General features: G+C 39.5%; 4 protein-coding genes, 2 long non-coding RNA genes and 1 pseudogene across 14 annotated transcripts; 2 read left to right on the forward strand and 5 right to left on the reverse strand.

The window, feature by feature from the left end:
- Positions 1–701: 701 nt before the first annotated feature.
- Positions 702–27,898, reverse strand: si:dkey-191m6.4 (rho GTPase-activating protein 22). 5 transcript variants are annotated; one of them, XM_044103000.1, is made up of 10 exons: positions 27,745–27,889; positions 19,540–19,739; positions 16,793–16,880; positions 7,423–7,551; positions 4,490–4,697; positions 4,257–4,389; positions 4,108–4,181; positions 3,902–4,023; positions 2,513–3,512; positions 702–1,880 (listed from the first exon to the last, which is right to left on the reverse strand). In XM_044103000.1, exons 1-10 carry the CDS (start codon positions 27,785–27,787, stop codon positions 1,658–1,660), a joined length of 2,220 nt encoding a protein of 739 aa, XP_043958935.1. In that variant the 5' UTR covers positions 27,788–27,889; the 3' UTR covers positions 702–1,657. The 5 variants fall into 5 exon arrangements, with proteins under 5 accessions (XP_043958935.1, XP_043958936.1, XP_043958937.1 ...); XM_044103001.1 differs by lacking the exon at positions 27,745–27,889 and adding an exon at positions 19,893–19,933; XM_044103002.1 differs by lacking the exons at positions 16,793–16,880; positions 19,540–19,739; positions 27,745–27,889 and adding an exon at positions 12,754–13,124.
- Positions 7,486–94,684, forward strand: LOC122823406. 3 transcript variants are annotated; one of them, XM_044102999.1, is made up of 4 exons: positions 7,486–7,592; positions 77,317–77,434; positions 80,490–80,591; positions 83,417–90,683. In XM_044102999.1, exon 4 carries the CDS (start codon positions 83,543–83,545, stop codon positions 89,624–89,626), a length of 6,084 nt encoding a protein of 2,027 aa, XP_043958934.1. In that variant the 5' UTR covers positions 7,486–7,592; positions 77,317–77,434; positions 80,490–80,591; positions 83,417–83,542; the 3' UTR covers positions 89,627–90,683. The 3 variants fall into 3 exon arrangements, 2 of the variants coding, with proteins under 2 accessions (XP_043958934.1, XP_043958933.1); XR_006369329.1 differs by lacking the exons at positions 7,486–7,592; positions 77,317–77,434 and adding exons at positions 80,110–80,395; positions 94,596–94,684 and having other exon boundaries at positions 83,417–90,040; XM_044102998.1 differs by lacking the exons at positions 7,486–7,592; positions 77,317–77,434 and adding an exon at positions 80,110–80,395.
- Positions 35,025–37,344, reverse strand: lrrc18b (leucine rich repeat containing 18b). Its single transcript, XM_044103008.1, has 3 exons — positions 37,104–37,344; positions 36,698–36,947; positions 35,025–35,695 (listed from the first exon to the last, which is right to left on the reverse strand). Exons 2-3 carry the CDS (start codon positions 36,941–36,943, stop codon positions 35,270–35,272), a joined length of 672 nt encoding a protein of 223 aa, XP_043958943.1. The 5' UTR covers positions 36,944–36,947; positions 37,104–37,344; the 3' UTR covers positions 35,025–35,269.
- On the reverse strand, positions 41,568–66,447 carry vstm4b (V-set and transmembrane domain containing 4b). Of its 2 annotated transcripts, XM_044103006.1 has the most exons (8): positions 66,177–66,445; positions 63,849–64,256; positions 53,831–53,884; positions 53,543–53,650; positions 45,526–45,559; positions 45,260–45,384; positions 44,819–44,883; positions 41,569–44,340 (listed from the first exon to the last, which is right to left on the reverse strand). In XM_044103006.1, exons 1-8 carry the CDS (start codon positions 66,226–66,228, stop codon positions 44,215–44,217), a joined length of 972 nt encoding a protein of 323 aa, XP_043958941.1. In that variant the 5' UTR covers positions 66,229–66,445; the 3' UTR covers positions 41,569–44,214. The 2 variants fall into 2 exon arrangements, with proteins under 2 accessions (XP_043958942.1, XP_043958941.1); XM_044103007.1 differs by lacking the exon at positions 53,543–53,650 and having other exon boundaries at positions 41,568–44,340; positions 66,177–66,447.
- On the reverse strand, positions 91,291–94,814 carry LOC122823408 (annotated as a pseudogene).
- Positions 94,775–107,876, forward strand: LOC122823412. 2 transcript variants are annotated; one of them, XR_006369332.1, is made up of 3 exons: positions 94,775–94,863; positions 98,694–98,765; positions 99,125–99,372. It is a non-coding gene; the product is annotated as an uncharacterized LOC122823412 (long non-coding RNA). The 2 variants fall into 2 exon arrangements; XR_006369331.1 differs by lacking the exons at positions 98,694–98,765; positions 99,125–99,372 and adding exons at positions 106,463–106,533; positions 106,680–107,876 and having other exon boundaries at positions 94,783–94,863.
- LOC122823411 lies at positions 101,014–103,939 on the reverse strand. Its single transcript, XR_006369330.1, has 4 exons — positions 103,902–103,939; positions 103,731–103,807; positions 102,848–102,932; positions 101,014–102,768 (listed from the first exon to the last, which is right to left on the reverse strand). It is a non-coding gene; the product is annotated as an uncharacterized LOC122823411 (long non-coding RNA).
- Positions 107,877–144,179: the final 36,303 nt, after the last annotated feature.

A 144,179-nucleotide genomic window follows, 5' to 3' on the forward strand; every position in this document is an offset into this window, starting at 1 on the left:
AGGTATGAAGACACACTAACCACTGATTAGTTCATTTTTCCAAAACAAACAACAAAGCAAACGATCAACTGACCTGGCAACTTACGCAATAGCCAAACTCAGTTAGCTTGGGTAATCCATGCAAAGCCCAAACTGCTTTTTGTAATCAAATGAATAGTCTGACAGTTTGTTTTTAGAAGTACAAATTCCACCATATATTTCTGAGTAGTTGAGGCCTTTTTCAATGAATATATGTGGCTAGCTCTTTCTTGGTCTGGTGTTATGCTAACCAGTAGCAAGCTAGCAGCACTTTATGTTCATATATGGGTACAAATATTGGTCAAAGTATTACTTAACCTAAGGCCATAGTTCTCAAACTAAGGTACTAAGGTACAATCCTTTAGGACTCCCTCCACAAGAATTTTAGCAACATTTAGTAATAAATAATTGCAACGTAGATAGGGACTAATAGTCTGTGATTCAGATCCTTATTCTTAATCAGAATATTTTCAAAATAGAAGTGCAGTGGAGAAAACTTTTTATTATCCCTGTTAGAAGTAATGTGAAAGTGAAGCAATAATGAGTTCTGCTGACTTTTGATGAGTTTTTTTGCCCCTTAAGTTGAAACTTGAAGTTGAACTTTTATCTTTATTTAGATAAAACTCAGCCTAACCAGTTCCAAATTAAGAACCAGAAAATTCTTTAATTGAGGCTAATGTCTATTAGCTTTACCAGCCAATAACAATGTACGTTGATCTGTTTTGTGCATTCAAATACTGTATCATCAGGTTCCCTTAAAATATGTTGTACAGTCGTATATGACAGATTTAATGGCACAAATTATCATAAATTCCCATAAACAGTCTTTTTTCTTTTATCTACCAATTTCACATGGAAGGCAGCCATGTTGGATTTCTAAATTGGGGCTGGTGAGAAATAAAATACGTTTCTCACTGTAGCAAGCTAGCAGCATGTCAGATGTCTTACTTGGAGACATTTAGAGAAACTGAAAAACTCCATATTTTGTTGTGACAGTTATAAAATAACTGCCAAAAAAATGACAACATAAATAATATCTGGACAAGATGGTGTTTTCCCCCAAAACAAGATATTTACTGAGATGGTAACAGTTATAAAAAGTTTGAGAATCACAGAATCAAGCAAAAGGTAAAAAGCAGATTTGATCGAATCTCAAACTATTACTTCTGTAAATATAAATAAATAATAAATGATTCCTACAATTCTACAGTGTTAGTATAAGGCCGATGGAAAGTAGTGGTTGAAGAAGTGCTCTCCGGTACAAAGCTTTGGCGAAGTTATGTTACCATTTTTCAGTCATGAAACAGGCACCTGAGATGTTTATGACACTGCCTTCATTAGAAACATGAAACCTCAGTGAACAGGGAATGCTAACTGTAGGAGCTCCATCTTCATGTTCAGTTTCAAGCATGAAGACTTGCCAAAGAGTCAATGCTCCTAAGGACCGTCTCACAGAACAATGACGACATTTACGTCCTTCAGCATTCTTTTAATCAATTTCAAGCTTGTTGGAAATGTGCAACAGTATGCTTCCTTTTATTCTTCTGCTGTTAGTTATTTCCGCAAAGAAGCATCCTGCTGCTTCGACCCCATAGACGTCAGTTGATGGCTAATGCTAAAACAGGAAATCCATATTGAGTCAAATGTCGCTTGTCCTTGAGCCCAGGGCCAGATTGCCCAGCGTGGAGAAGAAATCCTCCATCTCCTTCTCCAGGAGACGGTTGCGATTTTCTGCGTCTTCCCGCGCCCGCTCAGAGTTCCGCAGTTTGATCTCCAGCATGCGCTGCTTCTTCTTCTCTTGCTCCATCTCTTGTTCTAAACGCTCCATCTGGGCACACAGTGCTGTGCTGGACTCTTCCAATCTGAATGGGTGCAGCACAGGACAAAATGGTCAGGGATGATTATATGAGATGATGTATCTATTCTGTATCTGTATTTGTAAGCTGACTATATAGCTTGCTAATTAAATATCGCATTTGAGACTGTGACATATCTGACTGAATGACTAACATTTTTTTCCTTATGACAGACCAAGTTATTACAGTTGATTTTTGACTGTTTAACTTTACAAAGTCTTTGTGATCTACACCTCCATAGTGAAAATGGCTGCTTGTGTGATTGTTGTTCCTGTTGCCTAGGTGCTTAGGTGGACAGTCATCTCTTGGGAGGTTTCCAGTTATGCCTAACTCTTTTATTTTACAAATTATGGCTTGAACAGTGGCCAAAGAATATTATTTTACAACCTAACCTTGTTTTAAACCTCTCCACAGCATTGTCCCTCACCTGTGTGCTGTGTTCCTTAATTTTCATAATGCTGGTTGTTTTCTAATGTTCTCTAATAAACCTCTGAAGCCAGAAACGGAACAGCTGAATTAATAAATAATATCCAACTACGCATGGCCGCTGTCATCACAGTTATACATGCTGATAAAACCAGTAAGAAAATAGTATTTTTGCTTTCCATAGTTAAAAAGATCCTTCTGTCTCTACTTACTTTTGAATCCTGGTCTCATATGTTGTCCTCTGTTTCCTCAACTCCTCCTTCAGTTCCTCCACCAGAGTGCTCAGGGTCAGGGTAGTCCCATCTCCGTCTTCTGTCATAATAATGGACGGCACCCCTGCCACCACTGGTACGTTTTCGCTTTCGCCGAATGCCACGCTGCTGCTGCAAAGCTCCATGGCTTCACATCCGTCCAGATCCGCGCCTGGCTCCGTTGCCCTCCCCGCTTCCTTTTCCCTCTCAGTCTCCCTCTGGCCCTCTGTCCACTCCGTCCTCTCGTCGCTATCCGCTCCACCTCCAAAATTCTGATGTATCTGAGGTTCTCCGCCGGAGTCTGGAATGGAGATATCGCAAGAGGAGCTCGACCACGGTGTGCTGGAGACACTGGGAACACTCCCCGTGCTGGAGGAAGACGTGACATTGTCATAAGTGGACAGTCTCTGGGACGACCCGGTAGAGTCACGATCTCTGGCGGATCGCTCCCCTGAAGAAGTGCGGCGGTGTCCTCTCAAGGAGGACAGACCATTCATGAGCCAGTTACCTCCGCCACCGGAAGGAGCACTTGTATCTGCCACTGTGGCACATGTGGTAACTTGCTTAGCCTGTGGCTGGCAACGGGGAGTTGAAGAACTTTTGAAAGAGTATTTCCAGGAAGGCATGGTCTTGGCTTGTTTACTTGGACTGACAACAGGCTCTCCTTTCCCCGTTGAAGGTGCCATTTTTGGTCCAGGGTTTGGGTTAGGGGTGATGCCCACAGACAGTTTGGTGTCCAGAGATGAGGCACTGCTGTGGAGTTCTTGTTCAGTGTTGGAACCTGGACCGCTCTGTAGATCCTCCTCAGATATCCATGCTCCCAGGCTGCGGTGTTGGAGCTGATGCCCCTGGGCAGGTAACTCCATTAGGGGCAAACCAGGTCCTTCGTGCTCCCTCCCTGAGTATAATCGCTGGTGTTCCCTAATGAGGACTGTCATTAGGTGCTGGACCAGAGACGTTCCTAGACAATGTGCATGCAAAAGGTCATTGTGATTATGCGAAAGACTAATACAAAGTAGTATGGAGATTTCATGTTTTTCACAATTAAAAGCATGGCGCAAATATCTATTCAACCCCTTTCACTCTAAAGCCCTTAAATAAAACTCAGTGGAATTGCATTCAGAAAGTTTCCTGTTGAGTCGCCCTCAGTGTAATTGAGTCAATCCAAATCCAGCTGATCTGTGAAGACCTAGAAACCATTAATAAAATGAAAGCTTGATAAAGACCAAAGAAGACCAGCAGTGAAACAATTATGCACTACATTGTGTTGGTGTTCAAGCATCGCAGAATGTAAAGAGGTTTAAGGGGCATGAAAACATTTGCGAGCCGTTGTGTATTTGGTGTTCATGCCTTCCATGAGAGTAACTGGGTCCTCCATCTTGGTTCGAAGGATATTTGGTCCAAATACTGTGGCCAGGTTCTGAACGCTCATCTTGTTCTCATTGCAGTGGGATTGAACCTCATCAAGAAACCTGAAAAAACAAAACATTCCCAAAGTCAGACTAAAAGAAACACAAATTGTTTGCTGAGGTTGCATTGAAAGGAAGAGGACTCACTTGCATATGTACTTGAGGAGATTGTAGTTTGGCAGAGGTAGAGTGTTAACTTGTTTCCCAAGCTCCTGGATCCCCTGATTTAAAACAAAATATATTAGTTATTGTGAAAGTGATGGCACCAAAAGTCCTTACAACTAAACAGTGCAAACCTCCTCCTCGTCTTTGGCCAAAAGCTGTGCACAGGTTAGAAAGTCCTCATATTTGGAGAAAGGAATGACTGGTTCAGGCAGTTCTCTCAGGTACAACTTCAGCAAGGATGCCACCGTGTGGACGTCTGTGTTACTGTGAGTCAGTACACGTAAAAAGAAAGAAGTATCAGAACTGTAAAAGTCATGGACACTAGATATTGGATTTCATCTACCTCCTAACCTCTACCCCTTGCCTGTCAAACAAAGGCTTGTCTCCGCAGTCAAAGGCCTCTTGAAGATCTTTGACCAGATTGGCCTGTCCGGGCATCCGAAAGAGACCCTCCTCATCCAGGCCCCTCTCTCTGATGAAGTCCACACACTGTTCTACCAACAGTGGTGCCAGCCGGGGTCCAAACTTCCTCTCAAACTGCACTGTGTCCTCCAGACGTTGGCCAAAAATTCCTGAAGATAAACATTTGAAACAGAAAGTCTGATTGGAAGAAATTGTTTGAGGCTTTGCAGTGTGGAGGGAGGTTTAGTAAATCTAACAGCCTTTTAAACATTAGTTGATGTGTCACTATAGGTAACTGGAACTATAGTCACAAGGCATGTACAGTGATCAGTACACAGTCCTCCAGTATTTTGCTGTTGTTTTTCTGATTTTTTTAGCAGTCAAATGACTGATTTTGTGGTGGTTCTTTAGAAATATTTCAGATTCTGGACTATAATTTGACACCAAGTATGGATGAGGCAGAATTGTGATATTAGTTAGACATACTGCCACCTGCAGGGCGGGGTGAGCAGCGACACTTAAACCCAATGTTATTGACAATTTTTGCAGAAAATTTGCAGTAAACTCACAATTATGCATTGGCACGGAAAAATGTGGGAATCTGCTTATTTTGCGTGAATTTCCCTTATTGGAGAATGATGAAAAACTGGCGGGACTGATTACAGTAGACAGCGATTCAAAAGGTCTTTTCTTGAATGTGGACCAAGGGGATTCACTCTGGTGGGTGGCCACAACACTAACCTGCAAATAGCTGAAATCCGTGAACACTTGACACCCCACCAAATGCTTATATCTAATTATACATTAATACGCACAGTGTGAAACCGTCTTATCCATGTATTCCCTTAATTCTGCTCTTGGGAGTACAGCCAGTCAGTAACACATACATCACATGCACCAGCCAATAGTTTGTCCAGACAGAATTCTGTCTAGCTATTTCACCTTCTCATCTTCATTGGATGTTTTTGTGCCATTATTTTCAAATTATATATATGTATATTTTTTTGGTATATTTGATAGTGTAATATTTAAACATTTAAATATTGTAATATAGAATAATATTTAAACAATAAATAGTGGTAACATTGTGAATTTATCTTTCAAACATATTTGAAAGTCTAAATGCATATACATGATTTTTGTGCATATGAGGAGTGTAATGCATCCCATCTATCTGTCTGTCTGTCTATACATATGCATAATAATCGTTATGATCATAATGTCCCATTTATGTTGCTTATTTCTAGACATAATAGTTCATGGTGAAATGATTTATGTAGTGCATTTTTAAGAAATTAAGCTATAATGCAATAACAATATGAAAGCGATTTTAAAATGATATATTAAGACAAAATGTTAGAATAAATGTTGTTAGAGCAATACTATTCATCCCCAACTTTTGTCTTTACTAATTTTATAATTAGTTAAGCGCTATTTATGTAACTTAATACTTAATAAAAACATAAATATACTTAGCTGAAACCAGCAATTCTGGCAGCGCAGGTGTATTGAATTAGCAACTAATTACTGTATGACTGGCTGCAGCAGTCACAGCGGGCTGACAGCTCGCAGTAGTCGTGGTACTTCACCATGCAGGAGCTGCACGGCAGCAGAGAGCGTCTTTCATACATCCCAAAGCCGCATTTCACTACGTTAATCCATCCCGTGTTTGGCATTTCACTCTGGGAACCAGGGGATTAATCCTTCATTTCCAAACTCCAGAACCGAATCAAGTAAGCTGAGGCAAACTAGACGACTGCAGCACAGCGGAAGAACACGAGGAGGTCAGTGGGCTGTTAACCTCAGCTCCGAGAGCTGGCGACAGGTCTATTCTGGACTGTGAACCGAGACGAGCCACACACACACACGCCCACACACACACACACACACACTTCGGGATCTGTGAATCTGAGAGGGCGGCTGGAAACATGACCGAGCCACACACAGAACCGAGTTTATTAGCTCCATTGATGTAATTGTTGCTAATTACATCACACTGTCACAGTTTAGGGTTATGTTTCTTTTTCCTTGAAAGATTTGAGCTAACGGGCTCAAGCAAGACGTCGCTAAGCTAAAGCTACAAAGCTAGCTAATACGGTTACCTTTTTTTTTTGTATATTTCTACCGTAGAAATTTACACGTTGTTATATATATATAAAAAAGTTTGAAAGTAGTTTAATAATGTACAAGTTCTGCTTGAGACAGAATGACAAATATAACAAGTCTCCCAGTGATGTCATCCACGATATTATTGGTAACTTACTCCAAATTTATGCCCCTATTAATATAGTTCCTGTGGTAACATAAGACACTGGTGTTCAGCTGCGCCTTGGTCCTCTATACAGTCAGACATGTCTGGATATGTTTCTATCCTCTCAAATGAACTAATCTGGGATGTAAAGCTAATTAACATCAGACTAGTTGGTTCCTGCATCAAACCAACCATCATTCAAACCAAAACCCGTCATCCACCAACAAGTTCCCCTCAACTGATGGCGGAAACAAAATAGAAGCTCCCTGTGATCTAATTTAGTCTATATTGGAAATATCCTGGAATAGATAGACTGGATCATGTTTGTGAAGATGTTGCTGGCTAGGAACTGGACAGAGCGGCTATATTATCTAACTTGACACAGATAAGCTAAAGGTCAGGTATGATGATGGCGTTTCCATTTTAAACATTAAAATCTTGTTTCAAATGCATTTTGTAGATTTTGAAGCCTTGTGTGGCTGACAGGAAATCAACATTTTCCCCACTTTTGGAGCTCTGTCGTCAGACTTTATAAGCATTGTTTTTTTTTTTTACATTTCTGTGATTCTGAAGAATGTTAGTCTTCATCTGCCCTACATAAACCATAAATTTTCCATGTGTTTTAGGTTGAAGCTTGAGTTTACCTCCGCCAAATGGCGCCCAGATGACCCGCCGTATGGCCTTGACCCAGTCGTCCATGTCGGTCTGCGAGCTTGCCATGAGCAGGAAGGATTCATGGCTAATCGGGGCACGGTCCTTCTCTCCCGTTCCACCTGGTGAGAGACAAAGATGAGGAGTTGAGAGAGGAATACAGGTGACTGAAATTGCAAGACACGTATGACAAAGTTATGGGAATGAAACGGTGTGGGAAGTTTAAACTCAAGCATCTCGAATTAGTTTGAAAGGAAGTTAATGCGTCAAATAAGTTATGATATGTAGAATAAGACATGGAGAAAAAGGCCTTATTATTATAGATATTGTCTACTGTTTATTGGCAGTGTGTTCACATGAGGAATGCTGACCTTTATGTAAAGGTGTGGGCTAGCTGCCAGCATCAGACTATAGCAAAGTTGAACTCCTTACTGCCTGAACGGTGTGAAAGTCTTTACCCTCCTTCCTGATTACCTTTTCTTATTTTGTATGTTTGACACACTGCGGTGTTTCAAAACATCAAACCAATTTTAGTCAGATGTCACAACTAAACTCAAAATGCCGTATTTAAATGAAGATGATTATTAAGGCAGAAAAATAAAAAATTACATGGTTCTGTGCAGACAAAGTAGTTGACCTCTAAACCACTGATCTTTGAGGAATTGTTCTAATTCAGCCACAATCTATCCACCTCTGGTTGTTTGCTATAATATTGTTACACAATCAAACTATTTTTACACTATTTTTATTACTTTTGAATTTATGCAAAATACTCCCAAACCATCTGTTTTCTAAAGGTGAACAAAGATGCATTACATCTGTCTCACCACTAGATGGCTCTATCAGTTCTGCTCAAAGTTCTTGACCTAATCCTGAGCAGCTTGTTTTCGGTGAAATATCAGCACATAAACAAACTGATACACTACATAAAAAGACACTAAATTTGGGGGAAAAAAGAAACATAATTAAGATTGCTATAAGGTAATACTGCTGAATAAGAAATTCCATGAAAAGGAAAAAACAGAAAGAAGCAAGAAATAAAAAGAATCACTTTTTTTGATCTCTTTAGCACGCACTTGAGTAATTCGGAGAATGTCTCTGTTTTCTTGTTTGGAGCCATTAGTGTCGGGCGGTGGTGTTGCCACAGCCACAGTCATTGTTGTCACAGTCATTTAGCCAAATTTAAACAGCAGCTCAATGGAAGCTGAGGGCCATTGTCACCCAGCTTTTTAAAGTCACACTCTCATGATGAGCAGGGCTGCACCGTATGACCATACCAACACAGAGAACAGGAATATAATGTAGCTTCATTCAGGAATGCAAGGTTTACAAATTATCAACACGGATTCAAATGAGGGATTCAATCTGCCCGAGCAAACTCAAAGTTATTAAAAAAGACAGAGAGTCTGAATGCATCTCATCCTGTATCTCCAGTGACAGACTTGTGATGTTTTGCTCTTTTTCTGAAATGCTGTAAGGATACACAACATCCATGACATTTCACATATTTTCCCCAAAGCTTTCTGGACCATCGAGATGTGTTTTTGTTTTGCCAAACGGCAGATGGGCTTTGTGCTCGTATTAGTCAGCAACAGCAGAGTAGTGAACAACAAAACGAAAGTGAAGATGTTCAGTATGAACAGTACCTAAACTGCCAGGGGACTAAACAGTGAATTGGGAATGAAATAATTTCTTCTAACAATTAATAAGAAATCCAGTCAAGGAATACAAGTACTTCCCCAAAAAGTCTTAGTATTTTGTCACTCATTTCAGAAAGCTTAGCTTATATTTTGTAAATATTAATTTCACAAAGTGAAATATTTAAAGCATTTAGTCTTGTAATTTTGATGATTATGGCTTGCATATTAAGGAGAACCCAAATTCAGTGTCTTGGAAAACATATAAATAAAAGGGATGTATGCACTCTGTACTTGGCTGAGGCTATGTTTGCTGCAATTATTGCGTCAATGTGACGTGGCATGGAGATCAGCCTGTGGCACTGCACATCTGTAATGGAAACCCTGTTTGATGCTGCCTTCAGTTCTCTACCTTGTTGGGTCTGGTGTCTCTCATATTCCTCTTAACAACCCACAGATTTTCTATGGGGTTAAAGGTCAGAGGAGATTGTTGGCCAATCAAGAACAGGAACACTGTGGTCTTATAAGCAGGTTTTGGCAGTGTATGCCAAGTATGTCAGTACTTTTAACCTACTCAGTGAATTTGAACATTTGAGCAGCAGTAGGGTGTATGTGTGTTTTGGTGAATAGGGAACCACAGCCGTAGATGTAAAGCTATCCATAGCTTGGTCCACCAGACCTGGGCAGAGCAGCTGGTGCTACTTTCACCTGTGGTGGTGCTGCTGCACCAACAACTACTGACGGAAAGGGGACAAAAACCTCTGAAGAAGACACCGAGTGCAACTTCCTTCTTTACAAAATCTAAACAAAAATGGAGTGGTGTTGGATTTTAGTGGTTGTAGGCTTTCTCTTTTGTCGTTGGCTAAAGGCCTCATGCCTTTTCTCTCATGTATTTGCCTTGGTTGTATTTACCCAGAATGCCCTACACTAGTGTTTCTCAATGAGGGCGTTCAGAGGATGGTAGGGGGCGCTGCGATTTCTTTGGGGGGGTGTTTGCGCGACAATAAACTTTACCCCTTATAAGCACAACAATAGCTATTTAGACTTTGAGCTACTTGCTAAAAACTGAGGTGTGCAACTGTGGTAGCTCTTCTTCTCTTCAGTGTTTCTGTTAGCTTCTTGGCGCAGCTCCGTGTTCCTGCTACTGGTAGCTTCACCGCATCAGTTCAGTGTTACACCGGCTAACAGCCTTCCTGTGACTCACTTCTCCGGTGTCTGGTTTTCAAATATCTTATTGAGAGTTTTTATAGATGTGGTATGGCAGTGATGTAGTTGTGTCAAAGCAGCAACTTGTATTGAAAAGTGTTTTAATGTTCATCTGGGTGATGCACGCTTCCATGGAAGGACAACGGAATATTGCTCTTATAAACATGTAATGACTAAAGTCAGGATACTCTCACTGTGTATCCCTCAGAAAAAGTAACCTGTTTAAATAAGGAAAAATCCTCCCATGAGTGGAAGGCATAATTATGCCAAAATAGGCATTTTTTGGCATGATTATTTAGTGCGCTCACGAATGAGTGCATTAATTTTATAGAGTTAACATCAGTGCTGTAAATGGTCTGGTATGCAACGGCAGTGCCAACACATCAAAATCTCACTTATCAGTTTACTGGGATTTTTTCCGTCGTTGTAACAGGTATGTCAGTCTGCCTTTCCCTATCAATTAACTCCCCAACAACTCCGCACCGTCAAAAAAAAAAAAGAAAAAAAAAAAAGACGCACACGTTGAGCAAAACTCAGAAATGGGAACAAACTGGATGTGAATCAGGATATGAAAACAGAGTCTAATCCTGATTCATGCTGAACAGTGAAAAATCAAGAGCTTAAATGAGGGCAGATCAGATGAGGCGGCACAGCAGGTGAATGGCATGATGAGGGAAGATGGTGTCAATACAAAGGGGACGCAAACTAATAAAAGAGGGAAACTAAAGAGGACATGGCAATAAACAAAGAAAAGATGAAACTAAGTGGAAATGCACAAAGAACAAAATGCAAGAGCAAACTAAGAAACTAAATACAAAGGAATAAACCTGTATGGCAAGGCTTTTTGAGCAATAATTAATATGGGATACTATATGGCAAGAACAAACAGACACTACTTTCAGATAAAAGTGCCTGGTTTTGTTGAGACCATGTCTAGTACTACTAATAAATGCATTTTACAGACCATAACAGTAAGGAACTTATCGCTTATGCTTTTAATTAGATTTTATTGTATATATTTATTTCTTCAGTATTATTTTTCATGTCTGCATTAATGTCATGGTGCTTAGTGACTCGATGACACTTTCAATTTGACACATTAGGATTTGATTAAGAATCAGCTTTGTTTTTTGTAATTTCTGTACAGTAACATTTTTAATCTTTTAATCAATAGACAGTTTTATTGACAATATCGTCCATGGTTCTGTCCCATTTGTATGGCATAAAAAGGACCTAGAACGTTTGCTCTTAAAGGTCTGGTTTGCTCAGTAAATGCCATGTGGATTAAATTTTATGGATGATACTCTGATGTCCCATTCTCCTGAAGGCAGCACAGAGCTGCACCACCAGAAACTGGCAGAAACACTGAAGAGGAGAAACGTTCTGATTAATACAGTTGCAGTTTTACTGTTGCACAGCATAGTAAGTTTGCAAATTGTTCAAAGCTGGAATTGTTGTACATTTTTCATCTGCTCATTTTATGCAAGATTTAACAACAAACATCAGAAAATGGCACAGAACAAGAATTTTTTTCCACTCTGATTGGCTGCTGATAGGAGTACCAATTTTAAGTTGAATGTCCATTGCATTTTTCTTGGACACCTTTAAAAATGATGATGCATTTTTGATGATAAATGCAGAAACAATGAAAATCAAGACGGACACAATAATGATAGTAATATTAATCATGAAATAATATTCGGTGCAAGTAGCCTACATCTTCTTTGATGTGGGCAGTAAGGCACCTGGGTGATGGATAGGGAGCGCTGGCCCAAAAAAGGTTGAGAACCACTTCCCAATGCTATAGCCTGCTTCCTGCTTTCTTAGTCCGCTTCTGACTTTTAGACCAGTATTCACTCTGCTTGGCATCCATATGCATTCATACTGCACCAGAGTTTATGTCAACCGAATTGAGATGTAGTTCACTCCTTTTGGTCCTCTTCAGAGTTTGTGCTTTTAAGAGAACCAGACTTTCAAAGCAAACAAACAAGAGTTCAATTAAAGCAGATTATGGTGGTATATTGGTTGGACCATTCCTTGCATGTAGAAAGAAACTTTTGAGTTAAGTCAAATTGAAGTTATGGTTGGGGGTTCTGTCTTTTGGAGGAACTGACTGACTTGGACCAGGTCCTGAGGGACCTGAGTAAAATATGTAAGCTATGTATGCTAAAGTACAAGAAAAGCTCAAGCTTTTATCGCCACAATTTTTTTTCCTTCCCACAAATGTGATAAAAAGTGCCTGAGACAAGGCTATTGCCATGGTAAGCGGCACATTTCACTTATGTACATTATGCTTAGGTCTTCCTCAAATGTCTAAATTCCAGAAGTAAAATGAGCCCAAATGCCTATCTCAAAACACAAAAAACAGTTTGTTCCGATTCTGCTGTAAATCTTAGCCTCTAGCAGTCTCAAAGCCACTCCGGTCTCCACTTCACTGTCTGCCACACTTGTAAAAACTCTCCAGCATCTGTTTCCTGTTACCTTGGAGATGTTGTTTCTTCAGTCTGTCCGGCTTGCAGCAGACCGGCCCCATGTCTCAGGCTGCAGTGGGGAGAGGCTTGGGCCTAGGGCTCCGACATGAAGAGGCAGCTCCTCCAACAACACAGGCTCCTTCTGGAAGCCGATCGGCACGCAGGTAGGTGTGCCGGCGGCCAGAACCTCCCGCTGAGGCATACTCAACTCGGGTAGAAACTGAAACAGTCAGACGAGCCCTGCTTCATACACCTCAGTCTTTTCATGCTCTCTTTTCTTCCGTTGCTCTCTCACTCAGCAGTGCCGGCAGCAGGTCTGTACTCTCAGCCCCCCTGGGGAGAGGCAAATCCCCAAGGAGGGGTGGAACAAGTTTCTCTCTCTGTGTCTTTAGAGTGTCTGTGAGGAGTAACTGGGAGATGGGCTGTCCTCTAAGCTTTGCCACACAAAGTCATACCCACACACACGCAGGGAAAACCTATAAAATCAGTCAAGCTCCATGAACACAGGCAACTCTGAAAGTGTTTCTCAAGTCCAACTGGATCTAATCCTTGGAAACAATGAAAGCATTTATCATACAATAGCTTGATCATTGCTTTCCTGTGCAGTTCCATTCTATTCTCATCTCCCTTTGGTGCTCCATCTGGGCTTTCTTCCATTGAACTGGATTTCTCCAGTGGAATTTCAACCTGGCCAATCAGCAACCTTGTCAATGAGGACGTAGATTTTCTGCGGTGTTTTAGAGATGTAGTTTGGCCTTGTGGGTGGAGGAGGTTAAAGAAGCCAACCGGTTGGCCACGTCTCCAAATATTGAATTAACATCCATCTCACTTGACTTGGCACTTCTCTTTTCACGGTGGAGGATGGTTGTTTACAGTGCAGGCGATTTCCGGTAAGCTTCAAAGCATTGAACTGCAGCATTACCTACGTGACTTTTCTGGTTTTGAGCCAAACGTTAGTGATTGGGTAACATTTTAAACTTCAGCACAGTCCACACCTACAGCAAGCAATCAGTTCTCCAAAGCCAAGAGCCCAAAAGCTCTGAACTGCAGCACATTCTATTTCCAGAATCGGAAAGAAATTTTAAAATGTCAGAGTAAGCATAGAACATAGAGCTGCTTTATGTTCTATGTTAGAACATAGAGCCTGGTATGATTACCTGGCTAATCATACAACACGTCAGTTGAAGAACTTTGTGGAAAACCTTGGCTACTCTGCAAATAAATCCAACACTGCATACCACCCGAATGGATAGCATGCTGGTGCAGTATACCAATAAATACCTAATAGTAATTAGGATTTGCATTGCATTGCTGCATTAGCACTATTGCAGTAGCTTATTGTGCTAATTCTATCACTACTTTAAATGGACCCAGTCCTTTTCCAATTCTTGCTGATTTCGTTTAGACAAAAATGATGGAAAAAGCCATTCCCTCTTGTGTCCATTGCAAGTCTTATGGCTGGTGAGCTAGCCCTGATTTTTAAATATAAGATACCAATTGGATAAACTGCAAGTGATAATTAAAAGGTACAAGTTGCTGGAATGTTTTTACTAGGAAGCCTTCAAGAAACTGTTTGATTCCAGTTTGAAAGTTGATCAGGCTTTACCAGTTTACCCCAAATCAATACTTTTTCCAATCGGGGAACGTGCCGCATTAAGCATTACCATTTGACAGTAACAAAAACACTCCTTGGTGATGCAGTTACTGATTCAAGGCTCACCATTTCCAGAATCAGAGAGGAATTTTAAAATGTCAGAGTAAGCCAGGGATGGGAGGATTGATTTAAAAGGTAACTGTTTTTGTGTCTTGTAACAACATGTCTCCAGTTCAAGCAGGTTGCCAGTGAGAGCGGAATGCCTCACTGGCAACACAAGAGAACTAAATGAAGTACAGCCAATTTGCTGTACTTCATTTAAATGTACTTCATTTATGAAGTACAGCCAATTTGCTGTACTTCATTTAAATGTACTTCATTTATGAAGTACAGCCAATTTGCTGTACTTCATTTATATCTGTTGTATCTGCTTGTGCTTTCAATATGTTTACCACACATTCTGGATTTGAAAATGTGGCTTTTATTGTTTTGAATAATTTGATTGATTATTGAATACATTAAAATACACAGTTTAAAATCATAAGAGTATTGATGACAAACACTAGATTGCCATGAATATATGCCAGTGATGGTTCTTTTCAGACAAGAAGTTAAACCATATTAATCTATTTTGGTAGCTTCCAAGCTTAAATGAAAATCTCAGAATCGGTTGTAAATGTTTTTGCCATTTCTCGGTATTTACATTTTACAACACAGCTGAAGCCAACTGTGGATGATGCACAATTGCAGTTAAACTTATGATACGCAACCGTTTGTTAGTGTCAATCACTCTAATCGTCACATTTGACCAAAATCCTAAAGAAAACATGCAAATTTCCTTTATTTCACCATAACAGCTGATCACCATGTGCAGTCTAAAGTTTCAAGCCTCTTCCTTTCACACAGCAGTAAGTGAGTAAAGCATTTCTGTCTATCATTCTCAGTGGGTTAGATTGGATAAAGAGGGAGTATGGTAACCTAAGTTTCTTCCCTGTGGATCCATAGAAATCTTAAAAACACTTGCGATAACTTCCATCAGTGATATTTCACATCTTTTCAAAAAGCTTTTTTTTTTTTTTTTTTCTTCCCCAATCATGTCATGCTTCCTCCCCCTTTCTCTTTCCACTTGACCACTTCCCTCTTCAGCTGTCTGAATTTTTGCTCAAACTCCCTTCTCTTCTCTGGGTCCAGCTGTGCAGACCTGTCAGTTTGAAGCTCGTGGGGGGAATCACACCCCCCTGTAATATTGACTGGTTAGGAAGAAATACAGACACTCACAAACCTGTCAACTATTCTAAGCACAAGAAGAGACCAACAAACAAATGCTGAAGGAAAGCATGGGGAATATATAGTTATTGCCTGTGATGAACCTTGATCTTTATATTTGGATTACAGCACTCGTTGACCTCCCATTTAATAATGAAATATACACTGGTACGCTTACTATCACTGTTGCCTTGTAGTAAGAATGTCATGATTTTGAGTCCATGCCATTCTTGCATGGAGTTTGTGTGTTCCTCACCAAGAATCTCCAATCCCCAGGTCCTGTGGTGGCAGAAGGGTAAACCACAGCCCACTTATGGAGGGCTTGGTCCTCATGTTCTGCTACAGGTTTGAGTCCCGGCCTAATGACCTTAGCTGCACATCTTCCCTCTTCTCTCGTTGCCCACGTTCCTGTCAATTCACTATCAAAATAAATGCCAATAGAGCCAAAACAAACTTTAAAAAAATACCCTCTTTGCATTCACGCATATCTTGTATGCCCGTAAATCTGACACAAACAATATCCACAAACAGTGATGTCTATCTTTCAGTCCTATATAAATATAGCAATGGCATTGTGCTACGAGTCTTTCATTGCCAGTGATGCTGATGTACTATAAAAAGTGAAACTGAGAGAAACAACTTCCCCCAAATTTTTAAACCTTGGACACAGTTGGGTGTTCCAGAACAATAATGATCTCAGATACACGTCAAAACTGATTTTGGAGTCCAGAGAAAAATCCAAAGGTCTATAAGTTCTGAAGAATTGTCTAAACTCCTCCTCAGTTTATACTAGGAACTACAATAATCCTGGATAGTAAATCTTTTTGCTGGTCTGAAGATGTAACAAGCAATGGTCAAGGGTTCTGTCAGTTGGTGTATGAAGCATGACTGCTCTCCTACACCTCTGAAATCTAAAGTCTCACAGTAGCTAAAAGAGGTGGAGGGTGAGGTGCTTTTTTTTTTTTTTTCTGCCACCTTGAAATTGACTGTCACTCTCAGTCCCTATGGTAACTGATGCAAGAGTGTGAGAAGAGAGGAAAGTGGTTAGAGAAATGGCGCCCTCTGCTGGATGAATATTTGGATATTAGGAGTGAGCATGGAAAAAGTGGAGTCGATTGGTGTATTGTGAAACTGGTGCATTAAATCAAAGAAGACAAAGATGAGTAAGAAGAAAGGTATCGGTTCTCACCTGGTACAATCTCAAAGAGGTGCCTGCCTGGTTCGTCTGGGTTGGCTGTGAGCTCATTGACCTGACATCCCTGTAGGGGTATAAAGCCCTGAGAGACACAGGGAAATTCAGTTAAATAACCGTGCCAAAGTGAAATAAATCTTTACTTTATGCCACTCTTTTATTTCCATCCCTTGTGTTTTAACCTGCGTTCATATTGGATTTCCCCAACACGTGTAGATCTACGTTCTTTAGAAAAATGTTTCCTCCTCTGCTTTCTCTTTCTTCTCCTCTTCTTATGCAACACCTCTTAAGCTTAGCCACTTCTGTGATTGAACCAGAACCAACACAGATTATCAGAATACATTATCCAGATCAATATCCATTTAGCCTCCGAGACGCAGGGGCCAAGAAAGCTGCAAAAAGATGCCAGCCTCTGCAGGTCACCCCCCCGTTAATCTCTTCACTGGCACCCTCCATCAAACGGTGTGCAGAGTCTGCCAAAACCGCTTCAGCCAGAAGGGCTGGGCTGTCGCCAGCATTAGTTGCTATGGAAACAAATGGAAGGGGCGGAAGGGGGGCTCTGGATTGATGGGGCTCAGGGGCATGGCAGGATGAATATCCCAGGGGAGCTGTGTGCTCAGAATAACACGGGTAGTAGCTGGCTGAAGATGAATGGGTAGAGGAATAAAGGCAACTCGTAACTTGAGAACACAAATCAAACAGTTGATTGTGCTGACTGATGGGAGACTCATTTTAGCCAATGCTTTTGAAATTGCTCATGAGAAGCTGCAGCCTGGTTAAGCGTGGTGAGTTCATAAATCTGTGTTTTTCCTAGAAGCATACCAGGGGGGAAGAAATACTTCCTCCAACAGTTCAGCTTTGCATTGTTATGGACATATGTTTTAACCTCCCAACAGTCATTTCTGTGCAAGTATCCATCCATCCATTATCAAACATGCTTATCCCTAGAGGGGTTGTGAGGGGTGCTGGTGTTCATCACAGGGCAATACAGAGGCAATAATGCACACACTCACACCTAAGGAGAAATTCGAGAGATCAGTCAACCTGAAAGTCATGTTTTTGGACTGTGGGAGAAAGTACCCAGAGAGAACCCACGCAGGCACATGGAGAACATAAAAACTCCATGCAGAAAGACCCCGGGCCGGGATTTGAGCCCAGGACCTTCTTGCTGCAATGCAACAGTGCTAAATAAGAGAAGACGACTACAAGACGATCGTGATGATCTTGACATCTGAACATATTGTTAAAAACATTTGGCAATAAAGAGAGACCATAAAAGCTTCTCTGGCCTCATCACTTTAAAGTAATCTTGTATCTGAGGGTGAGCTGTGTTTTGTGTTCACTAATGGCAGTTCCCATCATCCATTGTCTGATAACCAGGGTCCATTTGTCCTGTAGTGGATTTATCTCTGCATGATGAAAGGGAGGAGAAAACCTGTCTAGATCCCCCTCTCAGTATTGGCTTTCCTGCTGTCAATTATCACATCCTTTTATCTCTTTGGGGGATAGTCTTGTTCGGTTTCCGAGATTAGTCTTCTCACCCCCACAAAGACACAACCAACTCCACTCTAGCCTTTGGATTCCCAATCGATTAGAAGAGAAGGGGGTGTAAAAAGAGTAGACTGACACATATTCAGGTTTTTAGGGGGAGGTGATTGTGTGTGTCTGTAAGGGTGCAGCTGAATCCATTGGGAGTTTCAAATCAATTCAGGGTGAATGAGTATTGGCAAGGTCTGATTGAAGAACGGACTGTCAAGGCCTCCAGTCACTGTGTGGGTGGGAGGATGATAATGGGCACTAAAGGGTAGGACTGCTTTAAATGAACAGTAGTTATGCGGAGGGAAGATCAGGATCGATACGTGTTCAGAGTTTGGCAAGATTGTATAAGGTGATTATCACAAACATTTAAAGGAATGCGTGCGTTCTTCTGGGTTACATGATCGTCAAATCATGTGTGTTTCATTCTCTCACTCTCTCATTGGGAAAATATGAGTCAGCATCTGGACGCAACGGTAAAGAAATTCCCACTAGAAGGATTTTTACTGTAGTAGTAAAGCCTTTTGCTTACAGAATGTCGTTATTTCAATGTTTGGGATAAATTCCTTGGAGATTGTCTGTGGTGACCTGATGGCAACATGAAACTGCTGCAGTTTTGCTGCCTACACACCCATGATCCAAATCTAATGTTTCACTACATCCCAAAGGCGATTCATTGGATTGAGATCTATTGAGGTGTGTGTTACACGGAGAGAATTCAGAATGATGGGTGGCCCCGGACCATTTGCTGTATGTCCGCCCTTCCTACTGTCCAGCTACTGTTGAATAAAGGCCGCTGGTGCAATAAAAAACAAATCTCAGCTATTGATACTAACCTTCTTTCAGTTAGCTGTCTTGGGTATTGGTGGTGGTGGTAATTTTTCCTCCGGTTACTTTGACACTTTCTCTGTCATCTCATTCAAAGTACTTTCAAGGGTTAGAAGGGTATGACAGTATTTTGACTGTTTTAAAAACTGTAACCTTTGAAATGCTTGGTAATCGTCATACAGAAAACCCTCCAATAGTGTAAAGTTTAACATAGAATGCTTTTGTGAAACAAAGTACTTCATCTTTAACCATCACTTGGATACTTTCAAATGACCTTTTGTTTTTCCACGTTACTCCATGAGCATGTTTGTGTAATATACCAAGTGTATACTGGTTGTGAGTTTTATTGACCTAAGCCCCTGATATGTCCGAAACATTACCTGTGGTTTGGTTTCTTCTTCATCTTTGTAGAAGTAGAGCTGATCTGAGCGCAGCACAAACCAGCGTAGCTGCCAGTTCTTCATGATGCTGCGTTGCTTTTTCAGCCATCCGGCCTTCAGCGCCCCCTCCTGGAGGCTGGGGGAGGCTGGCCTGCATGAGCCTCGCGACACCTCGCCCATCACCATGCTCTTCGACCTGGCTGCAAACAAGCAAAAGCCACACATACGAGATGTTTTTATATAAAGATATAGGGCAGATTTGTTATTCCTTCAGTTTATTGCTTTGCATATTTTCTGCTTCCAAACACGGTAAATTAGATTTTATCTCCCCGTTCTGTAAACTTTATACACACTTGCTCTGCAGTTCCTCAGACAATGACCACTTACAGCCGTCTGCCCCAGGCTGCTAGTTCTCCTGTCTGAACGAGAATTGGGACTGCAGACATAAATACTGTAACAACAGAGCAGACACAACAGAGAAGAGAAGAAATGTACACACAGCCTCAGGTGACGGGAATGCCCCACTTCAATTTCAGAGGTCCTTGGAAGAGATTGTTTTGCTCTACACCCCGGCAGAGCAGCAGATCATGGGACTGGCTGACTGATTTTGAGCAAACGTGTGAAACCTGAGCTCAGGCAAGGACGGGTTTAAAAGGCAGAGCAGCTATTGAGCTGTGACGCTGCTCAGATTGATCTCTGTTAGATTGCAGATTAATATGGTTTCAAAATGTCAGTATCTAAACTGACATTTTTATATAGCTGCAATTAGGCCTGCAGCTACAGGCTAATCATCAGAATAATTGATTACAAAAATAATCAAGTAATTAGATAAAAAAAATTTGTTCTTATTTCTTCAGATTTTTCATTTAGTCACAAGTCTTTTGTATGCAATATTGGAAAGACATTAAAATATGCAAATAGTTCAATTCATTAATAAATAAACATTCTATTGCTTGAAATACAAAAATGAACACTTCATCATTTGTAGAAAAGGATGAATCTGAAGCTTAAAAACAAAATCCTAACATTACCAGTGACGGTGAACATCAGCACAGACTTAAAGGATGCTGGGACAAAAGAAGCTCCTGCTCCAAAACAGACACTTTTAATCATAAATAACGCATGTAGACGATCCAAATGTCTTCTGGAAAATCCACTTGTCAACATGTTGGTGGAAGCTTCATGCTGTTTTGCAACCAGAGTGTCAATTTGAATTGTCCTGTTGGGCGTTACAGTTATACCCAAAACCTTGTTGATTCCTACAGAAGTGTTTGGATTAGGAAATGATCTTCAGTAACTCAAAATTTTGCATCAAATTCTTGTTTTTAGTAATAGATCAAAGTTATTGAATGATTTATTAGAACTTCTACAGCTCAATTGTGCAGAAAGCCTCCCTGCTGGTCCACTCTTGAACCATGCGCGCACACACACACTCACGCATGCACACGCACACTCTTAGACATGATCAATTTTCAGATGTCGCTAAAGCAACGGGTGGAAGAATAGGAAGAAAAAAAAAATCAATATTTATCCTTCCTACCTCCAACATATGTTTAAACCTTAACAGGCATGACTTGTCTGTTTAGAGCTAATCAGAGTGCTGACTCAAAAGGTTGTTGGTGTGATAAGATGGTGCATTTGCAGCACTGGAATTATTTACGGAATAATTAAACAGCTTAAACTGGACTCAGAAATATAATAGACAAAATAATTGAACGGTCTTAGCACTGGTGAAAGTAGTGTCAGTTTTCTATTTAAATTAGGCTAAATGCAGTCTAGTAGTAATCTTTGCCCACTGTTAAATAATCAATTGTTACTATGGCAACCTCTAGTGAGGCAGTGATGATTAATGTGCTGGAGGAAGCTACCGGATACCTTCTCTTTATAATGGGAAAATAATCTCTGTAATATATAGTCTTTCATTTTACATCTGATATCCTAATTGTAAGGCTAGTATTATTATAGTTGGCTTTCCCCAATGGCAAAGCATTGTGTTATTTCTTAGGAACCTAGAAAACCTTTTTTTTTTTTTTTTTTTTTTTCAAATTAAAGGGATTGACACAAAAATAAAGGTCAGGGATGAATCATTTTGCTTCCATTTTACAATTATTCATTATACAATTATTTGTGTTGATCTATCACAAAGTTCTGTTGAGGTAAAAACATTTTTTGTCTTGTTAGAAATAGGCCTGGACACCTGCACTGGGTGTGAACACAATTAACAATTCTTAACATCTTAATTGATATAATGCTTGAAAAATTGAGACAGGAACATGTCATATCATTTAGTAAACCAATAGAAATTTTGTTTAAGACTTAAATAAAATTGGCAACAAAGAGAAGCAGAAGTCCTGCATCATCTTTGCTGAAAGAAATAAATAAAACTTAACAGTCCCCCCAAAACTGTGTAAGTTTGTGGAGAAAAAGTTCAAATGAATGCTGTCCCCTTACCAAGATGTTTCTCCTATAATTCCAGCCTTACCGACATCTTTATTCTTCCCTCTCTGCATTGTCACGCTCCGTTTCTCCTACTTGAAATTTAATTACTTTCCCTTCTTATGCTCAGCCACTCGGGTCCCTTCAAAGCTCCTTTAAGAGCCCATCAACTTCTCTAGCAGCACCATTTTTAAGCATTCCTTGCCAAACATATTAGCTCTTGGATTATAGGCAAACTCTCAATGACCATCTGTTTTTAAATATGTAAATAAATGAATGTTGCTTTTTTATGAGAACAGTATCACTTGTAAGAATAATAAAGCAGGTTTTATTCTTTGCATTTGCTAATTTACATTTAAATTGGTTTTGTCTTTCCACGGCGGCTCATAGTACAGTAGACAACACAAGTCCCTGTGTAATAGTGTTTATGAAATCATTCCCTGTTGCCTCGGCTCTTCATAATTGCATTCCAAGTTAGATGGAGGAGTATTTCACTCCAATAAAAACCAATAAAAACAAATAATCAACCAAGACATAAAAAATACACCAAAGCATACCTGAGCATTGTGATTGTTACCAAGACACTGGAGCTGAACTGCATGAACATAAGTCTAGTCCAAATTCTTCGTAACTCGAGTCCAAATTCTTCGTAACTCGAATCCAAATCTGAAACTTGAGACACCATCTCTGTTTTCTGATGCCCATTTGCTGCAAAGGTTTTTTTTTTTTTTGTTTTTTTTTTTATATACTTTTTTGTCATCTAGATACATCTGTTGCTTAAAGGCTCTTTTTTTAAATACCTAAACAAATATCTATAGTTCTTTGCTTACATTGCTGTCCTACTGCTGGAACCGTAATATTAGCAAATGGATCTTTAGGACAGTTTTCTTATCAAAACCATTTCATTACAATGTTTGAATATATGGTCCACATATGCTGAGACATGGTAAAACAAGCACTATTAAACTTTCGTTCATATTCCCTTACTATGACTGTTACCTTTCCCACCCCAATCAGCCCATCCATTTATCTCCCCTTCATTGTTTCATCTCTCCTCACCCTCCCAGGATACAAAATACCTCCTTTGTTCAACACGTGAGCCACCCGGATCATAGCCCAAGTGGAACATACTGGATGATTCACCCCTGAGTCACAACAACCGATTTTTAACTCTGCATGTTTGTGTGTGCCAAGCCTGACTGCCCACTGCACAAATTTGGACCTTCTATGCAGAGTGATTCAGACCTTCCTCGGGTTTTGGGTGGAACTGCTCTGTGGTTTCTTCTGCAACAATGAACTACAACTCTGAAAGGGAGGCGCTTTTATTGTAAGACCAGCTTTTGGGCACAATCACTGCAATTCTGTGAAACATGTCCTCAACAGCAAATTAAGAATGGGTCGAGTCAGACAAAGGCTCTGCTTCATCCTGGACTGTTTGCAGATGTACTTACTCTAGGCCCAGATTTGCCGTCCCAGGAGTAATTTATGCACATGTGCAATGATTTTTTTTTTAATTGTAGGAAGGGAGCGCAACATCCAGGAATAACAGATGAACTCTTTCAAATTAGTGTGTAAAGACCAACAGAGGCAAAAACTCTACTAAAATCCTGAAGGTGTGATTTGATGTTTAGCATTAAGATGTTGCAGCAGCAGATCTTTAAAGTCCAATGAAATAGGGTAGATTAGTGCCCCCAGTTTTGTTCTGCATCACACAGTAACCAGCTCAGAGGCCAACAGTATTCACATCAAACTGTTTTGTGTGCCACATAGAGCTGATAAGGTTGAGAGTAAGCACAGTCACAAGGACTGCAACAGGAAGAAATGGTGCAACCAGCTCATAAAGCTTACTAGCACTATTCGGATTATGGAAAATCAAGAAATTTAGACAGTCGGTACTCAACCGTTGTTGTGTGTTTGTGTTGCCTTGTGATGGGTTGCTGACTTCTTGCTAATGGTCACTGAAGATGGTCACCGGCAAAGCTGTTCAGTAATTTGGTGTAGGTAGCGACAACGGACCTTTTGCCAAAGGAAGTGACCTCACAAAGTTTTAACAACATAAATAGAGTATCCAAACCAGGATTTATTTTGTACTTTTGCCCTGAAGTTGTGACTTTTGCCAATCTTCTCAACCTTAAAACTATCTTGAAATACTATCCCATCTAACTCTCGATTAAGATCAATGTATATCTAAAAGTAAGTATTAAAGTTTATAAGAAACTTGAAGTTGTTCTGGATATCTGGTAAATACCAAATTTTGACCTGCATTGTATGAGTTTGTTCATGGTAACTCTTACAGTAATGCAGAATCTGACACTAATAGTGTAATCCTCCACAGTAGACCCTTCAGCAACAGGCACTTAAATCTTACTATAGATGGGTACGAACAGTCTTCAGTGGTTGACTAATCATAGAACCAAAAACCATTGGCTGTGTTTGATGCATGTAAAAAAAATATACCACTATTAAACAGACTCCAAGATGCATCACCTAGCAACCATTTTCAAACTCTTTTATGCAGTACCAGATTCACCAAGACATGGGCGATTAGAGCGTTTCTCCATGTTTAATTTATTACAGATAGTTTGAGATTCTACCTTAGTTCTCTTCTTGAATAATTGTTTTAATTCTCAATTGTTCAATCAGTTTCTGAACTGGAAGCCACGGAGCAACTGGACTCATTTGTGGCACATGTGAATCTGTTGCCATGTGCACAAATGGTCGTCCACAGGCTTGCAACGAAACCCAAATGTTATGACATCTGATGCAACATTCCTGCATGCTTTAGGTCTCTACAGTGCCACCTCATACATCATGGAGTTGTATATTTATCACCAGCAGTAAATGACTTCTATGCACACCAGAGAGCAGAATCCCCATTAGTAGCTTAAAGTGGGTTCTCTACAAAGGCTACAGAAAATGACACAGAAAGCTGCATTGCACTTATGGATGCACATACACACAGCTGTTCATACTGGCATGGTGGAGGAATTTAATTTGGCTAATCTAGTTGTTGTTCGGTGATTTATGGCTTGGGGAAACCGGCGGAGAGAGTTACAGGTGCATCAGAGTGGAACATCCAGCTATCTCATACTGACTAATGCATGTGTGGTGTGTGTGTGTGTGTGTTTCTGTTTGCGTGTGGCATCAATCCTTGACTTTCTGGAGGTGTGGCAGTTGACATACATGCCTGTTATTTGAAACCTGCAGTGAAGTGGAACAGATCTGCAGCAATGAGTGCGCGCATTAAATCACCCTCCACATTCACGTTATCTGTGTGATTTGTATTTTTATTTTTTTTATATTCACACTCTTCCTTACAGTACCCAGAGCTGTCAGTTTTCAGTCGCATGCCTCGGAAAAAAACAGAAAGTCAGCATGGTGCTGCACTGTAACACTTTGATCATAAAACCATGGAAACGTAGATCAAAACGCAGCGTGAGGGAGAAGCAGCTGATATGTGGGCAATTACAGCTGCTGCTTCATTCCTGGTGCCAGCCACTGCACCACGAAACCCATTACAGCTTCAAAATGTTGACATTTGAAGAGATTACTGAAGCCACAGCAGTGGGATTTTTTTTTTGTGTGTCTCCACTGTAGGATAGAGCTGCTGTCGATTAAAAACAAGCCTCTATGGACCATTTGTCTCAAACTATTCTCAGATCGTAACAATGTTTCTGAAAAAGTGATTCTGAAGTGATTTTGACACAAGCTGTAGCTAGTTGTTGTTTTCTACCTTTGTTGACATGATAATGGTTTTTAGCTTTAAATAAACACTAAAGACAGAATAAGATAATTGCACCAATTTATACAAACGGTATCTAGCAAGCCAGCTAAAAGTTAGCTAGTTAGCAAACCAGAAAAGCTGTCTGGGAAGCTAGATGGCTAAGTATATCGATGTTTGACCCAAGAATTCATAATAAAACATAATATGGTTAAATTATTATAGTCCAATCTACCACAAATACAATAGAAGTTCTGATTAATGGTAGTACCATCATTATTTAATATAGTGAACCTAACACAAGCCAGCACATGTTTCTAGGTTTTGTACAGCTAACCTAAAAATTAACATTGGCATTTTTTTTTAAAGCTAAAATTTTTATTCACTTATTTAAAACTTTAGCTTTAAATATATTTTCACCAAACTGAGCAGTTTTTTTTTTCTTGATGGATATCTCAAAAAGATAACACTGTAAAAGGAGAATGAATTTTGAATATATTTGCACGTTATTTAAAAAAACAAAACACAAAAAACACATCGCTGGTGTTTCATCAACCAAAGAGGAAACATTACTACACTATTTATTTATTAATAGTGGTTAATCCAGAACCAGATTAATGTTTTTAATGACTTTCTACAAATTCACTACAGTGCTTGAAAAATTAAATTTTATTTCCGCAAAAAGATTCAATTTTCATATTTTCTTTCCTCATTAGATCCACTTTACACTTAGACAACCACAAATACTGCCAGTCAAACCCAGACTAAAATATTCTGCTGTAAGTACTACAGACTCTTTGAAGCTCAGATTATGATTTGTGATACTGATGCTGATTTTATATCTAAAATTTCTGGTACTATTGGGAGTCCAGTATTGTGTATTGTGCCATTAGCTGGATATGTTGTTGTGTCTTTAATACACAGCTCCGCAATCAGAATGAAATTTATTTAAAGCCAGTATTCAGAGTTTAAAGAGGTGAAACGAGCCCATTCGACTTCCTAGGTAATAAATATTCCACCATCTTCCCCCTAACGTCAATATCAGATAATTACATGGTTACGCTTACATCTTTTCCTTGACGTTTTTGATGTGACGTCGTAAGCGGTTCAATTACTTACCAGCACGTGCTCTGTGCTTGGCGCTCTGAACTGCTCTGACCCTTGGCTCAGCAGGCGTTACTCCCTGCTACGTCTGTCACACACTCGCTTTTTTTTTATGCGCCTCGTGCGCCAAATGTGGTGCCGTCAGCGCACGGGCTGCAGTTTACGGGAGCGATGCGGTAGATGCTTCTCGGGCAGAATCGCGCCGACTTATTAATCCATTTGCTTTCACTACGTTAGAAATAAAGCAAGGACATAATTGAGTCATTGAACTTCAAATAAAAATTCTTGCGGATTGTTATTTAAACACATGGCAAACCCACATAATTGTTAACCAACTTATTTTAGTTTTATGTAATTGAGCCATGATGTCTAAAATCACTTTGTGCATTTATGCAAATGTGATTTAATCCACTTTACCAATTTTACACCTGTACAGAAGACGGTTTGATCATCATTCGTGACGAGGACCTTTTCATTTCAACTTAATCTGATCCTGCTGTATAATTGTCGTCATGGAGATTAGTGCCAAGAGAGGAAGGAAAACTTGCATCCACACGCTTTATTAACAAATCCATCACCAGGGACACACACACGCGTGCTTTGGTGTGTGATGGCAAACTCGTGGCGCTGATGGAACCAGAGATGCTGCTCTCTCCCTGTAAAACACACACATGCATACACACACCAGCAGCAGCAGCAGCATCCAGCTGGAGTAAAACGTAAATGCAAATTAGGAGGTTTCCTGCGTGGGCAGGAGAAAATGTGACGACTGAAAGTGTTTCTGCAGACACAGATTTATCTTGATTTAAACTGTTTTCACGAAACGCGTAAAAGTTGCATGAAAATCTGTGCGTCTCTGACTCGTTTGAACCAACTGCGTGCAGAGCAGACGGTGAACCTGCAGCTGTCGGGGAACACGCAACGTGAAGGGAAAAGCGACCTACCTCTCCTGGTCTGTCTGATCTTTGGGCTCAGCATGGTTGTCATCGCTCTCCCCTCGGCATATTCCTGTACATCCACACACACACACCCCACCCCTGCCTTGCCTCTATCCTCTTCTTCTTCTCCTCTTCTGACCTTCTGCAGTGCGGCCGGCTGCTAGGGGGTTGGGTGAACCGCGGCGAGGGGAGGAGAATGGAAAGAAAACGGGGGCAGTGAGGGAAGGAAGGAGGAGGAACTACAGCTTTTTTTTTTTTTTTTTCTGCCCACACCCAGTAGTCGTCCGCCCCTCCCTGTTACATTATTCATAGCTTTACATCCCCGCCTGTGGGAAGTGAGGAAGGGTCCACCACCGACAAAATGTGCACACATGCAAAGGTGTCTCTATTTCTTTTCTTTTTCTATTCATCTGCCAGGCGTCTCCTCCCTTCCTCTCTATCTACCTCTGACCCCAAATCCATCCTCATCTTTTACCCTACCTCCGTTTTGCTTTAGCTGGAGAACCTTCGTTTCAGATACGAGCGCAAACGTCGGCTTAGACAATATGTCGTAATTAGAGCCTCCCGGCGTTCCTATGGGACGTCTCTGAACAACCGGGAGGGCAGAGGGAGAAAAATGGTCCCCTCCAGCAGCTTCCTGTCACCTTGAGCTGCAGCAGCCGGTAATTAACTGAAGAAACTGTGAGGAAGGGCTGAGCTTAGAAAGAAGAGGAGCTCGGAGAAATCAAGAATTTCACCAACTTTGATGCACTAACTTCTAGGTGACAAGCTGTTATTCAGTTAAACACATACCGTATAGAGCAAATAAACACAAATTGCGTGTTCTGGAGTCTATATGTTTTAATATTTACAGACAACCAATAGAAAAATATATTTAATACAGAATTGGTTTAACTTGGCTGACAGTCATGAGGAAGAGTCTTCATGAGTTGACATGAGTTGCATCAGTCAAACACTCGGACGTGTTATGGATAAAGAAGCTGGATGTTCGCTGAATGCTGCATTCAAACTTACAGTTGGGAAGTTGAGTGGAAGGCAAAAATGCAGTAAGTGTTTTTTTTTTTTTTTTTTTTTTTTTTCTCCCCCCCCAAGTAACTTGGTAATGACAGCCTTGAGAAATCTGTGAACCAAAGCATATTTATGAGTTTGGGGAAGATTTACGAGGCGTGATCTGCAGCTGGAGCCGCCAGATGGAGCGGTGTCCATGACGTGGAGTACGACTGTTACATTGTTGGTGCTAAGCTGGAATAAGAGTCATTCTGAAAATGGAACATGGAAAGTATTTTTAGTTGGAATGGTAGAATAGTGAAACAGTTTCAAAAAGCAGACAAATATAAAAGCTGTTGTTGAGGCGCTATGACAGACATCAGAATGAGGAACAGGACTGTGATTGTTTTTCCATGCTATCTTTGCCAGCATCGCCATGTCTTCTACTTAAGTCTAGCTAATGTGTCTTTGGAAGTAGCATACGCAGGTTGGGTTCATCAACCGCGGTATTTACAAATGTTGGAACTAGCTAGCTTACCAACCGACCATGACTTCTACCCCTGAAGTGTTTGTTGATTTGATCAAATCTGCCTAAATTCACAATACATTTACACCACTAAATTATAAATGGTGTTTCCCCGTAGACCAGAGCGGACTGAAAAGCTTAAAAAAGTCTAGATGCTTACAAGTTCTTTTGTTTATAGTAGGCTACATGATGGCAGGGCCTTTTCTCAGTGCTGACCTTGAAAAATTTATTTACAGTAGGTTTTGCTTTATTTGGACATAAAATTGTACGAAATTTGCATCTGTAATGGCAATTCCTTCAAGTTTTTTAAAGTCTCTTATGTATAAGCAAATAAATATATGCTTTTGAGAAAAGTTGTGGAATTTGACATCAGCCACAAATTAATATTTGCTTGAGAATCACCTTTGTAGCTTATTTCTGTTTGCTCTAAGGGCAATTTGATTCGGAGGATTTGGCCACGGTATCATGTGTAAAATGTTCCTTTCTTTGCTTGTTAGGAGGCTAATCTGTGAAATTTTTCCACTCTCTGCCGCCTTCTTGAAGGAAACCCTGAAACCTGCCGTTTGGCGCTGCTCCTGTCGCAGCTGCTTGGCTCTCCTCCGGCGTACAAAGGATAATGGCCTTAGTTTCACTGCAATCGAATCAGAGCTGGCCTCGCGTAAGCCACAGCTGCTCTTATTACAGAGTAAAGAGGGAGAAAGACCCAGAGGGGGAGCGTGTGCCCACACATTACATCCAACCATCTACACACACACAGCAAAGATAACAAGCTGTAAAAACGAAGCAGACACGGTCCAAAGCTAAATGGAGTCAAACTAACGGACGGGGTCTCACAAGCTGCAACAGTAGAAACTAGAAGCTACAACGAAACGACTCCAAACAAACAATTTTAATTACAAAGCCATTAACGGCGGTGTTTGGTTTAAAACTGAGACTGGGTTACAGGCTGGGTGTGGTTCAGGGTCTGTCTCTCTTCAAATTGATCAGGTGTTATCAGACCCTGGCTTGGCGGACAATGAAAGCCAGCAGAGGGAAGAGGACATTGTAAAACCCAAATAGCAAAAGCCAGCCCACAACCAGAAATTCTGTTTTTCTTTAGCCATAACCACATGGCTTTTTATAGACGAGTTTGTCTCAAAGTCGGGTCTTTTCTCTGCAGCTCTCAGTGATGGGAAGGTTTGGACGCAGGCAGGGTGGAGGCTTTTTGTTTTACTCTTGGGGTTCTTCCATACGTCTTGTGTACATCGAGTTTTGTTTTAGTTGACGGACCGTCGTACCATTGAGAGTTGCTGTATTTAGGCAAGTTAAAGTTGGTTGAATAGCAGCACAAGAAAATGATCAACAAAGGTAAAGAAAATTGGAGTGCATTGAAACCAGATGTTTGCTCTGCCAAATAGACACTTAGGCCTTTTTATCAACCTTTTCTGACTTCAATGCTTCGGAAAAACCGCATAAACAAAATATTGATGGAAATAGGAAGCCATTGACTTTGTTGACCTCAACCCACTTTACCATTAACTGAGGAATGCAGGCTTCTTCTGAGTCACTGTTTGGCTTCATTAAATCTTCCCGTTACCTGTTACATAGTTCCAATAATCACACATTTCGCCAAAGTAAATCTCAGGCCTCAACTACTTTCATCCAGGAGACTGGCGGCCATCTTTAAGTTCAGTGGTTTCTGAACTTAAACTTGTACTTTCTCTACTCCACAAATAACATTGTACTTGCAATTGTATAGAACATCATCTTTATGACTACAGAAACTGACTGAGATTCACTCGCTTTGTTTTTCATTTGTTTGCATTTTGATTACTTTAGATCTCACCATATTCAGTTAATTTCTTTGAACCTTTAATTGTTACGAGGATGTTTTCGTTCCTTTATGTTTATCTATGCATTTTAGTGTATTCTCATTAGTTTCAGGCCTTTCCTTTTTGGTCTTTGGATCCTTTTATACACTTCAGTATTCTGCTAATGTTGGTGACATCCGGTTGTTCATGTGACTAGTGTGATGCAAAAAGAGTGCTTCCATTACAGTTTTACAAAATAAACCAATTTCAATATGGCCGCAAAACCACCTCATCCTAGAGCCAAACCATTTTTATAGAAAAACTAATTTTTCGTGAAATTAGCATGTTTCCATTAAGCAAATGTATTTTCAAAATGTTAATAGCAAAACTGTGCAATTGCATGGTCATTAGAGTTGAAGTTAATGATTATAGAATCAATGGGTTAGCTAGGGCGGTCATGATATCTTCAGTAGTTACCAGGAGATCAAGTTGCTGGTCCTCAAGTCAACAATTGCTTGTTTTTGGCTCCATGGTTTACAACATTGATGTCTTAAAGAGTACCCAAGAGGTGTACTTGTGGCTCATAGCTCTGCCCGTCTCGTATGTCTATAATAGTGTTCCTCTGTCACCTGACGTCTAAGGTCACATAATCAAGATGGATGTTGCTCAGAATGCTAATAAGAGCCTTGGAATCCACAATGTTTGGAAAACCTTTTAAAATATTGATACTGACCATGATTAATATTTCATAGTGGTGCTGGAGGGCTGTTCCAAAACACACACTGCAGGGTGGCTGCTGAATGTGTGACTGTTGACTTAGCATTACTTATTGATCATTTCTGACCAAATGCATTAAAACTAAGCCGCCAGTGATTTCAGACAGGCTTCTGGGATCTTAAATAACCTCAGTGTTTTATCTAGAGGCACATGTTTAAATGTTTTGGAGGTAGATATCTTTATATCTTTATAATTTGAGGCATTCTTTAATCCAAAACACGTTTTTTACTTCATTCTGTTGGCACTTTAACATTTTGCTAACTTTGAAAACATTTAGCGCAGTTCACTTCACCTAAGTTTATTTTTTCAAACAAATACAAAGGTGATAATATACTTGGTGGTGTTGTAAACTTTAACATGAATAAATTGTTGTTGAAGTTTTGGTTATCACCCCTTAAGAATTTTTGAAGTGATTGGATGTTTATATTCATGCTCTTATTTTGAAGTGGGGGAAAACTGTTTACGCAGCACTTCCTTTCCTCTCCTCGGATATACATTGTTGCAACGCATTTTGTCTCCTGGTGGATATTAAGATGTTGGAATTTAGCACATTAGCATTAGCTTCTGCTAAATACCATGTTGGTTTAGCATTCTAGCTTTAGTGTGATGTTTACGATAGTACAGCTAACATTTTAGCTATCGGTGTGCATCACTGGCAGCTGAGAAATTTGCCACTGAATAACTTCAGTTAGGATATAACTTAATATGATTTTGTATTTTATGCTGATCAGCTTGATCTAATCTCACATCCTTAATTAGAATAAAGGGAGTGCAGATAGGAGAGAAGTAGGATTGTTTGAAGACTTTCAGGTATTTCCCCAGTGGTCGTCTCCCTCGTGTGCTGCCTGTCTGGTTCTCTGACCCTGGTTCTGCCCTCCATTACCTTCCCCCTGTTCTCTGTCACTGACAATTAACCAAAGGGCCTTGGCTTCATCCACCAATGACTTTGAGGAGCAGACAGGATAGCAGCCGTGTGTCTGCGGTTACTCCTCTGTGTCATTTCAAATAAATGTTGAGTCTTCAACGATCTCTTTTTCATGACATCTTTTTTACCTTCAGATTTGTGAAAATGTATTTTCCACCAACAGGCTGTTTTTCATTTTCTTGTTACTTCCCAAATATTATAGAAAATAATAACTTGAGTAAACTACAAATGTTTTCAAGTGACAAATTCATTTAAGAAAAAACTCTGTCCGAAGTTACCTAGCCCTGTGTGAAAATTAAATTTTTTTATGATTTAACAGATTACATTATTCTACTATATAGAATAAAGAAAATGCATTAACAGAACCCATCTGACATGATGAAGTTGGCTAAAAAAGGTTTCAAATCATCTAAAGGAATGTAAGAACAAAGGAGAAACAAAGTCATGGACATTTATCAGTTGATGATTACAAAGCCATTGAAACACAGTGGAGGGGAAAAATGGGGGAAAAAGAATCTTAAGTATTGATTCTTCCCAGCGGACGGTCGGCCAACCAAAATTACTCCAAGAACACAGCTCATCCAGAGAACCAAGAATAACATTTAAGATGTCCTGCAGTGTTTAGATGTTCCACAGGTACAAACCACTGGAATGAAACGGCTTAATGACCTCAGTTCTCCAGAGCCTTGCTAATGACCTAATTATTCTATTGAGACGTCTAATTATTCAACTCACAGATCTAAAAGTTGCAGGACAGTGGCCCTTGAGGACTGGAGGTTGAGACCCCTGCTCTACACCTAAAGTCTTTAATTCAGTCTGAATGAGATGCTATTCAGTCTCATGACTCCTCCAGTGTGACCCAATTTAAAACAATTCTCCAAACAAATGAAAAATATGTTCCTCCATAGTGATGCAAATAATGTATCGTCATTTATAGCAAATAATTGATTGCTACATTTGCTACAAACTGCTTGAGAAATGCACCAAAATGTCATTGTAAATTTAAGAATAAACAAGGAAATGTTTGACATTTTGAGCGCAGAAAAAAAATGTCCTTTTTCTTGAAAATTTCTGAGATTAATCTAATCCTTCCCCCTCCTCCCTCTGTCTATATTGACACATTGATCCACAGTGAGAAATGAACAGACAAAAAGTAAAACTTGAGTTTCCTTTCAAACTGTAGAGTCAAAACAACATTCCTACCTCATCAATTGTTCCAAGAACCCAAAACAAATCAGAAAAATAAAGACACCTTCACTGTGATTGGATCTTTCTAATCTAATAAGGCGGTAGCAACCAAAAGCGGCTGCAGTCGGCCTTTGCTGCCCCCTAGCGGATTACAACTGTCAAAACATGCAGTGTTTTTAAATGTCAAATATTTGATTTAAAATATTACAGAAAACCTATTTTAAAAACAAATTCTTTTATTTAAAAAAAGTTAAGCTTATATGTCTAGATTCATTAAACATACAGTGACACATTCATTTCTTTGTCTTTTGAGCCTTAGGAAATGTTCTTTCATCTCAGATGGGAGGTTTTCAGCGTTATAACCTGAAAGTTTTACAGAACAATGTCCGAATTCAAAAATATATCATTGATCCCAAAGACAAATAAAATATTTTTGTAACTAATTTAATCAAAGAGTTAGATGGTGATGGCAGTAGGCAGAAAAAACTCTCCTGTAGCAGTCTGTAGTACAAGAAATATGAAGAGGCCTCCGACTGAAGACTGTTTTTCACTGACGGTCTCTTAAAAATAATCAGGGTTGCACATAATTTTCGTGACATTATAGAAAACAATGTCATACAAAGACGACCTAAGTAAATTGCAAAAGTTTTCAAGTGATTAATTGAAAAAGATTTGTCCAAAGTAATCTGGCCCAACTTAAAAATGTTGAAGATGTCAAATGCAGAAAATGCATCATAAAGTTGGCTAACAAGATTCCAAAGAATCTAAAGAAGTGTAAGAACAGATTGGTCATATGACGGTGATACTGATGCAGTGGGGGATTGTGGGAAGTTTAACTGAAGCAGAGAAGAAGTGCTGAAGTGTTATTTTTGTTGTTGTTGTTTTTTCCCCCCCCCAAGGTAAAAAAGGTATTAACATATATTTGTTACATATATTTGTCAGTAAATATAAAATTTTGGATATCTATCGGCCCAAATTTTCACGTCAGTTCATCCATACGTTTTATTCCAGCTTAAATGTTGGTATATAATATTACTATTTTTAAAAAAAAATCCATACATTTTCAATTAAATATTCTTCCAATATTTGATTATTTTTGAAAATCATTTTTATTCGTGTTCGCATAAAAACCAAATAGTTTATTGTTAAATATGTGTATATTAATTCATATTAGATGTGTTGTAACAAAAACCCAAAGCAACTCTCACCCAACCAGCATTACATGCATCCACCATAAAAAAATGATCAAGGATAAATGATGCTCTCACTGACCTCATTGTGAGTTGCGCGAATGCATTTTAAAAGTCAACAAACTCCGACCCCCACCCCGTCCGGCCACTAGGTGTCGTAGCCGTCCATGCAGTCCAGCTTCTCCCTTTCGATTTGAAAACTTTCCAGACAATTCCTACACAGAAGGCTCTCCTTGACCACGTGAAAACGGTCCACTTTCGACTCTTTCTTGACTCCGGTCACCTCCGGGTACTTGATGGGGTTCCCTTCCAGGTTGAGTTTCTCCAGCTTCTTCAGCTTGACTGTGCAGCTGGGCACCGTGGTGAAGTTGTTGTAGGACAGGCCGAGGTAGCGCAGCTCCTTCAGGTTGCCGATGGAGGTGGGCAGGACTTTCAGCAGGTTGAGTCCCAGGTTCAGGATGTGGAGGTTGCTCAGTTTGCCGATCTCGATGGGGAGGCTCGTCAGACGGTTGTTGCACAGGTTCAAGACCGTCAGACACGTAAGGTTTTTGATGTTTTGTGGGATCTCCTCTATCTGCGATCAGAGAAGCAACAACAGTCATGGTCACGCGGTGGAGCTGCCACTTCCTAACCAGATGAGTCATAATCTGGAAATTGAGTAACTACGACGACGTGGAAGGAGTAGATTTCCGCTAAAAAAAACTCCAGAAATTATGAGATTAAGCTCATAAATTTTCTAGAAGGGGGGAAAAAACCCCAGAAACTTTCCCGGCTCTGAAAGTCAAAAATTTGCTAGAAATAAAATCTGCATTTTGAGAATAATCCACAAAATTTGAGAAAAAACAGTTTTGAGTTCCGAAACTCTAAAACTTGCTGGAAGAAAAGCTAAAATTTTGAGATTAATCTTAGAAATTTTCTAGGAAAACTCAAAATTTGAGTTTCACAAGTGAAGTTTCAAAATATTTTTGACTTGTGAAACTCAAAAATTTCAAGTGTTAAAATTTTTTTTTATAGAAATTAATCTCATAATCTGTTTTTTTTTATTTTTTTAATAAACTTTAACTAAACTTTTCAAACTAAAATTTCCAAGATTTTCTAGAAAATCCTGAAATCTCAAAATCTTAAGTTTTTTAAATTAAAATGTAGAATTTTCAAACTCCTAAATTGAAAGTTTTTTTCTAGAATATTTTTTAGATTAATTTCAAAATAATTTCAACTTTGGTGTAGTTCTTTTGGCAGGTTTTTGACCACATTACACCTTCCTGAATAACAATAGTTCTAAAAACCTACACAGTAAAACCTGATTTAATTTAATTTAAAGTGAAACCTGTAGTAAGATTTGAAAGATGGGTCTTTACAGATGCTCACTATCCAGTTTAAATGAAAAACTCCAATCCAGCTGTGCAAAGCTGAAAGACGTATCTTAAGACTCGTCATTTCCTAACGTCTCACCTCCATCACATTTTTGTAAAAGTTCTACTTCTGTGGCGGGTTCAACGCTCCCCCAAGCCCCCTCTTTCTCTCTCCCTCTCTCTCTCTCTCTCTCTTTCTCTCTCTCTCTTTCGGTCATACTCACATAGTTGCTGTGCAGATCCAACACCGCGGTGCTGTCAAAGTGATCTATGAAAGGTGGGAGCTTCTTCAGCAGGTTCCTGCTCAGATTCAGTTCACTAACGTCCGTCACCTTTTGGACACAAGCGGGCACCACGTTGAGGCCTTTGTAGCTGAGGTCCAGCCTCCGTCTGCCATCCGTTGTCAAGTCCACGCATTTCTGAACCGCTCTCAGAGTAAGCGGCTTGGGCTTCTTCCTCTTCTTGGCCATATTGCTGCGGAACACGCAGTCAGAAACAACGGACTGTTAAATATGATCTTTAGGCTTCGTCTCGGTCCTCAGGTAAATTTAGTTTAGTTTCGTGACGATGCCGTTAAAAACAACACCCAGCAAGGAGCTTTAGTTTAAAACGACAAATCTGGTCACTTACCAGGATTAATGAGGCTGGACCTTTGGACTGACACCATCACAGACCATGAAAGAATTGTTCTTGTTAAAAACGTCCACCAGAAAGGTTCTGAACACGAGCTGTTAGAGGGTCAACGCATTTCTCATTTGGCCTCCCAGGCCGTTTGTTTTTATCCGTTCCCTAGCAACTTTGGTTTGATGTGGACAGACTTTACAGCCCTGACTGTCCAACTTGTGCAGTGGAACAGGTTGTCCTTTGGGGAACTGAGATTTTTTTATTTTTTAAATTACAGAATCTGTTTCCTTGACAACAGAATAATAACTATTTTAAAAGCAAACCTTCGCACTGTTATCTACAGCCTGAAGACGGCAGAAAGGTTTAACAGGTTTTATTGATGAATCCACTTAAAAATATTATGTAAAAAACAAACTTCAGTGACTTTTCATGAAAACTTTCTCATTATTATTCAAACAAAAACTAATTTCAATCAAAACAAAAATAATTTTTGATCAAAATGTTTAGAATTCTAATGAATCTTGTAATGGGAAAAAATGGAAAAAAACGGCTTTGACATAACACAGATGCACAGTGCATTTATCTAGTGAACACAAATGGTGAGCAAAGTGGAAAATTTCTTCAAAGCTTATGAAGTGCAGCAGAGTATCAGGCTTCTAAAAAAAGCTTTAGACAGAATGAGGTGGGAAATGATTTCTGTTGACTTGCTTTAAAAAATAACATCTTTGTGCCAGCAGGGGGAGATGTCATCTTGAAAATAAACTCCATCAAAGAAGCTACAGAAAAACATACATAGTTCTTAGATAATATATGTAAAAAGTTTTTATTTATTTATTTATTTATTTTAATGAAGAAACCCTAGAAAAGTGGATAAATGGGCAACTTAAACATTATCATTTAAAATGTTACAGAAAAGGAGAAATGGTTAAAACGTTACAGTGTTGGAATAGAAGTTGATTATGTTGCACAAAGTCAAACAAAATGGTAAAATAATGAGGATGTAGATGACATCAGAATATGACCACATAGGATCGTCGCACATCCAACCTGGATGATTCATGACAGGTTTGGTGCAACTTGGCTGTGGGATGTGAAAGTTACATGCAGTTTAGGGGGCTTAGCCACATCCCCAGACATGCTCAAAAACTTCTGATTTTTATAACTTTTAATCACCCGTCCCTTAGGGATGGTTCTACAACCATAAGGCGGTAACATTTTATTCTTATGTCATGAACAAAACTCCTAAAAATGTTTGTGTGATGTCTTTGGTTTGGAATTTTTGCGTTTCCAGCATCTTGCTGGAAGCTCTAAAATATCTTGGCTTCCTCTGGAAGTACATCCTGCTCTCTCTTTTCTTGTAGATGGCTTCTCTGAGGCTCCAGTCCAGCCTGTTGCCCAGTTGAACCACAGGGTATTTATACACCTGCAACTAGGGGTGCACCAATCGGCCGATAGTTACATGTGATGTAAGGTCTAAAAATCAACCGCTGTCTTCTTCTGCTTTCCCATGAGAAAGGTCTGACTGAAAGTCTAGTCCACCAGGTCATGTTATAGAATTAATAGTTACCCCACTGTTGCCAACTCAGTGACATTCTTGCTATATTTAGCAACATTTCAGGCAAAAAAAACCCTGGTATCAGCCAAAATGGGATCGGCAGGTCAGGCTTTTTAAAGATTGGTTAATCGGCGATCGACCAGAAAGCTGCAGTCTTTGTGCCCCTACCTCCAACCCCTCCACTTCTCCTCCAGTGATGAAAGTAGGGTTTGACCCCGTTCTTTTTATTTATTTAGTTAGTTTTCTAGTTACAGTCATTTCTTTTGCTTTGTTCACATTCAAAATAAGATGATTGGCTGATGACGATGATGGTCCTTTTCAAGCAGAGTGGGGAAGTGTTGTGGAGTCAATATGTCTGATGCAGACGGACCTCTGCTGTAAAAGGCTGAACCAGAAGGTACGTCAACTGGTTTCGTTTAAATGTGTGAACACTTCAGATTGTAGCGTTTTAATTTTTATGCCCTCCCCAACCGTTTCCTTTTCTGTTTAATTACGCAGAATGAATGTCTCATTAAAGGCAAGAAATTATTTACTGTAGCCCTTTCTTACGCCGCAAAAAGCTCCCACTTTAACAGCGGTGTGTACACTTTGGACAGACACTACTTTTCCTTCTTTATTATTCTTCAAACCTTCTAATTAAAAACTAGAGAAGCAGAGAAAAGTGACAGACTGTAGGACATGTTTGGGAAAGCTGGCACCGCGGGGGCGGAGCCAGTCCTGTGTTTATTTAAAGGATTTCCTTTCCTCTAAACTGTGCGGCTGCTGTGTTGCCTTTGTTTTAGCGCAACAAAATCAAAGAGCTCCTTTTGGTTTTGTATATTTTTTCTTCACGTTTCACCCAGGCAAGCCCATCGTGGACTGGATGTAATGTTTGCCGGAGCTCTGAGGAAACTTTTCTACATGACTCTACAGGTCAAATTGTTGGGTTGGAGTTTTAAGTGCTGAGAGGTTGAAGCAATGCAAAACTTGGAGTCAGAATTAGGAATGGAGTTGAGGAAAACCATTTATTTTTATTTGCTTAATGGGACAAAAAAATAAATAAATCTGTAAATTAAATTTCAGTTCCTTGCATGCCGGATGGTCAGGGAGAAGAGTTAAATTCTTGAGCTTCTCTGCTTTGTCTTCCGTCCATAAACGACAACAAAAACGAGGCAGAACAAAACTCCTCAGTAGCTGCTTTTCCATTATAAATGTGGCAAAACCTAGTGAATATTCCATTAATGTTGAAGAAACATAATTTCACAATAGTGAAGTAGAATTTCTTATTTCCGTTAATTAAGAAATGCAATTAAAATCACACATGAATAAGCCTGTTTTTGCAATAAATCCTCCCTCCACTTCCTGTTATCTTCTTCGTCTTTTTCGCCTGTAGGAATATCTGGTTGTTGATCACATGACTCGTGTGACGCAGAAAAAGTTTAATTTGCTGTTTTGTGAAACACACAAGTTTTGATACAGCCTGAAAACCACCTAATCAAAAACTTTTGATGGAAAAACTTTTTTTATTTTTATTTTTTTTTTATTTTATTTTTTTTTAAATTGGCGTGTTTAAATTAAGCAAACTTATTTTCATAACTCCAGTTTGTGCAGTTTTATGATCAATGGAAACGCAGCTCAACTTTGTCTGATAATTAGATTTGTTTGATGATCCGACACATTTAAGTAGCAGTAACAAAAGAAATGCGCAACAATGTTTTTTCTCTTCTGGAGTAGAAAGGAGTGTTTTTTCACAGCCTTGTATGTTCTTTGCTGTCACGGAGATGAAAACATCTACAGTGTTTGTCCTTTTTTCCTTCTGAACTGGGATCTTGGCAAAACAAGCACAGCTCTGTAAATTTGTAGGCCAACTTACTCGGTGTGTATTTTTAAACCGACCGGACTTGGAGGACAATAAAAGCTGTTTGTGAACTCGTGCAGCCGGCATGGTCAGCTGGCTGCTTTGTCTCGTAGTTGGAAGCAGATTGGGTTTGGAGGGATTGGTGGGCCCTCGTACTCGGACAGGAATCAGGAAGAAGAGACTCAGCCAAGACCGGCCGACTGCTGGACGGTGATTCGGTGATCATGCTCCTCCGTCCTGTGATCTTCTCCTCCCGAGGCCTTTCATTTGATTTTTGTTTTAGCTTCGAAGTCAGCATAACTATGGATTATCGTGACCACACAGGAACCGTTGGACATAGACGAAGTGTTTAGTACACGCTCTGTTTTCTTATGGACCGGAAGGAGGACGTACACAAGACACACACAATCATGTGCAACCTCTTCAGATTTAACAATAGGTTATGTCTTTCCTCTGACATCATTTGTATATATTTAGGGGCTGCATGTTTTTATCCTCAGACAGGATTGACCTTCACCTCCAGGTTCTGACATGTTAATCATCCGTCAGATTAATATATTTAGATAATGTTCTGGTCAGTCGGTAATTGAGTACCATTTTTACCAAGTACTACTTTACTCTTGAGTAATTTCTTGACTGGATGTTTGTTACCTTCACTCGAGTAAAGATTTGTTAAAGTAGTGCTTCTCTTACTTAATCTCACCCTAGTTTCTGCCACATTTCTTTAAGGTGTGTTATTTTTTAGTTTGTTGTTGTGTTCCCCTTCCTGAATATTAATTTTCTTTTTGTTTTCTGTCATGATCTACCATTTTTACTTAAAGCTGAAGTATGTAAGTGTTATAAAAATGTTTTTTTACATATTAAAACTGAGCCACAGTTTTGTGGTGGCAGCACAATACAAAACAGGTAATCTGTGAAAAGACGGAGCTCCCCCCACCTCATTTTACGAGCTACTATTACCGTCTGAAGAAATCAAAAATTGTATCCCTTATATGTTTTCGCAATATTTGAAGTTGATTTATTTTATTTAGTATTAGGTGATACTGACTACTTTTTGTCTGGAAATAAGATATTTCTCCCCAAACATTTGATCTTCACCAACATCAACATACATGAGACTAGGGAGAAATAACCCAAAACACTTCTACAAAGATTTTAACCTTTATAGTCTATTTATTTCACTTCTTTATACACATTGGTCCAAAAAAACCAAAACAAACAAAAAGGCACAAGCCTAAATGCAGGAATGTGGACCAGTGCCAAGGTCAGCGGAGGGCAGAGAGCGAAAAGCGAGAGGTGGCACAGAGGCACAGTTCACACACATGGTTCTGGTTAGTAGACGCCCATTATGGACAATGTGGGTTGGAAGGAACTTTACTTTTCACAGTCTGAAGGCATTTTTAAGACACTTCTACTATCCACCAAAATGTCACTTATTTTATACAGAGAGAATACAAACGTCGGGAAAAACACTCGACAACAAGCTTTTTCCTACAAACACCCAGAGAACAGTGTGTCCTATTTGTTATGCACAGTCATGCAACTCTGCTTTCTTAATTTTATTAACCGATGTTTTTGACATCACAGTCTTTAGTTGGCCAGTACCGTCTATTCCGTGGCTTTAAATGAAGTTTCTATAAAGTTAAACTAGTAAACAGTCAGATGCTGCTTCAGTTCACGTTTGATGACAGGAAATGAGGCGAAACTTCTCTTTTGAGATAAACTCTTTTAAGAGCCTCAGTATGCAGGCAGCAGTCCTCCAGCTGTATGGAAAAGCCCAGGGAAGATGGCGAAAGTCTTGAGGGGAAGGGAAGGATCGGGTGCCTTTGCGTCTGGGTTTCAAGTTCACCGTTTGAAAATGGTTCCCCTTTTGTTTTTCTCATTCTTGAGTCCAAAAGATCGCTGAGTGGAAAAGAGAGGGGATCCAATTGTTTTCACACACACACACACAGTGATGGAAAGTGGAAAAACGAGAGTTGCACAGAATTGTAGGACATGTTGTGGCTTCTTGTTCTTGATCAGCAAACATCCCCCTACCTCTCCCTCCACCGAGATTCAAATTAAGCAGAGATTTATGCCAAACGGTGAATATAAAATTCATGTGCATCACCTCAACAATCAGGTGTGTTTTTTTTCTTGTATCCATTTTAGCGTTCCTGTAACCCCAGTCCTGTCTCTCATGAGTATGTGTGAACAGTCCTTAGAGTTGACATTGGCGCCAGATGAAAGTGCCTGCATGGTCTCGCATACTTACCCGTGGGGGGAAGCGGGGGGCTAATTACTGGTTTGTATCAACTCTGTGGTCATAATAAATTGCTGCAGGACAAACAGAAACAGACTGAACCCAGATGCCTTGAAGGATGAATATTGCTGTGGACACATTAGAAGGACATGATGTTTGAGAAGGGATTAGTTCACAAACATGATGACATATGTCTGTAATTTTGTCACTCATTTAGAAATGTTTACTTCATTCACTAGATGCATTTCCATTACAAACATGCACAAAACTTTGTCAATATTCCTGTATTGTTAAAAAAAAAAAAGTTCTGCAATTGTGTTGTTTCTGTTATGCAATTAAAGTCGCATGTGTACAAGTTGTTCATCAACAAACATGCCGCACCATCATCCTCCCACTACTTCCTACTATCTTCTTCTTGGTTTGTGCCAGTGCCAACATCCAGTTGTTGATCATGTGATTTTTTTTTTTGTGTGTGTGTGATTAAAAAATAATGCTTCCATCTCAAATTTCAATATGGCCAAAAAGACACCCCCACCTCAACTCACTCCTTTTGATGCCTCACCCTGGATGGTGGAAACTCTTTGCATCATCTCCAAGGGCAAACTTGGCCCAGTCCGTCATTTCCTTGCTCCGTATCTTATGACTGTTAAGAGTCGGAACATTGACGAGGCACTAAATCATGAACTTATTTTCCTTCAGCACAGGAAATTAACGTAGCCACATACAAGACTCCAATCCTTCAGAACAAGATGGCAAAATACTTGGGACTCCTCTACTTGAAGCATGGACGGAGTAATCCCTTTCCTTGTTGAAGACAATGGTCTCAGACTCAGAGGAACTGACTCTCATCTGAAACATCCAAGGAATCATCAGCTTGACACGGTGGAGGGGTTTTGGTAATCCAATGAGCATTCTTGTCAAAGGCATTACCTTCTTATGCAATGGGTCAGAGTAAGATCAGTTCATTGGTTTTGATGAATGTCAGACCACAACTATAGATGAGGCTCCCATAGGTTAAGGAGACTGGTTCACCTTAGTGGAGGCCGGGTGGTTGACACGGCCTGGGCCTGTTGATTCTAGGCTGTATAATCTGGATTAATGCCAGTTAATTTTATTGTAGCTCTTCAGAAATACCTCCAAAGTGTTTCCTTACGCAGATTCCAGTAAATTTACAGTTCCTTGAGCTTAAGTCGTCTACCATGTTAGTTTGGGGTACACCGGACTTAACCACATTTAATACAAGTACTCCAATATAAAACAAACAAAAGAAAGCAAAAAAATGTCACATTGTATGTTGCTATCAAAAGAAGAAGGTATACAAAATATCTACAAAACCACATGTAGAAGTTTGTCGCATCAAAAAAATACCCATTTATCTCCACCGCAAAACAGCACAGAAACAGAGCATAAATAGACAACAGTTTTTATACAAGGCACAGTTTTTTTTTTTTTTTTTTTTTGTTTTAGTGGTTTGTGTTCCTTCTCAAAGCTGCTGCTCCTCAAACAGTATCTGAGCGTACACAGTCCCGCTCCGAGATGCTTTAGTCTCCGGGATCGGCTTCACCAGATCCAGCTCCGCATATGTCAGATTCTCCTCCACTATCCTGGGCTGGGGACGAGATGGCGGTGAGGCGAGGGCGGAGGAAAGCATAATGACGGAGGAGAGGGGAGTCAGCGGTGGGACGAAGCATGAGAAGAAGAAAAAATCCATTATGAGAAACTTAATTAGGCTAATTATAGGACTAAAGATGGTGTAGATTTACTAAGTGCATAACTTTTTTGGGTTGGGTAAATGTTAACATGCTCGCTGCAGCTGCCACCAACCAGGAGCTCTGGGTTTAAAAGCACTTTAAAACATATATAATCAAAAAACCACATCATCACACTTTTTATGGGAAATTCTCACATTCATCTTTTACACCTTAAACTCCGTGTTGGTCTCTTTTCATAGCATCTGGACTGTGTGTGACTGAATGCTTTACACATGGATTGATCATATAAAGCTCTCCTCCAAACATGTTGGATACACAACCTAGGTCAAAAACAATGCTTAAAAACAAGATTATGAACTGAAAGCAAAAACTCACCAGAACTACTTTCCTTGGTTGAGGTTTTAATAGTTTGGGTTTGCGAGTTTTGTCTTCGATGGGGGCTGCAAGGACAAAATACAGATGAGTTGTGTGGAAAGCTGAATGATCTGCTGTTGAAAACAACAGTGGTGGGAACACTTCCGCTAACTCACTGCTGTGCTAACAGCGACTCTAATGTTTTGTTTTGCACACCTAGCTTCCTCGAATTTTTTCAGGGTTAAATTTTGCTACGCTTGACTGTTTTTGTAAACTCAGTTTGACAAAGTTCGACATCTAGCTAATTTTTCATTTAGCGCTTAGAAAACTGAACTTTAAAAACAGTCAAGGGCTTTCCCTACATTTTCCCGAGCTAAATTCTGATGTGCCTCTGTGTGGAGGGTGATTTATTCTTCCAGACTTGTTTTCGTTCTTGTGAAAGCATCACATGCTTGTGTTTACCTTTAGCTGGTATCTCTGGTGGTTTCTCCTCCTGGTAGTCTCTACTCCTCTTCTTTCTGTATCGCCTCTCCTTCTTAGGAAGAGCAGGAGAAACACTGACTACGCTGGTGACCGTCTCTCCTGAGCTGGAGTGAAACCAGATTTGAACAGTGGAGTTTTAGTTTGTGTTTGTTGGGTTTTTTTCAGTTGGTTTTCATTGTTGACAGGAGAGGAGTTCTGAAAGAAACTGAAATGAAAGTAAAAAATAAAGACTCAAGGAATCCTACCTGTTCTGTGGGCTTTTAACCAAGTGGTACTGATCTGCAAAAATATAACCGATTTAGTTTTAGCATCAGCAGGAAGAGAACTGAATAAATGTTGCCTTCTTAAAAGTACAAACAACAAAGTATTTTATTAAGATTGTATCTTATTGACCCGCACAAATTGAGATGTAGAAAGAAAAGCATATATGTTTTTTTTTTTTAATTAGATTTTTAATAAAGAAATGTATAAAGGTTTGCCTAGAGGTGGAAATGTTTCCTTTGCAGAATGCTTCAAGCTCGGTCACATGGGACGGAGAACATCTGCGAATATTCACTTTAGAGATTATGAAGCACGCAGGTGGAACGTCTTTATTGATTGGGTGAAATCTGTCAAGAAAATCCGAGATCATCCCACTTCCCCATGCTGGAGATTTTAGTTTAACAGTAAAAAGAAATAAAGTTATCTTTAAAATTAATTACTCAAGTAAAATCTAGACCCAACATTAGACTTAAATGTCAATAAAATCAATTTGGTTGTGTGTGTTGTTTCTGTCTCCTGCAAACTTTGCTTTAATTCTACTTTTTTCTATCTAATCATAAGAAATCATAGTCAAGACAGAGAGAGTCATGAAACAGGAAAAGCAGTTTCCTGGAAAAAGAGGAAGTAAGTTTCCAGCCTGCAGATTTATAAAAATAGTTCAGACTATTACTTAGCATGAAAGTTTTAAAGAAAGAAATCTAAATATTGTGAGTAATTGGATAAGATTCAAAGTAAAATACTTATATTAATATTGGTTTACTTGTAATAATACTTACACTTACACTTACATTAGTGGGAACTCTTACAAGTAAAACAAGTAACTGTAACTTTGATATCAAATAATAAGAATCATGGATTATTCTTGGTTTCTTTACAGAAAACATTTGTAATAACTCACATTAAGATTATAATAAGAGTAACTGATAAATTATGGTTATCATAACATTATAAATGAATGATAAATCAGAGAAGTAAAAGAAGTTATAAATGTGATTTTTACTCTGAACTTGAAATGTTATAAATGTGATTTTTACTCTGAACTTGAAATGGTGTCAAAGGTGTAACTGCAATTAAAGATCACTGACATGTTAGGAGGTAGATTGTAGGTGAAAGGTTAAGGGAGAAAGAGGAACTAACAGGAGAGCAGAGATGGTCAACGCCTTATTTGGAAACAGGTTGTTGAGCAAAAAAGGCCTGAGCTAAGAGTTGGGGCCTGGTTGCGCAGTCATGAGGATGTGCTTACAGATGTTCTTTTTCTATAAAAATGCCTAGGAGACTGCTACAGCTTTGTGTGTTGATTAATAGTGATTGCTTAATGTGTAATCTCTGTATTTTAGTATGTTTTCTGTAACGATGAACCAAAATCAAATAATCTAATGTAATGAATTGATGTTTTATATAAAACAAACTTTATTGATTAAAGTTAATTATATGGATAAAAGTATAGAATCAAAGAAAGAGAAGGAAGGCTGAGGTGGGTGCAAACTGCAAATGTCAGAACATGAGAGTGGGTTTAGTTGTGCAACTGCCAGGTCACAAGTATGCCTGCCACTTGAGAAAGTTTCCAATAGTTGCAGGTGTCAAAAGCACGTTATCTCGCAACAGGGTCAATATGACCCAAGTCACGAATGTCACCAGAGTGGTGTGCAATCTCCCACAACGGTTGGGGCCTGAGTGTAGAGGCGGCAAGCGCAAGCAGCACCCCTGCTCTCTCTCTCTCTATCTGGGGTACATGCCCACAAGTGCAGAAACGTATAAAAATGTGAGACCGAGGTGATACGGTGTTCTTCGTCGCCGGCGCTGAGACTCTACACAAGTGTGGTAAGAAGACCAGCAGAGGACCACGCCCTGGAACCAAGAAAAGCGCCTCACAAGGAGGACAACGGAGCTCCTCACGCCGGACCAAAGGGCGAGATCCACCGACCCACTGCCTTGGTTCCTAATTAGATTTCCAAACTCTGCACTCTACCCAGCGATTTCAAAGAATTACATCTCAACGGACTTGGGGAACTGAACAAAAGTCACAGGATCGACTAAGGGCTGTTCGGCTGGATGAAGCAGACAGTTCATTTTTGTTTCGGTTCCAAAGAGGATTTATGATTTAAAGTCAAAGACTCTGACCAAGGACTACAAGGACTCCGGTTGCCAAGATCCGATACCATCGATGAGTATGAGTTGTGCCACACCCCAAAGCTTATTTGATAGATAGATGACAGTGTAGGGAGGTTGTTAGGTAAAGGTTGAATTGATCTAAACTATATTGATTTTCTTTGTATGGTAGTCTCAAATTCTGTATGCCTGTCATTTTCCCTGCTAAAGCTTGCTTAATAAATTCATATATTTTAAAAATTCTGATTAGGTTGTGGACATTGAAATTAATTGAGTCATTTGAATTAAAGTGCTTCTATTTATAGTAAAATCAGTATTCATGATTCTAGTAATGTGGTGGCTTCAGACTTTCCTTTGGTGAGAGAAAAATAATGACCCTGTGATTATCTTAGTCTTAGTCACTAAAAATTATCTAGCCGTTACCAAGTGCACGTTACAATTTTAGAAAGGGAACTACCGTTAACAGAAGTGGTTATTGGAACTATGCGGCTGTGAGGGCTACTCGGTTGATTGTTCCTTAACTGGGAAGGGTCATAACTTCTGGATAAGGAGGTAGTCAGAGCTAGACGAATCCCTTTCGCCACCAGTTTAAATAGATTATCTCTTATAGATCTTGTTCAGGGTAAGACCCAGGTCTTAGAGATTCTCCGGACCTGTTAGACAGAGAACTGGTTCAGTAGTCAGCCCGAGGAGTTGTGAGGAGAGGGCGGGGCTGGCTATTGCGCAGTAACAAACATGGCGTCCCTGGGTGGGCCCAAGTCCAACGGAGTAGGAGGGCCCCAGGTACTAAGTCAGTAAAAACAGATGTGTGATTCTGAATAGCTCACTTAGTGGCTAGCTCTTAGGGAGAGGAGCTAGTGGTGACTGGCAGGGCCGTCAGTCACAACCCTTGCAGTAACTGTATAGCATACAGGTGAGGAAAGCTTCTACTGAGGATACCTGACCAGATCCAGACAGTGAAGCCAGTAGCCAACCCGGTCTAGACCCATCCCTGCTCGATAACGTTAAGAGAGGCTTTGGGGGATAGACAACTCGAAGACAAAGAACAAGAATGGATAATAAAGAAGATTGATACGGCCACGAAGAAGAGGAACAAAGTGGAGGAGGGGAGCAGTCTGAGCTCTCCAAGTCCCAACTACAGAGAACTCCAATGAAGTTGCTGCTGCTCAGTGATGGATTCGGCACCAGGACAGAGCCAAATCAGCGCATGTTCTTCAATCATCACTACTTCTACAAGAAGGAGAAGAAGGAGCGGGAACCAGCATCAGCCCCAGCTGCGAGAGAGGATTCTGACGTCGCTGAGGCTCCATCCCGTTTCCCGAGCAGGACAGGGACCCCCGGCGGAGAGCTGGGATCGGCGGACCTCATCGACTTGGCTTCGGATGAGGACGAAGGACCATCTCGACCGGCTCCGTCACCAGCCCAGGAAAGTCCTCGACCGACACGTCTGGAGGAAGCGGAAGGAGCACCCCAGCGGAAGGTTGAGGAGGAGGGGATGGAGACGGCTGCGATCGACTGGTTGTCGCGGAGAGCCCAGCTGTCCGAGTTTCGCCCGACGCTTCACAGCACGGAGAGGAAACCATCAGCGCCGACACGACATCAGGATGAGAGCAGCTCAGACGACGCAGGGGACAACACGGACGAGGAGCATCAACGAGCGCACACGCATGAGGGAGCTCATTGGCGTGGGAATGAAGAAGTGGGACAGAACTCCCAAAGGTCGGGAGGTCCCAGAAGAGTGGACTGTTATGTCCACCAGCGGAAGATTGTCTTTGTCGATACCGAGAAGTGGGACAGTACTCCCAAAGGTTGGGAGGTCCCAGAAGAGTACGTGGACGAGGTTGTGCGCAGTGTGCATGAGGCCCTAGGACATGCAGGCGTGCGATCTACCCGTAGGGAGCTGGAGGAGCAAGAGCTTTGGATCCCAGTGAAAAAGGTCCAAGCGTGCTGAGGGACTGCAAGTGTGTGGTCAATACAACGCAGGTCGCCGAGGGCAGCGGTTGGAGGATTGACCATCAAGAGCACAGTCCCCTGGGGCTCAGTCTGCATGGATGTTGCGGGCCCCATGGGGAAAACAGGAAAAAGAGGTGAGAAATACCTCTTGGTTCTGATGGACTCAGTAACAGTGACAGCTGCTAGAAGAGCAGGTCTTCCCCTGCAGAGGAACTCCGTTCACGTCACAGAAAGCAGGGAGGCGAAGACACTTCTCCTTTTTGCCCAGAGAAGGAAAAAGGGAAGTTGCAGCTCAAAGTGTCATTGGAAACAGGGCAGAGAGTCAAGATCGGCCTACAGCCACGGTGATGAAGCTGAGGTTCAACGCCCAAGATTTTGTAAAGTAAGTACTGAACTGCAACACAGTACTACAGATGAAGAAAGGGATCCAAGGAGTCGAGCAGCTCACTCCAGTTCCTAACTAAAGAGAAACCGAAGCCGGTGCAAGGGCCAGTGAATCATGTAATACTCCACCCTATCTCGGACTGGCCACCGTGGGGGGGGTGGTTGTAATTAGAAGAACAACTTCAAGGCTTTGGACTGGGAGGGCCGTGAAGAAATTGGACTATGCTAAAGAAGAACTCCTGTCACAAACTGATGGATTAAACTGGAAAAGGGGCTGAAGTCGTGAGGAAGAAGTGGCGTCATAGAAAATCACTAAGATCAACCCTGTAACAAAGCATTGAAGTCAGACCCAACACCTAGAAGGATCTGGCAACTGTTTCGTCCTGATATCTAGAGCACCTGTCCTGGATATTCAGCACTGTAAGTTTTGCAGTTTTGTTTTTTTTTTGGACAATTCCTGATGCCTCCGACAACTCCAGTACCCCTTAAAGACCACAGCTACGGAAAAGGATCACGATTACGAGGAAAGCGCCATGCTGCTTATTTTTTGCTTTGCTCTGCTGAATGTTGAGATTTTTTTTTTGAGGCCTTCTTCCTTCCCCCATCCTGAAGAAACGACAGTTCATCCAGCGAAGGTTCCTGTGAAAGAATCGGAGCGATCCAAGTTCTCTTCGACATTCATCACCTAATGGGGGAAATTAAAACTCCAAGGAGGGGGTGTCAAGAGAGGTGGAGTTTTGATGACTACACTGAGCCCTTTGTGACAACTGAGGATGAAGAATCTGCAACTTCACATCCCAGAAGAACCTCTTCTCTTTCCAGACGATGACGACGCAGAACTGCAGGAGGGTGATGGACTCCCAGCATGGGAAAGGTCTGACCTCGTGGAGGGGGTGTCAAGAAAATCCGAGATCATCCCACTTCCCCATGCTGGAGATTTTAGTTTAACAGTAAAAATAAATAAAGTTATCTTTAAAATTAATTACTCAAGTAAAATCTAGACCCAACATTAGACTTAAATGTCAATAAAATCAATTTGGTTGTGTGTGTTGTTTCTGTCTCCTGCAAACTTTGCTTTAATTCTACTTTTTCTATTTAATCATAAGAAATCATAGTCAAGACAGAGAGAGTCATGAAACAGGAAAAGCAGTTTCCTGGAAAAGAGGAAGTAAGTTTCCAGCCTGCAGATTTATAAAAATAGTTCAGACTATTACTAGCATGAAAGTTTTAAAGAAAGAAATCTAAATATTGTGAGTAATTGGATAAGATTCAAAGTAAAATACTTATATTAATATTGGTTTACTTGTAATAATACTTACACTTACACTTACATTAGTGGGAACTCTTACAAGTAAAACAAGTAACTGTAACTTTGATATCAAATAATAAGAATCATGGATTATTCTTGGTTTCTTTACAGAAAACATTTGTAATAACTCACATTAAGATTATAATAAGAGTAACTGATAAATTATGGTTATCATAACATTATAAATGAATGATAAATCAGAGAAGTAAAAGAAGTTATAAATGTGATTTTTACTCTGAACTTGAAATGTTATAAATGTGATTTTTACTCTGAACTTGAAATGGTGTCAAAGGTGTAACTGCAATTAAAGATCACTGATGTGTTGGAGGTAGATTGTAGGTGAAAGGTTAAGGGAGAAAAAGGAACTAACAGGAGAGCAGAGATGGTCAACGCCTTATTTGGAAACAGGTTGTTGAGCAAAAAAGGCCTGAGCTAAGAGTTGGGGCCTGGTTGCGCAGTCATGAGGATGTGCTTACAGATGTTCTTTTTCTATAAAAATGCCTACGAGACTGCTACAGCTTTGTGTGTTGATTAATAGTGATTGCTTAATGTGTAATCTCTGTATTTTAGTATGTTTTCTGTAACGATGAACCAAAATCAAATAATCTAATGTAATGAATTGATGTTTTATATAAAACAAACTTTATTGATTAAAGTTAATTATATGGATAAAAGTATAGAATCAAAGAAAGAGAAGGAAGGCTGAGGTGGGTGCAAACTGCAAATGTCAGAACATGAGAGTGGGTTTAGTTGTGCAACTGCCAGGTCACAAGTATGCCTGCCACTTGAGAAAGTTTCCAATAGTTGCAGGTGTCAAAAGCACGTTATCTCGCAACAGGGTCAATATGACCCAAGTCACGAATGTCACCAGAGTGGTGTGCAATCTCCCACAACGGTTGGGGCCTGAGTGTAGAGGCGGGCAAACGCAAGCAGCACCCCTGCTCTCTCTCTCTCTATCTGGGGTACATGCCCACAAGTGCAGAAACGTATAAAAATGTGAGACCGAGGTGATACGGTGTTCTTCGTCGCCGGCGCTGAGACTCTACACAAGTGTGGTAAGAAGACCAGCAGAGGACTACGCCCTGGAACCAAGAAAAGCGCCTCACAAGGAGGACAACGGAGCTCCTCACGCCGGACCAAAGGGCGAGATCCACCGACCCACTGCCTTGGTTCCTAATTAGATTTCCAAACTCTGCACTCTACCCAGCGATTTCAAAGAATTACATCTCAACGGACTTGGGGAACTGAACAAAAGTCACAGGATCGACTAAGGGCTGTTCGGCTGGATGAAGCAGACAGTTCATTTTGTTTGGTTCCAAGGAGGATTTATGATTCAAAGTCAAAGACTCTGACCAAGGACTACAAGGACTCCTGTTGCCAAGATCCGATACCATCGATGGGTATGAGTTGTGCCACACCCCAAAGCCTTATTTGATAGATAGATGACAGTGTAGGGAGGTTGTTAGGTAAAGGTTGAATTGATCTAAACTATATTGATTTTCTTTGTATGGTAGTCTCAAGTAAATTCTGTATGCCTGTCATTTTCCCTGCTAAAGCTTGCTTAATAAATTCATATATTTTAAAAATTCTGATTAGGTTGTGGACATTGAAATTAATTGAGTCATTTGAATTAAAGTTCTTCTATTTATAGTAAAATCAGTATTCATGATTCTAGTAATGTGGTGGCTTCAGACTTTCCTTTGGTGAGAAAAATAATGACCCTGTGATTATCTTAGTCTTAGTCACTAAAAATTATCTAGCCGTTACCAAGTGCACGTTACAATTTTAGAAAGGGAACTACCGTTAACAGAAGTGGTTATTGGAACTATGCGGCTGTGAGGGCTACTCGGTTGATTGTTCCTTAACTGGGAAGGGTCATAACTTCTGGATAAGGAGGTAGTCAGAGCTAGACGAATCCCTTTCGCCACCAGTTTAAATAGATTATCTCTTATAGATCTTGTTCAGGGTAAGACCCAGGTCTTAGAGATTCTCCGGACCTGTTAGACAGAGAACTGGTTCAGTAGTCAGCCCGAGGAGTTGTGAGGAGAGGGCGGGGCTGGCTATTGCGCAGTAACAAACAAATCTGAAGGTAATTTTTTGCACAGCGTTTTATTTAAGGGTATTGAAGTCAAAGGGGCTGAAAACATTTGGAAACCATGGATCCTTTTTCCTTCCATTTCATGATATCTTATGTTGGTGATCACATCACATAACCCAGAAAATATGAAATAAATTGTGTTGCTGACCTTTTAGCCTCTGCTTCCTTTGTATGAATTGGCAGGTAATGGTCACAGTGAACATGCACATGCACAGCAGACCCACAGAGCAGATCAACACTGCACACAAGTACACATCTGAAACACACACACGCACATATACATTGGTTCAAAAAGCATCATGTTTGTTAACTACAGGCAGAACAAAGCAAAAAATAATGCTGAGTTATTCTAAACTGCTCCTTCAGACTGGGATATTTTGGCCTGCTCTTGTTCGCCACAGACGTGGACACAACTGCTAAAAATACTACAACTCACCTTCAAACAAACTCCACAGGTTTTCTTTGGTCTCGGTGGTCGGTAGAACATGCACTGCACAGAAAGAGAGGGGAGAGAAAAGAAACACGTGAGGTCTGTAGTCATCACTGTGGCTTTTTTCTCTCTCTTTTTTTTTTTTTTTGCAGCTTGATTACACATAGGCTTGTGCTTTAAATAGAGCTAACTGTAGGAAGACCTGAAGCCAAAGCTTGTGTAAAAACATCTACGTTTCACATTCATGTTTGATTTCACTTTTCAAATTTCCCCCATCATGTCTGGATACGAGCATAAAAAACTGTATGCTTACATCTGAGGTCGCATGTTTTTCATATTTCCCTTTGGCTGCTTGAATTCTGCCATTAGGATGCCATTTTTCAAGATGGCTGCCATTTCTGTACTTTTGAAATCATTTGAGTAAAATGTTTCCCATTTAAAGACTCGGGTGATCTTTATTTCATATTTTTGACTAAAGTTGTATGAACAGAATGACTATAAAGTAATATGTAGAAAAAGCAGAACCTTAAGCTGAAACTGAAGACTTTGCTGTTGGTGAGTCTCACAACACAATGAAGACGTGTGACAGACTGTGACCTTTGACTTAATGGTTAGCGTTGGCTTCTGCCAATTTTTTTGTGCTAAGCGGTTTAGCATTAGTGTCAGGTAATTTCTAAATGGATTTATGGATTTATTTAGCTTTTGGTCATTTTTAAATGGAATCAACAGCTTAGCGCTAGCTTCTGCTAATTTTTAAAAAAAAAATGTGTTTTGCACTAGCAGCGCTAAGATTCTTGTTTAGCAAATTAGCGGTTAGCGAACCTAACTTTTTGGTTTGCTGCGCTGTCTACTGGCAATACCTGTTACATTTTAGTGCAAACATATTCTTCATGACATCCATGGTGGCCACCTTGAAAAATTTTAAAACTATCAGTAAAAGAGAATTCTATTTTTATGATATGGATTCTATTTTTTATTTAAAAAAAATAAGGTTAATGCATGTGTTTCTATCATTTTCAGCTATTTTTACTCTAGCAGTCGTGGACACACCCATTCCTTCAACTTGGCAAAATACAGGAAGCATTTTTTCAGAAAGAGTGACCCATATCCAGCCCTAGACAAAAATAGTAAACCATCCATCCAGAAAAATTTCAAAACTTTTAATAACACATTTGTGTGAATTGGTATATTTTCAGAGGGTATATTCAGATAGTAATCTGAATATACCAGAATTGGTACATCCAGCGGTACTGTATGATGAGAGATCCCAATTCTTCAACAGTAGGAATGTTTATTTAATCAAAATATAAAATTTTTTTTGTTTGATTTTAGGTAAAAAAAATTCAATATAAAGTTTTTGAGAAAAACGTTGAAACCGGTGGACTTCGAGTACGTTCAGCTTTGGACACATTTGGTTTACAGCCATGAGACGGGAAACGAGAAATCAAACATTATCCTTAGTTCTATATCACAAATTCAGACTTTGAATATTTCATCTTCAAATTCAACTCATAAATCTGCAAAAGATCTGATGTTTGAATGTTCTATCAAATTGGCTGGCAATTATTATTGAATCTGCTAACTTCAAGTCACTCCAAGTCTTATTTACACCCTGAACATTTCAAATGAAGAGCCACTGGTGATCCTCTCCTTCTCAATGTTTCCCATGCTCAAAGTGAAGTCCCCCCCTCCACACACACACACACACACACACACACACTCTCTCATTTCTCCACCCCATCCAACCACAGGAGTCTTAACATGGCGGTAGTGTTGTCGAGCTAGTGGCAGGAAGCTTGTGAAGTGACACCCACTGGCACATCTCAAAATACCCACAACCACCAGCAGCTGACGACGGGCTGGCTCGCCATCTCGCCTACTGGAGACTTTCTCACAGGCCAGCTGGCAGACTAACAAACCAAACCTCGTGGCCGACACGTTACCAAGACGGCATGGCATCAGGAGGACATGAGCAGGAAAGGTCCGTCTGGAGGAATATTAATGTCCTTTTCATAAGTGACATTAATGAAGGCTCACATTATCCTCCCAATCCCTATGGATTTCTTTTTTCTTTTTGTACATTTACATGTTTCAGATCATCAGCAAAATTGTAATATTAAAGATAACCTCATTTAAAAAAAAATATTTTTATTTTTTATTTCATTATATTAAGGAAAACCACTTCCTACTTTATAGAACCTCTCTAGAATATCTGGAGTCCATTTATTTTATGAATTTTATCAGTAATTAAAGCACATTATGTTGATTAATTAGAAACAGATGGACATTTGAAAAACCTTTAATTATGACGAGTTTCTCATTAGTTAATAAAAACATGTTTACAATTTAGACCCATAGAAAATCTGCTTTTAAAAACAGAAATGTGGGCTTAATGAAATGTTAATACCTGCTACTTAAAGTACTTCTAATCTGACAAACAAAACTCATCTGGACGTATAATTTATTAAATACGACCGTACTAAATTTCCCAGTTCGGGACGCACCACGGTTTAAATGCTGTTATAGGTCTGTATGTTTACATGTTTCGATTCTTTTACAATTTTCAATAGTAAGCCACATATTTTGCTAGAACTAGTTTGAATATACTATGTTTTGGAGCATCAGAGAGTGGCTTGTAAAGGACTGACTCTAGATTTAGTGTGAACTGGATAAAATGCTATAAAAACAGTGTCCATAAGAGATTATTCTTAAAAGAGGTGATCTTAAATTGAAAACAGACTCTAAAGCAGGGGTGTCAAACTCCAGTCCTCGAGGGCCGCAGTCCTGCAGTTTCTAGATGTGCCACAGGTACAAAACACTGGAATGAAATGGCTTAATTACCTCCACCTTGAGTAGATCAGTTCTCCAGAGCCTTAATTATTCTATTCAGCTGTGCTGCAGCACAGGCACATCTAAAAGTTGCAGGACTGCGGCCCTCGAGGACTGGAGTTTGACACCCCTGCTCTAAAGCATGCTGTAATACAGTCATTCACACGCTGATGGGGGTGAGGTACGATGTAGCCACAGCTGTCCTGGGCCAGACTGTTGGACGCTCTGACCACCAGCTGCATTCGGGGCGGGTTACCCAAGAACACAATGGCTGAGATAGACGGAGCCGGGATTTGAACTGATAGCCCACCAGTTACAGGACAAACTCCTACCTCCCGATTCTATACCACACAGCTTAGCCTATGCGATATAGAATGTTTGACAATATGAAATATTATTGTTTTGAAGGCGTTTTCCTACACCCAATGTTTGAGTTTTTCCTGGAGCCTCAGTGAAAGTCCAGCTGTTGGGAACTTCCCTCTCTCCTGAGAGGGAATCCTGCCCACATGTCTGCAGCTGTGTAGCATTTAAGCTAGCTAAATGCTGTAGCAGGATTTGGACATCAGCTAACACCAGTGGTGTCAACATTAGGCTTCAGATTGTTTCAGGTGAGTAATTCAGTTAGTGTTAAAAAATGGTGACAGAGAAGATTCTTTCTTTCTCCATTGTCACAGTAGCTGAAAAGGAAAAAATAACTTTCTTTAAGTAATAGAGTTTAGTGATAGTTGGGAATAAACCCAGTTCGTTTTGGTGTTTAATAGCTCTTAGTTCTACACATAAACATTAAGATAACGTAACTGTTCAGTAGACGTACCTGTAAAAACAAATGGGCTATTCTGAAAATGTCCCCCACATATTTGTACCTTTAGTAGTGAGCACACTATTATGTTCCTCTCACTGATTATTTTCTCCCAAATAGCAGCTAAGCTGGTCGAAATGTACATAATTCCTTCATAGGAAGTTATCACCAAACTAAATCAGGTTTACGTTTTAGCCAATGGTTCTCCGTGGCTGAGTCAGCGCAGCTGCAGTGCGTGTCGGAGTAATGGCCGATCTCCTAAATCTGCAGCGCTTGTGTGCCATGAAACTGTTTTCCCCTCATCTTGAAAACTATCTTTTTTCAACAAATGGCTGACAAAGCCAAAAGGCCACAGTGGAGGGATTCTTTCACGTTCTGTTTGAACACAAAAGCCAGAGTTGTGTTCAGCTGCACTCTGTGTTTTAGACTTGTGGCTCCTTTCTGTGCGCCAACAAAGCCAGTAAACATCGGCACGCAGACGTGAACAGGACTGCATAATGAACCTCTGTGATGGAATGGTCGCTGCTCCGATCTGCTGTACTATTGATGACTGTAAATGAATGAGAAGACAAACTGTTGAAGCCTTTACTCCATCCACTTACTTCCTGTTGTCAGTTTTGATGCATGTCTTGCATATTTATTGCTTTCCCTTCTAATTTGCTTTTTAAGATGCAAGATGAATTTGCACCCTTGAAACTTTTTACAGGTCTGATGAGCGTTTAAGGTAGTTTCACTTGTGGTGTTTTTCCTCAGAGTTTTTGGAGCTTTTACTGCTTTGGGATTTTAGAGCATACATAACTTGACATATGTAACACATGTAACATATATTTCATAACAGTTTTCCACTGAGGCTGAGGTCTTTCTTGAAGCCTGGTGTTAGCCGGTTTGATTCATTCCTCTGTTGTTTTTGGGGCTCATTATCTGGCTGAAGAAGTTGGAGATGGTCCTTCATGTTCACTATTTCATTCTGTCTGTGCATCACACCATTACCATTGGCAGCAAAAAAAAATCCCACATTGTGAACCATCCAACTGGACAGTAGCTTTGTTCCCATCCAATTTTCATGCCAATTTTTCTAGCAAATTTCTGAAATGTCACAAAAAAACAAGAAAACAGCAGGGACTACACTGGAAATTTGGCCCGTTTTCTAGTTTTGTACCTCTGGTAAGGCCAGACATGTTAAGTATCTAGCAGTGGATGGGGCAGTTCACAACATTCAAACTTATTTGGCTAATGCATTTCCATCTACCTTTTACACAACAAATCTTTTTCCACAAAAGCCAAAAACCATATCAAGCAAGTGTAAAAACTTTTCTTTATTATTTTGAATTTTACCATTTCCATCAACCTTTTCAAAATGCCCATTGAAAAAAATGTTGTTGGAAATACAACATATGAAAACTGCTTTTGTAGGGGTTACATAAAGCTACCTGAAAGGCTTGAAAACATGTGGACTATGCTTTAAAGTAGCATCAAAACTTACCAGTTTAAATTACTTCTGTTAAAAGCACTAAGCAAACGAGTCGAAATTCTGGCAGAAACTTCTAGATGGCTGATAGAAGTCCTGTCAAAACTCACCAAAACATTAGTGGGAGCGTACATCTATAATTTAATTAAAAGTTTATATTTATATATTCTTCCTGTGTTACTAAGACAAAATCCGCAGTGCATTAAAAGTTATGTGCTGTGCTATCTGGCTGTTCCACTCTCAAACACTCAAGTAGATTGTTAAAAGTTCAGAATTAATAAGACATTCATGATTCTGATACTGTATCTAAAACTAAAACCATAATTGTTCAAAAGAGCAGAGAAACTTGTGAAAAAATTTCTTTATAAGTCTGTTACTTATCCAGATGGGATAAGTAACAGATCTAGGTGGAGGCTATTATCGAGGCCTTGAACGTCCCAGCAAACCTCCTGACCTCTTGATGAGCTGTTTATTGTCGTAGTGAGCTATGTTGCTGGGGGTTCGGTGAATATGCCTGATTGTAAAAACACCTGTCCACCAAATGTTCTCCCACCATAAGAATCCAATTAGTTTGATGTCACACACATGTATGCACGTCTAATCTCCAGTATTCTTGTGAGAGTCATCTAAAGCATGAGCTATGTTGCTGGGGGTTTAAAGCCCCTGGGGAGCTTTTAAACTGCTGTATGTCTAGCTGAGTTATATCACTGCTTTCAGTGCTTTGCATAAATAATGGGAGGAAATTTTCACCCCTGTTGTACCACAGAGGGAAAATAGATTTTTCAAACCTTGGTTTGCCAAATTCGCTATAAGTCATTGTTTCACGATAAAAGGTTTTTTAATATTAGATTATATGCAGATGACATTGCACTTCAAAATTAACTCTGTGTGAAATCAGAATAGTATGTAATATGGACTACTGCAACCTTACCCCAACAAAACGCCGGCTCTGAGCCTAAAGACCTAGCTATCAGTTCGGTGGTACTGAAGTCTGGTGTGGCCTGAATGCATATGTGAACAGCAAGCAAGTAGGAGACCACTCCAAACTAGGAAGTGGACTGTGGCGCAGGGCATTCTGGGTAAAAACAAACGTGTGAGTCCAGCTCTAGCGGGAGAATTGGCCCGTGGTTTTTACCAAAGATAAAAGAGAAATCCTACAACTGCTAAAATCTGAGACTACTTTGTTTTTGTTCGTTTTGTGAAGAAGGAAGTTGTGCTCAATGTCTTCTTCAGAGGTTTTTGTGTCATTTATTTCAGTGGCTCTTGGTGCAGCGCCACCATAAGGAGGGTATGAACAGGTTCCTCAAACAGCTTGGTTTGTTTGACACAGTGCAATGTGAAAGCAAACCGCTCCATCTGAAAATGTAACAAAAGTTGCAATTTTGGTCTCCAATTGAACCGAGCCGACCAGACTATCAGATGTGAAAATAACCTGTTAGATTGGAAAAATCTCTGGAAAGAATACAATTTGCTAAAACTGTAAACTCAACCAAAGAGCTCGCCCCGTTTCTGCTGGCTTTGCTGAAAAATCTCTCAACATGAACAAGAAGGGGCTCAGAAAGTGGAGAGTGGAAATGAAGCCCACCAAATCTTCCTCCCATTTATCTGTAAGACTCCCAAAGAATGTGCAGCTCAGCCGCTTTCTAAAGTCTGTGGTTGTGTTTTCACATGACTTCTACATACGGTACTTAGCTTGGACTGGCTTACAGAGAACACAGCCTGTTCGGTTTGTTTCCTATTGACACACATTGTGCTAATGGCTCTCATGTCTAAATTGTTGAGGTCATGGAAATATGGTGGAGTAAGCATTTTTATTATTACTCAAACCAAAATAGAGCAGTGCTTCCTTAGACTGAAATAACTTCCCACTTCCATAACCACAGTGTGTCAGGACCCACGCATAAGGCGACTGGCCTCTGGACTGGTAAATTCAAGCTTTACCTTTCTCCCTACATCTATCTCTGTTCGGTTTTTGCAATTTGAATTTTCTTTTTATACGCCACTTTGAGAAACTACAGCTCTTGGGGGTAATGTGCATGTGCTGTGATCCATAGCCGCCTCAGCTGAACACATCGATGCAATATGTGGAGAAACTGGTAGCGGTTGAGAATAAAACACTGGTAGATGTAAAGATTTGGGATGTTTAGATTGTAGTTTGTGAGGCATAGCCCTTCATAGTGACTCAGTCTCTTCAGTAACCTCAGTAGCTATAAAAAGCTTATTGAGATGGAAGTTTGCTTTGAAAAAGTCCAGCTCAGCAATAAATGTGTCGTAATTTTGCGAAACACGTATTTCTATATGGCTGAAAAACCACGTCATCCTAGCTTAAAAACATTTGATCAAAAAAATGTGAGATTTTTCTAAATTGCCATGTTTCCATTAAACTGTTCTATTTTTGATAAATTCAAATCGCGCAATTGTTTGGTTAAAGGAAGTGCATATATGCTCAAGTAAAAGTATATCCAACGACTTCACTTGGTTATAGGGAGACTAATCCTCGCGGCTTGTTTTATGCGTTTAATTTTTTTTATCATGAAGGAATATGACTGCAACATCAGAGAAAAACCATAGGAAAATGTGTACATTTAGAGTCAAGTAGTGTTGCATACAATAGAGTCAATAGCCCTCAAATATAAATGCCAGACTGTTGAAAAACTGCATTTTAAAAATGAGTAGAGTTTTCTTCTGTTAAACAGCAGTTGGAGTTTTCAGCTTTTCTGAAACCACCGAAGGTTTTGTTTAAACAACATAAAATCACAGGTACGTGTCAGGTGCTTGGAATGTGGCTTTAGAAAATTAAGCATGACTACACAATTACAGAGTAAAAAGACGGAGAGAGCATAATCTGAGGACCAACCTAGCTAATGCCGAGGCGGGACAAAAAGAAAATAAGTTATAGCACAGTTTATTGCTTCAGGCTAAACATTACACATTGGAACAGAATGCAGAAGACCAAATTACTAGTATTGCACACCTTTGGAACATTGTTGTTCTGTTTTGTTTCAAAGACAGAGCTGTGTCTGTCACATCTCTTCACCAGCATTTTATTACTTAAAATGGTATCAGATTAACCATTTTAGTCAGCTGTGAGCTGACTAAAATATTGATATAGTTTTTCTTGGAAAATTTTTTTTTGTTGTCTTTTTTATTAAGCCTATTTAGAGTATTAGGGCCAGAAAAATAAAGTTATGATAATCAATTCACAATATTATAATCTCCAAAGCGGCTGTAGATTAGTTGGACCCAACCAGCAGCAGGGAGTGGTGGGACGAGAGCAACAGTACATGGGGAGATATTTTGAAATTGTTTTTGTCAGAATTAAAAGTTCAGCAAAACGTCTGAATTATAAAGACTACTGGAATTTAATGGTATAAATATTTGGTTGGCTTTGAGCTTTTTGTTTTAAGCAAACCTACATGTTTGTTCTTGCACTTAAAAAATAAAGAAAAATTGCTGGTGCAGTCACACCATTAACAGTCATTTAGCAGCAGGAATACAGCACATGAAATCTTTTAAAAGTGTCTCTGGAATGAAAAGGGATGTACAGCTGTGTGTCATAATCAAGAATGAAAATGGACAATATGCAGCTGGATGATACCTCCCAAGGGTAAACATGGCTAAAGAAAAGAGGAGAGGTCCAAGAGCAAAACCCTGAGGTACTCCAGGGTCCATGTTGGTTTAGGACAAGAGAGTGCTAACAACCACAATATAAGATCTGTTGTACAACTGGATGTAAAACCTTAAGATCATACCAGAAATGCCAACCCAGTGTTGGAGGTAATTTGTTTCAAGTAGAGTTCAAAACTAGTAAAACTGAATCTGAGGATTTACCAGAATCAGAGCAAATGACTCTCAGTAATGCTATCACTGTGCTGTGGTTTGTTCTAAAACCGAACTGGAACCTTAAAATGAGATCAATCTTTTTTTAAAGACACAGAAAGGAATGAAACCTTGTATATAGGTCTATAGCTATCCAAGGGTCCAGAGAAGTTTCTTTCAAAAAGCCAAAAGGCCACAGTAAGCACAGTTTTAAAGGAACAGAACGATGAATTAATTACAGCTGGACCTGTGCAAACTGACAGAGCTAAAGCATATTTTAAAACCCATGTAAGGCAAATGTCGATAATACGAAAAACTCTTCAATTTAATTACCTCATTTAGAATTTTCAGGAAAAAGGATTGAAAGAAGTCAAAGTAAACAGCTTCACTCGGAGGCTCTTCATCACAAGTGACACGTGATAAAACTTCGGAGTAAACAAACAGCACTTCGATGGAAACACAAAGCCTAATGTTGAGGTGTAACTTGCAAAGGGACATTAGTCCAAATGTTAGAGAAAGATATTCTGGGTTGTCTAAAAACCCAGAAAAAATTCAAAGTGAACCAACTTCTTGCTTTTGAAGCTCAGTGGAGTAGACATATGAACACTCCACCGGGGATATAAGACTGACTCAAACGCATCGTTAAAAGTGCAAAAGAATAACTAAAATTTTTCTGCATCATCTTGGGGCCAGAGGCCATGCCATCCATCCCACCATGTTAAAGTCTCTCCTGCCACTTCTTGGCAGTGAAAAGCCTCAGACACTTGCTCGTTTTCCAGGATCAGTTACTCAGCCTCAGCCGCAGCTTGGCGACGTGCAGGATTCCTTTTATCTCCGGGTCTGCTCCTAACTGATGACATTTCCCCCTCCCTAATGAAAAGCAGAATCGTGCTTTTTGCTCCCTTGAATCACCACCACACAAGTTACATCACCTACTTGTGGTCAGAAACTGCAACTTCTGAAGACGCAAAGGTTGGTTTGTGAAACAAATGGCTATTAAATTTGTGAGTTCTTTCTGCCACTCTTCAGGGATGTGAGACATTTGATACAGAACCATATGATTCCAATTAATTCCCAATACGAGGAAAAGAAAAATCAAGGCCCTTTACCTCTAAGCTCAGTAGCGGCGGTATAGTTGGTCGAGGCCTTCCAGCGGTCCTGGTGCTTCTTGAACTCCTGCACCCGACACATGTAGAGTCCTCTGTCTTCCTCGGACACCTTCTGGACGAGCAGCTCAAAGATCTTCCCCTGCTTCACCACCGTCAACTTGAACTTTGGCCAGGGGAAACTCTTGGTGTAGTTCCCATAGAAGCGAGCTTTCCTCATGTTGACCCGGGCGATCAGGAGTTCGTCCTCGGGTCGATCCGCGCTTGCTGGCAAGAAGGTCCATTTGACGACGGGTAGGGCTGTGTTTCGCCGTCTCTGGGAGACGACGCAGGTGAGTGTGATGTTCTGACCCTCCTGGGCAACCGTGAAGGGCGATGGAGTGATGGTGGCGTTGATGGCCAAGCAGAAATCTGAGGACGAAGTTACATCTGAGTTACATCTGAGTATATTTGGTGTCACCTTCTTCCCTAGTCTCAAGACTTTTCAGGCCTTTAACTGGTCTTATACCAGGATTTTCTTGCATTTAGCTCCATGATCTTTGTTCAGTTTCCTTGCCCCTGCTGAAACAAAAAAATTGTCCCATCATTCTTCCATCCCTGTTTCTTCATGGGGATGGTGTCCTAGGTGAAATGCAGTTTTAAGCTGCGTTCACAGAGAAAGCAAACTTTTTGCCCATATCCAAAGTTATAATCATAAACTGAAGTCTGAATGGTCCAATTCCAATTTTTTTCCCGTATAAGAAATTCCGATATATGCCTCTTCAGTATATGTTGCTAAATTGAATACGTGATTGTTTTCAAAGCATCTGCAGTCTGAATGGTCACGTCGCATTTTATCCGACTTCTACATCATTGACATGGCATTATAATTCTAAACCATATCCAGACATAAACAATGGAAGAAAGTAATAATCATATAAATCATATCATATAATCATAGTTGTGCATTTTTTTATCCGCTTCCTTAATCTTATTTTGTGACAATCCTGTTGGCTCCCATTTCTGGATAAACTTTAAAACAACCCATAAATGTCTCCTTCCAGTATCACTTCCATAAACAGTGCGCTGCTATGACGTCTACGTTTCTCTTCTGTGAATCCAGGTCTCCTTGAGGCTGTAAATTATTCACAAAGAAGTCTGATTGCAGTTGTATTCAACTGGCAGCATGAATGACCACGCAAAATGATACAATTTCAGGAAAAAGTTGGAAATGAGCATCAAGATTTTCTGTGTGAACGTAGCCTTAGTTTGGCCACAGATTTGTGCAGACTGTGGCAAAGCATGAAAGTGAAGACTCACGGAACATCTCTATCCAATCCAACTGAGCGTTAAGCTATTTTCCAAAGAAAAACAGGCAGGAATTTAACTCTCTAGATGTTCCTAGTTGGTACAGACGCATACGGAAAGATTTGCAGTTTCACAACCTTCATATATTTTCAGGTACAATCGATAATTTACTGTCCACTTCCCAATTCTGTGCTGTTTTGCCTTCATCAGATTAAATAAAACCCCAAAATGGACACATCAGCAAATCTGTTTCCAGGACCAGATGGAACGTCACCTTCCCTTTTCCTTCTGACGATGGGGTTATTTTTGGTACTCATGACAACAAACATGGGCTCAGACAATGAGGAACAGCACTTGCTATTGCGTGTTGAATGGGCATACTTATAATACGCATGCTTGTGCTGCTGTAAGCAGTTCCACAAACCACACTGGGTTACAAAGGTCAGTTGGGGGGCCGTCACGTAGTGTAAGGGTAGAGCAGGTGCCCTGTAGACAGAAGCGCCTCATAGACACAGGCTCTTCGACCTCAATGAAGCCATTTGGGGTTCAGTTCCCAACTTCAGGGTTGGGAACCTTTTCTGCATGTCTTCCTTCTTCTGTTTCTGCCTTTTCCCTGTCTAAATACTGCAAATAAGGCTATTAGTACCACCCTAACACCCCAAAACCCTAACCACAAAGGGGTTAGGGGTAATCCTAGCCACATTAGGTACTCCTAACCCTAATATTTTAAAAATAAATCAGGAAACAATCGTTGCCCATCAGAAATATCTTTGCCGTTTCAATGGAACCCTGAAGCTGTTTTAAATGAATGAGAAAGAAAAACCTTTTTCAACAATCCAACAACATGAATCTTTACTCTAGAATTCCTTCTCATTTTCTGAATACGGGTCCAGTAGTCATCCCCAATTATTGTCCAAAATCCAACTCCACATCATCTCTGATTCTCGGTTCTCCTCAGTTTGTCTAAAAACCTTCACCATGTTAACTCCAGCAGAAGTTGAGGGGGGGAAAAAACCCCCAACAATCCAAAACCAGTATTCCTACCTCCAAACAAAGCTCGGGTTAGCAGAGCAAAGACCAGAGAGGAGATCTTCATTTTCCACAACTGCAGCCTCCATAAACTCCAAGTTAAATGCGTCTCAAGAAAATTGTCCGCAGGTTTCCTCCTCTTCTTCTTCTTTTTTTTTTTCTCCCTTCGACTGGGAGGTGAAATATGAAACACTGGACGCTCTGTTTCCACTCAGAAACCCCTTCCTTCCCTCCCATTCTCCTCCCAGACAGTAAAAGCACATTTGGCTGCGTCGCGCACGCGGAGCAGACAAAAACAGACGTGCTGGCGTGTGTGAGGACACACACACGGGCAAGCTTTAGTTCTAGTCAGAGAAGTGGGAAATGTAGCTTCCTGAGCAGGAAAAGGAGAGCAGGGAGGTGGCGTGTGCGTGTGTGTGTGTGTGTGTGTTTGAGATCGTCTGTGAGCATATTACACTTCCAGCTGTGCAGGACAGCGGGCGCAGACCTCAGTCAGAGCTGTTATTTTGGAACACACAGGCAGGAGGACCAGGGCTGGTTTTGTGCGCAAAAATATCACAGATTTGACCCAATTAGTCAAAGTTTTATTAAATTCAAACCCATTGTCAGGACAACACTTAAAAAAATAATAATTTGGATCAAACCAAATTCATGTGTTAGAGTTGCCCAGTCAAAGTCCAGATCCACATCCAACCCTGAATATGTAGCAACACCGACGCTCACAGATGCTTTCGCTGAAGTAGCTAAGTTGTTGTAACTTTCGTTTGTGAAGTTACAGTCAAAGATTAGCACCGATAATTTGGGTTATTTAGCTTGTCATAAAAAAATGGGAGTTCATTTTCCATAGTCATACTTTCACTATGTTAGTAATTTCAGACTGAATGTTAGCTAGCTAGATACTTAGATCTGAGCTAAATATTTAGCTGGCAAGCTCTCAGCTAAATATTATTTTAAGAACTAAATATTTGGCTTCAAAGTAAATATTTCACCTGAGGTTAAATATTTACTGAAAGTGAGCAATCAAAATAAAAGCTTACATATAAGCTAAAGTCCTGTTGGTGCCAGTCACCTGTTGCTATAGATCCATTGATAAACATCTGATGACTCATCCTATGGTTTTAGATTGAAATGTTTTACATGTCAAGAAGAAAAAAACTATTGAGAGGTGACATGAGCAACAACTGAACATGTCAGTAATGCCAGTTGGCGTTAATAGAAACATTTGTAAGAGCTGGCTTTTAGTTTGGGAGGACACTTCCAGTTAGTCATGTAAATTAGCATATTAACTAAATACTTAGCTTGCTATCTACATATTCATCTTGAAGCTAGATGTTTAGTCTGTAAACTGAATATTTAGCTCAGTACTAAATATTTTGAAGGTTAACATTTAGCTTGCTAACTAAATATTTAGTTTGAACCTGTTTGAAACATCGTGAAAAAATGACTTTTACCCCTTTTTTTTCCTAATCTACTTTTGCGCTCTCTATGGCGGATCTCTGAATGGCCTGTATGTGTCTCCATCTTTCTCCAGTCATGTCTCCAGTTACAAGATCCCACAGTGAATCATTGTGTACAGCCTTGTCAGTTGTTGGGAGTCTTTGTGGGCTTTTATCGACCCTCAGAAAGCAGGACATTGGAGATCAGGGTGGCTTCGGACATGAAGATAAAGGAGACGGTCTGTAGACGCCTCTAAATTGTCCCTAGTCTGGCAACAGTTGAACAAACAGAAATGTTTCCCTGACAAAGAAGAGACCACTTTCCCAAAGACCCCATCTTTTTGGGAGTCAGTGCAAAATGTTGGAAATGATTTGCCTAATTATGGCTTGAACCACAACACCAAGATGATTTCTGATGCGTTTTCCTACTCTCTTAGGCTGATGGCTAGAACGGAGAGAAGTTGCTTCTATCTCTTAACGGTAACTGAGTAAAACACCAAGGCTTATTGACTCTGTCAGTCATTTTTTCTGTTCATAGACAAAATTTCTAATTGGTAAAAAAAAAATAAAAAAAATAAATCCTTTCAAGTTGTTCAAAGTGTCTATCAATCCATCCGTCCTACTAGCGAGATAGTTAGATAGTGCTAGCTAGTTATCTAACTAGCTAGATAACTAACTAGCTAGTTAGACATTTTCTCTATTTTAATACTTTAGACATTGAATAATGGTGCGTGCAAGTATGAGTTATTTTTTTATTCATTTCTTTCCTGATCTATAAAACAGGTGAATTCTGTTTTTATTCAGAATTCACCACCGCCCTCTGCATCATCCATCCATCCATTTTCTTTACACCCTTCTTCCCTAATGGGGTCTGGAGGGTTGCTGGTGCCTATCTCCAGCTGCGTTCCGGGCGAGAGGCGGGGTTCACCCTGGACAGGTCACCAGTCTGTCGCAGGGCAACACAAAGACATACAAGACAAACAACCATTCACACACACACTCACACCTAGGGAGAATTTAGAGAAACCAATTAACCTGACAGTCATGTTTTTGGACTGTGGGAGGAAGCCGGAGAACCCGGAGAGAACCCACGCATGCACAGGGAGAACATGCAAACCCTCTGCATCATATGCAAAGGCAAAACTTATAGCCCCTGTTTAGACACGATTCATTGTGGGAAGTCAATCAAATCAGCAGTCTTGCATCAGAGCAAGAGCTGGCTTCGAAGATAAAAAGGATAATTAGAAAGGAGTCTTTGTCTTTGATTTGTCACTTTGGGTTAGAAGACAAGACAAGTGACAGTATTGTATGCTGCCTAGAAAAATAATAGTTAGGTTTTCAAAAAATAGAGACGGAGAGAGAGAAAGACAAGTGTCGATTTGTAACCCAGTTTTTCTCCGAGAGGTGGATAGACTGTGTGATATTATCAACCATTCAGCATAGTTAGCTTAGCTCCATACCACTGTTTAATGAATTAAGGAAATAAATTACTAAGATATTCATATATTTAACTTGTCCCTGAACCTTTCACCACTTAACAACAGATGAGTCAGTCAGCAGCAGCTCTAACTCACGTCCCTCCTGTCCTGTCCTCTCCTAAGTGAAATTAAAGCTGCAGTATGTAACTTTTATAAATATTCTTTTTTACATATTTCATCATTATGTTGAGACAGTGCGGTATAGAAATGATCTGCGAAAAATCTATTTCCTCTGCCTTCTCCCAGTTCTCTCTAGAAACAGCTAATCAGAGACAGGAGAGTTTTAGAGCTGTCAATCACAATCTGATGTGGCTGCTCATCCCTATGCTGTAGCTAGCGTAGCCTGTTGTGAATGCTCAGTCTGGTTAGCATGGCTACCACTGACAGCAGATAAACATTTTTCCTGTAATGTTATGTTGTTTTTCCACCATTAGCATATTTAGCAGTGAGTGAATGAGATTGATTGACAGCGCTAAGACCGTCCCACTGGTTCTGATTGGTTGTTTTGGCCGGAACGTTGCATTACTTTAGCCAGCAATAGTAGTTCAGGTGGAGGAGATTGATTGTTTTCACAGATTATCTGTCTCATAACAAACTGTCACAACATGATGACAGATTTAACAAATATGGAGAAAATATATTTTTTTATTAAAGTTATTTACTGCAGCTTGAATAAAATGCAACTTCATAGCATTTTTTGAGAAGTCTGGATTGCTTTATGTATATTTTGCATGTTGCCTATGACTGTTGCTCATGGACATTTCAGTAATAGAAAAAATGTAAGCAACCTACTTGTATAGTGTATGTGAACTGCTGTATGTATAATTCATGAGCAGTAAATATTGTCCTAGTATCAGTATTGGACCAAAGAAAGTAAGGCAATTGGAAGCTTTTAAAATTGTGAAGCTTTTGACTCAAGAAATTGTAACAGCAGCTGCATGGGGGGAAGGGAGGGAGCAATCACATTTTTTGTCCTGGGGCCCAAGATTCCTTGCAGCGCCCCTGTGGCCTGTGTACCATACTTGTGCCTTAGTGTTGAAGTTCTTTCTTATAATCTTAGATTCTTATATTACTGAAAGTATTTTTGATTTAGTTTGTGTCTCGCTTCTTCACCCAGGTACTGATTACCTCTTCATCAGGTCCTTCCATGGTCTTCCATGCCATTCCCATTACTTTGCTGTTTCCTGTCGAATGTTTTCCAGCTCCTCTTGTTTCTGTGTTACTGTTCAAGGAGACTTGACTCCTTTTCCCCATCTGCGTTCGGGTCCAATTCCACAACCGTTGGCCCTGATTTGAAGGCGCTGTAGACGCTTGCTCAACCTAAAGCAGGTGTGGATAACAGTTCCCCAGACGGCTTCAGCAAACAGAGGTACACTAGAAGAATAAGAGCCTCGGAGTTTGTTGAAAACATAGCAGCTTTTCTAACGCTGACTTCACTTAACGTGGTTAAAGAGGGTGAAATTTTCATGAGGAGGAAGAAGCTGAACTTCAGCCAGTGTGTAGAAAACGGCTGAAATCATCCTTTTAAACCCATCTCCATCTGCTAGTCATTACTCCCTGTTTGCATCTACGCCGTCTGGGTTATTAGAGAAGATTTCTCTGATTCTCCTGCATGTGTTTCCACTGTGGAAGAGATGCTGTCAGAAAGCTTGCAAAGGTCTCATAATGTTAATATCCACCATATGCAGTGGAGGTAAAACGGCTCCGAAACACAGCAGGCCCAATCTGAGCAGCGTGACACGCAGGTTTGACTGAATACACTCTGTAAGGATGCAAAATGCTCAAATGAGTCACTTTCTACTCCCACTTACCCTTCCAGGAGTCAGAATGGGTTAATTTATTAAGCGTTATATGCGGTAAGTCAACACACATAGTGATAAAACCTTTATATTTCACCTTTATATTTTGAGTTCTCTGGCGATTCGAATGTCAGGGCCTTTTGAAGGTGAGTGCTGCCATCTGGTGGACATGTTTAAAACTGCCGCCTGAGTAGAATGCGTTTTCTTAGTAAAATACTTTCTAAAAAAAAATATCAAAACACACATGGTACATGTCTGAAAAATGTTTTATTTACAAAGTTTGTGAGACAAGAAGGAACCGATAAGACATGCATCAGCAGCTCCACAGTGATGCCTTTCAGGAGGTAGAAAAGGTGGGACCGTTCAGCGCTGCAATACAAGAAGCAACATGGAGCCGCGTGTGTGACTCCTCACCCAGACGCCGCTCTGCACTCTGCCTGACCTTTAGCACCGCTTGTCACTCGATACCACTGCCAGCTTATTAGCTGAGCTGATTCAAAATAATAGATTGGGGCTGTGGGGAAGAGTAATAATAAGAAAAAAACAACAATGATTGGAGATTGTTTATTGCTACAGAATAATCAGCATAATATTCACACCTGGTAAACTTTCACATTTTGTCAAGTTACAGCCCCAAATTTCAGTGTGCTTTGTTGGGATTTTATTTGACAGAGACACAAAGCGGTGAATAATGTGAATGTGGAAGGGAAAGGATTCAGAAATTTCTGGATAAAAACCTGAAATGCATGCCGATCATTTGCTTTCAGCCCTCCACACTTTGCGAAACCACATTTCTCTGCGTTTGTAGCTGCAGGTTTATTGCGGTCTGTTTCTACCGGCTTTGCACATCTAGACGCTAACCATGGCTGATGCCTATCTGCAAATATGCTCAAACTCAGTCAGATTGGAAAGAGAGCGACTTTAGGTCTGGACTTTAACTGGGCCAATCTATCACATTTTGTAGCTCTAGCTGTGTGTTGGCTGGCTGGTCCTCCACCCTAGTCTTAGATGTTTTTGCAGCCTCTAAACATTGTGGCTTTTTTATTTATTTTTTTAACTTTGTCTAACCTCCCAACAGTTTTCCTGTACCTAGAGAAAAGCTTAGCCCACATCATGATGCCCCCACCACCATGTTATTGTGGTGGGGGCATCATGGTATTACAAGCTACAGATTTGGTAGAAAGAGAGAAAAGAGAAAAATAGCAAATCATGCAACTGGAAATTATTTAACTTGTTTTAATTCTTCATGCAATTAATTATATTTATTGCAGCAGGCTTAGTTAATGTGTTGTTAAAATATTTAGCAGACACTTATGAGCCTTATCCAAATTCTGTCTTAGGTTTGATCAAAATAAAGAGAATAGAAAAAAAAGATCTGAAGGTCAGAAGTTTGATGATGTATATGAAACATTAATAAAAAGTATCGGTATTTGTATCTGCGATATGGCCCATATCACATTGGTATCGGATTGATACCAAAATATGCAAAAATCACGCGCCTGTACTTTCCATTTTTAGTTAAAGCTTCCTTTGTAACCTGACCCTGCTTCCAACTTCCTCTCTGACTCGTCTGCTGGGTTCGTTGGTCTTTGTGTGGCTTTTTGTTCTCTGTTGTCCTCCAATAAACCTCTGAAGCCTTTACTAAAGGAATTCTCATGGTAACAATTTGCATTAGATTTTATTTAGTGGCGTCAGAGTAAATGGTCACACTTTCTAGTCCTGTTTCGTCTTGGTCCGTCACATAAAATCACAATAAAATACATTGAAATTTGTGACATGAGAGCTTACCTCTGAAGGTCTCCTCGCACTCGTTTCTAAAGAGGAAAACGGTTTTACTCAATGGAAAAAAACAAAACAAAGTTTACAACGCATCTAATACTTGGGAGGATGAATGTGTTCACCTGGCAGGTTTATCTGCTCACCTGGGAAGTTTATCTCCGCTTGTTTCCTGATCATGCAGATCTTGGACAGAATAAACAGGGCGGACAGGAAGAGGCCGATCCCACCGCCGATCAAAACGTACTTGTAGTCTGGAAACAAAACAGGTGGCGGTGAACATGAGGCTCCCCGTGACCAAGCAGAAAAGCCGGCTTGTTGAACACCAAGCAAGCGTGAATGAAAGAGACACGTTTGATTTCACAACATGTTTACTCGTCGGTCTGATTCACGGTGTCACGCTTCCCCGTCTGCAATGCAAGTTGCGTCACAAGTGTTTGCAATCCGAATCCGGTATATCTGGGAATCTTTCAGGGCCAGGAGGTCACAGCAGGTCGGAGTCAAAGTCGGATAACCAAGTAGAAGCATTAAAACTGATGAAGATGATGGTCATGTCAAGGATAGTCTATCTATCCTGCAGGTTTTGGATGTTTCACTGCAAAAACACAAAACCTCACCAAGAAATAGTTTTAAACCAGTAGATTGTTTAAATAATAAGAAATGTTATCCAGATTAAAAGTGAAATAATCTGCCATTAACAATTACTTTTTTCATCAATATTATGGAATTATTGGCTTAAAACAAACTCACATCTTGCTAAAAAGTTACTTGTAAGTAAATGTTTTCTCATTTCAAGTGTACAAACATATCTGTACTGAAAACTTAACCAAACATATTTAGTACAATTTTGTGTTTTTGCAGATATTTTTAGTAAATTTTACTTGCTCCAACACCTCTAAGGGTGGTGAACAAACGTTTTGGCCTCTCTGATAAAGTAGCTGAAAAAAAAGTATAATCTCTTTTTGAAGACCTTTAAAAATGCATCTTTTAATTTGAGTCCATCCATTTTAGTGGGGGAAATATCTTGGGTAACAGTTTTTAATTCGGTTCAAAAACGCTTCATTTCTCCCAGAGGGGAAGTAGATGTTGCGGTAAACTGTATCACCTAAGTTTCTTCAAGGACTCGTGACGCATCTGAGCAAGCTCCCGACTGTAGAGTGAAGTATGGCCGTCTAATGACTGTTGTGAGATGCCAACAGATCAGTTTTCAGACAGTAGAGATGATTCTCCTGGATGGCTCTATTCAGGACATGTTACTGCTTTCTGGCTGTTTGGTCAGAAACCTGTTCAGAGAGACGTTGGAGTAGACGTCGATAGAAGTCGATAGGCTATTGTGGTCGATGGAAGATATTGTTCCAGGAAGACTCCCTTTTCACTCCTCTTGGATTTGGGATCGTAGGTCAGGTACTATTTGAGCTTTTGGGATGATAACCAGCTGCTCCCAGTTGTAAAGACAATACTTTGTGCACACAGTTTCTCTCTAGATCTTCCAGAGTCACGGTGCCTCTCCCATTCTCCGTTCTCTTCAGCTCAGCCGACGGGTTTCTCTGTAAGATTTAGGTCTGAGAATCTGGAGATGGTTGGTTTTCTGTCTGCTGAACTATTTCTATGTTGTTTTTGCTACAGATGACCACCAGATGTCCGTTTCATAAAACTCTGGTTGTATTTTCAAAGAGTTTGTGAAAAATTCTACAGGCCCTCTTCATCACAAATCCTCCACCGTGCTCAAAAGTGGGTGCTTTCCGACATTTTCACCATTTGCTTTGACCAACACACAAAGCTCCAGTAACATCAGCAGTAGAATTTGAATTTTGTCCCAAATTCTGCATAAATTCGCGTGTCAGCTCTAGCCAAGGAGTTAGCTCATTCTCTGTTGACCCACCCAGCTTGTCGTCAGACTCTCCTCCATCTCCCTTTACGTTCACCAGCAGACAATCTGAAAAGCAGAGATTATACTTTATTATTTTCAGCGCACAGATGGTGTTCTGCATAAACAGGAAGACTGTAAACCCACAGCTGATTCTGTCGCTGCGATCAGATAAGGCCGAGTTCTATCGTGACACTTGTTTTGCACAACTGCCTGCCTGAGGTGCATTGATGCACAAGCAGCACTTTGAAAATAACATTTCTGGGTCAAACATTTGCAGCGGTAGATTTATTTTAAATTTTTTTTTATTTTAGTCGGGCGTATTCTGAACACTCATCAGTTTGTCTTTCCTTTTGAGCTTCACTATTTCCTGTTTTTCAACAATCGCAACATCTACTGTCTTGTCTTTGTTCTGCTGAGACTGCCATGTTGTCTGTGGTTAGAGAGGTAAACCTCTGACTTCTGGCTCCTACCTCAGATACAGTACCTACAGACATGTGTAGACTTCACCTAAAAGCGAAATTCAGACCTTAATCAACAACTTCCACACAACTAAGAAAGATAGATATAACATGCTTATTATGGATCTGATTAAACAAATTTGAAACAATATTTCATTGTGTGAAATGCAGTGGGGTAGCCAGTATTTCTTAAGTGGGGCGTTGGCACCCGCTGTTCCCCTTTTGGGGGCACCACTGGTAATACAAAACGCCTACTGCATGAAATGTTTCTAGATTCAATAGTCAGTCCTTCCAGTTTTTTGTGATTTCATGGTTGTGCAAATTTACGCAAAATCAACAGATTCCCACATTTTTATTTTTATTTTTTGTGTGCTAATGCATAATTGTAAGCTTATTGCAAAATTTCCTTAAAAATTTGTAAAAACCTTGGGTTTAAATGACTGCTACCTCCTAGTATTTGGCAGTATTACTTTTACAACTTTGCCGCCTCAGTCTTACTGAATATCAAACAGACATCTTTGGTGAATAAAATTCTGCTTGGGTTGTTTGTTTTTTTTGTGTGTGTTCGTTTAGTTTTTATAAATCTTGAGTGAGTTCTTGTCAGCTGTCATTGCTAGTTAATCTAGCTGAGGACACCAAGGGCAGGGGAGGAAAACTCAAATTTATGGCACCCATCAGTCAAGCACTCGGTCCCCCAGCTGTTGGCTCTGGTGGAGTGGTGCTGTGGGAACTGCGCTGCTAAAATGCTCAGTAAGGAGATCTCTCACAGCCCGAACCTCGCCACGCTTCTTTATCTTAACTTTTGCTGTATGAGTCGTCACTGTATGGAAGATGGTTAAATTTAAACCACATGAAAGTGAGCGGCAGTAACATGTTCCTATTTATAAAAAAAAAAAAGAAAATCAGTCCAGTCACATCAGCTCGACATGCTGAGTGCTTTTAGAGTGTGGGATAAAGTTTCCAGAGGCCAGCGTGTGACCTCTTACATAATGGGTCGTGTCTAACAGGGACGCCAAGCAGTCAAACAAATTTTAACTTATTATCCAAAATATTCCCAAGATATTTGTAGTTCTCTACTTTCTCCACTGTCTGACCTTTAATTATTGTTTGATTTGTGTTATGGGGGTTTTGTCTAAAATCAATGCAGGTCCTTTGTTTTCTATACATTTAATGAAAGAAAAGCTTTATCACACCAGTCAACAAATTCATCGACCACATGACTACATCATGTTCATCACCATGTAGAAGGCTAACTATCACTGAGTCATCTGCAGATTTTAATATTAACCTGTCATCATGCCGGCTGCGACAGTCGTCTGTGTACAAAATGTAAAGAAGAGGGGAACGGACGCAGCCTTGAGGGGACCCGGTAGACAGGGGCATCTCTCTGGACATGCATCCATTTACTCTGACCTTCTGCGTTCTGGATGTTAAAAAAAAAATCAAGAATCCAGCCCACCACATTAAAATCCAGATGAAAGTTATTAAGAAGTTTATCAATCAAAATATGGGGCTGGTTTGTGTTCAAAGCTGATGAGAAGTCTACAAATAACAACTTAACATGGTTTTTGTTGTAATATAAAACATTAGATGAGCTGGACAGGAAATGAACAATAATCAATAAAAATACAATAAAAGAAAAGAATGAATAAATAAGCTAAATATGCAGGAAGAAAGACAAAAACAAGGAAATAACCAAAAATTGAACCCTGGAAACAAACTAAAATACTCAAACAACCAACATTGTATTTTACAGATAATTTATCCTTCAAAATCTTTCATTATCTTAAATTTTGTTTTTCCACTCTTAGTTGAAATAATCTTTTGATTTGGCTGCAACACACGTTTGAAGCTGAAGCTGCTAACTGGCTTTGGTTAAAAACGAATCTGGACAACATCTGAGTTACTCAAACACCCAGCCTGAGGCAGAGCAGAGCTGATAAAGTTAAAACCATTTAAACAAAATGGGGGTGATCAAAACAGTATGGACCTTACATCGTTGTAATTCATTACGACATGTTAACCAAACTACAGAAGGTTATTTTTGTCCATCAAAATGAAATACTTGTTTAATAGATTTAAAAAGAAACGTGAGCTAAGATGGCTGCTGTTTTCCTAACCTTCATAGCTATCAAACAAACATTAGCTTCGCTGGTTTTTGTTTCAGAACCATGTCAGGAACGTCATCCTCCGTAGCATCAGTTGCTAACTCGTGACGAAGCAAGTGAAATTATTTATAAGTGCGGTAAAGATGAAAAGCGGCTCATCACTGCTCAGCTATCATAGTAATAGTTTACAATAATCTTTAACTTTAACCAATATTTTTCTTCTTGGCTAGGCCACTGTTTGGAGCAGCTCAGTTCGGAGCCATGACTAGAGTCTGATTGAAAACCTCAGTACTAGTGTGTTGACGACGAGGCCTTCCAACCACTAAGACTTGGAGGTTATCACCAATGGTAAGTCTTTTAAAAACCTGTTGAAGGTTAGTAACTATTGAGAAGGGCATAAATGCTTTTTGACATGTCTATTTTTAAACACACACAAACACTTGAGGAACTTTGTAAAAAAAAAAAAAGTCTATGAATTAAAATTTCTAGAATCGTAACATGGAAATAAAAAGAAAAAGACTTCTGGCATTGATAATTTACCACAAAAATACAAGGAACCTTAGTGTGTGACTGACACACCAATATACATTTTACCTTAGGAATATAACCACATTTATCCTAGTATTGTGTGAAATATATCAAATAACACTATTAAGTGCTCAGTCCTTCTTCTGGCAACCAACAATATGCTAATGCTAACCTAGTGCATTTTATTTTGGTGCTATTTTCTTCCTGCTAGCCTTTCTGCCTCGGAGTTCAGACCTTAACACAGTTTGCCATTACATCAGTGTCAGAGGAGTTCCTCCTGTTCAGTTTAAGTGGTTTTAGCGTGTATCTTAGCTGGTCGTTACAAGCTTCTAAAATAATTTAACTCCAATCTGTTGCAAAAAGACATCATTTGTAATCCAAGTTTCTAATTTAGCCGTGTCTTTGTGAGCTCTCAAAGCTACTTTTAGACTCTTGACAAGATTGACTCGCCAAGTTGTGGTTTTGTTTCCGTTGTGTTCTAAAAATGATGCAGCTCTTTCACCAGAGGAAAACGAGGCGTTCGTTATACTCACCAGTAATCAGGAAAGCTTTGATTACGGCTGGCATGCACCCAGGGAACTGATCTGTCCTCATCTCCGGGTGTTTCTGCTGCGTTTACTGACTTCTCAAAGGGCTCTGACACTTTCTTACAAAAGACGTGCAGCTTCCTGTGTTTTGTGGTTTCAAAGCTTTGCTGATTAAATGACTACGTCCTCAACTCTGCGCTCGGTGTATAATATTTTCTCTATGATATCTTCACTTATTCAGCATGTGGACCAATGTGGCTTTTAACCGCTGCACTTTGAAAAAGTATTTGCTCATTTTAAGCTTCTTCTGTAAGACCCTCCTCCTAGCTCTGATTGGCTGTTTTTCGTCTGGAGCCGTGCATTTTTCCAGATGCAGCCCAAGGTTAGAGAACGATCTTTTCACAGATTATCTGCCTCATAGCAAGCTGTCACAATGTGAGACGGTTTTAATAGGTATGTAAGAAACATATTGTATTAATGCTATAAAAGTAGCATTCTGCAGCTTTAAATCTCATTTTAAAAAGTGTATTTTAATCTGATAAAAGAACCTTGATCTTTGCTGATTGCCTCGTCAGCCTTGGTTAGTTTCAATTATTGCAAACTCCAGACACAGCAATACAAACTAACTTCCTTTACACCTGCTGAAAACCAGCATCTCGAGTTGCTTCTACAAAGAAGAGAAAGAAGATAGCATCTGTGTTCATCCCTAAGGTCCTCAATCAAAAGGTTCACACAGTTTCACTTCTACTCTGACCTACTTCTTCACACTTTGACATCATCGTCTAGTTAGTCCATGACAAAGAGGGGAAGTCCGCTGTCCAGTTTATGGCACATCAAAAACACACACAGAGCCCTGCAAAAGTATTTGCACCTTTTTGAAGTGTTTTATTGGGATTTTATCTGAAATAGCAATAAAACATTAGAATATAATTGTGAAGGGAAAATAATCTAGCTTGGTTTTCTAGATTTTGTGCAAATGACCATCTCATGCATTCATACTCACCAGCTTTTGTATAGCATATCTATCAGCTGTTTACATCTGGAGACAGAATTGTTTTTGTTTAAGGTCAGACTATCAGTTGGATTTCAGTCTGGACTTTGACTGGGCCACTCTAATACATGATTGAGCTTCGATCCAAACCTCCTCCTCCACGTTCATAAATACCATAAAAGGGCATTATTTACTATTCTATGTTTTGATCGTTTTTAAGGCTACACAGTGGTTTTTCATAGAAGTTTTTACAGGAAGTATGAGTTTGCTGTACATGTGATGATAATGTCCAGTCACCATTACAAGGACAGATGCATTAAACATCTTACTTTCGTTTTTGGCTTATGGGAAAAACCTGAAGACCATTTTCTGTATCATTTTACTGAGGTTGAAGCAACAGTTGCAGTGTTTGCACATTAATAATGTAGGAAAGATGGGAAAAACAACTTTACTGGCATTAATAAACAAACAGCTGTTAATGGCTTTAGCACTTGCATGGAGCCACACAGTAGAGCTTGGAGAAATAAAAACATCTCTACTTTCAGAATGCGCAGAGATGATCCGTTACATAAATCACATATATTATCCTTCCACGAGGCACAATAAGTCAACACAACACCCCTCCTAAGTTTCAGCATAATCACACAGCAACAACAGCTGCATCAGTCCTAAAACTAGACTATCCGGTCACACATTTCCACATCACAGCCTTGTAAACAGAGCTTGAGCAACAAGAATGAGTCCAGCCCTGCCTTGGTCATGCCAGTCAGCAGACGTCTGCACCCAGCAAGCCTAATCTGGACTTTTGTGAGGCAATGCGCAACATCCAAAACTCGTTTCTTTGAGTGACTCAGGCAATAGAAGTTGGCAGCTAAATATAAGTCAGTGTTGTAACCAGCTAAGTTCACCCTCCAGCTACTATATATTGTCCAAACTAGTCATTCCCTCCTCTTCTATGACAAGTCTGGTTTTCAAAGGTACCAGACAGTAAAGAGAAGATCGATGCAAGAACCAATCAGATCTGAATGCTTGGCTACAAAAATAACCAATGACAGTGTCCATTTCATGGCTGCTGGCCCGTCTTACCCTGCCACTCGACACCTACTGGTTATTCCAATGAGAGGCATCAAACCGGGTCCTGTGTTGCTGCTCAGTTTGGCCACGCTGACTTGTGCGTCTATTTTGGTACTTTGTGAGCTGGCGCAGAGCTGGCCGGCCACGCCAGAGCATTTGAACATGGATCCAGGGGCTTGACTCACTAAGGTGAGTTTTCTTTGTCCTAGGTCTTGAACTTGTAACTTAAAAAAAAAAAAAAAAGTTAGTGACGAGGAATTACTAACTGGAGTATTGGCTACAGGTGCCGCTCTGGATTGCTGGACTTAACTCTGGGGATTTGTTCTTAACCATACGTTAGTGTGGGAAGACCTCTTGCTGTGAGCATGACACACCCATCACCAAGGTAAGGAAAAACTCAAATTAAATGATTTAAAATGTGATAAATGGCAGACACTGAACGTTTCATAGTGTTTTGGCTAAACACTCGTATGTTTTCTTACTTTTAAATCACTAAACAGACATCTTGTCTTATTCATTTCACCCATAATGTAATATCGACAATGAAAAAGAATATCTACGCTTTATAGTTTGAGTCTTTTTACAGTACAGTTAGTTTGGCTACCTCAGTTTGTGAGTATAAATACACAAGCAGATGCTGGGAAAGTACCGTGGCTGCTAACTGATATCTAGTTATGAGAGATAGAAGATTGCTGGCAACCAAGAGGTCCTAGAAAGCCAAAATATTCAGCAAGTCTGGCCTTATATACAGTGAAGTCAATAAGGTCTTGAGACTTTTACCCGGTGAATGGAACTGTCTGGATAGCCTGAAAAAAGACATTAGTAATAGTTCTCTTAACTGAGTTTGTAGAAATGTGTAGAAATCCCCAGAGTGGTGGAAATCTAACTGCTAGCTAAAATTAGTTTGAGTGATTCAAACTAATATTAGTGATTAAAACTAAGTTAAAAATGTTTATGGGATGCAATTCCATTTTATTGAAATTAAATTACTACAATCTGACAAGAGACTGTTAAATTGTTTACTTAAACGAGCTAACTGCTAGCTTAATTGACACTGTTTGATCTAATTTTAGCAATAAAAACAACTCGTGTTAGATATTTATCTCCATGGGGTACAATGTATATTATCAAACAATAAATCACTAAAATAAAAAAAAACTGTTTAGTCCGTGTCAGTTTTCTCAGGTAAACAACTTCAGAGCAGTGGGAAGTTGACTGGTAGTTAAATGGAAGCTCAACTTGAAAATGCTCATCTCTATTGGGCACAATGCTATATTATTGAATACAATGCAATGCTACACATAGAATCTGTCTTGGCACTTTTGCAGAAGCTAACATTTACAGTCTTTCTTTATTTTCTCTCCAGAGTAGCAGTGCTAAGGAAAATAAATGACTCCCAAAATGCCAGCCAATTGGCATGACAAATAGCATTACACGCCGGTATTTTAGCTTCCCAAGCTGCATTTCCTCTCAAAACTTTTAGATATGTTCTTAGATAAAATATTAGGTGCATTTCCCATGAGTAAATTAGTCACATACCACTGAAAAATCTGCGGATAATCCGTAAATAGACAGTTTAGTATTAACAACTACAAATTGCTTTTTTTTTTCTCAGCTAAACAATTGCAGAGTGTTTGAAGGCTAGCCACTAGTAAAAGTCATTCCCCGGATAAGCTAACTGTGATTTAGCATTGATTGCTTCCAAACAATATTGGTGCCTGGCGAAGCACTGGAATGTACCACTTTCAACAACTAAATAGGGGGTTTTGCTTGACTGTTTGTCAGAGTTACTGCTGTCCAACACTTTGATGTTGTTGTAATAGTTTAATAGTTATGTTAGCATTTGAATAATGCTAACATAACAATGTACCTTAAGGGTATAAACCTTTAAATTTTTTTCTATTTCAATTGCTAAAGTTAACTAGTCTGTCGTTCAGCTGAGAAAAGTACAACAAATGAGAGTTGAATGACAGAGCTATCAGCATTTTTCGGTTAAGATTTTCTGAAGGTTAAATTTATGGGAAAAAAAAACAAAACAAAACATTTCTTAGTTTCCCAATGACTCAATAATTTATCTATTTTTCTACAAACTAACTGCCCCCCACATCTTCATACTTTAGGTTAGGGAACAACTTGGCAGAAGTTCACTTTGAATAAATCTGAGCATATCCGTAAAGTTGTTTACAAAGGAAAGTATCTATTCAATAATAATTAGTCTTGATCACCCACTTTTCATCAGGCCATTCGTCAAAGTGAATGTGAACATTTCTAGACATGATAATGCTTTTGTTTTCTTCTGTTTCGTTATATTTCAAACAGCGAGATTCACTATTCATTTGGTCAAAGTCATTTTCTTTGAAGAGATGCTTGTATGAGTGGTTGAAGCCTTAGGTTTTATGTGAGTGGCAGGCTCTCAGGTCAGGAGGTATAAATGGGTTACTGAACTATTCTGAGAACTCAGGGTAGCTGCAGCGAGATACAGTAGAGCAGCTGTTGCTGAGGTAGACTGAGATTTCTAATTGATTGTGTCTCATTTCCTGTGCCACATGCTATATCTCAACTGCTGGAAACTTTTAATAGCTTTGCATTTGTTTGCAATAGTCCAGATGTTTGCTTCTCAGACTTAAACCTTCCTGATAACAAGAATTGTACATATGGGATGCAGTCGTATTTTTAAAAAAATGATATGGACCAAGTTCATTTATTAATTTTTTTAACCTGTCAATGGAGCAAAACTATATTTCTTTGAGTGAAACAGCAGTGCAGTTGGTGCTAACAGCTTGAAGCACACTTTGCTTAAAATAGCCAAGTGCATGCTCTGAAGTGTTTGTCTACTGCCTGCATAGCTCCAGCTTGGTCCAAGCCACCACATGTTGTGTACATAAAGGTTATTAGTGCAACAGCAGATTAAATCCCTTCAGATTCATTCAAAATATTAAGATCAGCCATAGCAGTATGACCAGTGATTGACTGCAGGCTCACGGATGCATGTGGGAAGCAAAAATTGGTGTGTTAATGTGGATATATTTGCAAACAAAAAGTGTTGGTGCACAATGCGTTGCAGTTTGATGGAGCATAGCCACAGATTAGTCAATACTGATCATAATGTAATGCTCGGTTGGTTCATAATATGAGATTTTTGAGGTTCTAACTGTTTGCCCTGTAATACTCATTGCCTTACTGACATTGCTTATTGTGACTTCTTTGTAGGTGAAGGACAGATCCCAAGAGTTCACTGATGGTGGTGTGAACTGAGGGGAAAGACCCACTGCGCTGCAGCAGCAACACAGGACACAAGTCTAGTGATGAAAAAATAGCAAGAAACGTGCTGACACCATGAATTGCGTGGAAAAGCGACACATAAACCACCGGATGGGAAGCATGCTACACCATCGCTTCCCCAACGGCTTCACAGACTTGTTTATGGACGAGACGGATCGAGAGGTCAGCACCCTGACCGACAGGGCCTTCCGTAGTCTCTGCGTCGGGGACGATGCAGTTTACAACGACGAATTTTTGTATGGATACTCGCCGTACAGCTGCCTCAAGCCTTTAGCAGGGGAGCCCTTTAAAAAGAACCCACATAAGGAATCTAAAAAGGCAGGACAACACAAACAGGATAAAGACGATGCTCAGCCCTGCAAACAGCAGCAGCAACAGGATGATATATCCCACATGTCATCCTTCCTCAAGGTGCTAAGCGTCGCAGAGGAAAGGAATGGAGGTACGACGGACTGTAATGGTGAATCGTGGGATAAATCGGCACTTCGCAGCATAGAAAGAGAGCTTTCAGAATTCTCTTCTGATTATCACACTAGTCTCACCAATAGACATTGCAAGAACAATAAGGCAGGTTGTGGTTCTTCTAATAAAAAATGCAAGGATGTCAATCTTCCATCTGGGAATCTGACGAAGATGAAAAATGCTAAATCCACAGCAAAGCTTAGAAAACTGAACATAAAAAACTTTTTCCTTCACAGCGAGTTTAGTCCTTTCCAAACATGGACAGATTTGAACCGGTACCCCTTTGGCCAAGACAACACAGTCACCGATATTCTCTGTGTTGACAATGTTCCTAAGTGGTACGACTTGCCCTTTTACAAAGAGCTGACTGAGGCACATACATCAGAGATCCTGCATACGGAGGAGGTACAGTCGTGCCAGAAAGTAAGAGTTGAGCCGTCCACCGCCAAAGTTCCTGAACCCAGCCCAGCCCCTCCTCCACCAAAAGTCCTGCCAAAGCCTGCGGCCCCTCTGGCTGAGAAGAGGTGCTCCTCAGATGGAGGGAATAAGACTGCTGCCCCATGGAGACGCAATGGCCCCAGGGCAAAAAGTGTGATCCCAGCAAATCAACTTCGAAAGCCACCTCAAGAAAGTAATTCAAAACCGATGGATGAAAACATTTTGGTGGTCAAAAAGGACCCTGAATCTGTGGAAGTGAAGGCAATTCAGGAAATAAGCTCTTCAGCCTCTACACCATTTAGCATCTGTCAGCTGATGACTCCCGCCATTCCCTCCAGACAGCCAACAGAAACATCAGAAATCCTCCAGGCAGTTCTCTCACCCTCTGTCCTCGACCTTCTGAGCAGGCCTCACTCCGAGGCCAAAGTGACTCCTGAGCCTCCGGTCAAGCGAGAAACCTACAAATCGCTTGCATCGAGCATCCTCTTCAACTTGAAAGACAACAGGAAGAGGGTGAAGAGTCGATACAGCCCACATAAATTCAAAACTCTGGAGCTTTCTGAAGGTAGCATCCAGTCGCCACCTTCAGATAATGCGAATCATCCTCCTTCTGAGGGCAGTGGCTCTGGCTTAAGTACACCGGCCAAAGATGGGCAGACAGTTAGCGGCCCTGTTTTTGAACATTTTGTATCCCCGTCAAATGTTGAATATACAGGGCACTTATCAGATGACTATTTGTTGGCAAATTTACTGCAGACTAAATGTGATGCTGACAATAGCAATCTTGGAGAGGAGAACTCCATTTCATCATTTCTAAAGAAGAATAAGAGTCCAATGGCAAAAAAGCAAAACTATCCATCCCTGAATTTGTACAAGAAAGCCAATCCTGTTGACAGTGATCTGAAATATCTGCAAGTACCCCCAAGCAACAACACTTTGACTAACGCTGATTTAATGACTAATGCAAAAAACAGAGAGCTTTCTCCAAATGCACTGCCAACAAACACAGGGCTTTCACCAAGTACTTTAAATGTCATCAAAGACTATTCACCCATAATTTCACCCCACATACTGGAGAGAGGGGGGCTATCATCAGGGGAGAAAACACAGCCAAATGTCCCAGAGAAAACTGAATGGCCAGTGAAAGATACAAAAGACTTTGCAGTTCAGCTGGCTTCACAGGAAGACAACACAGGTGGCCAAACCATTAGTACAACAAACGTAATCAGAGCTGCGAAGGAAGCAATTAATGCAGCCAAAAATAAAGCTCGATCAGCAAGTCATTCAGACAGCAACAGCAAGCAGATACCAGACGCAGATGTAATGAGGCAGAAGGAAAGGAATCAGAGAGTTTCTAAAGAGCCCTTTGAAAGCAGGAGGGATAGTTTGGTAACAGAAAACAACTATGGGTTATTGCTAAATGAACCATCTGATACAACACTGGTTTGCACAAATAGCAACATAAGCAAAGAGCCTCCACCAGTACCAAAAAGAACTTTTGCTAAATCAGATCTGCAGCTCTGCTTGTCTCCTGACAAGCAGCGAAGACGTCATGCTGACAAAGCCTCTAATAGTGATTTGGTAGATGCAAAACCAGATTTACTAAATACAGAACATGAACCTGTCCATAAACAAGGCAAACCTAAGCATGTCTTCTCTTCCAGACAGAACAATTTTATCAAACATCAGAGATGCACATTGACAGATGATGAGCAAGCAAAGGAATGCAAGGAAAGCAACTTGAACGTGAATGCAAAAGCGGAGTCGGATGTCGAAGTAAAGTCAGTAGGAGACATAAGAGATAGCGAGCATATTTTTAACGATTTGCAGGCTTTGAAAGAGCTGGAAAGAGCACGACTTGGTGATCGCATACTTGAGAATGTGAAGAACAAACAGGAGGTTTTTAACATTGACAAGGAGGCAAAGGTTAAAAACAACTTGATCTCCAGGGAGCTTCGTAACATTAAGAGAGGTATGCTATCGATGAGAGGAAACACATCGGCTAAGAGAAAAATATTTGCAGAGAAGGAGCAGAGCAAGCAGGAGGTCTTCACAAAGGTAGACAGTAACGTCATTGTGAACAAAGCACTTCTAAATGATAATTATGACAAAGCTAAAATGGCACTTGAGGAGATTATCTCAGAGCGGGAGAGAAGGAATAAATTTACAGAGCAGGAGGCAGTTGTAGCATCTGAAAACAACATTCTAGATGAAGGTTGTGAAACATGGTTACAGGATGGTAAAGCTTATAAAGACTGTATGACTAGACCAAGAGAAGAAAAGAATAACAGCACTTCTCCACTTCAGGAGAAAAAACGAAAACAGAGATTAGGGGACTTAAGAGTAACAAGCCAATCTAGACCTGCTGAGACCTTCGGATTGGGAATTAGGGATGCTCTACTGGACAAAGTAGGAAATGAGCAAAATCTACGCCTAAAAGATAAAGATTTTGGGGAAAAGTTAGTTGATAATCAAGCTCATAATTGCGATGTCAGTTTGCCAGAAACAGCAGGGCAGCTGTGTAAAGACAGTAAGGAATACTTGATAAATGAAAGGAAAGACAAAGGTTTAGATGCTCCTCTTGTTCCACCAAGGAGCAAAAAAGGAGTTATTAGAGGAGATGGGAGCACAACAAGTGACAAAGATCTGGTGGGTGGCTATGGTAAAAATGAAAAATTTGAAAGGAGTGAAGAGCAATCATGTGACATCAGGACAGGCCCTAAAATATATGTAAGTGCAGATACTGAGGAAGCTCTACCTAGTCAGAGAGAAACTTCTTTAAAAGAGAGGGAGAATGAGGTGGAAAACACTGCAGCAATGGCATTTACTTATGGGTTAGTTAACAATTCAGTGATTAACACTACTCCAAAAAGAGAAGTCACACCTGGAAGTCATGCCAACACTCACGAATCCTTCAAGGTGAAACAGATCGCCCCCTTGAAACCAGACTATTTAATTAAACAAGATGACGATCTGATCAAGAACTTCAAACCTGATGAACATGTCAAAATAACCAGTGAAGATGTAACTATAGATGCAGAAGAACTTGGTGAAATCCCCAGAAATATTGTATCACCTTTGCTGCTGATAAAAGATGTCAGTGTTGCACAGAGCCCACCTGACCAAGCGAGCTTGTCCTCCAAATCCTCCTACTTCTCTGTGGAAAGTACACTGCGCAGAACCACAGAGACTGAGTCAAATGTCTTCCACTCTCTAGAGAACTCACCAGCTCAGGTGGAGGAGGTGATTGAACTGGGACAACCTGTTTCACGAAGCAATTCAGCTGGAGGTGGGGTGGGGTACTGTTGCTTAAGCGATCACGAAAGCGAGCTGGAAGGCATGAATAAACGGTTGAAGTCCACACAAAACCAACCAGACCTACAGCATACGGAGAGCATGGATAAAAACATTGTCATCACGGATGAAAGACTTGTCGATGAAGAAAGCAATTCAACTACATCATCTTCCAGTACTTTTTCTCCAATTTTGGGAATCCCGGCCTTGTTCAAAGTCAAAGACAACAGTTTTAATAGTAAGACAAAGAAACCTGTACTACCCTGGTCACCAAGAGGTAGTAACAATGTATCAGACAAAATAGACGAAGAGTTAAGTCAGACAAGGGAAAACCCTGAGCTCTCACTGGTAAATGACACTTCTACCAACAATATCATCATAACTCCACCTGAAGTCTTTAACCCTATAGAAATTTCAGCAAGCAGATCACCACAGTTCTTGACAGTGTCCTCAAATATCCTAAATGAAAGCCCCAAGACATCCCAAGTTGGGAACTCTCTACTAGTCCCACTGGAGGAAGAAAGGTTTTTCAGGGTGACCCCATCATCTGAAGATATTGAGAGTTTACCAACTAGTACTGCCGACCCAACTGATGATGCAGTGACAAATGCTAAACTTCTTGAAGAGAATGAAATGACAAAGGACATCAGTGAGCAATCAGAATTCATTTCCAGTGGTAATGACAATCGAGCTGGACTGCCCAAACCTCCAGCAGTCTTACCAAAATCTGAAAAAGCAGTTCAAAAAGCTATTAAACTAACAAACAGAAGGATGAAGAAGGAAGAGTCCCAGAAATCACCACAAAAGTCATCTCAAAGCAGCGGAAAACACAGAGCTGAAAAGGTGAGGAGTGATAAGTCGGAGCACAAAAGCAGTGGCAATACTAAAACTGGCAGGAGTAGTGAGAAAAAGCACAAAGATGGCAGTCGTCATAATTCAAATAACCACAGCAATGACCGCAATCCCCAGCGGGAATCCCACAATGAGAACCACAGTCAAAGCAAAGTAGAAACAAACAGGACTCGGAGGCGGAGTCGGGATTCAGTGGAAGACAACAGCCAAAGAACTGATGAACGATCCAATCCAGGATCGGAAAGACAAGGTCGGAGCACCAACAGAAATCCTCGAGAGAAGCCAGAACACAGAGATTACAGCAGTGACAGCGTCATCAGTAATGTGCCGGTGTACAAATCTCATATCAGTGAGAGGCCCATGTCAGACAGACCTTTCAATCGTTCACAGAGCACTGACAGGTACCTGGTAGGTAAAGTAGAGCGTAGGCTTAGTGCTGACATCCCAGCCAGCGAAAAGCTTGAACCCAGGACTCAGCGCATTGAGAAATCCATCATGCATGAGCTTCAACAGAGAGGCAGAGCCACCGACAAGCAGAGCAGAGGTGTCCCCCTGAGGAGAAGTCAAAGCATTGATGCATACAGCACTGAGATTCCGCCTCTGTCCCGCCAGTCAAGCCAAACCAGCCAGTTTTCTCGTCAGTCTAGCATGGAACACGCCATTCTCACGCAGTCCATCCCTATGACCCAACGAAAGCTCCTTCAGGATCCAAACTCAGGGCAGTACTTCTTTGTTGACCTGCCAGTACAAGTCAAGACGAAAACCTATTTTGATCCCGGCACAGGAAGCTATGTACAGCTGCCAGTTCAGCCAGCAGATGGTGGTGTTCCTCAAGCGCCCCACGTAGAGGTCCTGACTTCACCATTGGTTGTTTACCACAGCTTCGTGCCAGTTCCTCTGTCCCCCATGGCTCCAAAAGCCAAAATCCAAGCAACGCTTGTAGAACCAAACGGGTTAGAGCAGAGGCACCAGGAAAGGGGAAGGAAAATGCATATTAAAGAGGGACATCCATACCTAGAGTCAGCCTATGGTCAACAGGAACTGATGTTAGGGGAGTTCTTGGGGACAGAAGAGCTGGACTGTCCCTGCTGATGTGCCCGTTGTTTCACTTCATTGTGGTGTTGCATTCTATGAGGTGTTCTTGTGATGTTCTGTCGTTGTTTAACCTTTTCAACTGATCTTAACTTCTTTTATTTTAGGTTTCCTACAGTTTCCAGATGTTTTCTCCCCAATTTTTTATTTTTTTTTATTTTCAGTAGTTGTTTGCCTAAAAACACCACAAAAATGAGCCTTGAAATGCAAAGCACACCACCAATGCAGTGTTACAATGCCAGTTATTCACCCATAAATGTTCTTGGAGCATTCATGGAGAAGTAAATGCTAATGGTATGAACTTTTTATGCTTGTGCTTTTTTTTAGGTTTTTTTTTTTTTTCTTTGGTTGACCTGGATTTTTGCTGATGCAGAGAAAAACGTGTCCTGGCCTCTGCAGCATCTGCATAGAGGAGTGAGTCTGAGTCAAGTACATATTTAGAAGAAATCTAAATTTTTGGATTGCTGGTTTCTGTTTGCGGATGTAAAAATATAAACTCATGTTGAAATGAGCAGCATCTGATAAGAACAAACAGACACATTGATGTAAATATGTTGCCGTTTAAACAGCAAAGACATGCTTCCAGGTGAGATGTTTATATTTTGTAAATGCTGAAAGTTTGTAATACACTTCAGAAGTAGTAATAAATCATCACTTATTTTCAGGTATAGTGGGTTTTGTTTTCTGACGTGGTAGTTTTGTTGCCTTTCTATTTTCACCTGACAAGTTAAAACCCTTTACCATTAAACTTACTTGAATCCATTCAACACTTAAAGTAGCAATACAAAATTTTCATACTGCAGATTTTGACTGTTAACGTCCAGACAAAAACCATTTTGAAGACATTTTGCGTGTGCTTAATTAGCCATCTGCTGAATGCGTTTCGAACGTTACAAATTCCAGTTGTTGTTGGAATTTGCATTCACGGATTGTTTTTCAGATGTGCAGAAGAATTGGTGCAAGTCTTTTTTTGCATTTGCATTTTTCTCAGCTAGAGTCGAGCAGAGCTGTCTTGTGTCTGTGATCCATTCCAATGAAATAAACTGTTTTCAACAGAGTTCAGCTGGACTCTTTATTTCACTACAAATACTTTTCTTTATCTTCTTTACCATCAGAAATTAACTGAAGGCAATGGCAAATGTTTTTGGTTTTCAAGTTTCAATTATGAGGAAAATCAACAATTTTGCTTATTTTTTAGTTTTTTTATAACTTTTTTTTTTTTTTGCAATAGCATCAGTTCAATTTGGAAATTTTTCACTGTACAAGTGCTACATTTTTGACATGGAGACAAATATGGGGTTGTCCTTTTGCTTATGTACAGGTGATCAAGGTATGACTCTACAATGCCACCTACTGTCCACAATGTGTAAAGACTCCAACTCTCCTGGAAATATACAACTAAATACAAAACCCGACACATGTTGGGAATTAAACTACATGGTAGCCAATGTCTTTCCATGCAACATCAAATAAGATCTGTAACAACTAAAAGGGTGCACCATGAGTCAGTTTTGATCACTGATTTATTATTTTTTTAAACTTAAAATGAACAAAAAAGCAAAAGGAAACAAACAGCCACTTCTTTAGAGTTATGCTGACAGGGAAATAGATCTATAAACAATGTTTAAGTGCATAACATGATAAACAGGAAGCTATTGCTGAACATTTCTTCATCTATCTATCCTATTCCTGTCCAACATGGACAGGACCAGACCTGATGGATTAAACATAATACAGTGCATCGTAAAATACCTAAAAATTTGGTAAAGAAATGAAGACAAATATCGTCCAATATCGATGTTGGTACAGATTTATGTTGCATCCTTACTATTTTGCATTTTATTCAAATAAAATCTCAATAAATTACCATAATGTTTGTGGGTGTAACAATTAAATGCTCCACAACTGTCAAACTGTAATTCCAACTTAAGATAACGGAACTATTACTATTTTATGTACTTTAAATAATAATGTACATAAAATAGTATTATTTTTTTAATCTCCCTTCTCTTTGCAAACACACCGACAATGCTAAAATAATATACTAAAGATCAACTTTTCTAAAGTTTTTTTTCTCACTTGTATTGTCTCACTTCAATAATGGTTATTGATTAGTGAATACAGAGTCATTCTGTTTGTGCTGCTTCTTACCTTCTGACTTTAGTTGGCTGAGTTCTTAGTGTTTTATTGCAGCAGCAAAGCAAAGCTTCCTTTTCTCTTTTTCATTACAGAGACTTTTCTATTTTGCACTTGCTAAGTTAGTTTGAGGCATATACATAAATTTACTGGATTTGTTTTTAGTTCTTTTTTTTGTCTTCATCCTGCCTGTAGTTTTCTGAGGCCCCTGTGGGGCCCCTTAACTTTGAAAAACATTGGTTTATCAAATCATTCTGAGTACAATAGTTTCATCCACCCTAAAGCGGTTTTCCCACTAGCCGTTTTCCACAAACACCAGAGAATGTTTGGGTTAATAGTTAAGGAATCTTTTATTTCTTAAAATAAATCAATATTTAAACAGCATGTTCTAATCAGCTCTAACCATCAGTTCTAATCATGTCTCGGAGCCAAACCGGGTCAGTGACAGCCGCAGCTTAGCGCCACCATGTCGTCATACTGCTTCAGAACCACGTTCTCCTCATCGTCAAAGTACAGCAAGCTGATGGACTGCAGTCTGTCGGGCACGCAGCAGGGGGCGCCCACATCCTCCCCGGGCAGCTTGAGCGCGTGCATGATGGAGCGCACCGTGGCGTGGTTGGTGGCCCTCAGGCCGACGCCCAGCGGGAACGGGCAGGAGCCCTTGCAGTGGTAGGCATTGTAGCCGCGCGGAGAGATGATCCAACCCGACCAGCCGATCTCGTCAAAGTCCACGAAGAGGGGGACGCGGCGGCAGGACTGGGTGCGACCGCGGAGAGGGAAGTCTGAGGACGCGCGTCTCCTCCTGCTGAGGTGGTCCAGAGACTCAGAGGCTGCCGCTGTGGGAGGATGGAGACCGTTAGCATGGCAACGCAGGTTAAAGGTCTCAAGCTGTTGCCCCATATTGACTTACCCAGGTATGACCGGTTCGCTTCAGTCCTCCCATCGTCTGAGAAAACGACCAGGTAGGCATTCGTGTCTGTCAACTGGAGCTGCTTGGATTCAGAGTTCAACCAGTCACCGGAGGGGAGCGTCGTCACCACCAGGATGCCGTTGTTCTCCTGACTCTTCTGGATCCATTTAGACACCTGAGATTCACCGAAACAAGACTGGACTAAGTGAAGCTGAATGGCCCCAAACTAGAGCTACTATAAATCATTTCATCATGGCGATGCAGCCTTGGAGCTGTGAAGTAGAGATGCACCGATTCACTTTTTTCACTTCTGATTCCGATGTCAGAGGTTTAATATTGTTCAGTACCAATCACAGACAGAAAAACTGTACTGCACAGATCTGTGTTGTTGTTGTTGTTGTTTTTTTAAGATGTAATGTAATGTACTGAATAACAAATGTATTTGATAACTGCACTACTACACCAATACCAATACACCAATAGCCTCAGAAGCTAGGTCAAACGTCTAAAAACACAACAACCTTCATCTGTTCGGTTAGGAGTATAAGAGCCAATATGAAATGAATAATAAAGAAACTGAAAAAGACAAAAACAATCGGTTGATTAAAATAAACTGTGGCAAACCTAACTCCAAACGGTTTAGAAGGTAGATTTAGAAATTTGATTTGTCCATTTGGATCGGAGACATCGTCACCGGTACCCGATCTAGATTTTTGTCATCGATATTAATGTCTGACCGGTGAATCTCTACTGGGAACATTTTCTGTTACCAGCTGAGTGACATTGAAAACCTCCCATCCCTGTGTGTAGAGGGGCACCAGCCTGGACGTGATGAGGTTTCCTCTCTGCGGTTTCAGTCTGCTGTCTGGAACCTCGTATACGTCCACCTGGACAAGAAAATGCAGCAATGCTGGCTGAAGAAAAAACTATATCAACGCGTTTTTTGGGGCTACTTTGGCATAAATTACTGCATTTGCTCATGTGCTCAGGAAGCCCTGGTTGCTATGACAGTAGAGGTGCGGTAAAAAAAAAAAAATAATCAATTCTATTGATAATTGCAATTCCTAGACCTAGGAATTCTGAATCAATTCAAATGTGTTTGCCGATGCTTCTTTTTCTTGTCTCACCTTTTCCTTTCACTTAACTTTCCATGTACAGCTATATTCAATAAACTATTAGTCCCGATGAGACTTGTCAGATTAAGTTTGTTTTGAAAGTAAACTTTAAGCAGGTTTTAAACCTAATTTTCTTAAAGCCCACATGACTTTTTAAAGTCTTTTTAATTTCCTTGGTGTAATATTCAGATTTTAATTGTCATGTTTTCATTAACTGTAAGCAAAAACAAAAAAAATGTTGCTCAGTTGCTGTAAATCATGATAACGAGAAATATTTCACTGCACTACACTGTGACAAACTATCAAAAGTTGACTTTTTAAATTAAATGTGTTGCTTATTAATTACAAGTTTGAAATATATTCTGCAAATTTAGCCAAATCAAATGAAGGCGACTTTTAAGAATCACCTTATAGAAATGAGGACCGTAGGAGTTCTCCAGGTAGAACTTGTGTTTCTTTCGGAACCAGCGGAATTCGGCTTTGATCATTTTCTCCTCTCTGCCCAAAGAGGACAAGTTGAAAAAGTGGATCCTCTGCCCGGTGTGTCCTGCACGCCACAGAATACAGAAGAAACCTGATTGGCTACATTTGCTCAAGAAAAACAAGTCAAATAGACGAATGTCCGTGCGTAATTGTTCCTTTCCCCGAAGATTTACGCACCGACATCTGTGCCTTTCGGTGCAAAAATCTTCCTTATAAATAAACAAATGCACTTTTTTTCTGTAAATCTATAAAATACAATCAAGTCGTTATAAATATGTTTCTGCTCACCTTTATCCTGAAAACTGCGCACCGTGTTCCCCTCCAGAATCTCCTTCTGGCTTCTGTGCGCCCCGTCGGCCACGGACACGGCGTTGAACAGATCCAGCATGAACTGCGGCGCCTTCTTGTGCGGAGAAAACGCAGGAGCTCGGGGGAAATCTTTGAGCTCGAAGGGCGCCTCATCCAGAGCCCCGCCCGGGACGCAGCTCAGGTGGAGGGCGACGAGGAGGAGGCAGAGGGAGAGGCGCAGAGCTCCGGCTGGCATTGTCACTCAGAGTGGACTGAGCCCCGGCACCTGCAGGACGGGTGATGAGGTGAGAGGAGAGGGTGGGGTTGGGGGGCACAGGCTGTCCCTGTATTCAGCTCACGGTAGGGGGGGATTGGGTCCTGATTGATGACAAAAGAGGAAAGACAAAGAGAAGGTGAAAACGAGCCGAGAGTCGACTAAGATAAAAATTAATAAATAGACAAATGACCAATTTCCCGTTAATCTCGTAGTTTGACCTTTTCAACCAGTTCCTACACTATGAAACTCAATTTTGGAGGGAATTAAATATAAGCCACTGGAATTATTTAGACTTAATTCTAATTTGTCTGCCAAAAATTAATTTTGAAATAATACAGTGTAATTGATCTGAATTATTTTCCTTCATTTATAGTGTGAAGGCTTATTCTCTTGATTTTCCCACTGCAAAAGGACATTTTATAGGGTATTAAATATGCAATGATAAACTATAATCAAGCCTATTTGTTTGTACAATAATGTTCAGTCATAAATATATTTCTTTAGTATGTATGCTGTTTGTGGGATGAGTTAGGTCAATATAACTCCAGATAATCAAAATTGTTTAAATCAGGTGCATTATGTTTAGCTTTAAACATATTGCTGAACAATTACGTTTTTCTCTTATTTGTATGTAGTTTGGAGGGTTTTTTTCATTTGAATTTGTATTCTGTTAAAATGATTTTGGAGGACATTGAATATTAAACTTAAGCAGTTTGGTTTTAAAATGCAGCGTTAAAGTTAGAATTCTAGCGATGTTAGCTAGCAAATCCTACATCACCATTTAGATTAGGATTTAATTAAAGCTGGTCAGTTAGCTGTTAGCAGTTTGTATATGTTATGAATGTTTTTATGAATCAATATCTCAACATGTGGCTGAGGAAGATTCTGTGAAGAAGAATGAATGTCTGTGTCTAGCTTTCGCTAACTAGCAACAGAGATAATGCTAAGGGCTAATTTAGCTAACAAGCTGAGCTTCATAACACCGAAGTTTTTTCTTGCTAATGAATGTCACATTTTAGCTGCTGTTGTTAGGAAAACATTTTTTTATGCATCTCTGGTAGAATAGATTTTATAAGTTTATTACCATTTTGGAAAAATTTTATGATTTAATTACAAATTAGTTTCCACTTTTGTTTCGATTCAATAAAGAGAAATCTTTAAGAAAAATCTTTATTGAATCGAGTACGACTCCGAAAATTTCCTGAAAATGTTTTATTTCATGTTGCTGAAGAACTGTTGATATGAAAGATGTTTTATCAATTAAAAATAAACAGCTAGATGCCTAGATTAAAACTTTGCCAAAGTTTAAGGTAGTATAGAACAACAGCTCGAGAATAATAAGAAATTTTCCATAAAATTGTTAGGAATTAACAAATTTTCTTTATGACCTACACTTTAAAAATGTTGTTTATATATCTGTCTTATTTGGTAATTATTCAGTTTTTCCCCTGAAATGCTATATATTTTGCAGACAGTGTCGAACTCTTATCAGATTTAAAGGCTGTCCATGTTCTGCAGACTTTCAGTCCACGTTGGAACAAATTATACAGATTATAGGCGTTACTACTTTAACGTGATGCATAAACTTGTCGCGTTGTGATGTTTTGTTGCCGTTCCTCCTCTTCATGCGTTTCTCCTGGCCGGTTTCCTGTTATCAGCATCAGGCCAGTCGCAAGAGAGCAAACGAACGGCGGAGCAGTGACGCACATGAGGCGCATTTTCAAAAGCCACCTGTTAATGCTCACTTTTCCACAAAACCCAAGCCATGGTCAACATGGTCGCCCCTCCTCCCACATCCCCCCCCGTTACTATTTGAACAGGGACTCATCAGAATGACGTGTTTGTTCCCTGCCCCTATTAAGTCGATTCCCAGATCATCTCGGTTCAATCAACACAAACAAAAGGGATCAAATTCCCAAGATCATCAGGCTGATCAATCATCAGATCCACGATGATCCCCTCATTTAGGGGCCTTTACTCATGTTTGAGGTCCCTTTCCTTTATCGCCTCAGTAGCAAGCGCATGTCAGATAGCTGAGCTGCAGGATAGATTATGGTCATAAACTCTGCAAACAAGGCGGCGGCCCGCAGGAGGCCAGGTGATGATTGGATTTGTCTGGAACAAAAGCCGTTTTTATGCAGCATAAGACTCTTTTTGTTGTGGAAATTAGAGGTTGTAACTGCATACAAAGAGACAAATGATGGAACTTTTGTAGGATTTCTGTGAGTGAAAACAACAAGTGTTGATGCATCTTATTAAGAGTTTCTGGACAGAATGGTTTTAAGATTGCATCCAAAACAGCATGTTTGGTGGAAGTGTAATCACCCTGAACGCACCGTGAGACATGGTGTTGGGAGTATCATGTTATAGGGATTTTGAGCTGGTTCCTTAAAAATACATGATCAGCCACAATGGAAGGGTTCTGATCATACTATTATGATAAAATGGCCTAGTCAAAGTCCAGACATAAATCCTATTCGGAACATGTGACATTCGTGGATGCTGAACCAGGCTGCTTTACTTTCCATCCAAAGTTTGTAGAACTTTGTTTGTAAAATGGCAAAACAGGAATAAGTTGATAAAACACTTTTTATGTGGAATATGAAACAACTCAGAAGAGCAATAAGGATTATTGTTGTGAACATGTGCAATCAAATGAAGAGATTTCTAAGTTATTTTAATAATTGCTTAATAAATTTTGTATTTGAAAAGTTTTTCTTTTTAAACCGAGGAACTTGAACGCAGCCTCAGGTCTTTTTGATACTGAACAGCTGCTGCATTTAGGACAAAACTCCTGTTGTCTGCTGAGCGCCTGGTGATGTCGTATTATCACACACACATAACTGCATGTGGGTATTATTATACGGAGACAAATAGTTGGTTTGTCAAGGAATAAAAAGTACCTCGGATAAAAATGACACACTCCTCCGTTCTTTCTAAGAGGGAAAACTTGAAACATTCGTGGTGCATCAGATACTTATTTTCCCCACTATAAAAAAGGAAGGAGTAATAGAAGGGATTTCACTGTTTTACACTGAAAAAAAGAGAAACAAATCAAGTTAATTTGTTACATGTAATCAAATTACGTTTGTCCAACTTAACCCTAACATGACCATTTAATAAACTTAATTTGATTATTTGTAACAAATTCACTTTAAAAAAAAAAAAGTTGGATCACTTGTTTACTTTTCTTCCGGTGTATGAGCTAAATGGATAGCTCCCATTAAATGTAGAGGAAATATTCAAGACTTTTCTTTGGGCTTATCACGATCTTTAAATATAATTTATGCAAGTAAACAAACATTGTGACTGCTTTGTAAATTGATAAACATAAACACTTTTGACTAATGTCAGAATTTAAAATGAAATCTTAAAAGAAAATGAAGAGCAAACCTATGGGAGACAAAACAAGGCATTTGAAAATGCCTTACATCATAAAAACACACAAACAAACAGTCATAGCACACACAGTCGTCAACATTACATTTTGCACATCAGATTATTGATTAATGTTTCATGATTAAGTTTCAAAAGCAACTCAAAAAGAGTTTTATTCCATGTAAACATGAACAAAACAGAGTAGATATGGCCTTCAGTCCAACTTCAGACATAAATTTATGTCAGAGAGTTTAGCTGAGTTATGAATCAGAGAGATGGTGGAGCTGCATGAACTTTTCTAGGTCTCTCTGTGTGTTCAACATCTGAATGAAAATCACCTTGAAACTGGATTCATTCTAATCAAATTCATCCTCACATGTATTATATTCTCTACATAACCTGAAAAATATTTTGGTTAAGTATCTCTTTACATTTCTTTAGCCATAAAATTTGACATTAATGTTCTTGCCTTATTTGTAGATATTCTTCTTTTGCCTCCACTAGATAACTGCAGTTCTACCTCTGTGCCACCAGGTGGAGCCATTTACTTAGGTATTAACACAAACCAACATTTTTCTTTGAATAATTTATCCAGTTTGCAGCTTGTTATATTATCTCATTAATATGAATACTTTAGCAGTAGAGAATAAATATTTTCAAGGATTTTCAAATTGGATTCTGAGCCCCTGAATGCGTCACAGAAAGTTTCTCTTTACTCTGACACATATAAACGTCTAAACTTCATCTTGTAATAAAAGAAATGTGCTGATAAGTACAAGTCAGTCGTAGGAGTAGATCACGTTACCGTCTGTGTGCTCTTCTCTCCACTTTCCCCCATGGCCGCCTGGCTCCACATCTGACGGCGGTGCCCATGTGTTAATGGCTTCACCTCGTGTTAAACACCTCCCCAGATGTAATTAGACACACATGGAAGGCATTCGCTGCAAACGCTGGAAGCTCCTGCAACTCTGCCCCGGTGAATAATGAAGAGGTTTTCAGGCATGTCCAAAGTGGAAACACATGACTCTGAAGTCCGTCACAATGCAGAGTGATTTCTTTTCTCCTAGTTTACCTGCTGCCTCCAACCACAACGTGGAGGAGTGATCTGATTGTCTTTGTGTCTAAAATGTTCTATTGAGCTTGTACTTTCCATCTTCCATTGATCTGATTATAATGGAACTAATTTAATAAATATACACTCTTAATGTTCTAACCATGTTTCCAACTATACTGAGTCCCATGTAGTTATGGGCAGGTTATTTGTATCAAGGCGTGCCAAGGATTTAGTCATTTTAATGATATACCACATAATGTTCTGGGGTTTCCAGACTTTTACCTGACGCTAAGAAGCATAAAGCAACAATACTGCACATAAAGACAGACTGTGGAAGAACCACAGTGCTGGTTCTGTTGGTTCTATTGGAGCTCAGCGCAGCATCTGACACTGATGACCATGACATATTGTTGATGTGACTAAAGAACTGGGTTGGACTCTTCGGTCTAGTACTCAAATCTTACCTAAAGAACAAGAACGTGTTTGTCTCAATAGGTCACTACTCATCAATAGGTAACTACTCATCAAACACATGGATGAGATTCTCTAGAACTTGCTGGAACTTCAGTCCTTTAATCCTGGAAATGCTCTTCATGTGACAGAAGGCCGACTTTGTAACTGTGTTTATGTGGCTCTGAATGTTCAGGTCTGAGTCCATCATTACACCCAGATATCAGACCTGATCATTAACTACTATCTGTAATAATTGAAGCTCTGCACTGACTCTAGCTGTATGAGGTTACAAAACTTGATTTTAAGGCACGAAAATTACTTTACTTAATAAAAAGTGAAAAGAATTGATGGATACAGTAGTTTCAGTGAAACTGAAACTGTGTTAGTGGTGAAGTTCACAATATCAAAACCAAAAGTAACAACATGTATAATAATACATTCCAGGCTATTTATACTCTATTGGACTGGATTAACATCACTTGTTGTTGCTAAGTTACTGGAAACTAGTTGAACCAGAACAGCTGGGTTGTGAAGGTGGACAGTCTCTACATCCATCCATCATGGATGACATGTTTACACCTTTACTCTTTCATTTTTAATCCAGGCTGGAGTTAATCTACAAAGGCAATATTATTTTTAAAACAAGAATTAGGTATTGAAGTTTAAAATAAATAGAGATTTACGTCACGTTAACAGAAAGGAGCTGATTACTTATGCATTAATCAGTAATCCATGAGTTAGTCCATTTATTAGTTGGAGCTAATAAATGGACTGTCCAAAATCACTGTATTTTCAAAGACATCTACATCTAGCCAGTACTAAGTTTCACCTTTTATGAAACTGTCCATAGTCACTGACTTACCCAGCAAGCAGGACAATCATTGCCCTCATTTTGACCCTAAAATATCTCATTACTTTGTGTAATCAGACAAAGTTATGAAGTCTCTGTTATTTCTGGATGTCCTTCTTTAAACTCTCTGTCTTTCCGTCCATCCACAATTGTCTTCCACTTATCTAAGATCAGATTGGTGTGACAACTGATTCAGGAGAGAAACCCAGACATCCCTCTCCTAAGCTAAACCCTAAAGCTCTTTTTAGGGGATCCCAAGGCCAGGTCCCTCCAAACTCAGGGGTTATGTCCCAGGATCTCTTCCCAGTGGGACTTAACTAAAGAGAGGCTCTCAAAGAGACAAAAATTAGATCTAGCACTTGAACCTCACCCCCAAATTTAGCATTACTTTATTAATTAGTGTTGGTTAAGTGTCTGTATTGAAATCAAAGCAACAATAAATGTTTATTGTATATGTATTTATTTTATTACACTTAGAAGATAAAGGGTAACATTGACAAATTGAGTGAATCAGTAACCAACCTGTATCAGGCGGCTTAGAGTGATATTAACAGAAATGCAATAAAACATCAAACATGATTACAAGAGTGTTTTTGACATAGCCGGCATTTGGCTGTGTCAACATTATCATACAACATCATTATTAAGCACAATTTTATTGGAGCCACAGTAAAAAGAATTGTTGACTTTTAGTGGAAAGAAATACGTTAGGTCATGTTATTTATATTTCGTTGCATATATTTTTCCTAATTATACAACTAATGCTGTTGTTATTCCCATGAGTACTAAACAAAAAGGTAGCATAGCAACAAAAGCAAACTGTAACTTGTGCCAAAGACATTAGCCATACAGTATACAAAAATATAAAGTTTAACAAACATATTACATATCATTCCAATACATGTAACAAATAAAATACATGGTATAGCAAGTAACATTAAGATTTATATTTGCATCCCACACTGTCCACATCAGGCCGGTGACCTGTGACCCTTTTTGACAGGTTTCACTGCTATATGGAACTATTCAAAACTTAAACTGTACAGGTTTAATAAAGCACTGTGTTGAACAGACATTATGACCTATTCAACACTGAAGACATCTTTTTTCATTATGATCTTCCAGAAACTGACAGCTGTTCTAAACAATGTACTCAGTGATTTGTGATTAATAGTTTGATCATTTATTTTATTAGCAGTCATTTAATTTAATTTTATTGTTTAGCTCCACTTTTAATGAAAGATAATCATTCTTTTTTCTTATTTCTTTTCCTTTTCATTTTTAGCATGGCAGATAATGCACGGTAGAGTCCCAAGTCTAATCACTTGTTTTTGAGATTTGTTTTTATTTGTTTTAGCTGAAAATCAATTTTCTCACAGAAGTCAATGGCCTGAGAAATGACTTCGGGTTTCTCATTCTGTGGCACTTGATTCATTTCTTGTAGACGGTCAGTTAAATAGTTGATTTGTGAAAGAACTACTTCTACCAGTGGTTCAATCTTTATCTGCATTAAAGGTGAATGTTCATTTGCCATTTGTGTCAGTTCCTTAATTTCCTCCAGAGCTTCCTTTTGTGGTTCAATGGTCAACTTGAATTCATTAATCAACGTTTCTACAATCTTAATATTTTCTTGCTCGTTTCTAAGCAAGTCATCTCTCTTATTATTTGCTTCGGAATCACCCATAAGTCCAACTCCAAATAAACCTTGTGAGACAACGGCAGATGCAGCTCCTAAACCTACTCTCAGCAGCATTCCTCCTCCCCCAAATGCTAATCCTACCACTGTTCCTAATCCTAATAACATGCCAGCTCCTCCAACTGCTCCCCATTTATTTCTTTCTTCATCATTTTCATTGAGCTTTCTCTTAACTTTGTCCCACATCCTGCTTAACCCATTTAGAATAGTTTCCATTATTGGCTCATTTGTCTCTTGTTGTGTGATGAATAGTCTGTTCTTTTCAGAAAGTTTAGCAAACACATCATCTCTATTCATTATTGTCTTTTCTGAACTTGAGATTTTGTAAATATGCTTTTGTGTTTATGATTTCTTTTATCTCCCTCTTTGCTTATTTTCAGCCTCAATCCAAAAAATATAAATCCTCTGTTCAAGATCTTCAGGCCTTTGAATTGTACAGGAAATAAAAGTTCATGCCGCACTCAACAGGAAGTTTGTAATTCAGAGGTTTCTTTGTCCACGTCTGTAAATGGATATGAATTAATCATTACTTATATTATTTTCTGTGCATGAATGTTCTATGACAAAATAAAGTGACCCACCTCAATTGGAGTTTCTTTGTAAATAGTTTTCTGCAGTGAGGCTCATCAAACAAACATTTAATCTTAAAAGGTGCTGGCTGTTTCACTGTGAAAGGCAGAAATAGGATTCCATTAAGCTGCTTCCTTAGACTTTTTGGAAATACATTTAGAATAGTTATAGAAAAGTTTTATCCACTTTAACAATTTTTGCTTCAGAATTCACTAATCTTTTGAAATCCACACATAAGTCTAGTAATGGGATGGAATTGTAAAAACAGTTCCATCCATGCCCTTAAAACAATGACCATGAAAACAGAGTTAAAATCATCAGTCCAATTTATTGAAAACAAACAATTGATAACATTTTTAGGAACAACATGCTTCCTCAGAAAATGGGCCCCAAACAGCAGATTGTCACTCCTCTTTGCTAGACAAGCTACACTCTAATTGTGTGTGTGAGAGCACTCGCATTTAAAAAAAATAATAAAGAAAACATTTTGTCACTTAAATATTATTCCTCAACCTGTTGTTTTTATAAACAGGTACATTAAAATAAGTACTGCTGTTGTTTTTAAAATAAGTTACTGCTAAAAAGTGACTTACTGGATTGTGAAGATCTTTAGTACATGATTGCTTCTTCACAATGTTTTGGATTGCTTCACTCTGTTTACCTCTTAAACATGGAAACTTGCCTTGTGACCTTTGATTTGACAGGCTTTGTATTGAGATTAATGGAAAGATGACTGTTGATCTCACTGTTTTTTATTGTCTAAACGATTTACGACAGCAGCAATAAGGTACAAATATTCCCTACTGAATAATCAGCCATGTATATCCATGTATCAATAATTCCTCTCAGAAAAACAGGAATATTTGTTAGAAATGTATTTAAAATGTTTCTTACCACATCAGAGCCAAATTAGTTGGAGTCTCAGTTGTCGGATCTCCGTACCAAGGAAGAGAAACGACAACCTGTACCGACTGAAGAGATGTTTTACATTTTATGAAAATATTTGAACATAATTTCTGTACACTTTTTGAATAAAAAAGAAAGGCATGTGGAGAGCAGAATTACCTTGTGTCGTATTCACCAGCTTACTGTACTGTACACAAAACAGAAAGAATTGTCCACCTCAAACAGACTGGCAGCCACTCCCACTGGAAAAGAGGTGAAAGTGAATTCAGAAATAGAAAACCAGTTTGTTAACTTTACCATATAAAGACCTCTAGTTCTTCACCATTAAGAAATAAAATTAGCTAAGCTGAAACTATGATTCAAAAATCATTGAACATTTCAGAGTGAACCACTTCACTATTCTACTTATTGCAAAGTAATGATGAGAAGTTCAGGATTTTTCATAGGGCAAACTCTTTTTGATCCCAAACAGCTTTTAATTATTTGTAATCTGTAGCTTCATGTTTAAGCTTAACTTGGCAAACATTAATGTTTCACATATTTTATGAAAAGTGATGAGATACTTGCCTTATTGCATGTATTTGTTCTGTTATAAAAGCAAGGATTCTTATTTTGGGGTAATATTTTAATCAAACTTTTCATTTTTATTGAGCACAAAAACAAATGAGCATAATCCTTGTGACAAATGTAAAAAACAGAAACAGAAAGGAAAGAGAACCAAATCAGTAAACAAATTATGTCCTCAATGCAGGACATAATTTGTTTACTCCTTGTAATTTGGTTACTCCTCTTAGTGTATTTGCCCTGTTTTTGAAAAGACTTGAGTAAAGTACAATACTTTAACCTGGTTTTTACCACTTACAGATGTTTTTTTGGTAATTATTAGTGTAGCAGATCCCCTCAAATGAAGGATTTTGGCTTTACTGATGAACAGTGAGGTTTATAGGAAGTAAACCCTGAGTTTCACTGTAAGAGCTGTACAAACACACGCACGCACCCCACACACACACACACATACACAAAAAGACAGTGTAAGCTACAGAAACACAATCTTCCAACCATAACATATCAACTAAAATTAATGTTCACTACTAATTCAAAATGATACCCTAGTGTGTTTGTATCCAATAAAATAAATTTACAATAACCCAACAGGAACAGATGACCCTGGATGTATTTTAATAATTTAACTAAACAGCAGTATAAACATGGTCAGAGCTCTGTTTGTAGACTGGAGTAAAGTGGAGGGGGGAAGACTTACGGCAAACGTCGCTGAGTTCGTGAATCGAACCCACGACGTCCGCAAGGCCTCCAAATGTGGGTCACTCTATCCCCTATGCACCACAGCACGCCCCATGTGTAGATCCCATTTAGCAGCATGGTAAATCTCTATAGTTGCTCACTTTTGTTATCATTTACAACAATACTGAACACTTTTATAAATATCTGAAGTAAGATCAGCCATGAAATTTGATTAAAAAATTGTTACCAGTGAAAAGTTTGGATCAGAAGCTGCTTAGTGAACTTTAGGGTGTGTCGTCTGCTCTATTGGCTCTAACATGTAGTGTGTTTGTAGTTTATGCTCTATTACCACCACTAAGTGACATTATGATGACCTCACATGTGAAGACCAGATCCCATGTAGAGCAAAATTTAGTATTGTGGACCAGGCAACCCAAAATGTGAAGTACATGTATGTGGAGGCCAAGTTCTAGGAAGCTAACCATTTTATTTTATTAAAAAAATGTAAAACCTTGTTGTTGTTTTTGTTGTTGTTTTAAATTAGATAAATAACTGGAATTCTCTAAAATGTAAAAATAAAATTTTATATGGTTAAGCTTTTTATGCAATATTGTTTTTTAATGTCTTCTACCTTGATATATAAAATTGTGTGTTTTATTCCACTATAAAACACACAAATATTTGTGGTCTTAAAACTTTTTCAGAAAATTAAAAAAAGTCATGTCTTGTAGCTCTAAACTGAAATGATAACACTCCTCAGAACGTCAGTTTTAGAGTTTGTTTATAGTAACACTAGCAGGAACTGTTAAATTAATAACAGTAAGCGCATGACATTTGCTAATTAGATAAACAAATGAGATGGAAATGTTTTCATTGGGTTTGGATCTGCATATTCACCAAGAGCTGATCTTACTGGTTGTGCCTGACAGTATAAAACCAACTTGGTGTGTAATGTGATACACAAAAACTTTGGTGACAGAGATACCTGTGTTTACAGTATAAAAGTTCTTTCTCACATGTAAGTCTACACTGCTTTTATATTTATTTTTGGATATAGTTCGTATTGAAGTGTTTTTTATATTATTGTACAGATAATGACAACTTAGTTATTATGCCTTTTTAAATGGTCAAATAGTCAAACTAAAGTCAACACACAGGTTCAGTTTTTACAGCCAGAAAATGAAGTTTCAGCCTGAAATCTTTTTCAAGTTTCTTTACCTTGTTATGTCTCTGCTACATAATATTTTTCTGTCTGATGTTTCATGGGTTCATTATGTAAACCACATTGTTGCTAAAATGTGTTACGCAAATAAACTTAACTAGCCTTGCTGAGCATTATTTAAACCACTTTCAAACATATTATGTTTGAGGAGTAATATTTATTGCATGTCAGAATCATTTAAGAGTATTTATTCAAATTTATATTAAATTAGGAAATTATCTAATCTTTCCACTCTAATCATTTCTGTCTTTCACAGCTGAACTGTCAAACCTTCATACTCTTTGAACTCTTCATTAAGAAAGAACTTGCTGAGGAAATTTAGTGGAGGTACATTGTTTTTTTTCTTCTTAAAATTTTAGTATATAGAATATATTACAAGGCATGATGGAGTCACTTTTAAAATTCAAACTTGTACAAAAAACTCTCTATTCTGCTAAATGTGACAACTGAAGCAACATTTTCTGATTCCTAAGGATGTTTCGATATCAATATGAATCCACACGGCTAACTGTGGAAATGGACAACAACCCAAAAAGAAGACGAAATCGCAACAGACACAATGACAATGGAGAACGTCACAATAATGGACATGGCTTTTGGCCAAGTTCAGAAACATTTCTTGGCATTATTGGAGTTATTGCAGTTGCAGGTTTAACTTTTCTAAGATTGGTGTAGTGTCTGTACTTCCAGCTGTTCTGACATTAAATACTTTTGCAGCTTTATATGAAGCAAACTTACAGATGTTACTGATGTGATAATTGCACTGTTGTTTATGCCGCTTACTATATTAGTGTAGTGAAGGAATAAATCATAAGAGGTCACTGTTATTCCTTCACTTTTTATTCTTCGCTTCTCTTTTAACAATGTAAATAAGTTTGTTCTGTTTTCATTGGATTATCTTTTAGTTTTATATTCGTAATCTGAGAATAATTGTGCAGGGTGAGCAGAGCTTTTCTTTTGAAGGTCTAACAGTGGAAGGATCATGGAGTGCATCATCCACCTATGAGATACTGAGAGAATCGTTGGAGTTCTGGAGAATCTTGTTTTGTTGTATTCTGAAATCTCACCCCAGTCTAATGATAAGACATTGTCTTCTAATCAACAGTACTTGCAAAATTAGTATTTTGCAAGTACTGTTGTGTGATTTCTCCCTCTGTAGAGATATTTTATAAAACAGTCAAGAGATCAAAGGTCATTATCAGACAATCAGTTTGGGGACAAAATTATCTGCTGATAGACCAGCTCTTTATTTTTCATATTACAATCACAACATGCTAAATGTAACTAACTTTATTCTTTTGTAAGACCTTAAAAAGTCTTTTTCATGTTTGCAGATCAGATTAGAAAAATCCCAAGCAATTTAATTAGTCATCTTCACAAATTCTGTTGTTCTTAATAATATTGCTGTTTTCTGAAGAGTCTCTTACTTGCATGCATTAATATGAATTTATTTATCTGAAAACATTACAGTAATTCACAATGTGGTTTTTGTATGAAACCACATATTTAAATCTTATGTGTTGTGAGACAATCACGTGGCACAATTTATGCACCAATAGTTCCTTTGTGTTCCAAGCAGAACAGAATGTCACTCAGACAATCATGTTTCATTCTTTTCTTCTAACACTCTTAGGTGAAAACACGTGACTTCTTGTAAGAGTGATGAAAGTGAAAGTGTTTAATGTATTATGTGTCCCAAAGAAATAAATATGTAATAAAAAAAACCTGACGTTCCAGTTTTTTTTTCTTAAGAATTAATTCTTGTTTCCTTTCTAGTTACTAGTTAACATTATTCTTTCCATCAATCTAAGTACCAGACCAATCGAATCACAGGTTACAAAATTAATTTTAGTAAGGCCTGGAAAAAACAGGAGCTGACACAAAATCCTGAAGTTTAGTTTGTTCTTGTCGCAGCCTCAGCAGATACATATAGATAAATAGAAGTGTTTTTGGTGCAGACAAGAAAAAATATAGAATAAATATACCAATCTAGAAGCCTTGCAGTTGCCAGGCCAGCTGGAGATACTGCTGGTCAGCAGGCTCTCAATGGTTCCTCTGTAGAAGATGGAGAAAATGGAAGGGGAGATGGAAGCCACGCAGAAACTGCAGATGCTGCTGCGCCTTCTTCGTCAGGGAAGTGATATGAGGTGTCCAGCCAGCGTTGTCTGTAATGTGCACCCCCAGGAACTTAGAGCTGCTGACGATCTCCACTGCTGTGTCATTGATGAGCAGTGGCATGATGGCTGGGTCAAGACCTCCTGAAATCTTGACATTCAGTCTCATGTTAGGAGAGTGAAAGATTTAATTTGTTAAAACTTTTTTTTAAGTTACATGCTGCACCTTTAAAGAGATGGAAACGGTGCTACGTATGTGAAATATTACATCTCAGTGGCGTGTAGTGGCAGTAAAACAGCAAGTGGAACCCAGCATCTTACACTGCTAGCTCAATGAATGAAATGATTTTTGGGTTGTTTGCTGACTTGCATGCTCTTCCGGGTGAGGGTTGATAGTTTTGCACTGCTTTACCTGCTTTCTGGCCGCTCCGGATGTCTTATTTACCTCCGTTTAGCCTCAATAACTCACCATACTCCGTCAAGTGCTTGTTTTTTTAAATGTCATATTCAATTCATTGTGTTGATACATTTTGACGAGCTTCATCCCAAAGGTATTTTTCCATCACAAGACACAAACTTCCCCATTCACTCTGAAAGTGTTACAGTTCCACACGACATTGCTTATTTGCTGCAGCGTGTTTGGGTAATGTTAAGAAAAAGGGGGGATATGATGCACATTGGCTTCTCCAGGCTGCAAAGTATGAGATGTAGGTGATTGGTTTTTGTGATCGGCAACAAGAGACAGTGATCAGTGATCACCGATCATATACTTTTTCACAGAAATTGACTGATTATGATTGATGGCCGATCGATGAGCAAACCACTAAATATAATATTTATTCATTCACTCTCATTGGTAGTAAGTATGGGACTGCAACAGTCTTAGACAGTAGCTTCAGGTAAGCAAATTTTGTTTTGCTTTTGAAGTCAAATAACCTGAATGGGAGAAACAAAGTTAACAAACTGTTTTTTTTGTTTTTATATGTTCTGAAAGGCTTCCAGTGGAGGTGGTTGTCAGTGTGTAGAGGCGCTATAGGTGATAGGGTTATATATTATTATATAATTTGTCTATTACATCTTTCCTTAAAAGAGGAAGTAACAGCTGGGACTTTCCTGTTCAGAATAGATGTAACAATGATGATCTATTATCTTTATCTATAAGAAAAAATGTTGAGATGTAACCTTAAAATACCAAACCTAGTTTTATGTAGTGTGTATATAGCAAATAAAATAAATGCCACCTGCCAGGGTACCAAAAGTAGAGTAAACCTTTCCCTTTAAACCCCCACTCTTCTACACACACACATACACACACACGTGTTTCTCTATCTGTGGGGACTTTCCACTGACTTCCATTCATTTCTACAGCCAAACCTTCTTCCTAGCCCAACCCTAACCATCACACAATTCACACCTTACTCCTAAATCTACCCCAAACCCGTGAAACAGCATTTCCCCAGGACTTCCACAAGGAGCAGTGGTCCCCACAACCTACAGAGGAAATAACATGCTATTGATTGTTTCATAACACATAAGATTAAAATATGTACTTTCATGCATAAACATGGTTTAAATACATAAACTTATTGTCCTACTTACCAGCTTTCCCTGTATTTTTCATCCACAAACAAATAAATGCAGAGTATGATCAGCATATAGATATATATATATATGCTTTGTCTGAAACCAGTTTTATGATAGACAGCTTTGTTTGGCCTGAATCCAGATGGATATATAGGCTAAAATCAAGGAAAATGAAAATGATCCTGTGACCTGTGATTTGGAAGACCTAGTGTTAATGGACAGAATAATGTTAACTAGTGGCCAGGAAGAAAATAAGAATAAATTATTAAGATTAAAAAATAATAATAATAAAAACTAGGATGTCTTTCTTTTTTTAATTTCATATTTATTTCTTTGGGCCACATAATAATAATAATATGTTAAAGACTTTCACTTTGGTCAGTCTTACCAGAAGTCACGTGGTTTATTCTTAGAGTTTTAGTCAGAGGAAAAGAATGAAACAAGATTTACCGGTTATAGACAAACACTGATAGATTGAAGATTAAAGTTACAGTGACATCCTTTTTAATAATCCAAAATAAACTGCATTGTGATCTGTCTGGGTGACACTGTGTTCTGCTTGGAACACAACTCAACACAATTTGTCTCTGATAGAAAGGAAATAACATGCTATTGGTAGCAGCTTGATTGTTTCATAACACATAAGATTAAAATATATATATTTCTATATGTATATTACTTTTTGACGTACTTCATCTGGTGAGCCGCTGTGGTTTAGATGACAATACTGATTACTAAAACGTATTTGTTTACGTTCTTGCTGAGACCTCCTGATGACATTCACCAGTTCTTCATTACGCCGTTACCATGGACTATTGTCTGGGTTTTCAGTGTGTGAATGTGTGTGTTGTAAGAGTGTGTTCATATGATTGTGTAAGTGTCGGTGATTGTGTCGTTCTGCTCAGGTTGGTGTGTGATTATTTGACAGATAGAGCTGGAGCTCTTTGTTTTCTATTTAGTGTATATTTTGTTTTGTCTCAAAGTCCGAGCTGCTTTTTTATTGCAGGTCCGTCTTTGTGTGACAGGTGGCGCTCACATTCTCTTCTGCCTGGTTTGGCAGAATTACTGCTTCGGTATTTCCGTCAACATCGACCAACATGGTTTAAACTGACAGCAGACGGACTGTCAGTATGTGAAGTGGAGTCGCCAGCAGTTTTATGTCAGAACAAGTCAGTAGAAGATAAAATTCTGATCCCTCCTCCAGAGGAGAGTGACTCATATTCACCAACGAGGTTTTCACATTTGAAGAATGTTCACTGCTGTGCCGGACAACGGCCACGATAACAGGAAAAAATGAAAAGTTCTAGTCATACAAAATTCATACGGCGACATAGAGATGTGTTTCAGGAAATTATATCACAGTAAGAATTTACAAATTTATTCTATTTTGCCAAAGTTTAATAGGATAAATTTGTCCTATGACTCCATGGGGAAAAAGTAACTGCATTGTTAATTCATGAATTAGATGAGATTAAACTACAGTTTTCAATGCTTATCTGATTTTTATCACGGCCTCAGATACAAACTTACGGTTGTTTAACTTAGGTGAGAAGAGCTCAAAGCTAAAAGAGTCAGAAAACACAGGAAAACAAAGTAACTGACGTCTCTGAGCTTGGAAAGGATTAGTAAGACATCAGAGCCGAACAAAACGAGACACCTGGAGAAAACCACACAGCTGGAGAGCCAGGTCGGCCAAAATTACTTCAAGAGCTCATCAATGATTCAACCTGGAGGTCACCAAGCAACCCAGAAATAAAACATCTAAAACACTGCAGGTGTTGCTCCCCTCAGTTAAGGTCAGAATCTGTGATTCAACAATAAGAAACAGACTGGGGGGAAAAAATGGGCGTGATGGGAGAGTTCAAGGATTAACAGAAGAACATAAAGACCCATCAGACATTTACCCAAAACACACAACTTTGTTTACAGTCTTCCAAATCCATTTTATTTATTGTTTTGGTTGCATGTATGCTTTTATTTCCATTTTAAAACAACAATAATTATATCAGAATAATTACTGGGATAATTTATTACCCAGCAGAATTTATTCAAGTCCCATTCATAACTAAAAATGAAATTTGAAAGCTAAATATTTTGTTTCTAAACAAAATATTTAATTTGGAACGGAAACATTTCTAAATGTCTGAAAAACATGGTAAAAATATGACTGGAAAATTAACAAACATTTTTATGCCTCTACGGCAAACTAAATAAAATAAAATATGGCTTTTAATTTTTTACTGTATAAGTTCACAAATGGCACTCCATAACTCCTAAACACAACTTACTACTTCTTTTTTTTTCTTTTTTTCCCAAAAGATGCTAGCCCTAAAAGTAAAATTGGAACGAAGTCCCGTTTTGAACGAAGTGACGTTCCCCCAAAAATAGAGCTAAATGGGAATCGACGTGTTTACAGGACATTCAGAGGGAGTGAAAATTCCTGCTTTTCTGTTTCTCACTTTTCAATATCCTGTGGCTCCTGCTGCTCCGCTGATGCAGATTGAGGCGGACTGGCCAAATAGACTGAGGTAGCCCAGTTGTTGTAGCTCTGGCTCCAGCAGCTCCAGGGAGTCGGGCACGTCTACGAGCAAACTGGGAATGTTTGTTTGTTAATGCCACATGTGCTTTACCCGGCGCTTTTCTGAACACGTCCGGCTGAATATCAAATGCAGGTATGTAGTATATTTGAGTGGGTTCGGGGCTGGTGTTTGCCTGTATCGGGTTTCCAGATGAAGTGAGGGTTTATGCTATTTAAATTGGCTCATACATCACGCTACCAGACCTCTGTTATTACTGAGGTCTGCTATCTGAGCCACACATCTTTAGCTCTTTTTTTTTTTCCCGTGTGTTCCTTTATTTGTGTAAACTGGTCACCGGATAGAAAAATGTCCATCACAAATGGTGCGAGGAAATACTGGAACATTGCCTATCTGTTACAATGTGCTCTTCCTATTTTCCGTTGCGCAGAACCACAATATCAAAGGAAAACCAGAGACGATAAAGCTCCTCCAAATGACCAAACCCAGAATGGATTTTGTCCCCCAATATAACCTGTAATAGAGATCGAGTCCAATGTAACGTTAGTGTTGCACTCTACTTACAGAGCAACACAATGTGGACAGTGTGTCAGCGTAGCGTTTTCTCATGAAGAACCAGAAGGTCATTTCTACGGGAGCGTTTAACTGCCGGAGCTTGGAAATAAATTCAGGCGCAGAATCTAAAGACGAGAAAACGTTCCCGTTAAAACAAGACTTTTAAAAAGTCGGAATGAGATTTGTACGTCATTGTTGGTTTGTGATGAAGAATCAAACAGAGGCCAGCAATTGTAGAGCTCTAAATTTTTCCTTTATGCAGTTCTTCAGACGTTGCACTACAATTCACAGCCTGACAGGCATTCCATACAACAGGAGGGAGCATCCATGTGATCCAAACCATCTGGCTTTTAAAACATGGCCAGGACTAAATAAGGGGCGGAGACAACAATTACATTTCCAGGTAGAAGAAAGAAAAAAAACAACATTCGTGCTAAACAATATAACTAGACAAATATTTACAGAATTACAACTAAGAATTTCACAACAAAAACAAAAACAAGCTGGGCCCAAACAAAATCCAAAAAAACATCTCCCTCCTTCCCAAACAATGGACCTTCCCAGTGAGGTAGATGAAAACACCAGGTCCATGTCAGCACTGATCAGCTTCTATGGCAACCGATGACCTCAAAGAGAAGAGAAGATGATTAAAACAAAATATTAAATAAAGCAAGAATATAGGAAGCACAAAAAACAACAACACCTGTTAGGGAGGAGGTCATTAAACCAAAATATCCTTCTATTGAAGAGGAAAGGTCATAATTTTAGATGACCAAACGGGGTGAGAAAATGCCTGACCAAGCCTGAGGAGCTTATTTTTATCTCTAATTCAGACAAGATATAAAATTAATCAAGTAGTTCACCTCATTATAACGCTAAAGTTCTTTGCTGTATCAAATATAGAACCAATCTCGTTTTAACAAAACAGTTCTAGATCAAACTAGTTTTTTATAAGATTAAAGTTCATTGTTACACCTGGATTTAAAATGAGTCTCATTTTAATGAGGTTCTCATTTTGCGCTTTGTGCATCTCGTTATATCGGGAACGTTTCTTGCTATAAGATAAAACTTCTCGTTTTAACACGTTTTGCATTTTGTTATATCACTAAATCTTTTTCCTGCTGTAAGATGTAAAACTCGTCTCGTTTTAAAGAGAAACACTCTTGTTTCATCAAGTTAAACTTGTCTCACTAAAATGAGACACGTTTTGGATTCGTCATAGCAAGAAACTAAGATTATAAGGAGATGCACATCTTGTTAAAATGAAAACATTAAAATAGGCTCCTCTGACAGATTGAAACTGAGTAAAAAGTCAAACGGATTCTCTCTGACGTTCCTTCTTCTCACCTTGTCTGGTCATCTAACTATACGACTTTACTCCTCTGACCTTTCGTATTCAACAGAGGAGTATTTGGTTTAATGAGATACAAATCTCATGACGACTTTTCAAAGTCTCAACAAGATTCTGTTTCTGAATTTATTTCCGAACTCCAGCAGTTAAACGCTCCCTTAGAAATGTTTTAAACAACAAACTTTCTGCAAGTTTGGAAAAAAAGCTTTTGCATTTCGATACGACGTGAAGGTTTTCTTGCTGTAGCGAGATATAGAACTCGTCTCATTTTAACAGGAAACATTTTCACGTCAACAAGCTTTGCGTCTGGTTATTCCAGATTCTGCTCCTGGATTTCTTTTGAAGCTCTGGCAGCTGAAGGCTTTTGTCAAAAGAGAATTTCTAACAGCTGCTGATCCTGCAGACAAAATGAGGGGAGCTGACTTTGATCAAATAAATTGTGGAGAAAAAAAAACAAACAAACAAAAAAAAAGCACCATTGGAAAAGCTGGTTTTGGTAACAAAATGGTGTAAAATATTTCTCAATAGGGGTTAAACTTAGCAGCACTTTTGGATTTAGCCAAAAGGTAATAAAAGGGAAAGGAAAGGTGCTTCACTGCTGAAGGACTTGAGGAGGGAATTCTCAAACGATACTATCTCCTCCAACTTCATTACTGGATTAACAGAGCAGATGGTCCTAAATACTGGCAGATGCAAACACGTCAATGGAGTCCACCAGGTGGGAGCAATTTGCACCTATTTTATGTCTTTGGTTGAGGCTACTGGTAACTCACTGCTAACATAAGCCTGCTAGCTAGCTAGCTAACATTTGTTTATCATGCCTAAGTGCAAATTTATTGCCCGTTGGCGTGACAAAGTCTGTGTATTTCTGTAGAGATTCAGATCCTAAGTAACACTCTTAAGTTTCTTCCAAAGTCCTGCATTTGTGTTTGTGAAGTCTGCAGAAACCCTGGACAAATATATGAGCTACGTCATGTTCGTGTCTAATTAAGTTGTTCTTTATGGGCAAAAAAAAAAAAAGTTTGAATAGAAGCTGATACAAAATCCCTCAAAAAGTTGTTTCTAAGCTTAAATTGAGAACAAATGAATCAGAACAAAAAAGAATGCATGATTTTCTTTGAGCATTTTGGCAACGTTTTGTTGAGTTTAATCTTCAGATCTCGAGTGCCATAAATCCTGCTGGTTGTTAGGCTCGTTTTAAAACTGGGAATAAATCGTGTTAGGAAAGATGAAATCCAAAATGCATATAGAGAAAAGAAATTTCTGCTGTAAAAACTGAAATCTTTCTGAGCGTGCCGTTAAGGATGGAGCGTTCTGGAGGTTGGGGGCTGAAAACACATTAATCGGTGACTAATATCACATACAGGTCAGTGCTGCGTATCACTGAGCCCGATGATAAACAGTGAGCTGAGATTGTGGAACAGCTCAGAGTCGAGGCGGCCAACTTTCAAACTGTTCTTAAGCTAAATCCTGCCACATCATAACGCTCTTTCTATGCATAAAAATACATAAAAGCGGATAGAGAAACTCTAGATTCTAGACTTGCGGTCAAGCCTCCCTACTTTCTTACCGATTGGTCCAGCTTTGGGATTTGATTTGGGGAACACAATCCGGGCCTGTTGCTCTTGTCGGCGAGGAAAGCGAGTCGTGGACTCCGTCCAGCACATACATCCATTTGTCATCATCGCCCTCCTCTTCTTTCTCCATTGTGGTACTGAGTTTTTAATGGGGCTCTGGTGGGCCATTTATGAGCCAGATCCTCTGCATCTTATCCCCATACCTCCCTTCTTCCATCAGCCATGGGTTCGCTTTTCTGCACTGTCTCTAATTTGAAAAAAAGAAGACTCCAGTACCCTGAAATCGTCGTCTGATGTTAATACAGCACTGGACAGGAGAGCAGTAGTGTACTTGATCAACTTGCGCATGTGAAATATCTTAAGTGCCAGAGTGTAAAGCAGACGTTAGCTGAAGTGCATCAGTTTAAATGTTTAAATCCCTCTGATCCAATCTGCCTGAATCCCAAGCCAAAGCTCTTTAGCTCTCGCCTCTCGCTTTCACACACATTGTGGTTTTCGCTGCAAACTCTCCATGAACAATCCCAGGCGCGGCCCTCGTTTCTAAATAATTGCTTGGAGCTTGAAGATGTTGTGGTGTTTGTATGGGTTTTTACTCGCAACTGAAAGGATCTATAAAGTGTTTATATGAAGTGTGAGAGGGGCAGAGAAAGCCAGGACGTGGAGAGAGGAGCTTAAATTTCAACCCAAATGAGTGTTTGAGTTCGCTGATAACATTTTTGGTTTAACTGTAATTTTGTTTAATTAATGAGAAGAAAACCTATTGCCTACGCCAGCCTTCATTTGTAAAAAAAAAAAAAGAATAGAAAAAAAAGACGAATAGACACAAACGCTTTAGGACGAGGTGCTACTGCTACATCACTCCTCAAACGAGATAATTATTCTCTGAGAATATTTATCACCATTTAGAAGGTTTTAAAGACTGATGGTGGCCAAATATTTTTGGCAGGAGAGCAATGTTTGGTTGTTTGTTATTACGGGAGAAAAAGCAAGAACGTTTACTATGAAATGAATTTTTACTTCACTCTGGAATAGAAGAAATCAGAGTGTTTTTTCAAAACACATTCCCGAAATCCACATGTAAAAACAGTTTTGGCCTGTTTCCGTATTTGTTGTGTTTTTGTGTGGCGTAGAACCCAAACGCAGACAGGAAATTATGGAGTATTTCATCCAAAACAAGGAAATAAAAAGATAAATTGTAGGTGACCCAGAGGGTGAGAACAGTGAGGAAGAAGATTTTTGTTAAAACGGACACAAACAATCTGATCTGTTTTCTAATGTCCCACACTCAACTATACAACTAAGTCCACATACATAAAACTTATATTACTAAATTTGGGAGACCTTTCTCACATTAAGTATTTTTAAACTTTTATTTCTACATTTTCTGTATTTTATTTTCATTTACTGTATAAAGTACCAGCCTGTTTCAGTATTTATTGTGTAATGTAAAACCCAAATGCAAACAGTGAAAAGTTTACTTTTGTTTACAGTTTACTTCTTTTTTTAATTTTTTTTATTTCCAGTCTTGTTATTTTATTGATACGTTTTTACATTGATAAAATAATTAAGGAAACAAGGAAAGTAAAGAAATTAAACAATGTTGGTGACGTTTAATTCTGTTTCAAGCAATAAGTATTTATTTATGTTTGCCTGCGTTCAGTAAATAAGTTGGGAAAGTTTATGTTTCTTGGATGCAATATTTGGTACATTAATAATTTAATCAAGCCATTTATTTATTTCTACATTCATTACCAATTTTGGCAGGATCAGTCCTCCATATTCACCTCAGTTGCTGGGCTGTAAAGGCTGTGTTTTCATTGACTGTATGATTTGTGCGATTTGACATTTTGGACACAAATTCGCTTTATGGAACCACGACAAGTTAGAAAAATGTAGTTTCTTGATTAAAAAACGTTTTGGCGCTATGGTGAGGCAGTTATTTTGGCTGATATTAGTTTATTTCGCAAACCTCAATGGAACTACCTTTTTTTTTCTCCGCATCACACGAGTCACATGACCAACAGCCGGACGATGTCACTGGCGCGAACCGCAAAGACGACAACAGGAAGTAGCTGTAGGATCATGAAGCGACATGTTTTGTCGTGTGGACAAACTTAGTAAGGTGTGATTTCAGTTGTGTTTCTTTATTAATAGAAACACTGATATTGCATTTTTTAGACTGTCTTTTTGAGTCAATTATTCGTCAAACAGAATCAGAGTAGTACAGAGGGAGCACTCATCTCCTCAACTTCTGAACCAGATGCTGGATCTTAAACCAGAGTGTCAGAAGCTCACATATGTAGTAGTGATGTTTCTTTTGGCACTTTTTGCCAAATCAAAAACAAGCAGAGCTCAGGTTCTGTGATCATCCAGCCAAGCTGGAAAGTTAAAGAAAAACAGAACTAGGATATGATTTGGGCAAATCCCGGCACTTTGAACCTTCTGAAATAAATCAAACTCTGTTCCAGAGGGGTGGCTTCGTCGTTAGATTGAAACTTATACAATTTGTCTTTCTTTCCCCAAATTTCAGGGCGAAAAACAACATCGGCTGATTAGAGGTGACAGACTTAAACTTTTTTTGTTTGAATGTCTGATCGATACTGATTCCATCAACGTTGAATCGGGTTAAAGTTTTCGCTACTGGATATGATCATTTAAAATACACATTTAATTTCAACATTCTTTGTTGTCAGCTGCATGCTTTTTGTCTTTTAATGGTTACCGTAGCAATAATGTCTGATGCATTTAGGATTTTTGCCTAAAAAAGATTGTCATCTAAAACTCGCAATACATTTTGCAATAAAGTATCTTTGGGATTGTTCCTCCAGTTAAAGTTAAAGCCTGGCCAACTGTGATGGATGTTATTTTCAAAAGCTACTTTTTATCTAACAAATAAGAAAAAAGAAAAATGAAGCAAAGTGCTGTAACTTGCCAAACTTGATTCCATTCTGAACACCTTCACCATGATTGTTGCTTCTCAATCAGACGTTGAGAAGCAACAGTGAGCCTCTACTCATTATTTGTTACTTCTCAATGTCTGATTTCCAAAGCAAATTGTGGTAATGGTGGACTGGATGCAATCAGGTTCGGGAAGTTGTAGAATTTTGCCATTTATTTATTTATTTTTTGCACAAAACAGTTGAAAACCAGTCTGCGTTTGTGTTGTTTTTCTGTTTTGATTTTTCAAAAATTACGTAGTTATTTAACTGCTTCAGACATTTGGGCAGCTACGTAACATTTTAATAAATGCTTCATGTGATTGACAGTTCTGTGCTGGAAGCTCTGAGTTGGGCAGCTTGGGGTTTAAACCTTTTGGTTGCTGATTCTCAGTGGATTCAGTCTTAGAAGCTGATTGATACGAAGCTCTTGGTTTTATCCAGATCATTGCTGACCTTCAGTGTTTGGCCGCCATGTAAGTCCTAGACCCCCACCCTGTTGGGAGCATGATGTAAAGCACGGTGTTAGGAGTAAGGGATGCATTGAAAGAGGGAACTTTGTGTTTCGAGTTCTCAACTGATGTACCATTTTTGGTACATCAAAAATGTTATAGTGAGAAAATTCAGTATTTCTGTTTATAATGGTGGACTTAATATCTGATGATAGAGGTTTTGGCTCAAAGATGGTGAATGTTGAACAAAACGACTCGATCTTACCGTTCTCCAGAAAAGAGGTTACACTTTTGCTGCAGTAATAATAATGGATACCGTCGTATATCGATCGACTTTAAAACTTAGATCAGCAATGGGACCTGGCAGTAATGTCACATTATCACAAGCCAACAAAGAAAGCTAGTAAAAAGAAAGCACAACTGATTGCCATGCCCTTCTGAGGAGCATCGAATGCAACTTCTGTACAGAAGTCTGACTGGATGCGTAGTCGGACCCAAAAGTGATGGGATTGTGATGATTTTCAGCGACACGGACTTACACAGAATCGTGACGCACGTCTCACGTCACGGACGTAAAAGTTGTAAAAAAATGCGACATGACCGTTCTGGCTACAAAGGCTTTGGAAACAATCAGATGCATATCCAATCAGTGTCACAGGTTGGCTTTTTGCTTTGGGCGAAAAGACTGCAATGGGCCCGTTCAGACTGTGATGAAAAAGTCAGATTTAGGTCGCAAAGTACAGTAATACAATTTGAAGACATCTCACTTGGGAATAATTAATTGTGGTCAGGTTGAAAATTTTAAAGATACATTTATATGCCACTGGATGCAACATTTGGTACATTGATTGCTTGATCAAAAACATTTTTTAAAATTTATTTATACATTTACTACCAATTTTGGCAGGATCAGACCTCCATAGCATAAGATGAGCATACAAACAATGTCTGGACCAGTCATACCCGGAATAATTCTTTATAACTCGTTTTTTTGTTGTTGTTGTTGTTGTGAAAATCAAAACAAACTCTTTCCAAAAGGCTTTGACAAACTCTTCTCTTTTTCCTTTAACCAAATATTCAAATATTTTGACTTAAATTCTAACTTCAAGTGTGCAAATCTACCCATAGACAGTAGATTTACCCAGCACACCCTTAACATGCAATATACTGTATATCTGAATTATTTCATCAGAATTGAAAGTGAGTGTACTTCTTCATACATGTCAGTATCAGGACATTCCCAGTCTGAACCATCAGCGCTGACGGCTGCATATTAACTTTATGGATCTGCATCTTTCAGAAACGTCGTCACATGTAGCTTTGGTTTAATCGCTCAGTAAAATCACAACAGTAGCTGTTAGAAAAGTGCTTTTTTTATATATATATAAATATCCAGTGTGGTGTTGATGAAAAACCCTATCAACTCCTTTTTGGTTTGTTGATTTATTTTTGTTTGGTTTTTAAGGATTGCAAGAAGCAGCAGCTTCCGATCCTTTGGGTTTATTTTTCTGGGAATCTAATATTTTAGAAACAGAAAGAGAAAAGAATATCCACATATCCATCGGTATGTAGGTGATAGCTAACATAAAATATTTCCCCCAGCCACCAATAAGTTCTTTTCTGCCCCCCCTTTCCATTTGTCTGTCTCCTGTGCGGTGGACGAGCGAGGCAGGGAGCTGATGTATGAAACGAGCGTCATGGGCCGAGAGGCTGTGATCTGTTTGGGAGTCCAGCTGGCTCGCTGCGGCGCGGCGAGCTCAGATAATGCCTTTTCCATCCCAGAGATTGCACATGAATGCCTTCCCCTCTCCGCATCAAAATAAATCTTAGCGTCAGCGCCGGTGCCTTGCGAAAATATTAATACACTTTCGACATTTTGTCTCATTGTAATCTTAATCTTCTGTGGGTTTTATTAGCATCAAACAACATTCAAAACTGATCATTAGACCCATTTAATAAATTGGAACATTACTGACAAATTCCTTTATTTTGGTGGAACACATTATTCGGCTTATATTTTAAGGTTCTTGTATCGTTTCTGATGCTGTTCTTAGTGTGTTTTTATGTAAAGCACTTTTTAACACTTAAAAAGGTGCAGTGCAAATAAAGTAAACTTATTAGTTACACAAGTTTGAATGACAGTTTTCTGCTTGCAGTTAGTGAAACATTTACATTTAAGATTAGAAAATTACATCCAAACAATAATAATAATAATAAAATATTTGTAAGACAGACATGCAGGTTTTACAGAAAGTTATTTTCAAAACGTACTTTTAATCCGACAAACAAGGCTCATGGGAAAAAATATTCAAATTTGAGTATGACTGTAATTCAGCTAATAAATGTTAAAACATGGTGGTGGCTGCATTATGCTGTGGGACCACATCTCTTTTGTGGAGAAATAGACACCGGGTGGCGCTAGGGCACGCACCCTTTTTCCTCTGGACAAAAAAATACTGCCCTTCTGAATTTTTTTATTATTTTTTACAATGTAGTGTGTGTAATAAATCTCACACAAAGTGCCTTTTTTTTTTATATACTTAAGCACTTGTCCCCCAAAATTAGTATTGTTGGGAATCTGCATGTGGCTAAGACCGGGCAACAGTGGAATAAAAACTAAAAGCTGTTTGGTCTATTAGATAATGAACAACTGAGTTATATCAAGAAATATTAATACTTGTGTACATGTTATGAAGGCCACAAAAGGACAAAAAAATAAATAGTGACAGTAATCACAAACAGTACTGTTAAGGCAGAAAAACACAAACAATCAAGCTGTGAGGTCTAATATATGCAAATTTTCTATATCACCTTTATCAGTTGGTGGTAATTTCAAAATTCTCTCAAAATGAAGCAATTACTTTGATTGTTTCCACCTGAAATCTGATTTGCGGTCACAGGAAATGAGGTTATGCAGCGGCACATGGCCTCCTAATTTAACACAGCATGATCCGCACGGTAAAATGGAAGAGACAAAACAGATGCACCTCCTCTCCTCTCCACACGCAGTACCACACCGGACCTCATGAGGGCAGTAAAGCACCACGCTGCGGCCGGGCAACAGGAGAAGCGCCGTCAGCACGTCTTTTACGGGAACAAGCAGATAATTAGAAGCAGTAAATGATAAAAACCAGAGCATTAACACCATGTGCTCTCTATCTTTGTTCTTTACAACCTCTGCCCAGGCTTGAGCAACAACTGTTGTGCCTCTTCGTCATGTTCTAGGAAAACATGGCTCCAGAGACATTAGCTCAGCTGCTTCAGGAAGTGCTTCAGCTTCTTACCTTAGTGAACATTGAAGCTAGCAAAGCTCACAGCATGCTCAACAGTTTCTCTAATTTGGGATTAAGTAGCTCAAAAATCTCTGAAGGAAAGATGACGTGAAAGTCAGCCAGCAGCGAAGAGATAAGATGATCTGGCATCCTCACTCTTTACACACACATTATTAGCAGGTTAAATTGAGTTCAAAGCAGTTTTTATATTCTTTTTTCCACATCTTATCCTGTTTTAACAGTAAACACTAATGTGTATGAGAGGATACCACAAAGTAGTGCGAATATATAACAATGAATTTGCATCCAGCAGCCCGAGATCATTAGTTTCTAGAATGACATTTTTCTGCAAGTCACATCTCCAAGCTGTTAGGAATATTTCTCAACCAGCTTTTCATATCTAGAGACTGAAATTTTTTGCACATTCTTTTCAAAATAGGTCATGCTAATTCAGATTGGGTATCCATGCCTGGTTTTGCATGTTTCACAGAGGGGCTGGTACGTACAGGAGGATGTTGGGATGCAATGTTAGTTTTCCTCCACACACACAAAGCGGTTTGCAATGGAGGCCAAAAAGTTCGGTTTGTTCCTGTGCGTTCGTACGTACTGTGTCCCCTACATCATTTCTGATGTACAGATGTACATGTACAGATTTCTGGAGTACATGACTAACATTGCATAACTATCCAGAGTTCTGTGAGAAGCTTGGAATATATTGTTTTATAAGCAGACTCTATATTAAACACCTTTCTCTGGAATCTTCATGATGCTGTTTGTTTCTCAAACGCAGAGGTTCCCAAACTTTTCCCTGTAGTTCCCCAAACAGCATTAGCTACTGGTCAACATTTAGAATGTTTTGGGTTTTTTCTCACTTTTATTCACTGCTTAGTAATTTTGCCATTCATCAACATAAATATTGCCTCATACCTTCTGATTTTAGTTGGCCGTGAGTTCTTAAGGTTCCTTCTGTCTAGGTTATACCTAAAACTTCCCCATTCAATGGTCACTGTGTTAGCCTGAGGAGCAAAGCAGCCTGATCAATTTTGCGATCAGAAAGATGAACATCATAAACTTATATTTAAAAATTTTAATTACAATTTTTTTTAATTTTATGCTAAAATAGAAATGTTTAAAACTTTGAAAAACACTGCTCTGATGTCTTTACAGAACAGGTTCAAATGGAGATCCAATTACATACATGCCTCGATTTACTAATCAGGTCACTTCTGAGATCAATAATTTGCAGTTGATTTTATTAAAAGGTTCAGTGTAAAGGGGCCTGGAAACCAATGCACACCACATTCATTAGTAATGCACTACTCTGTGTTTCGCTATCACATAAAATTCCTATAAAATATGTTGTAGATAAGTGTGAAAGAGCTAAAGGGGTGTGAAAACGTTTGCAAGACACTGTATTTGTTGAGGAGAAATTCAGCCGCAACATTGTCCTGTATCAGTAAAAAAAAGCAAGCTAGAATGTTACAGGAGAAAAGAAGTCGCAGTCTGCTCTGCATGTAGAAACCAGATGTGGGACACTCAATAAAAAGCTTCATATCAGGATGAAATAAATTTAGCACATCCTGAGTTTTTTTCCTCTTAGAAAGTTGAGAAAAGGTTCTGCTTGTCGTCATCTTGGGTTATTGCTTCAGGTAAAAATCTTCAGATAAGAACCTAATACCTATATGTTTTTGCCTGAATAGAATTCTTTACAAAAGCAGATAACGTATAAATACATGATGGTACATACTGTGATATGCTAGCCGATCTCTCAGTCCCTGGCCAATGTCAGGATCTTCTGTCGTTGGTGTCTGCGGATGACCTCAGGGATTATCAGCGGCCAGCTCTCACCGCTTCTTAATGATGTCATCATTAAGTCTCTGCGGGAATGTTGAGGTTGGCTGAGGGCTGATAAAGGACCTTTAGCTAAACACTAGAGTCATGTTGTTATTCCTCAAAATTGGCAACACGAACATGATTACTGTCATTGGAGGAAGTCAGCTGACTGAAAGTTTGGCTGTCGTGTTGCAAGCTGTCCCAGCAGTCTGGGTTTCTGTGGGTGGGAAGACAATAAGGGGCAGAACTAGAAGCTAAAAAGGAAAAAAAAAAACATGTCTGAGGAAAGAGAAGGATGCAACATGTGACACTATAGGAATGGGAGTAGAATAAAGACAAATTCTACCAATTAACATGTAAAGAGTATCACCCAATTACAACCACAAGTGGAACAATAGTCTATTGCACGGATATCTGTATGTATAATTGAGTTGTTGCAACATTTCAAGCAGAAACACAAAGGAACTCTGCCAAAGCCGAGGCTGTTGTTGCATATCTGTGCAAAGTGATGCACCAGAAGTTTAACATAAATGAAATCAGGATCTTAATTATGATTCTTTATTTTCCTTGTTTTAATAGCAATGGTAACCCCATTAGCTTAGCATAATGAATGTAAATTTGATGAAAAAAAAATGACTTTCAAACACCTCCAAAACCTATTCACCTGTTGTACAAAACTTGTATAATAATAAGAAAGTATTCATTGTATTATTAAACTCTGCCAGCATGCTATTTCTTACAGCATACCAGGCTAAACTAATAGCAACATTCTTGTTTTATCAAGAGCTATGATGTAGATTAGTTGACTACATCATACCAGATACGGTCCTATAACTACGATGCCAAATATTTCAAAAGCCTAAAGCTAAATTAAAGAACTGCTGGCAATTTTTGGCTAGCATGTTTCTGGGGTGGGAGGAGTTTATTGCCTAAAAGTTGATTTTTGACCTGAACCTGTAAATATTCATGTAAAAGGGAATCGTGGATATCCATGAGCTAGCCAACAATACTACCTCCAGCTGGTAACGGAGGAAATTGTAGAATTCCAAGATTCGGACCAATGACTTGTTAACATTTCCAGAACATGGGAAAGTGAGCAGAGCTGCATGGTGGCGCTCAGTCTGTACCATTGTTCCCTTGCAGGAAGAAGGATTTGGATTTAGTTTAAAACATTTAAGTTTGTATTTCATAAAGTATTTTTATTGTGGATGGCAGCCTATGTCTAGTTAACGTGAAGTGGGAAACCCCTGGCTAAGCTACTGTTGAGCAGCTGTTCACCCGAGTCAGCATGTGATCTCTGATGAATGACAGATCAGCACCTTCCCCACCCAACCCCCCCCCCCCACACGTCCAGCCCCTCGACCGTCACCAGGTGAGTGTGGAAAGAGAAGAGCAGCTGACGTCAGCAATGCAGCTTCTGGACGACGTCTCTAATTAGTCCTGAGCTCCCTGTCATCAGAGCCCAGCAAACTGACACAAGTGAGCTAGTATACAAAAAATTGTCACAGAATACGTTTGGGAAACAGAAGAAGACAAACTCTAGAGACATTATGAGAAAAAAAAATAAAAAACCTGGAATGAGAACTCTGCAAGCAGAATATGTTCCAAAAACACCCAAACCACACAATGAGTATCCCAGGACTACAAAGCTGGGATGGCTTGCAGAAATCCCACTATTCTCCTAAAAAGTTCAATTTTTGTTTTACAAGACGATTTAAGTCTTCAGAACTTCAGTCAGGCTTTTTATGTTGCTTTTGGAACACTCACTTCTTCCTTGCTGAATGGCTTTTCAGCTCATCAGTGGCACACTTATTCATTTCAACCAATCACAAAATTCAGCCTTTTGGCCAAATCCCAGCTCTCTAGACCCCGTCGAGGTCTTCCTGTTCTGTTTGGAAACAAAGATCAAAGTGAGACAACTTGCATCACTTTAAATTGAAGTCAGTTACACACATAGTTATATATTCTCTGTTACAAATATTTTTTATTATTCTACCTTCTTTTCAAAGTAGATGTTAGGAAATGAAATACAATCTTTATTTCCAACAAGTAAAATGTCAGAGAAAAGAGAAAATAATTAAGAAGAAAACAAAAAGCAAAACAATAATAATCAAACATAAACTTACTGTTTATGTTTCAAAAAGTAGTAGGATGACAAAGTTTATTAAAATCTCACCCATCCAAATATGTCCCATGTAATACATATGTACACACATTTTTTTACTCCATATCACAATTTCTACTTTTTCGAAATTACATGTGTACAATTAATAAAATTATATTGTTGATATTACCCACACTTACTTAAATTGACTCCGTTGTTAAAAATTTGTTGTTTTCATCAGTTGTCCCCTTATTTTTTTGGTTTTTAACCACCTGAAAAATTCCAAGGTTGCATTTGAAAAATACATAACCCAATTTCACCATCATGAGCTAGACTATCTAAAACCTGGAATAAAACCATGAGAAAAATGTTTGCCTCTGCACCGTGTTCTGAAAATGTATTCCAACAAACTCCCTTTCTTCAGTGGAAGGGGATCAGGAGTTTGGAGAGCCTGCATTTTAAGTAGAACCTCTCAGCTAAAATCTAACTGAAACCCCATCAAACACCAACTTCGCCCACTTTTTTTTCTCCCTGTCTCAGCTCCTTGGCACGTCTACTGCATCCGTCCCAACTGGGACTACAAAAACAGCATTAGCATAATACGTGGGAGGGGGATTTTTAAAAGAACCATTACTCAGAATCAGATAGCACCCAGTTAGCCGTGACATAATGTTGTTTGTAATGGCTTGGGACCGAGCGCTACAGATGTCATGTCCGTCTATGTGGGATATGGGCATGTCTGGCTGCAGAGCATGAAGACAGAGGGTGTGGATTATGGAGACACTGGGACACTGCTGGTCATAGTGTGGTGGTAGTTAGGCCATTTTAGCCAAAACGTTTCAGTAAGGAGTTAACTGTGGAAGACTGAAATAAGGTCGGGGGGAAGAGACGGTTTCAAGGAATACTGCTGTCAATTATGGAAAAAGTACCGTATTTTCCACACTATAAGGTGCATAGAAGAGACGCTACAGTAGAGGCTGGGGTTTTGTTATGTGTCCATTAAACGGAGCTGCGCTAAAGGGAATGTCAACAAAACAGTCAGGTAGGTCAATCGAACTTTGTTAATAGATTACAAACCAGCGTTCTGACAACCGTTCACTCCCAAAATGAATAAACAGCTGTTTTATTATTTTCCCCGAGGTAAAGTCAGTGACGTGATAACATGTAGTGCAACATTTATATCACACAGTGGAGGGGAATTTTTCCTCGATTCAATAAACACGTAAAAAATCAGTCTGATACTGTTACGGTAAATCAAACGTTAGTGCAATCACAATATAATGTCCATATTCACAATATGACCAACCTTATTCAGCTGTAAACACACAAAACAAACATGTAAAGCTCACTTTATTAATTTATTCCTCGTCCTCGAATTCTTCTTCTTCAGTGTGTGAATTAAACAGTTGGGCGAATACGGCGTCCAACATGCTCGGCTCCCGTCATTAATCTGAGCTGCTGCTGTCTAGCAGTTCAGTGACAATTTCTGCCTTCCTGAAAGCTCAGACCAAGAACGATACATCAGCCCAGGCATTTACGATCCATTGGCGAGTGAGTGTCAATTTCCTTCCTCGTATTTTCTAGCACTAGCATGGACACATTAATACACAGAGTACAAAGAACAGAATCTGTCTAAATGCATGCGATGTGTGAGTATTGCGTTAAGACTAACCCAAAGGAGGACCTCTTACTGGGAACTTGTCTCAGGCTCTGGCTACTGCAGGTTAATGCAGGTCACAATTGACTGCATGTTGGACCAAGCAGTTCCAGATGGATGTCAAAAGGACGGCTCTCATTTTACAGCTTTAGTCAACACAGCAGCAGGAGTAATGGAAACGGAGTGAGTGGGAGTAACGGAAAACTCCGGCTTGGAATCTGTTTAAATTGAATTTTGTCACCTTAAAACGACAAACTTGTATGTATTTTATTTGTATTTTATGGGGTAGGCCAAAAGACGTGGCCCGCAAGTGATAAAGATGCAAAGTTTTATATATCTAAAGACTGATGAAACCTTTTGGCAAAACAACCTCAGCTTGGTCAGACTTGATAGAGAACATCTGTGAATATCAAGTTTAAGTTTTACTACAGATTGTCAGTCGGACATCTATCTAGACTTTGACTGGGCCTTTCTGCAGGGTCGGCTGCACAAACAGACCAGTAAGTAACATTAGTAAGATGCGTTTAATCATTAGTTGCCATTAAGAAAATGCCTCACCACCATGTACAAGAAAACTAATGAGGATCTTGATTTTTGTACACTTAAGTCTGCTCTGGAATGAAGGGAAACGCAACGTCTGTGGCGTAAATTCAGGAAAAGTTGGCAATTTGATCAAATCAACAAACACATCAGCAGGGAAAAGGTTTGGAACGGTTTCTAAGCTAGCTCGTTCAAACTTTTCTAAAAACCACAGTCTATGAGCTACTTCTACTGACCAATTAGCTCGACTTAAACAAGAAGCGTAGAGGCCATGGCTATGCTAGCAAAAGCAACTTGGGAAAACAATCACGGTTCCATTCAATAGGCCCATCGCTCATTTCTGCCATCTGTCATGGGGTGCTGATCCTTTGTTGTTACAAAGGGTCAATAGCTCAGGCTGGATGTATGTCTTTGGGTTGCAGTCCTCCTGGAAGGTGAATCTCCACCCTTCCCTCAAACCTTTTCCAGGGTTGCTCTATTTTTAGCTCCATCAATTTTTCCATCAACTCAAATAAGGTTGCCTGTCTAAAAATGTATACCCACAATTATCCATGGTGTTTGCAGTAACATGAGTCTTTCACATTGATGTGGATATTTAGTTTTTTACCTTTTCTGCAGGTCTGTAGTGCCTCCTTCATGGCTTGTGGCAAATGACATGACTTTCTTTCAACAATGGCATTCATCTATTATAATTGGGGCTATTTCCTCATTTTTGCGCGTACCAAAGATTTAAACGATTGGGTTTTCTCAAAGCTGCTAAAATCTTCAATTATACCAATACTTTCAATTACATTATAATCAGACAGAAGCTGAAAAGGAAAATGCAAGAAAAATACTTTAGATATTAATTTAACCTTAAACTGGTTTAAATCTTTCACTTTGTCGTTTCTCTTCCTTTAACATTCAGTCTCATTCAGTGGACTTCAACTGGGGAAGTTCCCCTTTCTTTTTGAAACTATGACAGCAATGAATTGTGCTGTAGAGGATAATCAACGAGTTCTAGAGTGCAGCCTAACCTGTAATTGGAAGGGAAATTTGTAATAGGCAGCAATTTGGGTCTGCATACAGCCGAACCTTTGACAGTGGTCGGTTCATTCATATATTTTTCTTACAGTCAGTGAGCTACAGGAGAAAAAAAAGAAATTGGCCAGGATGTGGGACATAACAGCTCCCATTCATTATAGTGGAGCAGGTATTTGCATTGCAGTTATTGTGCTTATTGTGATGTTCATTTGAAACCTAATCCAGTTAGCAGCATGATTGCACACAGATCGCAGCGCCATCCCTTTCACTTCCCAATAAGTTACGTAAATCACTTTCAGTAACAACGCAGAGTCCCAGAACAAAGCAGCTTAATCACGCATGTTGCATCAAACATTGTACTCTGACGCTCACAATGTTGAAGCCATTTCGTCTCCCGAGAGCCGACTGCCTAGAACTGAGACAGTTTCTGCACATTCTGAGTCTCCCAACAGGACCTGTACAACACCGTGCTGCTGAATCACAAACATCTGCCACAGTCAGCACACAACCAGGTCATCCACTGATGTTAACCCAACTGGCTGCTACCCAAACGCCTGCTGCTGCTGCAGAACCTTCTGGTTAGTTGGAGAAAGAGGCAAGTTGCACCGGCACAGAATATGATGGTATTAATGCCAAAAACTGGTAGAAACAACCTTTACTGCCTTTATTCAACTCTTCAACAACGTTTAGAAGTTTCTATACAGAATTAGTGGGTGAGAAAGTCGTGCTGTCTACTTTTAAAGGGGAGGTATCATGTAAAATTAACTTTTTGGAGCTTTACATCGTCTTATAATGTTATTTCCTCATCAAAAACATACCTGTGTTGCCTTGATTTTTTCATGCATGTTTGGTTGCTATGGGAGATTCAAGGATTTCTCATTCAGCTGTGCCCCACCTTTGAGGACCTACAGTCTCCAAGCTTCTGCCTCTCAGAGCAGCCCTCCCTCTGCAACTTCCCCACTCAGTTCCTTCAGACTAGTCCGCAGCAATTAGCAAACACCTGGTTGAACTGCATCAGCAGAGCTCATTATACCAGCTAAGTCTCAGTTAAACGCTGGCAAAAACACTGCTGAAGGGTTAGTAGAGGACCCATTTTGTAATAACTTCCTGGAGGCGGAGTTTCAGAAAAAGCAGGAGTTTCTTAAAGAGACACAGGCCTAATATTAAGAAGTTAACTAACAAAGTCAAATTTCTCTTGGGTATCCTTCGTTATCCTGCTGTACGCTTAGACGAGGACATACTGACCATTTATCCTCACTCTGATACATTCTCCTACTACTCTCCAATATAGTAAAGCTTGACCTTGTTTCAATTATGTCTGTCCTTTTTCTGTTATTTTTTTTAGATAATTAGATAATTGTCCCTCATCGAGGGACTTACATTTTTTGGTTTATTCAGCTTTTGTTTTTGATCGTCAAGCTTTGTGCTTTTAACCTCCATCGGTTGTAACTAAATATTAAATGTTTAGTTACATTTAACATTTAATATTTATTGTTGTGACTTGCTATATATTTAATTCCTCATTGGGACATGAATAAAGATCTGAATCTGAAGTTGTGCATACAGTGTAACCCTGGAAAAATAGTGGCCAAAATACATTTTAAAAAGTTGATGTGGCATTTGTTCTCACAATAAAAACACCTCCTATTCAACTGTGTTAGGCCAATAAGGTATTTTATTTTTGTGTTAAGACGCATCAAAGTTAACTTTGCATTACAAAGATGGAAAACTCTTGAGCTAGCCACAGTTAGCTGCAGAGACATCAAGAGATACCTACACATTTAATTGCATTCTTTGAGCTCGTTTCTTTCTTTTTTTTCCTTTACTGTTGCTTTACTTTCGTTTGCACTTCATTTCTGGAGTTTGTATGGATATTTTTTCTTTAATTGTAGGGAGTTACAAGGAGTAGATGAGATGGAAGGAGGTAAATTACATTTCAATATGAAAAATAACCCTGTCTAACCGTCTAAGAGAATCTGTGGGGGAGTTCTCCTCTGAGAGCAAGACTTAAGCAAAAGATCATACGAGGACAGAGAGAAGACAGAGAGCAGAGGCTGCTGATGCAACTTCATCTTTGTTTTGTAAAGCCTGAAGTCAGAGAATTGTCTGCAGCTGCTTTCAGTTACAAATTGATAGGTACCATAGGACATTTAGTCTATTACAAAGTCTGAGCAAATAAGCCCACAAGACAACAATACCTGCTGTCCAGCTCCAGATATGGACAAAAAACCCAAAACAGCCTCACAAAATTCAAATCCTTCTTGGACGGTTGCAACCTGAAGAACGGCTGAATTTGGTACACATTCAGAGTGCAGGTCAGCAAAACGAGATTGAAAGGCCCTATAATTTTTATTTCTTCATGCTTGGAAGGCTAAACGAATTAACCCTTTTTTTTTACCTTTTGAGTTTTCAACATTAAACATGCTGGATTTGGAGCTGTTGGCAGCCTTTAGAAGGACTCGATGACCTTGACTTTCCAGAGATGGCAACGACACAAGTTGAACTTAAATCACAAAAATAAGACATCATTGACTTTAACTCTTGGGCTGAGACTGGAGCAACAATTAATAGCCATCGATGTTGGCTAATATATCACTGGCTAATAACTGAATATCCCAGCAGATATTCAGGCCTACAACAATAACGACTGTCCGGATATCAAACCATCCATCCATCTATCTGTCTGTCTGTCCGTCCGGACGCTTTGACATCAAGTGTGAAATCAAACCAATGTGTTCTCAAAATGTTCTCCATTGTAACGAGTTTCTGCTACAATCAAAAAATCAATGTGCTTAAGCAACCTACTGTTTTGTTTGTTCATGACCTCTACATGTTCACAATCTAAGAACCATGGTTCTGAAACATTCAAACCATCAATCAGGACCTCTTAGTAAAGGAATCTGGGTCTTTCAGAGGTGCTAACTTGTAACTTCAACTAAATACACACCAAAGTTAAATTGGAGAATTTACAGTTTTCTCTAACAGGGTGAGTCTCTTAGAAAAACTTTTTAGGAATCTAACTTCTTTCTGTTATTTTTTTTTCTTTGGCAGAGCGAACTTGTCAGAGATGCTCATTTTCCAAGTTGACTATGTCTCCAAAAAAGTGCCAGGGTTGCCAATCATTCTGCGTGAATTCTGTGGGAAACAAAAAAACTTTACCTACCACAACCAGCGAACTTTTTAAGGAGACTTCTTTTCCCAAAGGCCAAGTAACGTTTGCCCCTCTTTCACAAGGTTTTCTTGTCTGCTGTCAGGCTGGTGGTTCGGTTGAAAGGTTGACGGGAGGAGAATGTGAGAACGTGTCTCTTCTCTGAAAAGCACTTCAAACTTCAGAATTGACATTCGGCTCATTATTTGAAACTGGTAAGAAATAAACAAAGTAAAAACATGAGCTGAGTTAAGATCCCGTGGAAAGGAAAGCGTGCGGTTCTGTTTATGTGCCCTGTGACTCTAAAATTCATGATCTCCAGAGATCCATAATCTCTAATGAGTCTTCACAGTGATGTAAATTAGAGTTCTTGGTGAACAAAAAGAAACAATCCATTCCAACCCTGAAGCACTGTGGCTGCATGGATCTAATTAATTTCCTGCATACGCATTGGATTAACATTTCCCTAAAGCTGAATCTGGTTTGGAGTTTGATTGTCTCTAGCAAAAAAAAATAAATAAAAAAACACAAACAAGAGTTTGGCAGAGTATGTGCTTGTCCTTAAGGGAGGTGTGTGTCTGTGTGTGTCCCTGTAAACGCCCCAGTTACTCAAAACTCAGTGTTGTAGAAGAACCATGACGGGACCCTCGGAGAAGTGCAAGTCCCTCAGGAACTGACTTGGCTGTTATCCAACGCACTTACAGAACACCGCCGGGGCCTGATAGATGAGTGAGCAGGAACACAGAGCCTGTGTTCTGGTGGCTAACAAGGAAACTCAACGGAGAAAAACAACGTTGAACTCAAGCTGCTCTCACAGTGTTTCCTATCCTACCGTCTGGGAGAGTTGGAAAAACATCTTAATAAAGAAGAAATCAAGCATAATTGATTGAACATCAAGTTCTGTCAAACTAAGTATCAACTGACCATCTTGAGATTAACCTCTATGCTCCTATTATTATAGGATATAGATATCCTATTATTTGATAATATCAAATAAATATTAGTTCAACATTCATCGACTGAGCGTCTGCATGCCGTAGCATGAGAGAAGTAATGTTACTATTAAATCATTGCTTTGAAATTTGATCCAGTAGCTGTGGGGCATATGCACAGTACTGTTCACTAGTGTCCATGTTTCACTAGAGAAGCATGGAGTTGAACTTTTGCAGCTTCTGGCACAGCTGCAAAAGTTCAACTCCAGCGTCTACCGCTTTGGATCAAGATCTGGAAGCATGAAGCACCCGATACGCTAAACACTTCTAGACGTGTCACTAGACTTCTCGACATTGATCTGATTAACAATACAGTCACACAATACAATGATTCAGAATCCCAATTCTCAGATTTAATTTTAGACCCAAGACTTGTTGATTGTTCAGAAGGTTTTTAAGTAGGATTGGATGATTTAATAGGTCTTGATATTTGTGAGATTAAACTCTCATTTACAGAAAAATCTGCTGAAAACTTTTCCGCCGTTTCTTGGAAAATTGTTTGAAAACTTTGAAGAAAATAACTAACTGTGACTTGGATCTTGGTGGTCCTTACCTAAAACCTTGCATAATGCAGGGACGTTTGTCTCTGGGCATAGCGAATATATTTTCTTGGTCTCAATTAAAGTCTCCAAGGAATAGTAGGCGTTTTATAAGAACAAGCTAAAAGAGTCTTTGGTCCACTGGACCAAAGATTTCACCCTGCAGATCAGTCTTCTGGGGGATGGTGGTAAATTAAGTAAAAGGGAACTAACAAGAGATGTACTTTACGCATGTGGTGAAGATCATCCAGAACCTTTGCTGGTTTCAACATGTCCTAAGAAGCCTTTTAAAAGTTCCAAGATTTACTCTGTTTACTTGATGTTCCAAATAACTTCTACTTTTCCAAACAAATTGTAACTGTACTTCTTTCTTTGGCATCCCAGAGCCACGTTTATTGGGATGTGAGAGCATAATTCTGCCAAGAAGAAAAAAAAAATCCATCAAGGGAACTTTCATATTCCTTAGAAGAGATGTATTTTTTTCCTACTCAGGCATATGAATACACATTTTGTAATGTAAATCTCCAACGTCGTCTTTCTTGAGAACAAAGGATAAAGAACAGCAGTAATGGTGAATTGAAAATGCTTAAATAAAAAAAACGGGACATTTTAAAGTACTAACTGTATATCTCTGCTGTTAGAACGCTTCCCACTCCAGTTTTCATGTTGAATCATCGTAGCACAGCAATCTACAGGCGCTTCATCCTAAAGAGAATCACAGCATTCAGCACCATGTTCATATTTTCCTTTGTGAAGTGCAACCGAGATTAGATATATGAACATACCGTCCACAGCAGTCCACACCGAGGCAATGCAGTGAAAGGTGGCAGACAGTAGACAGTAATCACCAGGTAACTATTTTATATTTATTTTGCAGTGATGCAATTTGGAGTCTGAGGATTTTCACCTTGACTGGGCCTCATCTGGTCATCGTTTAAAGAGCAAAGATGTGTAAGAAGGTTGTTTTTCATTTGCACGTTCGGTACCAGAAGGAGTATTTGGCTTCTGCAGGTTTCAAAAAGATATTATTAAAGAGAACTTGTTATGCAGAATTTGCATTTTGAACATTTTTGTACTTCCATTTGGGTTGCTACGGCTTCCAAAAAAAAACATTTCAAGGGACGAAAAAAAAAAAAAAAAAACAGCAGGCTTTTGGGATTCTCCTAGCCAATCCAGCACACTCAGCCTAGCAACCAAAGTTTGGTCAGCTGGTTTTACTGCTGCATGCAGTAAATCCAATGTATAAATGTGCATTGGTTTGCAGCTAATTTCTGAGAATGATTTTGTGCAAAACAATGTAATGAATATGTGAATATGACCTCTTATAGTCTGTAAAAGGAAGCAGTTGGTCACCTTTAGTGAGCAAAGTCAGAATGATTAATTAGCGTAGCTAGCTTGTAGCATCACGCTTTTGACACATTTTTTCAAGTCAAAACTCCAAGTAATTCTAAGTTAATAATGATTCTTCTTCAGGTAATGTTTTTCAACAGCTGTTACATTTTGGCCATTCTTCTACCTACATTCAAAATCTCTTTACCCGTCAGGCCCTTCAGTTTACTCAGGCAGTTTGGTTGGCAACTTTACAGCATTCAGCACACAACTCCTGGACTTGATTTTAAAATATAGTGGGCTACTGCTGAAAATGCCAGTGATGTAAATTGGGAGGGTGAACTAAAACTTTAAAGTTTTGTAAAATAAATCCAACATGAGCTGATAAAATGTGTTCCCTAGAACAGAGGGGATTATCCAGAAAGCTCTCTGTGCTTCCTAGTATGACTAACTATTTCCTTTGAAATAAGGACTAACTTCAATTTAATTGAGTTCAATTAAAGATTTATTTATTTTTAATCACGAAGGGAACATAAATGTCGTCGTAACTCATATCAACCAAATGTATTCTCTGGCATTTGACAGTCTTGCAACGACTCTGAGGAGGTTTCAAAAAGATATTGACATTGTTGCTATAACAGTCTAATAGTTCAGCAGAGACAATATTCCACAGCAACACATCCTTGTTGACACTACCAGTTGTTAGCAAGCACAGCTAATCCGCCTCGTTTGCTTTTGCTGCTCCTCTTTAAATCTGTCTGATTGCATTTGGTTTGGGTTTTAGAGCTTTTATTTTATTATTATGCCGTCTAACATACAATCCAGGTAAAAACATTGCTTCTAGTCTTGTTCTAAATGAAGCAGATCTGCAAGCAGTGGCTGTTTGGAGCCGAAGAAAGCCTGTTGTTTAAAACGCTGAGTTGATGTTTTTTTTCTTCTTGTTTGTTTATTAGTTATTGCCAGAGACCGTTAAACGCTTCATGATCCATCTTTAACTGTGTTTACTCAAGAGTAAAAGTGTGTTTACAGATGCAAATTTGCGTGTGTGTGTGTGTGTGTGTGTGTGTGTGTGTGTGTGTGTGTGTGTGTGATTTGTGCCCCTTGAGAGGCTCCTTCCTGTTCTCTCCCAGGGGCTGAATCAGTGTAGTGGTATGAAGTGCAGTGGATGTTGCATCACACATACACAACTCATCACACTCTGAGGAGGCTGAGGACAGGAAGACAGAGTGGGCTCCCACAACAGACTGCTGCAGCCGTTTGTGTGACAGACGTTCAGCAGAAAGTAAAAGCAAGCAGCCCAGGTAAAGGAAAAACTTTGCATAAGTCCTGGCTCTTGAGGTTTTTCACATTTTGCTACAAATAAACACTTCAATAGATTTTGGCTCATGATCTGAACAGGAATGGGAATAGAAATGGGTTTCAATCCCTTTTACAAGGAAATGTCCCTAAACTGAGGAACCAATTAAATTAAAGCCTTAAAATGTCTTAAATTGTTTTGTTTTTTTCTAAAAAAAAAAAAAAAGCAAGTTAGCCTTAAATATATTAATCACGGGTATAAAATTTTCTCTCTGGAGTTTTTCTTTTTCTCCAGGGATTTTTCAGACAGGTAAAAGTTTGCCACATGCAGACATCTTCACTGCGTTGTTTGTGTTACCAGGCTACTGGTCATTAGCTGCTAACATATGTTTGATATGTAGCTGTAGCTAGCATGGGCCATAGAACTGCCCATAATGCGATAAGTGCAAATTTATTGCCTGTTGGCTGGATGACAATTGTTTTTGCCAGTGGTTGACTTCTGCTGCCGACTCATACAAGGCTACATTTTTAAGCTATGCACTTAACATTTGTTTGATTTGTTTGGTCATAGTTTGCTTATATTTTATTTATGAATCCAACTAATAGATCAGCGCTAGAATAAAAGGTTCTTCTTCCCATGTGTGATTTGCCAGACAGAAAACACTCCGACGTCTACTGAGCTGCAAAAGAAGGAAAAATGGAAAAATGAATCATCTAGGAGTTTTAGATTTAGTTACAGATTGAACAGAGTGCATGACCTAGAAGTCCCAAACTACACCAGAAAACAGTGAAGCACATTACTCTGGGAGATTAGCCACTTTAAATCTAGCGACAGTCGCAGGGCAGCAAACCCATTTAGGCTCATTTGTCACCATAGTTGCTCCCGAAAGGCCCCTTCATTGTTGCTAGACGTGTCGGGGCCACGTAAAGTTTGAATTAGACCAGGCGCCCGATTAAAGCCACTGGGGTAAAATTAGGCATGAGGCCTGGCTTTCTCTCACAGCCTGGTTTTTTTTTTTTTTTTAGGGGATTAGACGACCTTTTAAAGTTATTGGAGGGCTAATACGCATGATTAACACAGCTGATTATTGTGAAAATGGAGGTGCATTTTATTGGCCTCACCTTAAGGGGTCCGGGCTGCTGCTCGGGGGTGGGGGGGAATGGTGTTCAGTAGTTTACTTGAACAAGCTCACTCAAGGTCCAGTGAGGAATCATAATGCCTTACTTAACGCTCGCTGTGTAGATAGCATGCAGTGAACTGTGGCTGAACTACAAGAGCTCAGAGCTGGAAGCTAACAGCCTATAAAAGTTGTTTGAAATACAGTATCTGGTGGGAGCTTTTGTTTGTTTTGTTTTTTTATTTAGTTTTACCCATGAGACTAAGCAGATGATAAAACACATTAAATAAAGAATTAGTGTAAAAGAATTCCTTTGCAAACTTTAAGTAAAAATACAAAAATTGATTATGAATTCATGGCAAACATCTCTCCAATTTCTAAAGCTTCAAATCTACAAATTTGGGGGAAAAAAATGCATCTAATGACCTGGATGGATATACATATCCATGGGGGGAAAAAAAGAGTGAAAAAAATGACTTTTTCCATTCTCAAGAAATAATTTCAAATTTCGCACTTGTCCAAAGGTTTCTGAAAGCAGGCAGGAAGCGACGTGACTGATGTTCTGTTGGCCTTTAAAAGAGAAACAAGTTCAGAAAAAGACCTCCGTAAACAATAATAATGTTTAAAAAAAGTGGTCTGAAAACACTTGCGTTGACTAATTGGACCAGTAGCCGTGGCGATGGAGTGACATCACGTCGTCATAAACAGGTGACTCATCCGGTTGTTGCTCATGGGAGCGTTTTAATTAAACGACCACACCCGTCCTGGCCTGCAGTTAGTTACCAGTTGAGGGGTTGTTGTCAATGTTTACGATGTGTTGGAGGTACAGGAGGCAGGCCTGTTGTTACCCCTCTGGGTCAAGGTCAGAGGTCAAGGAGGGGGGAGGGGCTGACCAGAGCAGAACTGAACAACCTGGAGGAAATGATGGCAGCCAATCTTTCTGCTGTGACTGTTTGTGTGTTACTTTCACCACAAAGGTCATGTTTCTGCTTGTGTTCATCTGGAAGTTTTCATTCCTGTCTGGATTTGACAGACAGGAATGAAGCAGACAGGAAGCCGCATTCCTCGAGGGGCAAAGTCCCTCAAGGAATTGGATGTGTCCCCTGGTTTGATCCCCTTCCCTCCCCTCCATCCGACTCTGTTGTTGTGTCCTTGGGAAAGATAGTTTGCCCACCTTGACCGCTGGTGGTGGTAGGGCTGAAGGCACCGGTGCAGTCTGGCCCAGTGCAGCTGTTGCTACAGCCCAGTAGCTTGCCACCATCAGTGTGTGAATGTGTGTGTGAATGGATGAATGACTGAATGAAGTGTGAAGCGCTTTGGAGTCTTCTGGACTTGATAAAGTGCTGTACAAGTAAAGTACGCAGACAAGCTCTACGGAGCTCTGCTGATGAGCAAATATTGGACTCGGGTGTGATAGAAGTTGGCCCCTGATGACTGGAGCATCCACGGTGCTGATCGGCCAGCATTCCACAACAGCTCAGGAGTTAACCTAACATACATGTTTTTGGACTGTGAGCGGAAGCCGGCGTACCTGGAGAAAAGCCATAAATGCCCCAGGAGAACCTGTGATCTCTGGTAAATCAAACTCAGGACATTCCTGCTGCAAGGCAACAGTAAGAACAACTGTAATAATTTTGAACAGTCAAGGAACTATTATGGGAATCAAATACTACACTTCCAGGTTAGCTTAGCTTGTTAGGAACAACTTTCTCTTGACAAACTTAGGCAATAAAATAAGGGCTGTTCTGCTCAGATAGAAGAATGCAGACACACGTTCATGTATGGCATATTTGTAAGACACTTCCTGAGCATTTGCAATACCTGTTAATTCAAGACAGAAGGCAGAAGGAGAGGAAGCAGACTGTCACTCTGGAGGTATCACTCTGGATTAAACGTCTTTCTGTCTCATCTGTCTTGGTCTGTTTTCAGTGTCTTTGCAGAGGTTCTGTGTATAGCATGGTACAGGCCTTGATTCAGCGCTCTGATGTCAGATTTTGTGGAGATTTATACATTTTCTTGATATGAGGCTGATGATTCCCTGTCCAGACTAGTGAATAAAAAAGGATCTCATATTCATCAAAGGGACAAATGTTGCCACCGCCTGCTTGTTTTGTATGAACCGTAGCGGCGACGGTATGACCGGCCAGCATTCCACAACAGCTCAGGAGAAGATGGAGTTGGACAAGAGTTTTCTCAGATGGGGTCCAATTTATCAGTGCTGAGGGAGGACAGTTGACACAGCATTCATCAGAGCCACATCCTGCTTCAAGAGGGAGCTTGAAGCGAGTGTAAAACCTCACTGTGTCTGAAGAGCCAGCAAAGCAATGACACAGGAAGATTCTGTATCAGATAGACTGAAAAGAACAATCCATCCACCAAGAACTGTGTCCTTCACTGACACCATGTTCTAATGGGCTAAATAAAGACATGGACTATCAGACCCTAAAAATAAATTAAAATAACATTTTTTAGAGAAACAGTAGCCTGGCCATTTCCTTTCCATGCAGTTCCACTTGATTCCCATCTCCCCCCAGTGCTCCATCTGGGATTTTGCCCTTTGATAAATACAAAGAGTTATGATCTTTTCTGCTGTATAAGTAAATATCAGGCTTTAACTCTATATTAATGCACTGTAGAGGCTTACCTAGCTCTATCTGTAAAACAGAGTTCCTTTGAGTAAACTTTTTACTAACCGTCAACAGTGACCGTAACTTCCAGCTTCCCTTCAAACAAATGAACCGACTATCACTTGCTTCTGAAACAGCTGGAGGTCTATTTGTCCTCGTGTTTACTGGGGGCTTTTCTCTTTGCATTGACGCATGTAGTTGCACTGGCCTGTTACCAGGTGTGAAATCGGGTTAACGGTAAAGCAGGGCGCCGCCGAGAGCCAACATGTGCCTCGAATCTGTGCTCCGAAAGTGAAGTCAAGATGTACGTAGCAACTTAAAGGGGGGAGTGAAGGGGGCTGGGTGATGTCATGCAGTTGGTTTGGGACATTTTATCACACATGGTTTCTATATCGGTCAGCTGCTGTTTAGCTGAGAGCATGGGAGCGGACCGGACCGGACCGGGTTCTACATGAGACGTGTGCAGGCACATCTGCAGATAACTACCGCCGGCCCGACTTTGACTCCGCGTGCAAACCTGTTCTTATTTAATTTCACCTCTATCCAACTCAAACACACAGCGTTCAAAAGGCCAGAGAGCCACAGGGTTGCTGAGCGTTTGCTGTGCTGCACCTCACACTGCTAATGATTGGATTAGACGTACTCTCAGGAGACGAGCAAATTATTCATCGGCTTTAAAATACTTTCAAGCCACATATTTAAGTTTGTCAGTAGATGTCTAGAATAAAGCAGGATTACATCAGGTTCAAGCTATTTTTTTGTAGCTTGTTTAAGATTTTTAGAAGACTTTTATTAGGTATTTATATTTGAATATTAATCATTTTTTGAAAGGAATAGTTCAGAATTCAGTCAAGTAGATAGCGTTCACTTTGTCTTCATTTAAAATAAATCCAGATTAGTTTGTCCCTAAGTTTGAAAATAACATTAAGTCCTATAAAATTATGTATCATGTATCATTGAAAGCAATTTTTTCTGAAACTTTTAAAGCATTGAAAGGTTTCCGTTGGGTTATCATTTATAAAGAAGGATATGATTATTTACACAGAAAGTATAGATTGGAGGCAGTGCGTCATCAGTGATCTTCCTGAATCAAACTAAAACAACTGAATGTAAAACATTTCCACTCAGAGAAACTGTTTAATGTAAAAGCGGGATTAGAAATTGAAATATTATAGTGGTTAAGGATTGTATAGATTTTTGTCTCTGTCTTATTTTCTATTTAGGAGGAACGTGTTGAATCGTCCATTCTCATTTGGTTTCACAGGAAGATTCTCAGCGGCTCACAGGCTTCTAGCTCCACTTCCTGTCTAAATAATCATCAGTTTCTGTTTCAATTACTACCTAATACTACCTAATGGTTTAAAGGTTCATAAAATACCGTCTAAAATAAAAACACTGAGGAGGCATGACCTGGAGGGAAGATATTAACTGTATCTAACTAGAAGTACCAACTCTAACCTGTTGCTACACAGCATCGGCGCTTTTCTCTAGATAGAGTTGGGCCCAAAACTATTCCTATTGCTGGTCCAGTCCAACAGAGTCAGTGGAGAGAAATTAAGATTCGGGACGCATCGAGGTCTGTAGCCTCTGTAAACGGGGCTACAGACCTCGATGCTGTAAAGCAGAATTTGCCGCTGAGTTCACCAGTCTGAGTCTTCGCTCATCTTTTTACTCACCTTTACGGCTCTACAATGTGCTGGTGAACATCGGATCAACAGGTACCAGACAGAAAGACACTGTTACTGCCCAGCCTGTTTTTAGTATCACATCATTTCATCACTTTGCTCAACATCCACATTGCCAGATGCATACATGTGACCCGAAAGCAGGACTCCAGCAACGCCACGGTATTTCAACCCCACTTTTAAAGTAAATCCTGAAACTGACGGTATTTAGATGCAGACAGAAAGAAACGTGTGCCAAGTTCTTTTTCTTTTTTTTTCCTTTTAATTTTACCCACCTAACTGAGCGATTCTGTCTCGTTAAAATTCACGGCACAGTTTCAGAGCTTTACCAGAAGCCGTAATTATGACTGGCTGCATGGAGCGGGCCGTCCGAAGGCAGAGGTCGCTCTGGGTGAGTTCAACCAAAAACGAATGAATTCAACAGCCGCAAAAACACGGCTCCACAAACACATGGGTGCGCATACAAATGCTTCTCTCTCGTTCTTGTTTCGGGACGGGTTAAATTTGTTCTTCCATGTGACAAAAAGGTTCAGTACAACCAGCTGACCCTCAGTTTCCCTGGCTACCACCGTTTGCATACCTAACATGGCTATAGTCATGTAAGCTCAATCAGCAGGACCACCTCGCTCTATGGGGCAAGATATCCACGGCACTGCGAATATGGATGAATGTATCCGCTCTATAAATATGGTTTATTGGGCTAAGTTGTTTGGCTACGAACCCAAAACCTGGTTTGAGCTCAAGGTGGAGACGTCTGGGGCCAAACTTTTAAAAGAAATGAAACCCAAAATCTTAACACATTTGCATTCTGCACTCTTCAATGACAACATCAACGCATTCCCCCTTCTTTAGAAACAAGATTCCTGTGGATGTTGCTACATGAATTGCCTTTTGAATGCCAAGAGAAGCAGCTTGGTGCTTATCATTTTCAAACAGCATCAACAAATGCAAGCTGCAAGCGGAATGAGAAGAGATGCTCTGTATGCTCTTTAGCCAATTGCTAACTTTGGCGGTGATGTATGTATGATGTAATGAAGCTCACCGGATATTGCGTCCGCCTTAACAGACGCAATTTCATCACACCTAGTCTTCATGAAGATTGGGGCCACAACATCTTTACCAGCGATAAAATGTCTTAAACATTCCTCCTGCTCCGACTTGAATTGCTTTGTTCACTTCCTCCGCTGCCATTGTTAAAACTACAGGCAAACTACAATTCTAAAAGCTACATAATCGTTCACAACTCCTGCTTCCGTTTGGCGATTAAGCCGGTTGAAATTCAACTAAAGAAATTGATTTCAATTGTAAAAATCCCAGACAGATCACTGGGGGGAAATGAGAATCAACTGGAATTGCATAAGAAGGCGCTGGCCATCATCAATCCTGAGAACAAATGTGCTTGTTGACCTTGAACACCTTGAAGAGAACGAACTAGGTGTGTGTGAGCAACACCACTGACATCATGTTTGGGTTTTACTGGAAGTTTCTCTGGCTGACAGCCGAACAAGTAAGGTAGACAGATGTCTTCAGACAGCAGAGATGTCTGTTTGTGTCTCTGGCATTAGGTGGAGACGGATTGATGTATGGAGAGAGAGAGAGAGGGGGAAGAAAATGATCAGAAGAAGCTGAATGCAGAACACCAGAGAACGTGATCAGTAGGACAGAAGAAGCAGCTCTGCATCTGATCACAGTCAAAGTGGACCC

Source organism: Gambusia affinis, linkage group LG20, assembly GCF_019740435.1.
Source record: "Gambusia affinis linkage group LG20, SWU_Gaff_1.0, whole genome shotgun sequence".
Lineage (NCBI taxonomy): Eukaryota > Metazoa > Chordata > Actinopteri > Cyprinodontiformes > Poeciliidae > Gambusia > Gambusia affinis.

Coding starts and splice junctions, on each gene's coding strand:
- LOC122823406 (XM_044102999.1), top strand. CDS start 83,543: ATGAATTGCGTGGAAAAGCGACACATAAACCACCGGATGGGAAGCATG.
- si:dkey-191m6.4 (XM_044103000.1), bottom strand. CDS start 27,787: ATGACAACCATGCTGAGCCCAAAGATCAGACAGACCAGGAGAG. Junction 16,881..19,539: donor AAGAAGAAACCAAACCACAG/GTAATGTTTCGG, acceptor TGTGTCTCTCAG/GGCTTTATACCCCTACAGGG. Junction 4,024..4,107: donor CTCCTCAAGTACATATGCAA/GTGAGTCCTCTT, acceptor TTGTTTTTTCAG/GTTTCTTGATGAGGTTCAAT.
- lrrc18b (XM_044103008.1), bottom strand. CDS start 36,943: ATGGCCAAGAAGAGGAAGAAGCCCAAGCCGCTTACTCTGAGAGCGGTT. Junction 35,696..36,697: donor TGGATCTGCACAGCAACTAT/GTGAGTATGACC, acceptor CTCTGATCGCAG/ATAGAGGAGATCCCACAAAA.
- vstm4b (XM_044103006.1), bottom strand. CDS start 66,228: ATGAAGATCTCCTCTCTGGTCTTTGCTCTGCTAACCCGAGCTTTGTTT. Junction 64,257..66,176: donor AACCCGAGCTTTGTTTGGAG/GTAGGAATACTG, acceptor CTTCGTCCTCAG/ATTTCTGCTTGGCCATCAAC. Junction 45,385..45,525: donor GTTAAAAGCCCACAGAACAG/GTAGGATTCCTT, acceptor GTTTCACTCCAG/CTCAGGAGAGACGGTCACCA.